This window comes from Barbus barbus, assembly GCF_936440315.1.
Source record: "Barbus barbus genome assembly, chromosome: 2".
NCBI classification, from domain to species: domain Eukaryota; kingdom Metazoa; phylum Chordata; class Actinopteri; order Cypriniformes; family Cyprinidae; genus Barbus; species Barbus barbus.
In genome coordinates, this window is record NC_136730.1 from 24,531,199 (window position 1) to 24,675,377 (window position 144,179).

General features: G+C 36.8%; 6 protein-coding genes and 1 long non-coding RNA gene across 11 annotated transcripts in view; 3 read left to right on the top strand and 4 right to left on the bottom strand.

Moving 5' to 3' along the window:
- Nucleotides 1-10,107: 10,107 nt before the first annotated feature.
- dnajb6b (DnaJ heat shock protein family (Hsp40) member B6b) lies at nucleotides 10,108-44,888 on the bottom strand. 2 transcript variants are annotated; one of them, XM_079441056.1, is made up of 11 exons: nucleotides 44,618-44,888; nucleotides 38,730-38,850; nucleotides 34,443-34,552; nucleotides 33,876-33,929; nucleotides 33,673-33,777; nucleotides 31,372-31,497; nucleotides 31,145-31,295; nucleotides 30,849-30,919; nucleotides 14,794-14,844; nucleotides 12,229-12,387; nucleotides 10,108-11,754 (listed from the first exon to the last, which is right to left on the bottom strand). In XM_079441056.1, exons 2-11 carry the CDS (start codon nucleotides 38,792-38,794, stop codon nucleotides 11,654-11,656), a joined length of 993 nt encoding a protein of 330 aa, XP_079297182.1. In that variant the 5' UTR covers nucleotides 38,795-38,850; nucleotides 44,618-44,888; the 3' UTR covers nucleotides 10,108-11,653. The 2 variants fall into 2 exon arrangements, with proteins under 2 accessions (XP_079297182.1, XP_079297183.1); XM_079441057.1 differs by lacking the exon at nucleotides 14,794-14,844.
- A 4,511-nt stretch (nucleotides 44,889-49,399) lies between these two features.
- Nucleotides 49,400-77,946, bottom strand: LOC306884449 (ubiquitin-protein ligase E3C-like). The gene is made up of 24 exons (XM_079440312.1): nucleotides 77,825-77,946; nucleotides 76,709-76,847; nucleotides 76,408-76,461; nucleotides 75,874-75,948; nucleotides 75,605-75,751; nucleotides 75,293-75,408; nucleotides 75,002-75,159; nucleotides 74,692-74,845; nucleotides 70,967-71,187; nucleotides 70,710-70,861; nucleotides 70,418-70,605; nucleotides 66,046-66,132; nucleotides 65,782-65,936; nucleotides 65,342-65,568; nucleotides 62,348-62,452; nucleotides 61,994-62,081; nucleotides 60,520-60,617; nucleotides 60,168-60,300; nucleotides 59,652-59,899; nucleotides 56,305-56,517; nucleotides 55,392-55,580; nucleotides 55,102-55,168; nucleotides 54,167-54,297; nucleotides 49,400-51,129 (listed from the first exon to the last, which is right to left on the bottom strand). The coding sequence occupies exons 2-24, from the start codon at nucleotides 76,772-76,774 to the stop codon at nucleotides 50,959-50,961; spliced, it is 3,243 nt and encodes a 1,080-aa protein (XP_079296438.1). The 5' UTR covers nucleotides 76,775-76,847; nucleotides 77,825-77,946; the 3' UTR covers nucleotides 49,400-50,958.
- Nucleotides 77,947-85,109: 7,163 nt separating this feature from the next.
- On the top strand, nucleotides 85,110-87,313 carry LOC306888418 (motor neuron and pancreas homeobox protein 1-like; the record flags this gene model as incomplete). The annotated part of the gene is made up of 3 exons (XM_079446691.1): nucleotides 85,110-85,608; nucleotides 86,692-86,852; nucleotides 87,032-87,313. 3 exons carry the CDS (start codon nucleotides 85,110-85,112, stop codon nucleotides 87,311-87,313), a joined length of 942 nt encoding a protein of 313 aa, XP_079302817.1.
- Nucleotides 87,314-90,852: 3,539 nt separating this feature from the next.
- On the bottom strand, nucleotides 90,853-97,590 carry nom1 (nucleolar protein with MIF4G domain 1). The gene is made up of 12 exons (XM_079433809.1): nucleotides 96,471-97,590; nucleotides 95,973-96,085; nucleotides 95,737-95,874; nucleotides 94,917-94,974; nucleotides 94,441-94,767; nucleotides 94,142-94,252; nucleotides 93,669-93,839; nucleotides 93,324-93,445; nucleotides 92,746-92,878; nucleotides 91,883-92,014; nucleotides 91,600-91,709; nucleotides 90,853-91,258 (listed from the first exon to the last, which is right to left on the bottom strand). Exons 1-12 carry the CDS (start codon nucleotides 97,416-97,418, stop codon nucleotides 91,084-91,086), a joined length of 2,538 nt encoding a protein of 845 aa, XP_079289935.1. The 5' UTR covers nucleotides 97,419-97,590; the 3' UTR covers nucleotides 90,853-91,083.
- Nucleotides 97,591-99,533: 1,943 nt separating this feature from the next.
- lmbr1 (limb development membrane protein 1) lies at nucleotides 99,534-141,456 on the top strand. 3 transcript variants are annotated; one of them, XM_079429725.1, is made up of 18 exons: nucleotides 99,553-99,754; nucleotides 102,972-103,044; nucleotides 104,033-104,072; nucleotides 104,342-104,481; nucleotides 105,165-105,268; nucleotides 108,336-108,408; nucleotides 116,848-116,974; nucleotides 117,081-117,149; nucleotides 118,273-118,337; nucleotides 118,439-118,511; nucleotides 123,213-123,302; nucleotides 126,229-126,305; nucleotides 126,460-126,537; nucleotides 129,506-129,579; nucleotides 129,767-129,857; nucleotides 131,475-131,541; nucleotides 137,219-137,380; nucleotides 137,621-141,456. In XM_079429725.1, exons 7-18 carry the CDS (start codon nucleotides 116,881-116,883, stop codon nucleotides 137,704-137,706), a joined length of 1,026 nt encoding a protein of 341 aa, XP_079285851.1. In that variant the 5' UTR covers nucleotides 99,553-99,754; nucleotides 102,972-103,044; nucleotides 104,033-104,072; nucleotides 104,342-104,481; nucleotides 105,165-105,268; nucleotides 108,336-108,408; nucleotides 116,848-116,880; the 3' UTR covers nucleotides 137,707-141,456. The 3 variants fall into 3 exon arrangements, with proteins under 3 accessions (XP_079285849.1, XP_079285850.1, XP_079285851.1); XM_079429723.1 differs by lacking the exon at nucleotides 108,336-108,408 and having other exon boundaries at nucleotides 99,534-99,754; XM_079429724.1 differs by lacking the exons at nucleotides 102,972-103,044; nucleotides 104,033-104,072; nucleotides 104,342-104,481; nucleotides 105,165-105,268; nucleotides 108,336-108,408 and having other exon boundaries at nucleotides 99,534-99,754.
- LOC306877795 lies at nucleotides 109,384-109,822 on the top strand. The gene is made up of 3 exons (XR_013784901.1): nucleotides 109,384-109,504; nucleotides 109,615-109,677; nucleotides 109,757-109,822. It is a non-coding gene; the product is annotated as an uncharacterized lncRNA (long non-coding RNA).
- Nucleotides 141,126-144,179, bottom strand: part of LOC306877781 (RING finger protein 32-like) — an 11,100-nt gene continuing 8,046 nt past the window's right edge. The window contains exon 7 of one of the 2 annotated variants that reach the window (XM_079429750.1): nucleotides 141,126-141,753. In XM_079429750.1, coding sequence (XP_079285876.1) covers nucleotides 141,538-141,753 — 216 coding nt within the window. In that variant the 3' untranslated portion in view covers nucleotides 141,126-141,537. Of the gene's footprint in view, nucleotides 141,754-142,492; nucleotides 143,642-144,179 lie in introns of those variants that run through there. The other variant, XM_079429749.1, reaches the window with a different exon arrangement.

Genomic DNA, 144,179 nt, shown 5'->3' on the forward strand with positions numbered 1-144,179 from the left:
ACAATTCTGAAACTTACCAAAGGATTATATCTGGTCAGATCTGTGACACAGAAACACTGAAGGAGCAGTGATGGACATAAAAGCCTCAAGAACACAAAAAACAGTCTTACTCGAAAATCCTGACAAGGATGATGTAGAATAAGCAGAGACGTGTTGATGTCTAATTTAGGCAATAATTATGTTCCTGTGGCCTTTTTTCCATGTGTCACTCAATATGGGCTGTATTCTACTGTAGATAATTGCTAGGTTTTACAATACACCACTGACCTTATTCTCCTCCCTACTGTTGCAAGTGAGCTCACTTTTTTTGTAAGCCTTTTTTTGTGTGTGTGTAAGACCATGTGCTGTCACCGTGTAGGTGTATGTGCATGTGTTTCTGTGTTTATGACATTGAAACAGCAGGCTCCATATTGTCCTTCGTCTGTTTATGGTAATTATGGCTTTTATACCTTCTCAGCACAGGAGGCTAGTCGGCCCGATTCCATATGAAAGGTTCAAATGGTTTATAGGTGAACAGCTGCACTCCTAAAAAAAAAAGAAAAACTAAAAAAACCTTTGTATCAAGCACGTGTGTTTTTTTCTTATATAAAGGATTAAATATCATGCGCTTTTCACTGCAAAATCCCTCCCTATGTTCATTGTGCAAAAATTCAATAACGTGTTATTAAAAATGCTCGCAGCCATTGTAAAGACGACCCGCACGTTTAGACCGAGGTGGAGAGCTGATTATGCATTTTAATGAGACTGTGATTCACGGGAAGAAAAAGGTGAATAAAAGACTGAAAAACAAAATGTGCCATACAGAACAATAAGCTGCAACAACTGAATCTGCATTCTGACAAAGTTACATAAAACAATGGAAAGGGCTGCTCAGACTCTGTGTGGACAGACATTTCATTATCCACTAGAGTTCAACAAAATGTGCAGCACGTCCCCATGTGTAACCTTTCTTTTCATTTTGACAGCCAAAGTGGTCCAATAAGGGTCTCATCCCATTTCCCTCATACCTCAGATGGGTTTTTTTTCATTCGTTTCATCCCTTTTCCTCCCCAACTTTCCTCCAGACCTCTCCTGTCTGACCGTCCCTCCTCCCTCCTCCCGCTACAGCCCTCTCTTTTCCTCTCTCAGTGTCTTGTCACTCATCAGTGGCTAATCTCTTAGGTTAGTGGAGGTCAGGTAAGATCAAGAGGTCAACTCCCTGGTGCTCCTGCTGAACAAATAACAGATAGTGAACTCTGAACCTCGCCTTTGCAAGAGAATCAACATAATTTTTCTGCAGCTGGTAACCACAGCAACCAGGACTCTGCCAAACGCCTGCCCTAGGGTTTGAGACACCCCCTCTCTTTCTCTCTCTCTCTCTCTCTCTCTCACTTACTCCCCTCTCATCTGCATCACAGATGAGTTCTCTCTCTACTCTGTACAAAAAAAGGGGGGGGGGACCATTCATCCATAATTCATTGTGTGTGTCCCACCCCCCTTCCGGCCCGACAACCCATCCTAGTAACAGGAACCTAGCAACAGCAACAACTCTCCACTAGGCTTTCAGCCTATAGGGAACTTTCAAGTCTCATCAAATTCAACCAATAGGGCGAGAGCAGAGTGGAGGGAAGGGGAGAATAGTGTTTTTCTACACAACTGGGAAGCACAGTCAGGGTGTGTTCCAATCATCCAGTAGTGCCCTGCAAAGTGAATTTTAAGTGGTAGGCTATCTTAAGTGAGTATAAAGCTCATATGTGACTATTACAATTCGTTCAAAGGCCATGGGTTGCAGTTAAAAAGACACACATTTATTTTTGTATTACTATTAGACATAGCAACATTTTATTAAATAAAAGGATTTTAAGCATGGTGGTTTATATTTTTCTGTTTTGCATAAGTGGGTATATACATGAAAATATTAATGTAATTTATAAAATTATATATTTATAATATAGAATTGTGTGTATATATATATATATATATATATATATATATATATATATATATATATATAATATGTATATAATAATATATAATAGTTGTTTGTAGTAATGTCATCATACTCAAAATACTAATCGTTGTTTGATGGCGTTACAGAACATTCCATACCAAACTTTCTACAGTTCATTTCTACAGACATCCCCTGCTCATTGAGTCAGGAGCAGTGAACACTCAAGCGTAGGACAAATGGTCACACTTTATTAGGTTTAGTTCTCACTATTAGCAAACCATTTACTATGACTTTTGCCTCAATAAACTCCTAATTTGCTGCTTATTAATAGTAAGGTAAGTATTAATAAACAGCCAATAAGTTAATAATAGGTATGCTAATAAGCAACTAGTTAATAGTGAGAACTGGTCCCTATACTAAAGTGTTACCAGACAAACTTACTGACACCAGCAAATACACATAACTAAAATAAATAATGACAGAAAGAAAATGAGGAAAAGAAAAGGTAAGAGATATATTTTTGTGAAATTTACATCTGGAAGCAAAACTAAAGTAATGAAAGCTAAGTTTGTTCTTGGGGTGATAGGATCAATAAGAAAGCAAACCAGTATTTTTATAAGAGATAGATACAGGCCAAATTATTTTCTCATCTTTTTAAGCTCTTCCAGGAACACGCAACACCAGTACATGATAATGAATTCTGATCATTTATATTTTTCCAGACCACTTGACCTGTTGACATATTCAGTGAACCATATGACACAGAGACCAGAGCAATGCACATCAACAATTATCCTCTCCAGTGATGGAAAATTAAAGCAATGCGTTTGACAACTGAACGTGAAGAGATCTGAAGACCCAAAACTGGTTGCAGGTCTGTCCTGATGAGCCAAACAGCAAGGAGATAATAATGCAAAATTAAAATAATAAAATACATTTATTATAAAAGGATGAAACATTTGTTAAGTAGCATGACATATGAGGTCCCAGTCACACCCATCTTGTCTGTCTGCAGGTGGTAAAGTGAAGTGCACAGATGTTGGCGTGTACACAGCTCCATCGGCCAGCACATAAATGGATTATTTTGTTCATGTTCATTTTTCAGGGGTGAACACACATCTAAACAGCAGGGAGAGTTTGTTCACAACATTGGGTTCAAGCCAGTGTAAGTTTGGTCAAATTTGATCTATGGTGTTTTTGGCAACCAGCTGTTCAGCAACTGGTGCTAACCAAGCAGTTATAGTTATAACAGCCTTTGTCTTACAAGAGATTTTGAGGATCACCTACCACATAAACTTGTTTTAGACTATTTCAGTTGGTCATGTTCTCTCTGTGAGCAGCAAAAGTGGCCCAGAATTTATCTATAAGAAAGTAAAATGTTAGCGTTTATATATAATTGTGGCTACTTAGAAGCTCTAATTTCTTTGGGGTTATAACCTTACAAGATGTCTTTTTACACAGCATCACGTTTAGCCTTTTAATCCTGGCAAGAGGTAGTATCTTGGAAAGATGGTTATATGAAATAATTAAACTAGCTAAAAACTTGCAACATGGAAAAGAACAATGTTTGGAAATATTTGTGCTACTGAACAAAACATTTACTATTAATGTGTTGTTCGTGAGTGGCTTGGAACCATTAAAACAAACAGAGAAGCAATGCAGAAATCATACTGTAAATGAAAGCATTTTGATGATGCCATTAGAATGAGCTCCTCAAATGCATCAAACACAACAGGTTACTGCAAGGATTTGGCACTTTGAGCTAAGTTTGAACAGTTTGAGACTGTGTTATATAATAAAGCTTATGGAAAGTGTAGATTTATAACTCCCCCTGTAAGAGGAAGCTGTTGAAATCAGAAACAGGATGGCACTGGGACAGTGAACCACCACGAGCTTCAAAAACATAAACTAGTAAATAACCACTAGTAAATAATGTACCAGCATGTTGAAGTACAGTGGGGGAAAAAATTATTTGATCCCCTGCTGATTTTGTACGTTTGCCCACAGACAAAGAAATGATCGGTCTATAACTGTAATGGTAGGTTTATTTTAACAGTGAGAGACAGAATAACAACTAAAAATCCAGAAAAACACATTTCAAAAAAGTTATAAATTGATTTTTAAGTATTTGACCCCTTCACAAAATATGACTTAGTACTTGGTGGCAAAACCCTTGTTGGCAATCACAGAGGTCAGATGTTTCTTGTAGTTGCCACCAGGTTTGCACACATCTCAGGAGGGATTTTGTCCCACTCCTCTTTGCAGATCCTCACCAAGTCATTAAGGTTTCGAGGCTGACGTTTGGCAACTGGTTCCATGGTGTTCATAGGCAGACACGGCGAGTTGAGTTGATGCCAAAGAGCTTGATTTTGGTCTCATCTGACCACAACACTTTCACCCAGTTCTTCTCTGAATCATTCAGATGTTCACTGGCAAACTTCAGACGGGCCTGTACATGTGCTTTCTTGAGCAGGGGGACCTTGCAGGCACTGCGGGATTTCAGTCCTTCATGGCGTAGTGTGTTACCAATTGTTTTTTTGGTGACTGGTCCCAGCTACCTTGAGATCATTGACAAGGTCCTCACATATAGTTCTGGGTTGATTCCTCACCGTTCTCATGATCATTGAAACTCCACGAGGTGAGATCTTGCATAGAGCCCCAGTCCGAGGGACATTGACAGTTATTTTGTGTTTCTTCCCTTTGCGAATAATCGCACCAACTGTTGTCACCACCTCACCAAGCTGCTTGGCGATGGTCTTGTAGCCCATTCCAGCCTTGTGTAGGTCTACAATCTTTTCTCTTACATCCTTGGACAGCTCTTTGGTTTTGGCCATGGTGGAGAGTTTGGCATCTGATTGATTGATTGTTTCTGTGGACAGGTTGTCTTTTATACAGGTAACAAACTGAGATTAGGGACACTCTCTTTCAGAGAGTGCTCCTAATCTCAGCTCCTTACTTGTATAAAAGACACCTGGGAACCAGAAATCTTGCTGACTGATAGGGGATCAAATACTTATTTGACTCATTAAAATGCAAATCAATTTATAACTTTTTTTAAATGCATTTTTCTGGATTTTTTTGTTGTTATTCTGTCTCTCACTGTTAAAATAAACCTACCATTAAAATTATAGACTGATCATTTCTTTGTCAGTGGGCAAATGTACAAAATCAGCAGGGGATCAAATATTTTTCCCCCACTGTACGTGAATTAGATGTGAAGGTCTTAGAAGACTTTAAAACTTAGAAGGTCTGAAGGAATACATACTTATGAGCAGGTGGTTGTAGACAAAAATCTGAATCAAAGTGCCTCACATTTCTGTCATCCATGCATCATAGCAGAGAAATTAAACTAAAACAGCACTTCAATAGCATAATGAATGTATAATGAAAAAAACAGACAGGACGACAAATGGCAACCTGACAAATGTAATTTTGGCAAACAAAACAAAGGTAACACTTTATTTTAAGGTCCAATATTCTCACTATTAACTTTGCTTATAAGCATGCACATTACTATCATGTTGGCTGCATATTAATGCTTATAAGGCACATACTAATGCCTTATTCTGCATGAAAATGTTCTAGATCCCTTAACCCGACCCAATACCTAAACTTGATGAATGCCTTACTATTAATAAGCAGCAACTTAGGAGTTTATTGAGGGAAAGCTCTTAATTAATAGTGAATAAGTGTTCCCTATTCTAAAGTGTTACCAAATAATATTAATAACAATGATAAGCTAACATTTTGTTCAATTCCAGTAAATTTGAAAATAATTATTTTGTAGTTTTTCAGTTATTTCATATTTACTCACCCCTACAGTACATGTCCAGTGAAATGTAAACTTACATCTTACATCAAGTTGCTCTGTTAGGCCAAGTGCACAGATAAATATGGTTGTCACTATTCTTAACAGAGTCCTGTACACAGACAGTTCAGTAAATTACAGGAATAAACCGCATTCTACAACCGAGTTTACTCCTGAAAAAGTCAGGTAGTGACAGCACATTTGTATAAATCCTGCATTATGTGTACAGAACTGAACTGAATGGCTAATTGTTGGTGCAGTGACATCACTCTGTTTTGACAGCACTCTTGTTTCTAGTTTACGGCGGCTGTAAGAAGTCAAAGCATTGCTATTGTTATCATGTCACTCATCAGACATCGTGAGTGACTCGTGTTCTGTACATACACAACCGATAATTGATTCGATGCAAGATCCATTCTGCATTTTGCCTCAGTGACCACTACAACTTCCGGTGCAGGAAATCTTGAGGAAGTGTCACACAACAGGACAATTTAATATTTAAATAGTCCACCTTTATGCTAAAGGTATTTAAAGCTTTTGGAACCAATTACTAAAACATTAAGTTTTAGTATAATATACTAAATTGTTATGTTTGTGTAGCTCTGAGATTTTAGTTTCGGTTGTCACTTTTGCAGGTGCATGTGGTTCTTTTATCAGTGCTCTATTTAAAAAAAAAAAAAAAAAAAGTAAAGTAGCAGACAGTTAGTAGCACCAAACTTTTATGTGTTTGGTGATTTTACATACAGTATTTGTTTTACTAAATTTTTTTAAAGGAAATCTATGCCATGTATTTTATAGGACCAGTACTTGAATTTATATTCAGGGAAGGGAAGAACTGCTTAGGACCTTCAGGTCATCGGACCAGATCTTAATAACCACTCCTTCTAACACTGTTACACACAACAGAGCTCTGCAATCCTGCACAACGTGTTAAATGTTTCAAATCTGTTTAGATACCTTTTATCTTGAAATATCTCATTTTCTCTGAAGCATACAGTATGTTATTGAGAAATGATGAGTTTGAGAGTTCTAAGTTGAGTCGCAGATCGGGCTTCCCAGAGCAGTGTATAGCTTTCTAGTTGTTACTTCACACCGTGAATTTAGCTGTGGCCACGGCAGGCTGTTTCCCCTTGGATACATAAAACAGCAAGCTAATTACTGTGCTAAACCCATTCATAAATCATGTCACATGAGATGCTGTGTTAACATTTTCTTTTGCATGAGTGTGTTAACTACTGGACATGAAAAAACAAATTAATGCAATGCTTGCTATTAGGGGTAAGTAAATAAAAGCGTAATTAAAGGCCCAAGCACAGATAACAGTATTTAGGGAGTTTTAGGGCCTTTATTTCTTGAGTTGGCTTAATGACTTAATGACGTTAATGACGTTTGGGTACAATCTTAATACAAGTAAAGAGGAAATTACTATATAGACTGCATGCGAACACACTGCATCTTTTGCTGACTTCATTTTGAATTGATGCCTTTCTTTCTTTCTTTCTACAAATAATACTGCAGCTAAAGTTACCATAGTCATTGAACAGATGATTTTCTCATGTTTTTCAAAGACAATATAGTAGGTACACATATAGTCTTTTAATTCCATAACACTTTAGTATAGGGACCAGTTCTCACTAGTTGCTTATTAGCATGTCTATTATTAACATACTGGCTGTTCATTAGTAATTATAAAGCACACATTTTGCACGACCATATTCTACATCCCTAATCAAAACCTAAACTTAACAACTACCTTACTAACTATTAATAAGCAGCAAATTAGGAGTCTGAGGCAAAAGTCGTAGATAATGGTTTGTTAATAGCAAGAATTGGACCTAAAAAAAACCTGACCTTTCTAATTGATTATTAAAGCTATTGTTCACTCCAAAATGAAAATTCTGTCATCATTTACTCACCTTCAAGTTGTTCTAAACCTGTATGAGGTTCTTTCTTCTTTTGAAGAGGAAAGAAAACAGACGCCAGTAGCCAGTGACTTCCATAGATTTACGTCAATGTCTACCAGCAACTTTTTGATTACCAGCATTCTTCAAAATATCTTTATTTGTGTTCAATTGAAGAAAGAATCTCATATGGTTTGGAACAACTTAAGGGTGAGTAAATGATGACAGAATTGTAATTTTTGGCTGAACTATCCCTTTAATCTTGGGTAAAAGAAAAATGTGTGCATCTAGTGAAATCTATATGAATATTTGTGGCAGGTACAATGAAGTATCTAGACTCTGGTACAGAACACTGTAGTCCAGACCTGTTACAGTAGGAGTGAGCTAATCAGAGACAGACAGAAGGGTAATAAAAGCAGTTTCCTGTGAAGTCTCTATGCTAAAGAGATCTCTGAAGCTGTTTGAAACCAATTGGGGCTAATATAGAAGCGTATTGTCCGCAGGCAGAGACAGAGGAAAGGTGGGGAGTAAAGAGACGTAAGGGAAAGAAAAGAGAAAAGACTCAAGAGGACAGGAGGAGATGGAAGGAAAGAGGAGTAAGAGAGAAAGATCTCACAGGGGAGCTGTGTGTTAGAGCATTGTTTACCTGAGATGGGTCAATGTGTGGGTGGTGAGGGGGCAGACTACTCTCTGAATCTGTCTTTCCTTCATTCTCCATCTCACAAAGACAATGTTTTTTTAACATTGTAAGCCTACGGCGGTGATTGCTATCCACTGACCAAGACAGTCTTAGGCATCACCCAGTATACAACAGAACATCATTTTAAATCAGTTTTCAGATTGTGCCAAATGCCTGTTGGTATACTTTAAGTGGAGCAGAATATTTGTCTATAATGTACAGAAAACATTTGTAAAAACTTTTATTCACATTTTGATTATCTGCATTATTATGATATTAAATGCTGCAATTGAACAACCAGAATCATGCATTCAAGAGAGTTATGATAAAGCAGTAAGTTATGTGAGGCAGTGTTTAATGAAACTATAAGTATGAATTCAGAGTCTATATAGACAAAATATTCTTCCTCGCAGAAGCTGTTCCACTGTAAAACATGAAACAATTATTTTAGAGGAAACCACAGGAGTGCCTCATATTAAGTATTGTCAGTGATTATACATTCACAAAATAAACACCATATGAAAAATTAATAAACCATTAACCCTAGCCCTATAACCCTAACCTTAAATAAATAAATGAATCATGTCAGTACTGTTTCACCATCTGTTGTAAAATACTGAACACCAAATACTACAAATGATGCTACATGAACAATCTTACAGTTCCTGGATCTGAATTGAATTTGATTTGAGGAAGCAAGCACGATGCAAACTTGTAAATTACATTTAAAATGAATTGATTCTAATAAATTTTAACTAGAAAAACAAGTTTATCAACAAACATTGAATGTTGGCTTGGCAATACTTTGTTTAAAAGTTTAGATAGATAGATAGATAGATAGATAGATAGATAGATAGATAGATAGATAGATAGATAGATAGATAGATAGATAGATAGATAGATAGATAGATAGATAGATAGATAGATAGATAGATAGATAGATAGATAGATAGATAGATAGATAGATAGATAGATAGATAGATAGATAGATAGATAGATAGATAGGTGAAATTAATACAGGATTACAGATCATTCTTAAAGATAACGCCACTTTGGTGTTTCCTCCTTTGCTGTACTGACAAACATCTCCACCTAGTGTTTCTTCACAGACCTCTCAAACACAGCCTTCACTTACTACTGAAATGTTAACTGCAACTGCAAAACCACAGTTAGTAATGTCAGCAGTATGAAACTATTAATAAGGTCAGTTGTAGCAGTATCAGTGTTTCTGAGCTCTTTGGCTAAACTCTTTGCAATGTTATATATGATAGTTTCACCTGAGGCATGAATTTGATTTGCCCTGTTTGTTTGACAAATCTTAGAATCAGGGATAATGCTAATAATTGAACCAAGCAGCAGGATAGCAAGGGTTTTGGAGTATTACTGTAAATTTGACAACACCTTCTTCAAAGATCCATACATGCCATATTTATAAACAGTACATTTGATTTTAGGAGGACACCACTGACATTTTATTTTCTCAATCAGCAAGAACCACCTGATTCTGAAGCATTCCTTCCCATCAGGATCTATATTAATCGGAGTTGAGACAGCTTGCAAACTGAAAGCAATGGAGAGAAGGTGATCCACCGCTATAACTGCTGCTGTGCTACCTAATTGAGCCCTGTGAGACTTCAGTCAACCAAACAAGACCTAAATTACAGGTCATGTGCACATACCTTGCCATGAATAATGCTGTACTCCACAAGCCGCATTGGCAATTATGTAAAATACACACAAAAAAAAAATATTTTACAAATTAGTGATATATTCACAGAACACACAAAATGTGCAACTTTCAGGCTTTATTTATGCATGTTTTAAAAAGGCAGAAATAACTAGATATACATGCTTCAGAAATAAGCCTTTTTGTCAATATTACAAAGAAAAACCTTCACAGCTGTAAGTAAACAAGCCATTTTCTAGCATGGTTATTTTTTTTTTTGTGTGTTTTTCCCCAATAACACAATTTATAGCTGTACAGCATGAACAAACATTCATAACTATAAAAATAACAGTACTTGATTAAAACTGCCTCAGTTCACACCACTACCAATTAACAGCATACATTTGTATTAAGAAGTAATACATATTGATAAAGCATCAGCAAAAATTTACTATAACACATCAGAGTAGAAACATTTTAATGTGTATTAGTATTACTAAAAATGTGTCTTTGTAGCTCTTCATTTTTATTTCCCTTTTCAATATAGGAGCTATGATTTTCCACAGATTTGGGTCTGTTTCATATTGAAAACAAAACGAAACACATACATGCAATAGTGGAAGTAAAATTAAAGCCATGCTACCAGTTCTGAAAGGACATACCACATCTGCACTTTTCTCTGAAATATTGATACAGTGCTTAAGACTGGATCAAAAGGCAGACTGGCGAAAGCGTGTTCTCTAACATTGGTGAATGAATCATTTAAAAATCTTTTTCCCTTCTTTTTCTCCCCTGTCTTTCTCTTTCCATTCTTGGTGCACTAGTCCAACCGGTTCTGTGTTCCCTCAACCCATTAACCTGTCTCTTATTTGTCACCTAGTGATGCTTTTAATCATTTTTTACATATCATGTCAATCCTGAGTTTGTGCTCCATCATTTAATACAAAATATAAAAAGCACCAAAAGTACGGCCATCACACAAACTTAAAAATGCCTTACTTTTATGTTTATAATGAATTATTTTCTTCTTTAAAAATATATCAGAGTGCTGAAAACAGACGTGTGAGTAATCTAATTTTACAAATTAATGAAGAGATCTGTGTAGTGTTTTAACACATGAATAAATTAATTTCAGTTGCATTTAATTATCCTATGAGTGATGTTTAAGCTCTTTTTTGAATTGTCTGTTTTCAATACCACAGCAATGCAGGGGAATGTCCTACAATATCCTTAAAAACCATGAATAAAGTAAGTACAAAAGAGAATGTGATTGCTTTTTACACATTAAATCGGGATAATGAAAGATCATTTGCATTACATGCATGGTGATGGATCACCAGATGATTAAATCATAGGGTTGGTTAAATACAATTTGTTTTGAACTTTAGCCTATATCCAAAACAAATACAGAAGACAGTAAAAAAAAAAAAAAAATAGAATGGAGAAAATAGTTACAATGAGCTGATGCGACTGCAGCTGTTTAGTGAGTCATACTGACTTTGACAACACTAGATGAATGCAGCATGTCAAAGCAGAACATTGAGAAATAAACTTTCTATTTAAAAATAATAATTTGAGCATTAGGTGTGACTACCTAATATGCATGTCTTTATATAGCTCCTCGGTTTTAGAAAATGAACAGTAAAAACAATACAAATTGCAAATATTGTTAGAACCACACTCCAATCCGTGGAGCCATTCTTGGCATCCGCTTCTTTTTGGTGTCTGATTCCTTCAGCAATAGTTTCTTTCTCCTGGTGTCAAAAATCCCTGCAAAAATGAAAGTGGTTTACTATGAGGAAATCTGATGAGCTTTGACTTACATTAATACCACAAAACAACAAAAAAGAACCAAAACAACTCGACTAATATTTGAAAACATTGTTATAGACATTAACTGTGGCTCACAGAAAAGAAGAATTCAATCACTTTAAATCATTAACTCCACTGGAATGACTTTGTTGGACCCCCCTTAATGGAAATTCATTTCCAGATACTGTTGAGTGCTTTGAACCAGTCAAAAGCAAGTTGTATTAGCTTTAAAAGTTGCCTGCTGAAATAAATTTCATGAGCAAGCAGACACCACCTCCACCACGCTGACAAATCTTTAATATCTGACTCACTCATGCAACCTTGAAAAATACAAAACTGAATATCTTTATAAATCAACACTGCATGAAACTGCTCTGCTCCTCTGATCCTGCCCTCTATCCTACAGGCCCAGCATCAAGCTGGGACACAAACCTCTGGCAAGTCCCAGATTCTGCAGGCCTCTGTCGTCCTCCTCCTCCTCCTCCTCTGAAGGGTTCTGGGCCACATTTTGAAGGTAACGGTTGTGTGGGGCAGCGCCAGTGAGGGCATTCTGTCTGCATCTTTCCTCCAATGCATTGTCATCAGACATACCTGTGAGCAAGACAAGACACAGCTCAGATGAATTTGCATGAAACATTGATTACCTTTTTATATTTTTATTATTATTATTTTCTCTTTTGCTGATTTGTGCATGCAATTTGAATGCACAACCTGATATAATTCAGTCTTTAGAATACAAACTGGCCACATTTTGTTTGAGTATGACAACATTCCTCTTCATTACTCTGACTCTATCAGTCTTCTTGCAGCATTAATTTCACTTATATAATGCATATCAGTGTCTCACAAGACAATCATTTTAAGACAATACCTGTGTACTGACAAGACAATAATTGTGTCGCAAATGATATACACTACATACTTTTACTGTGTTCCAAGTATTCGACTATCTAGTGTATGAATTTTATAATGTTATTTTTGAGTCTGATAGCTCTATCCTCTCCACTATGGAAGAAAAGATGTGACTGTTGAGGTTTGAAGTGCATTTCTGTGGCTGGTTAGTAGTACAAAACAAACCCAAACAGAAGGACGCTTGATGTTGCGTTGGCTGGAATGCAGTGTTTATGTAAGCACAGGCTCTGCCATGATCTTTGGGCAGTTATTTATTTCTTTAAAATATGACATCTTCCAGTTTGCTTCAGGGCATCAATTCCTTCTCATATTTTTCTGAATTGCTTATGAGAAAAAGTAGATAGAGGACTTAAACACAAATAGAAAAACATAATTTTTGTATGACATCAGTGTAACAACAAGACAAAACTATGCAAAGTGTACTCCATCTTAATAATCTGTGGTGATAATATTCAATGCACAATCTATCATTTAGTCAACCTTCATGAATTATGTTAATTTAATCACTGCAACTTATTGTACCGCATAAAACAGACAAATGATGTGTAACATTAGCAGTTTATAATAAATAAATTGGGTTTAATGTTTCATTCATGTGCAATATCTGTCAGCGCTCAGCTAGAAACATAAAACAAACATGTTTATTTTGCTTGTTTTGGAAAGACACAATGATTATACTATTATAGTGTTTTAACATTCTTTTCTAAGTTCCGTCCTCCTGAAAGCTTTAAATGCCACACTACCTCTATTCAGGACACTGAGTTGATTGCATTTGTGTATTCTGCTTGAACAGACAAATGCTGTGAGATTTAAACTAAAAATCTGACATTTGAAATAAAAAGTAAATAAAAAATTTCACCTGTTTCAGCTGACCTTATTCCTTTGCCACTTCACTGCTTAATTCCCTAAATTATATTACAAAACAAGTTGATTTAAAAGTTATATGATATAAAACATTATTAAGTTTGTTCTATATTGGATTTACCCTGACTTATTTCATTTTGATTTGAAAATGTTTTCTTCATTTCACTGATAATATTTTGTGGTTGCAGAGTGATTCTTTTATTATTATTTTTCACAAAATCTTTTAAAAATTTTAGTTTGTTCTCATTTGGTTTCACAGAAGTACAACTTTTGTCTGCTCACATTTGAAGTTTATTCTGGCCACTAATCATAGATAGACAGAAAGAGACAGTCTGGCTGAGAAAAAAGTGATCATTCACCATTTGCTTTGCTTGATACAATAATAACAGTGTTATTATTATATATATTTTGTTATGGAAATGAGCTGAAATTGTGATAAGAACATCAAAATTATACAAAAGTAGTGTACTGATTATTTCACAGACAAAAGAAAGCAGAATCACACTTTTCTGTGTATATATCTAGTTTACTTACTATTAACTGCCTCTAAATCTGATGTCTTTTAAATACTTCTGCAAATCCAGTGATTAATTGTTCTTGTTGCAGCTCAGATATCCATTCAACCACTAATTAAGTTCTGACAGTATTTTATCTCCTTTTTATTTCAACTTATAGCAAGGTGACATTTTCATTCAGGATTAAGCAGCAGAACTGGTAACACTACCATTGTCTCCTCTCATTTACTTTGTGTTACAGGATATTCACCTGATTGTAAGTGTTGTCCCCAATAACACAGTCTTAAACATTAATTGATATCGCACTTAACCTGCCATTTACAGACACTCGTGCATCACCCCACAAACACAAAAGTACATGAAAAGACTGTAAAAGAAAAAAAAGTTTAAATAGCTCCTAAAGCACTCCTTGCCCGACACCCACCCACCACCCCTTTTCCCCATAATCGCGATGCATTCATTCATATTTCATGTGGAACGCATTTATTGTGATTAGGCATGTAAATAGATTGAGATTTCTTTATTCTTTTCGCATGTTAATTTACATTTATATTGAATTAGCGTACGGAATAGGGGCTCGGAAGAGAGAAAAGAGAGGCTGATTATGCGTGCAGATTATGGGCACATCTCGTGGCTATTGTGTTGTGTAATTAAAGGGGAGAGAGGAGAAGAAAAGGGACAGATGATGCTTCTCAAACTACCGGACCTTTTTTCATCTCCGGAAAAGGCCTGCGTCTGCTGCAACACCCTCCTCCACCTACCAACAACCCCCCAAAGAAAAGATGAAAAATAGAATACATTTAGAAGACAAGCCACAAGCCTTTACCACATCTCTTGTCTTATTTGAGCTTGGAGAAAAGAATTACCGTGACCCGAACCACAACAACAGCTGCCTAAGGTGACCCTGGGAAATGTCATTGCTTGTTCAATGGATCCTCTAAAAGCTTTTAACGTGATATTTAAGTGATAACATACTCAGAACAATATAAGGACGCTGGATCACAAAACCAGTGTTACGTTGCTGGGGTATATTGTGTTACAGGATATTCACCAACAATACAGTGTATTGCTCAAAATTATTGATTTTTTCTTTTATGACTAAGAACATTCAGAGTAAAGATCATGTTCCATAGAGATATTTTGTACATTTCTTACCGTAAATATATCAAAACTTAATTTTTAATTTGTAATATGCATTGCTAAGGACCTAATTTGGACAACTTTAAAAGCGATTTTCTCAAAAAAAGTTTGTTTGTTTTTTTGCACCCTCAGATTCCAGATTTTCAAATAGTTGTATCTCAGCCACATATTGTCCTATTCCTAACAAACCATACATCAATGGAAAACTTATTTATTCAGCTTTCAGTTGATGTATAAATCTTCATTTAAAAACTTTTACCCTCATGACTGATTTTGTGGTCCATGGTCATATATATTAAAAGAAAGAAAATTGTGTCATCATTTACTCACCCCCATGTTATTCCAAACCCATGTGATGTGTGATTTCTTTCAAAGAAAATCTTTTGAAAAATATTGGTAACCACATATTTAATAATAATAATAATAATGGTTGTTATTATTATTATTATCTTTTGTGTTCAGCAGAAGAAAGAAACTTGCCATACAGGTTTGGAACAACATGAGGGTGAATAAATACGTTTTTTAAATGTCATAGCTATAACTTTTATATGTATATAATTATATTATACGCATACACCACATATAGATTGCCCTCAAAATCGTAATTACAACTGGGAGCATCTGATATTATTTTGATAATCTTGGATTATTACCATTCAATGTGGTGGAAAAGAGGACCATTTCAGAAAGATAGTTGGTTGCTAAATATGAATTCTTCTAATCTAAATGTAGATAGCACACCTTGTTAGCTGTTGCAGTTTCAGTCATGTACATTTATGTATAGCCTTTTATGTATATTTACATCTGTAAATGTCTGCTGCACAGAGAAAAGTTAATGTGTTGGATAATACATACATCAAGATGGCTGTTTAGTTTCTTATTGTCAAAAGACTTGACATATTCCTTTAAATAACTTGGAACAGGAAACCAGCATGTGAGCAGAGGACCTCCTTCAGACTTTCTAGTAGGCTTTAGCCTAGTAATCAAAATGTGCTCTTATATCTCTATCCTGGGCTTTTTCATCCCTGGCAGGGAAAAAGAAAAAGAAAGAAACAGATAAAGGATCAGTAGAGGGGGAAATGGCCAAAGAGAATGACACAAAATGAAAGATGAAGGAAGCAATATAGATGAGAGAACGTGACACAGAAGAGGCCCAATCGTGGCGTAACGAGCCTGTTCAAACAGAGACAAAAGCAGCCGGCGCAAGTCTCAGTTTGGCGTATGATTGTACGTGTCATAACCGTAACGCGGTGACCCCGGTCTATTATGGAAAGCCAATGTGCTCATAAACGCCTGCTCGAGCACTTTGGCTTTCCATAGTCTATTACCGAAGGCGCACGTCCATACAAACACACGTATTCAGATGCTTTTCTGAAACGCATCCGAGCAAAACATGGCGCGGTGTCTAAATCCCAGTCAGGGACTATAGGTGGAAAATAAGTGTCTCAGCGGAGTGAAAACCCTTGGCGTTAAGGTTTCTCTTCCTCCTCGAGCTTTGAATAACAAGCAGCGTTTATTCGTCCATGAAAGGCAGTGGAGAGATCATATCTACCTTTTTAAATATGGAGGGGAAATAAAGAAATGAAATAGAGAGGCTTTCGTGAGCCTGGTGTATTCAAGGAGAGGGATTGATTCAAGGTGATGTTTTTATTGTCTGAAAGCTTCCTTGCTCTCAGATCAGTATATTATGCTATTATATGGCGGTTACAGGAAATGTTCTAATCCATTATCATTTAATTACTTTCAGTGGCGAAATAAATATTTTGCCTGGAAACAATTAAAAACTGTAACAAATGCTATCTTTTAATACATATGAAGCATTTTCTCTGTTCAAATCTACATTTTTCTTTAATTAGCCTACATGGTGTTTCAAAGATGTGCTTTGTTTGAGCTGCAAATAGCATACACTCTCATGTGTTTGAGGTGACAATAATTCTCTGTTAGTTTTGTCAAAAGGTGCACTTAGTATTTTTCCTCGTTAAAAAGGTTTTACGCATTAAGAAATTTGTATTTTTAAATACCACATCTATTTCTATGGAAGGATTTTCCAGACTATTTTCAAATAGAATTGCAATTTGTATTTTCAATTGCGTTTTCCATATCTGGACGCATAAATTGTGACAATCTAAATGCAATTGCAAATCTTACATTACAGTTTGCATTTTCGCGTTCGCGAACGCACAGTGACTGCCACATTTCAAATGAAAAAGCAAAGTCTGTATTGCAACTGTATTTCCCATGTCTTTCTAGTTATGAGCCTGTCACATTTAAACAGTAATATTAATTACCACGTCTGCTGTTTCACTCTCTCTGCGCTGCGCATATAACCTGCCAAAACTCACATGGAATCGCAATAAAGTGGTGGAACTATGATGTCACTTTGTAGGCGAAAACCCGGAAGCGAGTTAGCATTTTTGCACTTCCGGTTCCATCGTCCCAGAGTCAATGGGGTTTTTTAATAGGATTTTGGTTAAATCCCTTAAATAAGGTCTGTGGTTCACACAAGCTCAAGATACTTTCACGTTTAATTCGACGACATAAAACACACCAGTTACACCACACTCGTGATTTTTTTAAGCTGTTATGTTTCTTTAAAAAGACGGTTGCTAAATGGGACTACAGGCGCTGTCGGAGACATTAAACGTCATCACGCCGAACAGTTTATCAATTTACCGTATTTTCCAGTTGTAGTATAATTTGTAATACAATTAATTTTAGAATAACCAATGAATAGTTTCCTGCATTTTATATTGTTGTTCGACAGTTTTCTTGTTGTTGTTGTTTTTGCTTTGCCCCGAGATGCGACACAGTGCTCGTTTTATCGCTCAACGTTACTGATGCGGAGACTATAAGGTAAACTCATATTACAATTATTACATGTAAACACCACATTTACCGGCTTTACGTGGTTAAAGTGAAACTTTAATGATGCATAATGCTTAAAGCCACTTTAACATTAAATGTTTACTGCCACATGAAGCTGTTAGAAAGCACAGATTGAGGATTTCCTAGAAGCAAGGATAAAATAACATTTTGTGTAACCACCCTAACAAAATGAGAGCTGAAATGTGATACTTTGTTCTCTAAAATAAGTTTAATCTTACCATTTCCAAGAACTAGCTCACTCTGCTGTTATTTAAAAGATTAAATATGCGGCAATACGTTTTTAATTTATATTAATCAATGATTTACTGACTTTTAATGCACCTTATTTCAAAATGTACAGAAATACGTGCTTTAAATGTCCTTTAGTTAAGACTATTTAATTTGTTCACTATACTATTTATTACTAATGTCTCATTTCAGTTTTAGTTGTTTTGTATTTATTCCAGTTTATATGAAAAGGTTCATGTAGCGTGGATTAAAAGTCATACACATGAATATTCATGAGTTTCCTGTTTCGCATTAAAGCGCCACTGAAAATATTGACTGTTTTCAGAATAAGAAATGCTTCAAAGTGTGATGAAGTTCAGCAGGTATTCAGGCTACTGTTAATTTAGGCACAATAGTTTGTAGATTGTGTCGTGTTATGTTTAATTATTACAGCTATTAATTTGTTGATGTGCCTGAGGATACACTCCAACTTACTGAGCCAACAAACAGTTTTGTTTATGTACCTAATTTATTTTGACAATCTTTAAAACTGTTAATAACTGATATAAATGTATCTTTGCTGTTGTTGACATAATAAAGTTTCAGTTGTGATCATTCTGTGGTGTTTCTTATTGTTTGCTCAGTTGGTAGCTTATATATCTAACATCAACCCAACTTTAGTAATAAATTCATGTTTTTGTAATATATTTAAATTGTAATATAAACAGTGCCCCAAATGGTTAGAAACATGGTGTGATGATAAAAGATAAAATCATTATGTGGCTATTTAGCATTTATGAATACAGTGAAGACAGCAGGTTATTTTGGTTCTAGTTTTAATCACAAATGTGTGTATAGAAAAGACAATATAACCTAACCCTCCTCTATTTCTATTCTATTATATTCTATTGACTGAAGGGCATTGGCTAGATGACAGAGACCAGTGCTGCACACTGGACACTGCTGGTTTGTTTCACGCTATGATGTCTGTTTTTCTATTACACTATAAGAGAGTGGTTTTTTTCCTTTAAGATTGAAAGTTAAATTCAATGTCTTGCCAGGTAATATATCCTCAGGAAGGAAAGATCATTTATTTAAACTCATGCACAGATGAGTGAAGACCTGGGTCTATGCCTTTTGAATGAATCAGGTTTTTCTTCATTATATAAAAAAGGGATGATGCATTACATGTGATAAAGAATATAATGTCACCTTGATTACCTTCCACAGAACCTCTGGATAACCTGTGCCTGGCTTGTGGAGGACAATATCCCCACACACCAGACAAGGTAGACACTTGGGTATGTTAGATTATTATTATTATATAGAAACACTACAGTGTATTTTAAAGTTGCACTACCATATTCATTCATGTGTTGTAAATCTTATATTGTTTAGATTGCATGTGACTCTTGCAACGGCTGGTACCACTGGGACTGCATAAACAGGCCAAGTTTGGAGGCACATTTTATTTGTCCGGGATGTCAAGGCCCTATTTAAAATGTTTAACTTTATATGTCTTGTCCACATACACGTTTGTACATAAAACTTAACACCAAATCATTTGATGTCTTTAATGTATTCAGCATTATAACTTCATTTCTTTATAGTAGTAACTGTGCAAATGAATATGTGGTATGTTACTTTAGCTACTTAAATCATGTGAAATGACTTTCGCTAAGTACTACAATCTGTTATTTACCAGCTGAACAAGCAAAACTAAATATTGTATCAGATCTTTATGCTACCTTAGATATTTGTATACAAGTTATCAAACAAAACTTTAAAAGAAAGTTATGGAAAGGGTTTATAACACATGTTAAAGGCATATCCTAATGACAAGCAGGCAAATTAATTGCTGTAATCATGAAATCAAACATAACATATGCAATCTACAAACTATTGTGCTCATATCAACAAAACTTCAAAAGCTAAAAAAAACAAAAAAGGCTAAATGAGCTAGATCGCCACTGTCTCGGAAACAGGACGCTCATGAATATTCATGTATGCGCCGCCCAGCGTCACCGAAAATCTCAGACACCGAATATTTCAGAACACCTTTCTCCTCTTTCATGGCGAGAACTCTGCTCATATTTTCTGCATAATGATGCATTTAAAAGTTAACGACCAAATGGATGTTTATAAAAGTTCACATTACTGTTGCAGATTAAAAATAACACGGATAACAATAAATAAATATTTTTTTACCAGGTTAAATGTTGATTATTTGTAACTCAAACTCCTTTTTGTAAACCGCTCTATCTAACGGTCGATCGAGCAAATCCGCCACGTTTGTAGTTTTTCTAACGCGTTTTATTAGTGTTTGTAGTTCCGGTCTAATCCGGTCTAAAACTTAAACGATGTAGCCTAGCTATTAAATTAAATCTAAACATTTCAAAATATTGAATGCATTATTTATTTGTTATACCAGCTTATTTAATTTGTATTTGACTATATAGGTATTTAAATAATTCAGCATTATAGGCTGATTTTGAGACTTCCTGCACTTGCTATACTTTATACTTCTGTGCAGCAAAGTACTCAATTTATAATGTTTATTTTATATTAAATCAAAAGATGTGAAAAATTAAGTTTAAATGGCAGCTGCAGACAATGAGTGATCATCTACTGTCATGTCTTGGTTATAATGGTAATTTCATTTTCATTTTAAATAGTCTCTGAGATACGTTAATTGCATATTTCTTCATGTCGTCTTCATGAATGAAAAGTGAACCTTTAATAATGGGAATTTTACCACACAGATTTGAGAAATAAATGCTTTAAAATTTTATAAGATTTTAAAAATGTGTTCAGCTATGAAGGTAAGATATTGATTATCGAGAACACCATTACAATGTCCTTTAAGAGATTAGCCTAACTGCCTAAACGGCCTAAACGGTTTTTGTTTATTTGTCAGCATTTAAATGTACAGTTTTACCTACTTGGGTACTTTTCTGGGATTACCAGACTCTGCATATAAAATTATATGTTTTTTAATAACATGAAACTGTATGTTAATTCCGCTATCATTATTTACGGTGTTAAAATGATTTAGTTTCTCAGTTTATGATAAGAATGAGGCAGGAGAGGTTTCTGTGAGAGTCTCTACCTATATAATTATAGCACATATAAAATGAGCTTCACCGGAAGATTACGAGCTGTCTTATCTTTATCCGGAAGTTCTAAATAGCGCTCCGTGCATGTGGTCAATTCTAGCCATTAGAGCGAGCACGGATCCACGCTTCAAAAATCGACCTGAAATAGTAGATCATCCGGGGACTTTTGGCATACTCTTTTCAACATACTGTGCTTTGAGACACACTTATTGTAATCTCACATACTATTTAGGATGGATAATATGAACATATATTTCTTTTGCATTTCCGATGTCTACACTGAAAGCTGTCAATCAATATGAGTGAGGGGGCGGGACTAAACTAGGGGGCGTGTTTGTTTTGGGAGGTGAAGTCACTGACAGACGAATGCTTTGATCAATGGAGGTAATCGATAAAGCCTCCACTAAAGGCAGCTGCCAATCAGTTTGTGCCTGTGTTAACGAACAGACAGTGCAACCTTCTTGGCACAATACATAATTCTGTCTTTTTTTACCCCAAATACAGCGATTGTCCCCTGATAACAGAGCCAAAATCAGTACGCACCGATTTCGATATCGGTCAAAATTCACTATTAACCAAACGCTTTTCACCTGTCTCAACATCTCTCAGTTTATCTCACTCTGATTGATGCAAATGAGAAAACAGACCGTGCAATTCTACACTTATTACAGTATACAGTACCTTGCGAATGTATTCATACCCCTTCATTTTTTTTCACGTTTTATGTTACTGCCTTATGCTAAACTGCTTTAAATTACTTTTTTTCCACATCAATCTGCACTCCATACATCATATTGACAAAGCAAAAACAGAATGGTCACAACTTCACATCACTGAGGATCTCACATGGTCCGCTCACACAGATGCAGTGCTGAAGAAGACACACCAACGCCTCTTCTTCCTGAGACGGCTGAGGAAGTTTGGAATGAACCCCAGCATCCTCAGATCATTCTACACCTGCACTGTGGAGAGCATCCTGACAGGCTGCATCACCGCCTGGTTTGGAAACAGCACTGCTGGCAACCGCAAAGCTCTGCAAAGGGTCGTGCGAACTGCCCGTCACATTGTTGGAGGTGAGCTTCCCTCCCTCCAGGACATCTACACCAGGCGGTGTATAAGGAAAGCCCGGAGGATCATCAGTGATTCCAGCCACCCGTCCCACAGACTGCTCTCTCTGCTGCCCTCAGGAAGACGTCTCCGCAGCATCCGATCCCGCACTAGCCGACTGAGGGATAGCTTTTTTCCTCAGGCTATCAGGCTAATGAACAGTCAAAATTAATACACCCTACAGCACACTCCCACTTTACAATATACCACGCACTGCACTTTAATTCCATACAGTTCAAACTGGACTACCAGTACACTACTGCACAAATACAACAATCCTTTTGCCAGCACTGGATACCATCCAATGCACATCCATGACATTTGCACATCCGGTTTATATATAATCTGCTGCATCTTCGCATATTACTGTGTGTATATAACGTAGAATGTGTACTACATACTGTGTATAATGTGTCTCGGTAACTGTATGTCTGTCTAATAGTACACTGTGTGTACTGAGTATATGTATGTGTATATTACACATTGTCATCTGTATAAGTCTGTACGTATTTATGGTAATGTCTATATGTAAATTGTTTCTGCACTGTCTGGAGCACGCTCTCAAGAATTTCACTCACAAAGGCACATGTGCTGTGGTGATGTGACAATAAAAGTGATTTGATTTGATTTGATTTGATTTTGATTTGACTTCTTAAATTTATTAAAAATAAAAAAAATAAGTACATATTGCATAAGTATTCATACCCTTAACTAAATATTTAGCTGAAGCACCTTTACAGTCTCAAGTCTTTTTTGTTTGATGCGACAAGCTTTGCTCATCATCATTTGGCAATTATCTGCCATTCTTCTCCTCACCTCTTCACCTCTCATGCTCTGTCAGGTTGGATGGGGCAGATGCACAATTTCAGGTTTCTCCAGAAATATTTGATTGAGTTCAAGCTCAGGCTGTCTTCACTGAGGAGAGGATTGAGTTTGGCCACACCGCCATAAAGCCCAGATCGGTGGAGTGTTGCAGTGGTGTTTGTCCTTCTGAAGATTTCTCCTATCTCCACATATGATCATGGAGCTCAACTAGAGTGACCATCAGGTTCTCAGGCACCACTCTAACCAAAGCCTTTCTCCATCAATTGCTCAGTTTGGCCAGGAGGCCAGCTCTAAGAAGAATCCTGGTTGTTTCAAACTTCTTCCATTAAGGGTAACAGAGACTACATGCTTCTGTGACCCTTCAATGAAGCAGAATGTTTTTTCTGAACTCTTCCCCAGAGATTGCTTGATGCAGACTGTTCTGATATGCATTATCAGCTGTTGGACCTTTTATTATGACGTGTGTGCCTTTCAAATCATACCCATTCAATTGAATTTGCCACAAGTTAACTTCACTCAAAGTCTAGTAACACCTACAAGCAATATGAATGCTCCTGAACTAAATTCCAACTGTCCCAGATAAGGGTGTGAGTACTTATGCAATGGAATCATTTAAGTTTTTTTATTTTTAATAAATTTGCAAAGATGTTAAAAAACTTTTCTTTTCTTTTTTTTTACCATTATAGTGTATGGTGTATAGATTGATGTGGAAAAACTTCATTTAAAGCAGTTTAACAAAAGGCTGCAACATAAAACGTGAAAAAAAATTAAGGAGTGTGAATACTTTCGCAAGGCACTGTGTTTTATTCGTAAGCAAACAAAACAGTGCCAGTCTATATTTATTTACCCATTTTCCACCTTACTTTATATTTCATTCAACAGTTTTAATCCATTATGGAGCACACGTCCCGTGGCACCAAAGCATTTCCAAAAAGACTTAATTTTTGTCGTGATCTCAACATAACAAAAGTTGATTTCCAAGTCAGTGGTTCCCAACCACATTCCACATTCCCAACACTGCACATTTTCCATGTCTCCTTTATTTAACACACCCATTTCAGGTCATGGAGTCTCTGCTAATGAGCTGATGATCTGAATCAGTTGTGTTTGATTAAGGAGACATGGAAAACATGTAGTGTTGGGGGGGGCCTCCAGGAACGTGGTTGGGAACCACTGTTCTAAGCTACACGACTGTGCCAGCAGGTGGCAGTATAGATCTACTGATGGGGAGTTTGGGAGAGAAGGCCTTCTTCGTGATCGCTATAATTTATGCAGTTTATTACTGTCATTTTATTAACTTATAAATGTTAAACATTAGTTCAGTGATGTTATACAGTGTTGTAACCTTATCTTTTGTGTTTTCTACATTTCTTTGTAGGAAACCACACACACACAACAGCATCCCAAGCTTGTAATGCACACAATATCACAGCCTATCCTTCATTATAATAAAATTCACAAACAAATTATTACATTATATATAATTTTATTTTAAACGAAGTGAGTAAATTGAATTATTAAGTTGATTAAACATTTTTTTCTTCCCTGCATTCTTCTGAAGGCGCTCCGCCTGGCTTGGGGTGTTGAATGGTTGTTTTTAGACCATTTAAACATGCAATTACACAAATAAAATGTTTAGCGTAGCCTTACACTGGACAAAATCAGCAGTGTTTGATTAGCCTATATTTATTCTATTTATTTTAGATGTTATTTCTAAGTGAAGCAACATTTGCTGAAATAGCCTATCCACAAGAAGAGCGCACGGTCATCTGTCGATCATTTACGCTGAGACTGGTCTAAAACACTCTCAATTAACACATTAAAGCCAGGTTAAGCATTTTAGAATGTCCCTGTCAAGGTTGCATTAAATGCATTTGTTACTATAGCAACAGCAGACTAAATTAAGGTAAAAACCATAGATACTGGTTCAATGTTTCGCCACTGGGAACTCGTCTCAATGAACTCGCATCATTCACTGGTTTACAGAGATCTGACTTTGGCAGTTTGATACGCGCTCCGAACCACTGTTTCGAAACAAATGATTTTGATGTGGAAAAACGTCATTTAAAGCAGTTTAACAAAAGGCAGCAACATAAAACGTGAAAAAAATTAAGGAGTGTGAATACTTTCGCAAGGCTGCAAAAGTTTTGAAGCTTCATGAAGCAGTGCTTCACTATCGTCACAAGCAGCAGGGTTTCATTTGGTTTTGTCTGTGTATGTTTATTTGACTCTCAAAGCTGTGGGTCCCATTGACAGCCATTGTATGACTGACAGACTGCAACGGTTGGAGTTAAACAAATTTTGTTTGTGTTCTACTGAAGAAACAAAGTCACCTACATCTTGGATGCCCTGGGAGTAAGCAGATAAACATCAAATTTTCATTTTTGGACGAACTATCCCTTTAATGGATATGGATTCTCACAGAATTGATAATGGTCGACAGTCAATAGAGTATGTTTTCAGTGGCTGAAAAACAAAAAAACAACAAGATGACATGAAAAACAAACTAAAAGGATGGCCATCACTGAGAAAGTAGGATCTCTGAGGAAAAGGCTGGGACTCTTCCATCCATTTCTAACAACAAAAAATCATTCACAAAGCCAGGAAAGTGAGCACCCCCATCTTTAAATGAGACCATAGCCAACAGCAAACACTTCCCACTGTTCTGACAGTATCTCAGCAGGCACTAACAGAAACTCAGAGCTGCCCTCATGTTTTTCACTACTGTCACTCCTATCTTTATCATCTTTCATAAGCCTTGGGAGGACAGCAGTAAAACACGAGGGAAAACACTCTTCGTCAGGCTTTGGATGTTTTCAGCTTCCAGTTTCATCACAGTTGTGGATCATTTTGATCAAATTTTGATCATTCATCAAAGAAAGAGACAAGGAAAAAATGGAGGAAGGAAATTACTTATCGACTTGTCTGTCTATATATAGTCTATTTTGTGGCATGCTTTCATTTGTCGACTACAGTATATATTTTGTTTTCTCACCGGGATGGCGTAGAAAAATGTCAATATTACACATTACATCTGGTGTGTTTGTGATATTTAGCCATAAAAAGTAGCCTACAAAATAGCCTATTGTAAATATGTTCACAGCTAAAATTATGCTCTGTTTTATTATCATTTTGTAAAGACATTTGTGTTACACATTGTGTGTTAAGTGTTTTTGTTAAATTCATCTTTATAAAATTGTAAGCATATTTTGCGCACCAAAAACGTTTTGATAGCAATGGCGCCCTCTAGCGCTGCCATGTCATTATAGATTAGACACTACCTTTGAGTTTCAGTGGACAATATGTGGTGGAAATTACACCGCTCCAGAAAAGGCTAACAGCCCTTCAAAGGACATTCATTATTAGCAAATGTCAAATCTATTTTGCCATTACTAAAGGTAAAGGACAAGGCAAGACTGACTGGAAATGGAAGAGGGTGATCGTGTAACATTTAGACTACGGGGGGCGCCAATGGACAACAAATCAGAAAAGAGAACCAGGGGTGCCCAATCCTGTTCCTGGAGATCTACCTACCCGTAGAGTTCAGCTCGAACCCTGATCTAACACGCCTATCTTCAAGTTCTCCTGAATGTCTTAATTAGCTGGTTAAGGTGTGTTTGAACAGGTTAAGAGTTGAACAGGATTAGGAAACCCTGCTCTACATGGCTTTCAGTGTTAGTCATGATATGAATCTGCGTCCTATCTGACAATGCCCTCACAAAATCACTGAATTCAATAATGAAATGCCTTTAACTGATAATTGAGTGTTTAATCTTATTATTATACATTACTGACACTCTGTCCTCCAATTTGATACTGTTAAGTGCTTTGACACAATATGTATTGTTAAAAGCGCTATATAAATAAAGGTGACTTGACTTGACAAAAATATGGTCAAAGCAAAAATAAAATACCGTCCAAAAGTTTGGGGTAAGGTAATAATGAAACGAATTACAGTTTAAAATAATAATAAGTATATAAAAGAATCATTAAAAAAATCTATACATCAAATACATAAAATATAATTACATAGGCCTATACTCAGAAAAAGGACGGAAAAACAATTAGGCAAAATAAAAATTATAAAAAATCAATTAAAATCAACAAAAGGGTATTATTTAAAATTGCCAACATAATCGATGAAAGGTTGCTACATCATCTTAAAGAATTGTTTTCCCGATCCTCTAAATGAGTACCTAACCTTTTCAAGGTAGAGACAAGACAATGATTTCTCAAGGTTAATGTGACATTGAAGACTGCATGGCCGCTAAAACAAGAATAAATTAGATTTGGCAATATTACCGTTTTACTCTATCCCTAATCAAATATAGCCGAAGTAGCCTAGCCTTGCTAACCATAAGAGACTTCTTTTGAAGACATTAAATAATATTAACTACCTCAGGCCTTTAAATGGTAATATAGGCTATATTATCTTTGATATATATCTAAATAATATATATTATCGTTTAATATTTGTTAATTTAGGGAGAAAAAATATTTTCAGTTTTTGAAGATATATTACATCAAAATACAAAGGAAGGTAGGTTTTGCATAAATCAATATCTGCTCATGTTCAGCACAACACAGTTGTTTCTGACTTGCCTTAATGAGGGTATCAAAATCACACTCACACACGGCCATAAAATGTCCTCACATAATGATTGTAAGGATATTTCATTATAATAGTGAGGACATTTGGGCCTCGTAAATGCATTTGAAAAGAATCATTAGCTTTGGACAGTTGACTGGCCACTGCTGCACGTTGTCACGAAAGCTAATCATTTGCACGTGTTTTTAAGCCTTGCCAATTTAAAAATTAAAAAGATTTTAAAGCATTCAAACAAAAGACGGGGAAAAGCTCAAATGCGTACTCGCGCGCCGTGTTCGGTGCGCACGCAGAGAGCCGCGTCTCACAGACAGCAAGACCGAACAGAGCTCTCCTTCGCGTCCTACTGCAACTGAACGAACAAATATAAATCGCAGTTTAAACATGCAAACAGAAAAGGATGTGAAGGAGCCCAATTCAGCACCAGCGCGCACGCAGAGAGACACTTCTCAAATCGCTTGAACACCGAATTTGCCTCTTCTTGCTCTTGTACATCATCATTATGTTGGATGCATTATCTCTTAAAGTGACCGCGCCTAATTTACTAGAGCTGTCGGTGTCCTTAATGTTAATCCAAGAAAAATGAAAGTAAGAATCACTGCTCTTGACTGAATTACTTTGTAGTTTTAACAATAATTAATCAATCAATCAGTCAAACCAAAAATTATTCAGACACCAGATCTAATTTTTTATATATTTTTTTACTAGTGGGTGCGGGACACTATAGTTCATTTATGTAAAGTGAGTATAGCGAAATAAAGTAAACTGTGACCTATTTTAGGCTACCCAAAATTCTTCATATAGTGGACTACCAGTAAAATTGATTAAAAAAAATTGGGACCAAAAATGTTTCAGACACTTTGACCCGACAATGTTTTGTTTACGTTTTTTCTTTAATTGCTAATGCACCTTTTTACACCACAGACTGAACAAAATAAACATTGCTTGGTAATTGGTCAACAAAGTATAGTTGTGTAAATATTGTCATACTAACAGTTGTCTGAATTTTTGGTTGATTGTAATCCATTACATACCTTTCTATCAAAGTTATCTGACATTATCAAGATTAATTTGTTCTGACATATAGTTTAACTCTGAGTTCTTATATTTTATTACCATTTTCTAAACAATAGCAAATAAACAGTGATGATGTGAGAAATGCTGAAGTTGTCTGACTAAATTTTGGTTTGACTGCATATTTAATTTTTACATTGAAGACTATGCAGTGAAATTTTACATTTGATTATTTGGTTTCTGTACCTGAACACCTACAAATAAATAAATAGCACGAACATACAAATTAAACAATTTCAAACAGGGCCCACTGGTACAACCTGCACCGGGGCCTCGCAAACCCCAGCTACGGCCCTGATAGATGTTTGGAAAACTGAATCGTTTGGGAGTGTTGAGCATGTAAGGTAAAAATTAAAATAATAATAATAATAAATGCATATAATAAGACAATGAAATAGGTTTTTGACCTTGTATGCATGTCAACTTGTTGTTGGAGACTTCCAAAAACCAAAATATGAACCTTTCATTACCCATAACAGGAGCACTTTAAATCTAAAAACTAAAGAAAATTCTTAAAAATGCTTGCAAGACCAGTGTCGAAGAAACTGTAAAAAAAAAAAAAAAAACCCTCTGCTGCGTCTCAGCTCCCACCATACCGTAATGACCTGCACGGTGTGTGTATGAGGTCGTAAAATACGTAATCACAATTCATTATGAATTTTGTGTGTTCACAATCTTAAGGATTATTGAGGCTATTTACATCAATATGAGAAGGACAAGGTTGGGATAAATTAACATCTACTGAGTTTTTGATCTTATAGCTTCGTGGCTGTGATCAAGTGATCATTACATATATTTGCAGTTCATCAAAGGTGAATTCTTGTCTTTATGTCCTGAAATCAACATTGTAGAACAAACCAAATAAAACCGCTGAAGTATGTGCACATGCATGTGTGGATATTTTTTAAGCTAGTGGAAACAATAAGGTGATGTAAAAGCAGATAAAAAGGCAACGTTTTCCTCATTTTAATTTATTAAGTGCTGCAATGAGACACGTCAGCCAAGCAAAAAGACACCTACACACAAATTAGAGGCTAGTTTTCTAAAAACCACTGCAAAGAAACTGAGTGCAACATTCCAAACAGGTGAAAGTGAGATTTATTGAACCTGAAACTTTGTCCATCTTTGCTTTTCGTCTTACAAAGAACAAAATGTCCAGCATATAAAGTCACACAATATATATATATTCTTAATAATGGAAAGGTCTCAGGTTATGCAACAGTTAGGTGTGAAGCCAAATGATAAAGTGATTTATAAACAGCTTAATATTATAAAAAAAAATGGTGGCTACTAACATTGGTTAGATCATATTAAATATTTCATAGTGGAGAGTTTAAGACTTTAACAGTTGAATGGCTCTACAGCAGAAAGCAGATACAATCTGTTAAGCTCCAGTTTTAATCAGGCAATAAGCACTTATTGATGAAAGAACAGCCATCAGCTAACAGAAAGGAATGAATTGTGCTTGTTCTCCTATGTTTGTGAGGAATAAATGGTCCCCGTCTCCCAAAAAAAAAAAAACACGGAAAAACGGTTACACTGGAATGAGAGTTCACCCGGTTTAGGTCTGCGATTCACTGCACAGAGGGTAATAGCACCACCTAAAAGCTCACATCACATGGATGCGTCACATGACCTACTCTTGGCTTGCTGACTGGTGGAGAGAGCAGGTGTTTTAGTAGCCATCAGCCTGGTTGGGAAGGTTGGTTGGTTGTTTAGGAATGTTTGGGTTAAAATGTTTTGAATGTTCATCTGCAGAGTTCAGAGATCACTTGTCCAGTCGGAGAAGCTGGTCCTTACCATTGACTGTGAGAGATCTGAGCTGACCGTCCTCCTCTACCTCCACTCTCTCTTGACCGTTCTCTACAATACTGTGATAACACAAAAGTTAGCTGTAGAGTGAGCTGACATTAACTGTACAGTTATTACCATAGACAGTAGTTAGGGCTTAGTCAAATAAGCATCACTTTATGAGCATTTTGCATAGATATGTATTGACTGAACAACTTTATGCAAAAGTGGTATTGTGTAATATGTTTGAAGTTGTGAATCACTATTCAAACAGTTAGAGGCCGTTACAGAATGTTCTTCGGTACCGTTTGGTGGTGATCCTCTTTCCATTGATGAATTTGGTGGATGTAGAGACAGAGCGGAAGTTTCCCATTCCACCACCACCACCACCCCCAAATGAGGAGGAGGAAAATGAGGTGAAGCCACCCCCACCCATTGGGCCAAACGGGGTGAAACCTACACAATTGACAATGATGATGATGTTTAAATACACAAGTATGATTTTTCACTAGCTACACACACATTAACAAACCTGTGTCAAACCCAGAAAAGGGGGAACCAAATGGAGAAAACCCAGGAAAGAATGAACCTGTCGTCCTGCTCCTGCTCACACCCCTGTGACGCCGCCCACCAAAGAAATCTTCAAAGGGGTCATCAGCTAAACCAAAAGAAAAAGGAGCTTAGTGAAAAACATGGCTGTATATGTAAGATATGTTAGAATAAAGTGGTTCCACAAGTACAATTGATCTACTACTGAACAATAGATTTACATGCTTGGCAGACAGACCACTGAAACATTCACCAACAGCATAATATACAGCATCTAAACATGGACACAGTGGAAAAGGGGAAACGGACATCTTTTCTGAAATCTTCCATTAAAAACAAGGCATAAAAAGTGTCAAGGAAATGAACTCCAGATATAAAGTCCAAGGGTGACATAAAAAGGTTTAGTAGCATTAACAAGCAGCATTCTCATAATTACAACAGAAATACCAGAGGAAATATCCTAGTCAATATGGGAGACCTTAGAATATTGTGGAGGACAATAGGGGACCTTTCGAGTCAAAAAAGTCAAAAACTATTGGCTTAGCTTAAAAAAAAAAAAAAAAAAGTCACCATCTGCTTGTTTAGTCACAAAATACCATCTATTGGCCTAATCTAGCCTTTTGCCACTCAGAGTACGGTTAAACTTGACCGCTGGCTGTCAAACAACTATACAATACATGTGTTCCAGAATCTCCCTGGAGCTGCGTGCATTGCTCATGTCTCATTGATCCTTTCATCCAGAGATCAAACCCACAAGTTTTCCATTTCAGGTTTTTAATAAATTTGGTTCATGGAAATACTAGGTTGATGGGAGCTACACAGGTCTATTTTTATTCATCCACAATTTCAGGACCAGGGTTGCAATGTAGCATTATGCCTGCTGAAACATGTCCAGCTCAATGCGCTCAGCACCTTCATATGAACTTTTGAATCTCCTTCAAGCAGTTTGATTTGGCAGGCAGAACCACGCCTGATATCTACACACACACACACACACACACAGACTGTTATTCTAACCCACCCCCAATCTTGTCATGGCTACATAAACACAAATAAACATCAATGACCTTCTATCGTCAAGGATGGTCTTCCTGAAACATTCCAATTTGAAACAATTCTCAGAACGTTGACATATTGCTCACAGAAAAACATACATAGGCACACATACATGTTGAACACATACACTCATTTTCTCTCTCTGTAGCGGCCTGGAGCTATTAGCTGGTCCCTTTCTCTTGTTGCTCTTTTATTCGGAAGCTATTTCTGAGAACATTCCTAGTGGATGATGCACAATCTCTTCTCGTCCCACTTGCTGGTCTAAGCACCCTCGCCATATTTAGAGTGCCTGTATGTTTTACACACATGCCGTCCAGCCATTTGTTCCCAGCAGTTAAGAGTCAGTGGGCATGGGCCAGCACTTTAGTGTTTAACAGATGACTAATATGTGTAATGTATGATCAGCTCTACAACACTATTTTCACCAGTTAATGAATTCCTATATCAGCTTTCATGCTTTTAAGAGCTTATTCAACATATCAAATTAGTTCACCAAAAAATGAAAATTCAGTCAGTTTACTCTGCCTTGTTTCACTCCAAATCTTTTGTTATTTTATCTGTGGAAAGATTTTTTTTGAATTATTATTTTTTTAATCTTCACATACTTTCTCCCCCACCCCCCACAATTATAGTGCCAATTTATAGTGACTGCAGACTGTCAAGCACTAAAATATATATTTATATTAAGCCATTATTCATGGATAATCCTCAGAAGACTTGGAATATAGCACACAAGTCATATGGACTATTTTCATGGTGCTTTTATGTCCTTGACATCCTGCGATTATCTGTCGTATAATCATAATAATTCTATACAGGTGTAAAATTATTGAATGTATACAAAGACATAAAAAGTAAAACAGCCCTTTTGGTAAAGTGTGAAAAATTCCCATAATACACATCCAATTCAAGAGCACATTTTTAGTGAATAATATAATTATGGTAGATTAACAAAGATAATCATCTAATGAATCCAAGCTCCAATAATTTCATGCAAATCCTAATTATAACTCAAACCACAGCATTACCATCACAGAGACACTGTGAGAGATTAAATGACCTTCATTTCCTCTCTTTGGGAATTTTGTTCTAATTTTTAACACTTCTGTTTTCGATGACAAAGACCTCTTTATTCAGAAATTATGCTGGTTTGCTACCAGAACACTCCTTTTTCTATTCCATTTGTATTTTTTGTTCTTTAATCGGTTTAACTTACTCATGTACCTACCAAAGAAATCTGCAAATGGATCTCGGCCTCCAAAGAATTCCCTGAAGACATCATCTGGATTTCGGAATGTGAATCCGTCCATGAAACCCTCATCATAATGGCCTCCTTTTTCCAACAAGTAATAATTAGAGGAAATTAAAAAAAAAAAAAAAAAAAAAGGTAAATGCATCAACAGATAACAAATCAGGAATAACATTACTTACCTCTATGAGATAGGCCTTTTTTGCCATATTTATCATACTGTCTCCGTTTGTTTTCTGTATGAAAGAAAAATTGTTTTATATTAATTACACACTCCTTCCACCACACGTTCACATATTATTTGTAGCATTTAACTAAAAAATTTAAAAAAATAAATAAATAAATAAATAAACAGCTACTGATACTAACAAGGCATTAGGAACACATCAACATCAGGGACAAGTGTAACTGGCCATATTTTTAACAAATTTTGGTTTGTAAAGATGTAATCCTCACTGTGACACTGTGACTTTCGCGCCAAATTCCATCCTATTTTGAGGAAATGCACTATACCTCAATATACCTTTAAACCATTCATGAATCAATTTTCAACTGACAGCCATATGAGACTGGTCATAGAGCTTTCTGGGAACAGCTCTTTATGCTGTTTTTACCAGCATAAAGTAAATCTCATGGCATGGGACATTCATTCCACAACAATTATTTAATATAAGAAGTTAGTGTTGTAATTTAAAATATATTAATTCTCAAAAATTAGCTTTTTTTTAATAAAATATAAATACTAGTACCATCTGACAGGACTTCATATGCCTCCGAGATCTCTTTGAACATTTTGTCTGCCTGTTCTTTGTTGTTTGGGTTTTTGTCTGGATGCCACTTCAGTGCTTTTTTTCTGTACCTGTAAAACACACACACCCAAACCCTCATTAAAACAAGATTTCTTAAGTGTGGAAAGACAACACAAAAGACAGGGCATTCTTCTTAGTATAACTTCTTAGACAACATTCCTTCAAGCTTAAGAGTGCAGCAAATATAAGGGTCATTATATACAATAAGATGCACAGTAAACTAAAATCTATACATCAACTAAAATAAATGAGCAATATCACAGGAGCACCTGTGTGATATCGCTATATATATCAGCATGGCTGTGATTCGGCCATAGGCATGATTTGTTATCATCTATCAACTGCCAACTTAAGATTTGAATCCAGGCCGGAAGGAAGTAGTTCTGCTTACAAAATGTTAAAACACTCCATGGTTGTTTCTTATTTTTTAAAACACTTGTGCCGTCAAACTATTGTACAAATGGTAAATAAATAGAGCGATATCATATGACTACTCATGTGATATTGCTCATACATATACTGTAAAAAAGAAATATATATATATATATATGTGTGTGTGTGTGTGTGTGTGTGTGTGTGTGTGTGTGTGTGTGAGAGAAGAGTTGAGTTGCAAAACCTCTAAGTGCCATCTGAAACTTTCTTCTAAAATGAGCATTGTTGTCCTGTTTATGTTCAGTCATTTCATTTTAATGGAAATGAGAAGAACCTATTTATTTGCATTTATATCCATTAAAGGGGCCATCGGATGCAAAATTCACTTTTTAAATTGTTTGAACATAAATGTGTGTTGGAAGTGTGTGTACACATCCATCCTATAATGATAAAAATCCACCCAGTTTTTTTTTTTTTTTAAATCCCTAATGATGTAGTTTTGCACCGGAGATTTTCCCACGATAGTTGATTGAAAAGACCGTCTTATCTTAGACCCGCCCTGAGTGAACAGAGCTGTCCGCCTCCGTGCAGGGGAAGACAAGATGTCTCTGATTAAGCGATTGAGGCGGTTTGTTGTTTGATGTAATAATGAACAAAGCAGTCATCATTTAATCCCGAGATCTGAGCCGCTGAAGACGCAGAGGATTAAGGTTAATTTTGCTTAGAAGTAAATGCACCGATCCCCAATCTGCCTAAATCCGTCTATGTTCGCGTGAATCATTCGTGATCCAGCTTTATCTACAGAAGTAGTGAGTATAAGGTTTTTTTGTGAATCTTTGCAAGTTTCCTTTCCTAATAATGTACTAGTTAGCCAGTTTCACGGCCAAAGTAAACAGTTTAAAGGGACATGGACTAAAAAAATAGCTTGATGAAAACAGAGCTGATTTTGACATGGTTAAGAAGGTGTTTTAAACTACCATTGAGAAATATTAACCAAAGTATGTTATAGACTTTTCATTAAGACCCTAAAGAATCATATCAAGTTGTGGAAAATGGGCATCCGATGACCCCTTTAAAGTGGAATTACTGAACCTACACACATAGGCATCTGATGTGTAGATTCACATAAGTAACACATATAAACACATAAGAAATGCAGTTAAATTAAATACCCGAGACACGCCTTCATCATAAATGTGCAGATTTTGCTAAAATAGCAAACAACCTGTCTTCATGGCAGAAGAGTGGTATTTAGTGTAATAAACCATTTTACACACGTATAGTACGGACTTAAACTGATTTTCTTATGAGTTAAATGTTTTAAGGCCAGATTTACAAATCAGAGCAAACATCTGTTGGCGTTAAAATTGTACTGTCAGGTTTTACTAAATACACGCAGTGAAGAATGAGCGCTCAAAAGGCACAGACAAAGTTATTTTTCCACCTGACCTTATTGAATATGCATTTCTAGGTTTTTGTGCCATTATTTAATGCCAAAAAAAAAAAAAGAGTGCCTCAAAACAGGTGGTAATTTGCGCTGCTCTTGGTAGATTGTGCTGGACGTTATAAAAATGAGATGTTGCGTCGGTGTTGTTTAATGTGCACATGGTCAGTAAATCGTATGCAGAATTTTCCCGCCCATCAGCGCTTTTATGGAATTGCACTCTAATGCTAATTTGCCCTGTTTAGTAAATCTGGCTCATATTATGTGAATCAACATTCATGATGCTAACACGTCACTGCATTACAAAGTCAGGCACCTCTTAACAACTACTTTCAATACAGGTCATGCTGCACAATACTACTTCAGTAGGTGTAGCAACAGGTCAGCATCTCTACACACTAGGCCTGAGTCAGCGATACACACCCAGCCAGCAGCACACAGCAGGGTCAATGGCCTAAACCAAACACTCCATACACTAGGGGATTTGTCCTTTGCACGTGTTTTATTAGTGTTTGCCCTCCATAGCTCTGTGCTTTAGAAATTCCCCCTTAACCATCAGCAAATTCAGTGACCTACAGAATCAGGATTCAATAGACGTTTGCTTACCTGACAAACAAAGGACAAAACACCCTTTCCAGGGAGGCAGTAGATGAATAAGGCATGGGATATAAGGACCCAATGTGTCAAAACACCACTAAAAGCTGTATGCTCCCCGTCTACCCACAAGCTCCATTCCCTTTCTCCTTGTTCAAGGTTTCTGCAGGATTTTTAAGCTCAAATTTAAGAATTTTTAAGACCTGCACAAATATGAGCGGGGTAGGGCAATGTCTATAGTACCCTATTAAACTGTAAAAAGCATAATTTTTCACAAAAAAAAAAGTTTTATAAAATGATACAGTTTACATTTCAGCCTTTAAACCATTTTTTAAGAAAATGGATAAGTCAAAAGTATTAATAATATTGATTTTAACCATTATTATAAATAAATTATTTTCTAAATGAAATAACATGAATTATATATCTTGATATTTTCTGGGATTTTATTGATAACGATAATTAGACGATATTTTACTGAGTTTGTTATTGTGCTGGTGTCTTAAAAATTACCATGGACAGCTGACTCCTGAATTTTTTTGATATTCTTCATAATCTGTGTGGTCAGTTCACAGCAGTGATGGAAATGAATCTTTTCCAACAAGTTTTATGGACATTTTTACCTTTAAGCCATTTTTTTCTTTCTCCATTTTTTGGGCTGTTAACAAGCAAGTGAAATCAGTATCGACAAAATTTATCATTGCAATGCATACGAAGTGGCATTTAGATGCATTTACTCACTGTTTAATGCAGCTCAGAGGGACACAGAATGCTAACCTGCAGTTACAAATGCATAAATGATGTTTTGATATTTGAAACATAAAACATTGAAAACTGATGTTTGAAATCATTTAAAAAAAAATGAAGATACTTTAATGTGATATTAAAACGGCCATTAGGTGGCAGTAAGTCAGCGTTAATAAGTGAGTCATTGCGATTGAACCGAATCATTTAAACGTTTGATTCCTTCAGGAACGAATCACCGTCATGTTGCTCAGAGTCAGAGACACACAACAGTGCTGTGGCTGTGTTTGGAATTAATTTTGTTGTAGAAATAGAGTAAAAGCATATGGTGTCTAAAACGCAAGTCTCTTAATATTAATTTCCTGTTTATTGAACTGTTTGTAATCATGCTGATTTTTGGAGAAAAAAAATGCCACTCTTCATGTGATATTAACTATATGAAATGATATAAATATAGGCTATACATTTTCTGCCCCCATATCTTAAATTGTGTGATCATTCTAAATGTATTTTAATAGCCTGAATCGTGCAGTGAAACTCGTAAGTGCACTAGTTTAACCTCTGTTAGATTCACTCTCTGCAGCAGGTGTCGCGTTTGGCTGAAATATAACGCTTTTCCCAGTAAAGACAGTAAATTACACAAAACAGCACAGCAAAGGACTTTGAACGTGCAGTGCTCATGTTTATTTAATTAAATCCTTTTTGAAGTTTAATCGTCACATTCAGCCATATAGCAATTCTTGTCTTTCCGTCTCCAAATTTAAGACCTCTTGAAATCATAATTAAGACTTTTTACGGCCTTAAATTTGATACAACTACATTTAAGACTTTAAGACCCCGCAGAAACCCTGTTGTTAATAGAATGGAGGGCTGATGTTGTTGTTTTTTCTTTTTAAACAGAGAACATCAGAAGCCAGGAATTGAGAAACACACATTATAACTGGAGACAAGCAGCAAAGAGCCCATGGACAGTATCAACTAACCCCTGTGCTGCACAGTCACTGTTCTCATTACTGCCCTACTATGTCCCGTGTGTAAAAATAGATGCCCATGACAGGACACAGAGTACTTACGCTTTCTTTATATCGTCATGGGATGCATTTTTCGTCACACCCAGGATCTCGTAATAATCCCCCATGGCTCAGGTATTGGGTTTCCACTCCTCTGGATGAGGATAGATTTTCAGCAGTGGCTCTGGAAAGAAAAAGAAGTGAGAGATCTTGTTGAAGACGACGTAAAAGGGGATAATAAACAGAGGGTGTGTTTTGGTAGTTACGTAGGTGTGTGGTTACTGTGATGGACAACCTTGAAACACTCAAGAACTCGTGTGAAAGCATGGTTCCACTTTACATTGCATACATAAAAACATTCATCAGGAACTGACTGATTCATGATTGTGATATCCATATAAAGTTTCAGATTGCCTTTGGGGAATATTGTATAATCTTCTTATCGACAATCCATCCTTTTCTGATTCAAGCTAAATAAGATACAAAAATGGTAGTATACAAAATAAACAAACCATTTTCAAATCAGTTTACGGATGTTCTCACGCCATTTACTGTATATAACCTATATAACCATTTTTAAAGCCAGTTTCTTTGAATCATCTCAGATCAAAACATCTTATCGTGAAGAACAAAATGTCAGCTGCTTCCAAACAAACAGGGACCAAATAGCCAGTTCCAGTAGCTTTCCAGCTGGATCTCATTGGTGTTATTTATATCGGCAGTGTCCTTCAGGACAGGCTCAGAGGTGACCATGGCACAGCACTGGCTTTCCTCTGCATTGTAATAGCTAGAATAAACTACACAACCTAAAATCAATGTATTTAGTTCACCCAATAGCCGAGTAGATCACCCAAAAATAAAACATTTCCTGAAAATGTATTTACTATCATGCCGTCCAAGATATAGGAGTTTATTACAGATTTGGAAAAATTTAGCATTACATCACTTGCTCACCAAAGGAGCAGTGAATGAGTGCCATCAGAATGGGAGTTCAAACAGATGATCAATTACTGCAAATAGGGGCATTTTAATTGATATGTACAACAAACAACTTAATATTTGTTCAAAATGAATGTTCATTGCTCACGGCTCAAAGGCATAAATAATGCTTACCAAGGCACTGGAAAACACAACATGACATATATGGCCATTATTTAAACCTTGGAGCTTAAAAACAGAAAGGAAAATTATATCATACCTGTAGGCCAGCCCAGCACACTCAAATTTCACAACAATGTTAGGCAATGTTTAGTCTCTAATAGACATCACGATGTTGAACTGGCATCGTGATACTCCCCAGTGTTTATTTTTGTGTGTGTGCCATTTGTACAATTTACAAATTTGAAAATCTGTTCCTGTAAAAAATACATTAAAATAAAATACAAAATAGGATTGTTTTTTATTCATTTGATTAATGTGCTGATTTTAGGGTATAATCTGAGAAATTCTGTGGAATGGATTTCAATTTGGAAACCTGTTTTAAGAAGAGTATGCTGTTGGTAACTAAGAGCACAATTAAATTAGAAAAATTCTATACTAAATGGACAGAACAAAAGGGTGGTAGATACAGTGGGGGAAAAAATTATTTGATCCCCTGCTGATTTTGTATGTTTGCCCAATAACAAAGAAATGATCAGTCTATAATTTTAATGGTAGGTTTATCTGAACAGTGAGAGACAGAATAATAAAAAAATCCAGAAAAACACATTTCAAAAAAAGTTATAAATTGATTTGCATTTTAACGAGTCAAATAAGTATTTGATCCCCTATCAGTCAGCAAGATTTCTGGTTCCCAGGTGTATTTTATACAGATAAGGAGATTAGGAGCACTCCCTTTAAGAGAGTGTTCCTAATCTCAGTTTGTTACCTGTATAAAAGACAACCTGTCCACAGAAACAATCAATCAATCAGATGCCAAACTCTCCACCATGGCCAAAACCAAAGAGCTGTCTAAGGATGTCAGGGACAAGATTGTAGACCTACACAAGGCTGGAATGAGCTACAAGACCATCCCCAAGCAGCTTGGTGAGAAGGTGACAACAGTTGGTGCGATTATTCGCAAAGGGAAGAAACACAAAATAACAGTCAATGTCCCTCGGACTGGGGCTCTAAGATCTCACCTCGTGGAGTTTCAATGATCATGAGAACGGTGAGGAATCAGCCCAGAACTATATGTGAGGACCTTGTTAATGATCTCAAGGCATCTGGGATCATAGTCACCAACAGAAAACAATTGATAGCACTACACCATGAAGGACTGAAATCCAAGATCAAAGGGTATCATAAAAAAAAAAATTGAAAAAAAGATCGGCACACTGTTAATCTCCCTTTATTCAAAAAAAGGTAAAAGTGGCAACGTTTCGGTCAAAGACATTCATCAGGCAAACACACATACATGCAAAGGCAACAGCTCAATAAGTCCTCAGATTCAAACAGAGTTCCAATTGATTACACCTGTTAGCAATCAAAGTCAATCATGTGAACAGCTATAGCGTATACCAATTGAAACAAGACAACCACATTGAGGCAAAAATTTAAATACAATCACATTATCAAAAAAAATTCCTCAAACAAAATCAGCTCTACAGACATCAATCCGTTCTGTTGCATGTTGCTTTAAATGCTAATGAGCTCTGCACACCCCGCCCCTCTCTTCCGTGGGGTGACGAGCCGTACTCTGAGAGACTGTTTACGTCAGCCGCAAAACTTGCTAATTAGCACATTATTAGGAAAGGCGATTGCAAAGATTCATAAAAAAACCCTTATACTCATTTCTGCTGTAAGTGAAGCAGGATCACGAATGATTCGCGTGAACAAACGCATTTAGGTAGATCGGGGGTGCAGTCCCTTCACAAACATAGGTAATCCACTGCGTCTTCAGCGGCTCAGATATCGGGAGTAAATGACAACTGCTATGTTCATTATTACATCCAACAATGAAACACCTCAATTGCTATGGCAATTCCTATTCTTATCTCCTCCTGCTCCAGCATCGAAACAATGGCATTCAGACAGTTACAGTTCACTCGGGTGGGTCTAAGTTAAAACACTAGTGTCAATCAACTATCGTGGGAGAGGTCACACAGACAAGAAGCTGAGAATGGCCTGATTTGAAAAACGGGATATTGTTTTTAGGGATTAAATAAAACCACTGGGTGGATTTTTATTATTATAGGGCAAATGTGTACACTACACACACATTTATGTTAAAACAACATGTAAAAGTTAATTTATCATGCGATGACCCCTTTAATCCACACAATACACCCCCACTATTTCATATGCTCACCACTAGATAAGTGCTTTTCTTTTAAACCACACCTTCTGCCCCACAGCCAACATTCCTAACTCACAGCTCCAGTCAATCTGGTTAACCTTTTTGAGACAGCCTCTTCATGGAAACACACTTTTAAGTAACAGTCCTCCCTTCATCATCATCTTTCCTCTGTTTTATCTTCTTCCAAATCTCTTTTGAACATTCCTTAACTAGTCATGAAACAGCAGTCAGGGCAAGCTCACGAATGTGTGAACATGTGAAATGGCTGCTGAATTCTCTGGAGCTTGTTTTCTGGCTTCTCATAGTGGCACTAAAATGAGGCTGTCAGTTCAGCTCACAGCAGATCACCTGACTGCAATAACTTGCGCCAAATCTGACCACTGCTCAGCCAGTTTTGTTAGCGGAAACTGGTTCAGTGGTTTAAAAGGCTAAATTAGACTTTTACACGTGAAAGGCAAAGAAATACACAACAGGAACAGTTCTAATTAAGTCAGTATGCTAGGATCGGGATGTAGGTGCGTTTACAGACATGCTTGGAGGCAAGATCAGATCAGCAGATTAAATAGCTGGATTTGTTGGCCAGGTGTTCCCATTATAATTACAATACAATCTGCCAATGTGGCCATTTGTTGTTGGTTTTTTTGTTGTCATTTTTTTTCCTTCTATGAGACAGACTTTTTGACGGAGCATGTGTTTGTCAATGTGACTAACAGTTGAGGCACTGCTACCTAGAACAATGGAAATCAATATTTGGCAAAAGTGTGACAGACTGAACCAGTGGACAGCTTGATGCACTGCTTCTGTGTTTGAGGTTTATGGCCAACTGCCTCAAGTTTCTGACTACGTTACTATAAAGAAAAAATTTGCTTTCTCTTTCTATCTTTGAACAAGTACAGTGACATTCATTGTGGTAATTTCTAGAACAACGACACACTTCCTTTTAGTAGCTGCCTGGCAACCAAAGACTTTTTGCAAGAGCAACGCGTTTGTCCAAAATAGAGACTGTAATACAAAAAAAACGTGACAGTATATGTACCTCCTGTACATTCTTGAAATGACTATATAGTGCCGCACCATTAAACCGGTTTTAAGTACTATGCAACAACTGAACACAGTAAACCAATATGTTTACTGTAATAACAATGATGTAAAATAAATATTTTGTTTCAGTCACATCAAGCAGCATAATTTAGTATTTTTACAGCTAAAATAACTAGAAGTGGTTGACTTGAAGCCTTAAACAATTTCAAATAAACTGTGCCTCCTCTAACGTTGAAATCAAGGTGGATAGTGTTACAGCTTTAAACAGACTCAAATGTACACTGGTACCACCTCAAAGGCAAAACCTACACTGGGCACCTTTGAAAGCATTAATCTCTCTGAGACACATCGACAAAGCACAGAGAACTAAAGGGACATTTTGTTGGTTCGCTTGATAATGAAGGCCATCACATCTTACGCCATTTTATAGCATTGATAAACTGACTTATGCTACCCCAGTTATCTATTTTAACCCCTGATGAGGTGAAAAGAATTTAACAACTTTTCTCCAACTTAAAGTTTGAAAGGTAGCATATAATTTTAAGTAAAGCCATGTTAAACTAGCTACTGTCCTTAACAGACAACAGAGTCTACTGGAAATTAAGAATTAGCTGTCAACTGTAGATCTCATAATACATGAAACTGAGACCTTATTAAGCATGCCTAAATATGAAAATGAGTTTGAAATTGCAGACCAAAACCTCAAAGACAACAGACCATAGTTCACAACATGTGACCCTGGACCACAAAACTAGTCATAAGTAGCAATAGCCAAAAACATAATTTTTTATTTTATGTCAAAAATCATTAGGATATTAAGTAAAACTCATGTTCCATGAAGATAATTTGTAAATATATACCGTAAATATATCAAAACTTACATTTTGATTAGTAATATGCATTTATAAGGACTTAATTTCACAGGCGATTTTCTCAATAGTTTGATTTTTTGCACCCTCAGATTACAGATTTTCAAATATTGCCATATCCGAACATGAATGGAAAGCTTATATTCCGCTTTCAGATGTTGTATAAATCTCAATTTCAAAAAATGTACCCTTATGACTGGTTTTGTGGTCTACTGTCACAAATACTCAATGTGTAATTAAAAAGAAAAACACATCAAGCTTATTGTTTCAATATAAGAAGGCTAGCTCAACTACAACATCAATTATAGCAGATGAGCTCAAGAAAGAGAAACACTAGAATCCCTGCTAAAAGTGAAAACCGAGAAGACTTCAGGTACTTTCCGCTTAAACACGGTGTCCAATCTTCAGATCATCTTCTAGATTTCCCCCAGTCCTTGTGTTGCTCTACATTAGGAGCTCTTTAAGATTGAGCATAATTTCTATAAACACCAACAGAACTAATCGTGGAAACAATCTCCATCATGTCTCAGGTTCATATGACTTTTGATTGACATAAATAAAAAACTATTTGATAACTGCATGTAACACTGATCATTTTCCCATCCTATTGTCGCTGTTTTTGAACTTATTGGCGAGCGCGCCAAGGATGCTGTGTGGGTAGGTAACGTTAGCCGACTAACTTAGGTTTTGAGACACAGACTGCAAATGTTTTTCATCTCATTTTCATAGCAAGCCGAAAAACCTTTAACCAACTTTAAACTCACCAATCTTATGTAACGGAGACAAGTGTCCTTATCCCACTGCTTTATTGGGACCTCCGCAGTGTATCCCAAAGATGAGGTCGAGTTTCTTTATTTGTAATACTACCCCTGGAGGAATTCTTCTGTTTGGTCCGAAGCCTGTCCGTGTATAAACTAGGCTCAGGTGATCAGAACAAGCTCCCTGTGTGACAGACAGGGATGAGCAGATGTGTGACTCCTCCAATACTCCGCCGACCTCTATACAGCGACATGATTTTAGTGCAGTTTCGTCACTTCCTGTTACCAAAACAGCTGAAGGAGATTGCTCAGTAAGTGCGATGTGTCAGCTAAATGGTTGTGTAACATGGGGAAACATCAAAAGACTTCTTGAGAGAAACGGATTAATTTTATGTACGTTTCAGCAGATCTGTGCATTAAGCTATTGAAAGATATTTACATAATCCATCAGTGAAAATAAATCTTTTTTTTTTTTTTGGAAAACTAATATCTATCTACATATGATAAGAAGAGACAAGTTGAGGTTAGTGAAGGTCATGCTCTTGAGGTCCTGTGACGTGGAAAGTGAAAGTGAGCTTCACCTTTACGGATGGAGGAAAGGGTGAGAAGAGGTTTGATCTCTCTCTCTGGGTGTGTCTGAAACCAGCTCTCTCAATGCCCAGTCAGTAACTACATGTTTAATGAGCTAGATTCTAGAACAAATCCATATGACTTTAATAAATTATTTGGTGACTGCAATATGTATTTAACTGCTCCTTCAAATGTCATTTTTATTTGTCCCATAATTATGGCTATTATAGGCACAGGCAGATGTGTTTGTTTGCTTCAGAATTCAACCAAATGATTGCATCTTAGGCAGGATGTGATGCAGGCATTGAATTCTTGTTGCCTCTACCTCTCCTGCAGCCGCCTGTGAAGGTCTGGACTGAAGGTTGAAGATAAGTAATAAGGATGTTATTACTCATGAATATTTTTATTTAATTTTTTTATGAATGTTTGTTCTGGAATTTGATTTAGGACTTGATTCAGACATTTTGCCAGGAAGCACATATGGCGAATGGCTCTTATCCGCTCTCTCTGAGTTTACCCATGTTAGAACTGGCTAAGAGAGCATTATGCTATTTCAGACAGACGTCAGAAGCATGTGTTGAAAGAACATCTGGTAAGACTGCATTCTGTTATAGAATGTTAATGTGTGAAAGTGCAGCAGAATCCTTTTGGTTTCATTCTGTTCCCCTGCGTATTTACTACTTAAAATGGCTTAAAATAAGTGGATAATTTTTATTTGTTAGTTGAAATGCTTTATCATGTTAATTGTTATTACACAATAATTGCGGAAACACTCATACTTTTAAATCTAATAACATTTCATATTTGAACAGGGGCTTAACATACAGTTCAACCTGTAAAAACAGTATAAGGATATCAGATAAATTACAAAATTACTAAAACAGACAAGTTTCTCAAGCTGCATAGGAATCTCCAGAAGTGAATAAAACAGAAAAGTATTCAACTATAGTGGCAGTGTAATATAGGCACATGCACCTGCATCAAGTCATATTTCTCATTTAACAGATATTGGGAGACAAGGTGAAGAGAGAGATTAAAACTCTTATACAAATACTGCGTGAACATTAAAAGATGTAGACATATAGATATTTAGGTGTTCCAGTTACAGCTTTAAAGCTGTGTTCTGTATACTGTATTATCTAGGAAGATGCTGCATTTCTAAGTGTTGGCCAGCAGATGGTGAACATTTCTTTCTTTTGATCATGCATTCATGTATCCATTTAACCACGCTATTAGTGCACTATTGCCAGTGAAATCATACCAATATGTGTATTTTCCAATATCGATGATTCATTTAGACTCTTATTTTGTAATAACAGCGGTCTTAGTTTATCAATCCTGCATATTAAAGCTGAAACAATTTATTTCTAGTTGTGTCAAAAAACCTCCACAGGGAGGCACCCTTGGTCTTCTAACGATGTACGAATTTCTCTGTCCATTTTTATATGCGGCTGTTGGTTTTTATGAAGGATACATTAAAAGATTTACTGTAATTATGTTACTGTCAATTCTTTCAGTTTTACAGTGTTATTTACATTTTTGAGCAAACAGTAAAACTGACAAGTTAATATTTCACGTATAATCAGTTCAGGATCTATCAGGCCACTGAGGGCCGGACCTCGGTAAATGTTTCACGTTAAATAAAATATGTTCTCTGAATGACTAATTTACTGTTAAACTCCTCATATGAATGTCTGCATGACATGTATAATTCAGTTTAGACATTTTGTAAGAATTTTAGCGTCCGTGATATAAAAATGATCTTTGAGCCAGATGCTGCAGAAGTAAACGAGTCTCTTTTGTCTCGTCGAGAGAGTTGTGACCACAGTGTTGCCAGATCCAGCTATTATAATCATTTTTGGACTTGTGTTTTCCACTTAATTTGACACTTTAGAAAGTAATGTTAATAAAGTAGGAAGTTGTAGGGTCAGCGATATCTCTATCTTATCTTATTTGCAAAATATTAGAATTTCTGTTTATGTTTCGTTTTTAATAGAAATATCTGGCAACACTGCATCGCCGGTGTTCTGTCGATTTGTGCTACCCTGTCAGATTTTCCGACCTCCCATTAAAACAGTAGGTAGTACAATTCGACAACGAAAAATGCTACCTGTTAAATTATGATTTATTAATGTCTACACCTACCACAACCCTAAACCTACCCTTACAGTAATCAGACTCAAACTGACAGTAATCAAAAAAGCCCTGGACAGGTTATTGCTGGCAGGATACCACATTCGGTAAAGGGAAATGCAAAAGTCAGAAACGTCAAAAACAGTATTTAACACTAGTACACAGATCTATAGAACAAGTAGGTTACATAATGAAATTAAATACGCAAACACGAGCCATGAAGAAGTCTATAGGCTATGTCATTCAGTATAGTAGTTAAAATAAAAATAAAAATCATGTTATAAACATTCATAAGAGCACTAGACAAAGTTATCAGCTATTTAGCAATGGTTATTACTAAAAACTATAACAGTAATATATTGTTGCAGCATGAATAATAAACAACTGATAAAATTATCCACCCCTAACTATAGTACAGTATTAACAAATCTTGATGCAATAAAAATGGTATGATTTAATAATGATCATCCCTCCAAAACAGAGAAAACATCTTTCACAAATATCTACATCGGTCTCTTTTAAAGTGTTTATAGTATGAGTTGTATTTATATTTATTTGTTATTATAGTATATAGTATAGATTTTTTTAACATGCCACACCGCACTGATGCTGGAGTTTGTGCTAAAGGAGCCCTGACAAAGTATTGAGTGCATAAATGAACATACTTTAAAGAACTTGAACTTCTCTGCTTTGCAAATCCTATTTTTTGATTGATCTTATGAAATATTCTAATATTTTGAGATACTGGATTTTGACTTTCCTGAGCTCTAAGCTGTAATCATCAAAATGAAAAAAAATACATGGAAAAAAAAAAAAAAAAAAAAAACTTTTGAAATGTCTTACTTTATATGTAATGAATCTAAAATATATGAAAGTTTCACTTTTTGAAATAAGTTACAAAAAAAAGCAGTTTTTCACGATATTCTAATTTTTTGAATATCCACCCCAACATTAAGAATTACTAACATGTTTTTGTATTTCAAGTTTTCTGAAGTGTTTAAATATGCAAATTGCACATAATCTAATTAAATATGCTCGAATTTGCATACATTTCCAGTACAAAAATTTGAACATTGGATATAGCTAGGTTCATAATTCTTGTTTCATTTTGTAGACATATTAGTGTCGAAGGTCTTTACAGAGGGGATTTAGGATATCCCTTTTTTTACTCCATTTTTTAAGAATAAAATGTTGTATAATTATACATGGGCAAACCCATCTGTAAAACCTTCAGAATATGGGTAGGAATAAAACTCTAAAGTTTATGTATGTGCTACTGAAGTGGGAGTTTCTGTACACTGAAAAAGAGAAATTATATATCTAAATTCTAGATTTAATACATGTTTTACAAAACCCAATTTCTTTAACACAGTTTATGACAGTCTACATTAGAAATCTTTTCACGCCCTTTAAAAAAAAAGCAACCGGACCCTGTTAAACGTAAAGGGTTTTATAAAACCCATTAATTGTTCCTAATGAATCCTCTGAAATGAAATCTTTAAGCTTTCATATTCGGGTGTGAAATGACTTGACCCTGAGTGCAATAATAACATTTCTAAAAGCTATATAAAATACCTTTGGTATATCTTTGCACGTGGATGTGATTGATGACCAGAGGCATTAAGTTTGCGAGCTATAATCCATTATAAGGTAATAGGCCCAAATAAATCTCCCCGTAATTAAGACCAATCCTTCATAGCTATAGGACAAGTTAGTTTTTTAAGACCCAATTACCCCTGTCTGAGACTGCTGCTAAAATGCTGGAGATTTGGTCAGAGAGGGAGGAGTCTAGAGGCTGAGGCTGGCAGAATATATGGAGATGATCCAAGGAGGAATAAAAAGTTCCCCCTGCTCTCCGGCCATCTCTTGCTCTCATAGCAGGACCCTATTAGATTTATGTGAAACGCACACACCCTTAATTTATGTTGTACAGATAATGCATTTGTGGTCTCGACTAGCCTCCTTTCTTGTTCCATCACTGGATGTTTCTTTAATTATATGTCAAAGGCCATAAAACTCCAAATGAAATTCTCATCCTACAGCTTTTTCTTAAATATTCCATTTTCACAAAAAATGCTGATATCTCCAGTGCAAATAAAAACTCAAAACATATTTAATCATTGCCATACTCTCTGATACATAGATTGAACACCTGTCTTTGTCATTCAAAAAAATCATTCAGGGCACATACACTTAAAGTCGGTAAACACACATCTTTACACAAACTTTGCTTGTCCTTTCTCAACACCAACATCAAGACGAACTCTAAACATCAGTGTTTGTAAACAATCAGATATTTAGCACCTGTTTGAAGTCATATATTCTCATTTAACAGATGTTGGGAGACAGGTTATTACTGACAGGTGAAGAGAGAAATTAAAAGTCTTGTACAAATGCTGAACGTTAACGTTAAAAGATGTAGACATATACATATTCACATATCCATCATCATCAGCTCTCTGCACACCAACCAACCAATCATGTCCTTACAGCCATGCTGAACCCAGTTAAGTAGTAGCAGCAGCAAAAAGGCAACTAGAGGATGCTGACAGGAAATACTTCAATCCTCTTCAGTTTACTGAATTGTTCTATGCTACAGCAGATGTTGGGAGTAGTGTCCAGTACACAGGCCTTGGCTTTGAAGTCACACTTTTCTTTCACTCATCAATTGAACTTAAAAATCCCCCCTTGAACCACTTGAATGTCTTCAAAGTCTGTTTTTATTTTATTGCCCAAATGTCAGCATCATATCCATTGCTATAATGCCAAGGCCCAATGTGTGGAATACATGATTACACAATTTAATTGACAATTTCTTTTTTCTCTATTAGGTGAATGTCAACCTGAATCAGCCAACTCAAGTCATTACGTGATTAAAACAAGATTACTTTTCTGTGCTACTGTTCTACAACCCCTGTTAGCATCCTGCCATGACTCTAATCTATTAAACTCTTTTGTTGGTGGCACATTAACCATAAAATCATTTTTAGCCTGGAAAATGAATTGCTCAATTTTCAGTGAATGCTACACCGTTATTAGCAAGCCCTGCATCAAGGCATGCGCATTTGTATAGCTGAAGCGGTGGGACCTAAAACCAAGCCAACTCTTTATTATACTGTGCTGGAGAAGTTTCAGTCATGCTGTTACATTGGAGAAGCTTGTTTAGCTTGTTCTCGAGTTAGCGAGGCAAATGCATGCATTTTATTGGTAGACACTCAAATTGTGCTGCACTATGGCGACAAAGAGCAGTTGAAACCATAAAACGACATCCACTGTTAGAAATGCAAAACCAAGGAAAATCTACAAGTAAATTTTGCGTTGCCATTTTATTGCCTCTGTATATCCGACATTCAGATGTTCCAGTTCAATGTTAGTGCTTTTAATCAATGGACGCCTTCTTGGATGTTGCTTTGAATTTATAAATGCATTATTTACAAGATTACTTTCTTTGAAGTAAAAATAAAACTGAGCATATATTTGTCTGTGCCAAAACTTCAAACTGTTTCCCAGCACCTTCTCCAAATCACCGTAGATCCACACAGACACACTGTCTGTCCAGTCTGATCATTTCCTATCTGGTCTCCACGACAAAAGCCGAATATTCTTGTCTGGGTTTCAAGGCCATCTAGGAGTTGACGTATTCCTCAGCTGAGCTCAAAGCCAGCAGAGGATTCAATAGCATAGAGCAACTTGTTCCTCATTTGCTGAGGCTCACAGAACTCTGGCAGCTTGAGAAGGTTCATGCAAGTGCTAGAGGTAGGGAGACGCTCCAGGTCAGTGCCTCCGTTATGGATGCAAAAGGCTGGGTACAGCTCCTAGAGACGAGGAGAAAGTCTGAACATCAATGACAACATAAATACTCAACAAACACATTTGATAATACACATGGAAGAAATAAGAAAAAAAAATTCCAGTGACAAAATAAATCATATTTTAAACAAGTGAATGTGAGATTGCAATGTTAATAAAAATTTAAATAAAATGTACAAAACATGTCTTTGTATGTTGTGTTTTGCTTGCTACCGACAAAACTCAACTCAAAGAGTAACCAGTGTTGTCCAATTCACTTTTTGAGCCAGTTCTTTTAATGAGTTGGTCAAAACACTCAGACGTTACTGGGTTAAATCAGTCTGACACATCTTTCACCTTCATCTTTTCACACTCATTGAATCACTCAGGGCGGTTACTGAATCAACATCTGACTCACTGCAAGTTATGATTAATGCAAGTTATGATTAATTTCAGTTATGACCATCTAGAAATGAAGCAAGCATTGTGTACTTGTATAGTTGACCTAAAAATTAGCATTTGCTTAAAAATGTACTCACCCTCAGGCCATTCAAGATGCAGTTGAGTTTGTGTATTCATATAAACAGATTTGGAAAAATGTAGCATTATAACACCAAGAGATCATCTGCAGTGAATGGGTGCTGTTAGAATGAAAGTTCAAACAGCTGATACACAATCCACACGCAATTCACACAACTGTTCTATCAAGAAACAAATCTATCAGTAAGGCACTAACTACAAACCATCGCTTCTGACCAAAAGTCCATTATCCATAATAATAACGTTTCCTACAGTAACAAAGTCCATCACCTATCACATCAAAATCCATTGACCTATTGGTTTTGGACTGATTTTGCTTGTAAACACTGTTTGATCTGTGCAGATATCTCTCCCGATTCAGATTTTTCACAGAAGAAAAGCAATATTTTGGATAGAGGACTTGAGTTTTAGCCCGAAGCAATAGCTTGAAGTTAAAAACCTCTGATGGATTTATTACAAACACTGAGGTTTTCACTTCACAAGACATTAATTGATGGACTGAAGTCGTGTGGATTACTTGTCAATTATTCTGATGTTTTTATCAGCTGTTTGAACTCTACTTCTGATGGCACCCATTTACTGCAGAGGATTCATTGGTGAGCAAGTGGTATAATGGTATATTTCTCCAAATCTGTTCCAACAAAGAAACAAACTCAACTGCATTTTGGATGACCTAAGGGTAAGTACGTTTTCAGCAAATCTTCATTCTGAAATCAGTGTTGGATCACACAGTGTAACATTGTGTCTACGCTGGTCACGACTATTGACGTGCCACACCATACAGCGTAACACTGAAGTCGAAAGTTTCAGATCCAATTGTACTGTTGTCAGAATTGGCAAACACATGGAGGATGTCAGAAATAAAACGGGGCATCAGCATACTGTCAGAGTCTCATAGCACCGCATTCAGTGTAGGCACAACCACTGATTACAAGTTGTCTTCGTTTATGTCAAGTGACTGTACTGACTAATTGTTTAGTAATAAATTTGAATAAAAATATACTCATACACATTTTAATATAGCAGCATCTGTGCAGATAAATGCAAACAAACTACAGCCTGATATCACACTGAGGCAAAATCTAAACTTACAACTGTTCAGATTTGTGAAAGGTTACTGGAAGAACAACAAGATAGGCCTAATGAAAAACATTCTCCACGTGGCTGCAAGGCTCAGCCCCAAAATGAACCTGATTAAACGGGCCAATTTTTCTAACAATTAAGGTATTAAAGTATCATTGCTTATCGAGAAAGTGTCACGATGGGAGCCATCATTTTGAAAAAAGGGTATACATCATCTTTTTTAAATAGCTCTCCGTGACAGGGCTATTTCTCTCCTAATGAATTCTGGGGTGTTTAACGGCACCTAATTAAGGCTGAGCTGGCTGAAGAGGCAGACGAGGTGGGAGGCCATCTCCCCTTGATCTGTCTCTCTTTGTCTTTTTCCTCTTACTCCTCCTTTCCATCCGTTCCTCAGAGCGTCTGCACCAAAGTCAAATTCATTAAACAGCCCCACTTTAATTTTGGCAGTAACACATATCTGTGGAATTGCTCAGAAGCCATGATTTTCCCCCACCCAAATTCATACGGGCTAAAGTAATCCGCTTTAAACTGATGACAGCTATTAAAATATGTAATAAAGTCAATGAAATGACAATTACTGTCCTTGGTTAGTCTAAGTAAAGCATAAAAACACATTTAATGATGTTTCTGTTCTCCAGATTTTGCTGAGTGTAATAAGCACAACTGACAGACTTAAGAAACATTTCTACAAGAAAAAGACTTGAGACTACAGAGACAATAATAATCCTGTTAAATAAGGAAATTGTCAGATTCTATTCTCTCAATATGTTCTGGCCTTTGATTGCACACTAGATACAGTCAGCATTAAGTGAGAGCCATTTAAAGTTCAACAGGGCATTTATAAGTTTTTATCAGTCAGATGGATCTTACACACCCAGTGGCACTTGGCAAAAGCCTCAAATAGCATTACAATGCTAAGGGTCACAACCTCTTTAGCACAAATAGAGGCCCAGATAAGGCCTATCCTGATAGCTGTTATAATGTGAAAATGATTTGTTACAATGAGCCTGTTTGCTCATACACCCTTGTGTAAATTAATGACGATATACAGCGACAAAACATATTCTTTTCACTTCATTATTTCCCCGTTAAGGCAGCACACATTGCAGGGAGGAGAATTCTTTGCGGTGGTGATCCTGATAACTTTATTGAATAAAAATGTAGAAAATGGGACAAAATCATCAGCAGGTGTGAGTTGGCGTGAACTTCAACTGAACTCCATTTGTGATAACAGAGGTGCAAGTCATATCGATGCAGCTGAGTTGGGTCATATCTGTACATTTCACTTTTCCAGTGAACCCATTTAAGACACCATACAATCTCAGATGAATCATTAACTTGTATTTAAAGAGTTCAGACACAACAGAGCAGAACGTCAGATGTCTTCTACATGCCAAAAGTTAATTAAATTCATATTTTTAGAGGGTCAATCTCACTGACCTTGAAGCCTAAGAGAGGAGGTCGTGAGCAGCTTGTAACAAACTTGAGCAGCTGACGTTTCTCCTCATCGCTGAAACTCTCCACCACGTCCCAGAAAATTTGGATCACTGGATGATTTGCTGAATAACCACCTGAGTAATGGTGCAACAGTTTAGAAAAACAAAAAGGTTAAGAATATAATGCAGAAATTAAAAGTCTAAGTCCTGCATAACTAAACACTTATGAATTATCAGATAATACTGCATGTCTGCTATGTGCTTTACTTTAAAACATGGATCGAAAATTTGAAAACTTTACTACATCCTGTTTATGTAGAAGTTGAGTCATTCGAGTTAACACTCAAGGCTGGAATACACTACACAACTTTTGAAAATCTGAAGAACTTTTAAAATACTAGGCATCATAAACTTGCCACCTTTGAAAAAAACTAGGCATCATACAGTAAACAACTGACTTAGGATCATATAGTACAAAACTGTGAAGTCGTTCTAAACACAACAAACTCATGCAGAAACATACGCCTCACTGCTAGGAGGTGCATGAGAAATGAAAATTTGTTCTAAAATTTGTTCTAAAATTTGCGCAAAATATCAAACATGGGGAAAATTAAAAAAAAAAAAAAATGTTTTTTGTGCACAATATACACTACATGATATTCTGTGAAATATGTCAAGTGCTCAAAATCTACAGACTGACACCAGCTTCCGGCAACTAACAGCGAATCCTCCATACTGCAAATCAAGCTCAAATCTGAGTAAAAGCTGTGTAGTGCAATCCAGTGTTTTTGCTCTCCCTTACTAGTAAATACAGAATGCAAAACAATATAGCAACCTGACCTCTCTGGAAGAAAAGAAACAAAGGTTCTTAAATTAAGCTAAATCTAAAATAAAAAATGAAGTGACTAATAAAATGTGTGATGGGTGTTCTTGCAGTACCTGAGTAGTTAGTAAATTTCTTCAGGTCGTCCAGACAGATGGGCACAAGTGCACCAGAAATCAGTACCTGTAAATACAGATGAACTTAAGTTGTTTACATTTAATTAATGAGCACCAATAGGAGTGTGTAAAGTAGGGAGTAAAGAAAAGACAGGCAGTGTGATAATATCTGTCAATAATATCTGCTAATCTTTTATTAATAATCTTTTCTGACACATGACTGATTGTGTGCGTCTAGACAGATGTGCCTTTTCTCACATTTTCAGCATAAAGTATGTGTGTGCTGCTACCTGAATTTCCTGCTGATCAAACATGCGCAGCCACTCCAGGTTGACCACGTTGGCCAGGCCCTGTCGAAAAGCCAGGCAGTGTACTCGGATCTGTTTGTTCAGACGGTAATCGGCCACTAAATGGATGTAGGCTATCCTGTTGGCTGTGGTTACCGGGATGTCCTTTCCCCCTGGTTTGAGCTCGACCACCTGGAAAAAGACACAAATAGATGGAAGTGTGACAGGCACCATCGCCCTGGGTTCAGTGATGATTTAATTCCTTGTTGAAAGTGAAACGGTACAGCTGCAGAGGAAAGTGCTGAAGGCAATTGAGGAACACAGAGGAAATGAGTGCACACGGACGCCCTTTACCTCACTAATGAAGGGGAAAGTAAATAAAGGTTTACTTTTACTCGGTTACCCCAGTTATTATAAGAAAAAGTCATCAAGCAAATGTTTTTTAATAATGGGAAATATAAGTTTACCAATAACAATTATTATTTGAGTGACTATCCATAACAATTATTATCTGAGTGACTATTTAAGCTAAATCTACCACCCTACTACCCATTCTGGCATAGTTTTCATTTGATTTTTTAATCATGAATTTCTTATTTAGAATTTTTTTATTACTCAGAATATACATATGTACAATAACAAAAACTTATTTTGGATGCGATTATTCGTGATTAATCGTTTGACAGCACTCTAATACTATGCTAGACACCGTTTTCTCCCAGCAGGTATGTTTGAGCTGGTCAACAGAGAAGTTGTTTCAGAGAGAGCTAGACAGAGACGTGCTTTATCTCCATCAGGCAAAACTAACAAAAGTTAGATCAATCATTAACAATGCCAGAGAACAAGAGAGAGAGAGAGGAGACACAAAAGACAAACAAAAGAGCACAAAAGGGGGAAAAAAATATATGCTTTTCACCTGTGCCTCCCCAAGATCATTGTTGACCACGGTGAAGTTAAGGCCGAGGTCTTCCACATCACCTTCATAGCTCTTGAGGAAAAGCAGGTTTCGGTACATCTCTGGGTCTAGAGAGGCCAGATGGTGGATGTCCACATCTGCACTCGTGCCCAAGAGTTTGGACATGAAGAAACTTGCAAATGGCAATTCCACTAGCATGTTTTCATATAGCGCCTGGGGAACAGAAGAAAGAGAGAGACATTTAAGACAATCTCCAGGAGTGCAATATGCAGCCAAGCCAATATGAGCTATGAAATTGACAAAATCGTATCTTCATCCTGTAGGCTAATCTGTCTCAAATTCTGACACTTTCAGTTGAAGAAGCTCAAACTTGAAAAATACCAACTGTATCTTTAACCTGTTGTTCCATTAAGAAGCACAAGGATGGTGAGTCATAAAAGCTAAAGTACCGCAATAGTCCTAAAAAGACCGTATCTGAGGACATTAAAATATACAGGCCTTGAATAAATGATTGCACTAAAATCCCTTGACCACACAAGCTAAATGGATTATAAATTTCCCAAATCTCCATAATGCATGCATCTAAAACACACACAGAGGCTGTAAATCAGAGCATTTTCTAAACACAGGTTAATTGTGTGACTTCAACCAGTGGACATTTTTTATGCAAAATAATCCACTTAGCAACATTCTTCCCATAAGCCCTGTTGTGGGAACATATGTGCTGCGCACTCCTGAAGCCTATCAATAACGTCGCTCCCGAGAAGAAGCCGCAATAAGGATATGGAGGCACGACGCAGACTATTTTTCAAACCCTCAAGTTATTTATGGGTGTTTATTGCCAGAAATTGTGCCAAAATGACTTAGGATAAAAAGGACTAATGAATGGCCGGGCCTTTTAATATAAGTGAGTGCAGTGGCAACGCAATTAATGCAAATTGTGGCACCATCAGGAGAGTAAACGCCAACAACTTAGCAGCTGCCTTCTGTTTCTGCCAAATAAATTTGTAAATTTACAGCATTAAGAATCAATAAAAAATTTAACACACTTGCCATCAATCAGGAGTTCTGACCTTCTCTTTCCTCTCTGTTGCCCTTTGGAGAGGGACAGTTAAGCACTGCTTGTTGAACTGCAGAACACGTGGTATTTGTGCATGTGACTCAGTTTGAGCAGACTGCTGAAGTATTCGTGTGAAAATAATTAAGCAGGGGGTAATTCTATACAAGTGGCTTCAAAGCTTGAATGGCTGCAAGTCTCGATAGTCGATACCTTAATAAAAGTCTTTTCTTTCCCAAGTATGCAATTTGAATGTTGTCAAAACATGGTTTTCTTCAACATCATGATCTATAAATGCACCCAGCCTATGATGTCTAATTCTAATATGTAATAGCAATTATTCATGTTCATATTCAAGATTTTATTTATAGATTTTTATTTATAGAGCTGAGGGTACTACACTTCAAGGTATCTGAAAGCAAAATCAAATTAGCCAAAATGTTTAATATTGCAAATATGGCTGATATGTAATGTCAAATTCTGTGTAAAGCACTGGTTAGCAGAAATCTGCATTCACAATGATGCCTAAACTCTAAATGAGCAAAAAGTATATAAAAAAAAAACTATCAAATCTGTATTTTCTTCACTAACCCCACAACCAAAAAAAAATGATAATTTTCCAGAAATATTTACAGTTTTCATCTTTCACATTAAAATTTTCTTAATGTTTTTAAGAATGCAATAATTTTACAAACACACTTCTTCTAGAAAACGAAGGCATACAATATAAAACACTCCTGACAGGTTCAGAGAAAATCTTCAACCAAAGCCAGCTATATAACATTACCTTGCTGACAAATCAGCACAATTTGCAAAAAAAAAAAAGAAAGTGCAATACATCACAGAAAGTAAAATCAACAGTTTTTCTGTGTTTCTGTGTGTGTGTCTTTGGTAGGCCCAGCCAAACAGCAACAGTGACGCAATTGTAATCGGAGTAATCTGTACAGGTCGTCTTTATAAAAGCACTAAACAAATATCAATATCCCACTCAGTCTGCCACTCCTTCACATATTTATGGAGAGAGAAGGAGGGTTAATTGAAAGTCAAATTCAAATTAATCTCGTCACCTTAATTGCTTTGCCCATTACTAAGGAGTGGGGGCAATTGAATGGAATAAGATCAGGAAAGTAGGGGGGCGGGGCCAGCCATTCCTCAGGACAGGAGCTCAGTTATGTCCCTTCCATCGTACAAGGTGTGTGTGTGTGTGTTCATTATAGCTCTCTAATAAGTGGCCTGAATTGCCTCTTCACAAGTGGTGTTGATGCCCGTGACTGTAAAACAGATCAAAACTCTATTACCAGCAGCACGGAGCCTGTTATTTATGGTGCTAGCTGATTTAGCGTCCACGGCCAAATGCGATGGCTACACAAACAGAGAAGGGGAATCATGGGCTAATGGAGTAGCCTAATTGAGCAGCGAGCTTCTTGGCATGAGGTAATTCATCTACCCTTCCCCCAGTCAATGTGCTTTGCGATAAACAATCCTGGGCATACGCATTAATGAAACTTTAAAAACATTAGCGGCTAATAAATATCAGCTAGCGGACACACAAAATAGAAAGCCAAAACAATAACGGCAATAAATTGTGGCTCAAGGTGTAGCCATTATAGAAAACACAGGACAAAATTAGGATAATCAGAAGACTTATCAAAATGATGTTATTGTACAACATTTTCCACTTATTATTAACCCTTTTAATTAACCACATAATGCTACTGTATGTATAGATTCTGAAAATTCTTTGACACTGTAAATTGTAATTTTTGAAGCTACATTAAAGTTACAAAACTACTTTAAGCATTGATACGATTAGACAAAGTAGTGTAATTTACATGCAGCCAAACATTTCTAATGTTTTAATGGAGGTTTCCTACATGTCATTTACAAAACGTTCTTACAAAAATAATTATTTGGATCAAAAGGCCACAAATAAACTTGACTTTAAACTGCAGTGACCTCGTAAATCAAATGGATAGGATTTATGATGGTAACTAAGCTACTCAGCCTGAGACCACTGATTGAACCTGACCTTTGACTTTCAGCATTGATCTAAATGACCCCGTTTGTGTTTGAGAGTGTATGTGAGTAAAAGACAAATCAGACAGCTCGGAGAAAATCCCAAGATAAGCCACTGCAAGAGTTATCAAATAATTAATTTACAGTAAAATAATTTCAATAAATAGTGAACAGATGTAGCAGGAGATTAAACGGATTCTGTGATGACCTGTGGTCTGTGAAGAGATAAAAACGTTACAGTGTAGTGCAATACATCATGTAATTCTTGTCTTACCTTTCCCAGTATCCTGCCAAGGAAGAAGTAATGCCGGGTGAAGGATTCTCCCACAAGCATCTCTGCAGTGGGACTCGGATAGAGAAGACCTTCATTAGTTGTCTTGAAGAAGCCTTGGTTAGGATTAAAGCCCGACTTCAACAGCTCATTCAAGAACTCTCTGAATATCCCTCCTCCATCAATGCCAGCTTCATCTAGCCCATGTGCATTGAGCAAATGAACCCTGATCCTCTTCTTAAGATCAGGCTCTGAAACAGATACACTGAGGTAATACATGTTCCCACAACAGATACATGTTCCACCATTCAGCCAGAAAAAAAATGTTGCTAAAAAGGTTCAAAAACAAAATAATCACTAAAATTTGTCAGAAACATTTCATTGTTATCTATAAAAGTCTGATGCTATACAACTAGAGACTTTCTAATAGACTCGAGGTGAGTTGTTACACTCAAGGCGGCTTGCTTTTTATTAAGAGAGTTTTCAACATGTCAGAAGGGATAGGTTTGCCTTGTTTACCATTCTCAGGGGATAATTTGTCATAAGCATCTTCATAGATGTAGTTCCGTCGAATGGTGACATTAACACCATCCAAAAAAGGGCCCTCTCCTTGCACTTCACGCTTATCAGCATAGATCAACTTCTGGAAGATCTGAAAGCAGAATGAACAAAGTTAGCTAATTAACATAATTTAACGTCTCGGAATCTAGGCATGTATTCCATTTAGATTTTCACGTGCATTTCATATCTAAAGCACAAAACAATGTCATCACCTAATTACAATTTTTAACCTTTTTAATTCACAGATGACGGAATTTTGAATTTTTGAAGTACAAAACACTCCACACCATACCAGTGACAGCGGTCTTACCTTCACTCTCTCCTCAAAGGGCACAACAAACGGAAGTTCGGTGAGGATTGCCAAATGTCTCTCCTCTGATACTGACAATGGTGGAGGCTCCAGTCCAACTGTGAAGAACGCAAAAACAATTTCTGTAAACCTTCATTCTTAAAGTAATCTTTTAACCAATGTCTCTGTACAAAAATACAAATGAAAACATTTCTCTAAAGCCAAATACAACAAAAATCTACTAATATCTTCAATGCAGGTGATACAAAATAAAATCCAGCTTGCATTATTTCCCAATCCAGTTTCCGATATCCTTGTCACTTTTTGCCCTGGCACTTACGCATGTAATGGAAATGGCAAAAATAAAGTAAATACAATGAAAACACCCAATACTCTGTTTTTTCATCTTTAGAAATCTATCCAATAATTTATCAAACTCCTCTTTAATTTACATGGACAACAAAAGACAACACCGACAAGCAATTCATTCATCTGTCTCCATCATCTATCCTGTTGACAGGCAATCTCTAAAGCTCTCTCCCTCTATTCATTATCCAGACAAATATAGGGAAAGGGGAAGTGGTGTGTGGTCAAGTATGGTGACCCATACTCGGAATTTGTGCTTTGCCAGAAATGAATACTTCAATTCAAAAAGGACACATTAAAAGTAACAGTAAACAGTTACAAAAGATTTCAGTTGAACTTTCTATTCAAAAAAAGAATACTGAAAAATTATAGCATCCACTATTTTAAATAGTAATAATAATATTTCACAATATTAGTGTTTTTTCCAGTATCGTTGATCAAATTAATGGGTCCTTGGTAAACATAAGAAACTAGATGTCTGCTGCAAAAGACTTACTTCACTTGCATCTGTACACTTGCACAACCTTGAGTGAGGTCTACTACAGCCATGCTGAATGCATTATTTACAGAGCATCCCATTAAAGATCACTCAATCCCCGTCTTTCCTGCCACACACTTTTAATTAACTCAGCAGCGATTTGCCCATCCACCTGTCCTCTCCGTCCATTACAGGGACGTTTGTTTTGTATTAAAACCGTCCTACAAACGTTTCAACCACAGGAAAAAAAACTGCCGAAACAGCAGATGAGAAGTGTCATTCATCTAATACGTTGCTTGCATAGTGGAATGATTCTACTCAATTAGTCAGTCCTCTCTCTCTTTCTCCACAAACCAGCCATCAAGGGGCCATCTTGGTGGAGAAATATGGCGCAGCATGGTCAATACAGGAGCCATTCGTCACTACCTCGCAAGTCCATTTAGGGAAATGAAAAAGGTCCGGACAAACAGGCAGCCAGATGTGCCCAGCCTTAGGCTAATTGAATTTTTAAGCACACGTGCTCCAGAAACACTGGTACTAGGTTAGCGTTAACACCCTCTTGAGTATTCTGACTTGCTTTGGAATGGAATTGCCTGACTGGCTGTTATTATTACTTATTACATTATTACTATCAGTTGTGGTTGTTCTTACCATCTAATGTGGACTGAAGCGGTCCGATACGTCCCATTCTCCTGGTTCTCCACACATGTCTTGCAGAGGGCACATAGAGCTGAGTCACCTACACACAAATATTATTATCACTACAAGCTATTAGTGATATTAGTGAACTAATTTATTTAAAAACATGCATTTGTTAAAAAAAAAATTATACTTTCATAATAAAATGTATTTATTCTTTCAAATGCAAATGCTTCACATTCATTAGCTAAATATAACTTGTCATAGGATCTTTACTGTTTATCGATCAAAAATATCACTGACTCTTGACAGCAAAACTATTAATTCTGTTTAGTAGGTTTTAATCATATGACAAATTAATTTTACCTTGTCTGCTCTGATGTTGACGTCATCGGACAGCCAATGACCCGAAGGACAGAACGGTCTTCGAATATCTCGGGCTTTCAGCATTTTCACAAGGTTGGTAATCACCTTTAAAAAAAAAAAAGCACACACACATAAATAAACTAATTCAAATTTTAAAAGCAATTTAAAATGCTAAGCTTCTAAAAAACATTATCAAAATGTTTGTCCAGCCAGCCAACTAATCAGTATGCAATTTGCTGACAAAAATATACAGATACTGACTTGTGCTGGAAATAAATAAATACTACAATTCACCAAATGTCTTTTCTCTGTCTTCATTCTCTTTAAAGACTGGGTAATTCACCCATAATGTCAGTCGACTTCATCCAATTTCATTTATCTACACTTCTGTTTAATACTCATGCAAAAGCTTTTCCTTCTCCGATTACAGTGTCAAACAAACGTCTGGCTGGCCATTTCTAGGGAATGCCTATTAATCTCTGACCAAGACATGCTAACGCCAGAGAGTCCATAATAATGGCAAGTGCAAAACTCTGTTGCTTGCTAGTGGGTTTGTGGGGCAGGGGGGGTCCGAAGGCTCTTCCTGTCTAAGTGGAATGAATAAGCATTGGTTAATTAGTCCATCGGGTTAAGTGCAGGCCTTAATAGGTCTCTCCAAAACTCCTGCGGTGACATCCCTCTCCAAACACGGCCAAGAAGAAAGTTCCATTAGCAATATTAATACAAGCTTAGTTGATCATTTTCATTCAATTAACTTCTTTCAATTAAATAGATAGCTCGACAATAGGAGTGATAAAACATCCAGAGGGACGGCCCATGGCTGGAGGCAAACATTAGTGTGTGAGGGGTCAACAGCGTTAGAGCTGACTGTAAATTGCACATTCAATTTGGGAAATGCGTTTCTCCTGCTTGTACTTCTTTAATGGGTCGTTTTAGCTGACAGGAGGCGTTTTCCGCTATCTTTTGTGGAAATCTTTCAAAGCCTTTAGTATGCCGTACCGACTCGACTAGTGGAACCCAAACAATGAGCTGTCACTTACAGTGATTCACTCAGAAGCTTGCTGGAATAGTACAAACTTAGAAATACTAATAAATACTTCACTGAATTGCTATTAGTCACTTGCCTTTGTAAAGGCATTTTCTTAAATCATTTAGAATGTTTGCTTTGTTCCGAAAACAGGGAAATTGTTACAATGTTGCATTCTCTCCTTGGGCTGGTTCACTTTAACAAAGGCAAAATTTCAAAGTGCACCAAAAAGTGTTTATGCTAGTTACATGCGAGTAAAACTGACTTCTCATTGGTCAAAGTGCAACTGTTTATGTTCTGAGATTCCACTCATATTGGTCATACATCAAGATGGACTGTAGGGTTGTGCCGACTGATGATAGTATCATGCATCAACAATAGTCAGAGATATCACCTGTGGCTGATGCCTTTGATAACAGCAAGATGATGATTATTATTATTATTAATATAATCAGGCTAGTAATACTATCTAATAATATTAGGGCTTATTTGTTACATTGCATTTATTTTTCCAGATTTTTGCAGTTATAACCAATCATATGCACGTTTTAACCAATCACACACGATTATGTTGAGCTTATGAATGTAATGGTCAATAAGAGGCGTTCAGATGAGTCATCGCTGAAACAGAGGAGTTTTGTTGTTATGTGCACACTGACTGAATTCGAACTCGTGAATTCTCTCATCTTAAACAGCAACGTGCAGATGTGCGTGCAATGCAAGTATCAGAGATTTATTCATCATACAATGTAGACAGCTTCACTGATTATAATGGGAGTGTTTTTTAAAGTGCATAAACTCACACCACACTGAAGTCAGGTATGAGGTGCTTTGGTGATTTAAATGTTCTTTGCTCATTTTCTGTAGCAGTTTTTGAATAACTGAGGAAATGTAAGCCTTATGATTAATAACTTACAATGTTTCTATTAAATTGTTATCATGTTAAATACAAATTCAGTCATATTAAAAACATTAGGCTGCTTTTAAACTTATGCTGAAACTAAGTAAATAAACAGAAGCAGCAGTTGAGAGTGAGGTGGCCAACCCTAGCTCCGACCCTGCGTTAATTGCTTTAAATATTAGCGCGTTAAACTAAAAAAATAAAATTAATCGCCTGCGTTAACGCGTTAATTTTGACAGCACTAGTGTTTAACTTTTTTTTTTAAGTCTATACTGTGAACTGTTTTGAGTGCACTGATCGCAGTTTGGAGTAAAGTGCAAAATCTGTTAATGATGTCTTTCATTAAAGGGGAACATTCTTTTTAAAGCTACAAATGTTAACAAGCTCCTGGAGAAATATATGTACTCTGATATGTATTGTATAATCAAATAAACTGATCCACATTTGTTTTATAATGCGGCAATCACTGAGGAACATATTTATAAATTATGACCTTTCATTTTTAACTGTCAATGTCGAAAATCTCTACAAATCTATTGAAAAGATTTTTAGTTGAATGAAAGGACAAAAGTAGGTCAATGAGCTATCAGCAGGAGATCTGGTCATTCTTTACACATAAATAATGAGTAAGAAGACGAGGAAGAGGATGATGGAAGAAGACAGAGAGTGAAGACAGCTGACTAATATCCTAATGCCGTTGTTCAGCTCACTTAGTCTTGGCAAACAACCTATTAATTTCCCGAGTGAGTGGTCTTCCTGCCTGGCTGATCAGCACTGATGGCCCTAACAGATGCTGAGACTATTCGCCTCATTAATTGTCAGCTCATTTAATTAGGTCATCAAAGACGTTGTTAGCACTGCTAATACAGCGACCAGTTAAAAGTAACGCCCACCATCCACTAAAGATATTATCAGCGCTAACGAATGTGGAATTCATACTAGTGAGAATCTTCTCAGCACTGGTAACGTTTAATCCCTTTCAACTACAATTTTGCAATTTTACCATTTTTGTATTAATATCAGCTAGGAAATAAGATTGTGAGATGTAGATATGGAAGTGAATCACCTTGAAGAGCTGGACCCATCGTTTCTGCTGAGCTTGAATGTGCTGCTGAACTTGGCTGTTAGTTTTCACCCCGACACTGCGAAACGCTGCTACATACTCCTCTTTGTGCTCCGTCTTAGTCTCAGGATAGGCCAGCTTAATGATTCCCAGACATGCGTCCCGCAAACACCGAGACAATGTCACCAACTCCACCAGAGAGAAGGGCATCATTGACGTTTGGCTCGGACCTGCCCGAGCAATGAGAAACATTCATTTGTAACATTCAATTTTCAAAAAAAGTTTGCAATGAGAAACTAAAATTTCAGGAGTGCTGTAGAATTAACAAGACCACAATCAAAAGAAGGTAGACAAAGAAGTTTGTGTCTTAATGTGTTCTATTAAGCACTTCAATATATTATGATACAGTAATTTGTAAATTTTTGCAGTATAGATCTTAATACCATCTGCTGAGCCAAAGAACTCGCTGTCATGCACAGAGATGAGTGAATGACTGAAGAGTGAACTGAAGAGATAGAAGAGAGGGATGATCCTGTTGGCGTCATCCAGAGACATTGGAGAACCTCGAGACATCACCTGCAACAAGGGAACCATAGAGCTACACAAAAGAGGGGGATAATAAAGAGAGGGAAAAAGAAAAATATTTAATATCATTAATATTATATTCAAGAAGTACACATAAAAAATGAACAATGTAGAAATCTCACCCTGTGATCATTTTAGTCTTCATGGATGTGATTAAATGCCATAGGTGTCTAAGAAAGCGAGCGTTGAAGGCTAAACTGTACAAAAGCCTGAAAAAGAAACAGAAAGAATAAAGATCTTTAAGTACAATAGTTGATACCACCAAGCATTAGGTAGATTAATAAACACACAATACCCTTACTGAACATAACTCACCAACACGTTTAGTCTAAGCTGCTCCAGGAACTATGCTCATCACTAAATGTTCAAATAACCACATCTCCTGCCCATAATACCTAAACATCCAAAAATTCCAGCAGGACTCATAAAATAGAAAAAATATAAACAACCCAGTGAGCTGGAATTTCTAGTCTTTGTATGTGACCACAGGAAAGATTAAATGAGCCATTAAGCTTTATTTAGGTGAGGCACCTTCCATTAGTAAACTAGCAGTCTGCTTCAGGGTCGTAAACAGACCAGTGGTTCCTGTGGGGGCTCCATTTACGTTAATGACAGCCAGAGAGACAATGTAGCATGCCAACAATTGCCTGACCGTAGAAGCAGTGTTGCCATCACAAATTAGATACTGTGTTTAGGTCATCCAAATCATTAAACCTAACAGCCGTCACACCGGGGTGTGAGAAATCGCTTTGGTGGTTACTTGTTTTGTGTCAAGGGGTGAAAGAATAAATAAAGCATAACTGGAAGTAATTAAATGAAAAAATAAGATTAAAGCTGAGGTTAAGGTAAGAATGTGTACATCCACTTCACACAAAATACTTCTGTTTAAAACTGTATAGACCTTTCCCCCCAAATATGCTGTAAGTCAGACAGCACTTTAACAATAAAATAACAAACCAATTGCAGAACTCTCACTGAGAAATGGATGAAATGCTGAAATAAGTAGACCAAATATTAAAAATTAAACAAACAAAATAGACACACAAAGAAAAATGCTATCAGATTCTAATTTTCTCAAAATAATACAAAAATGTACATGTGTTTTACTGAAATATAATCAAAGCTATATGACTACTTCACTGCTGTAATAACTCCATTATATTTTATTGACATTAATGTGACCATGATTTTTCTTTCTTTTAACTTCCCGTTCTTCGCATCTAATCACAATTTAAAATCATCTTCATGGTGTCTTTAAATAGCCAAAACAAATACTGCAGGCTTAACATTAATGAGACCTTTCCATGGACAAGAACCAAGTGCGCTATTTACACTAACAGTTTTGATACTTTAATGACCTTGTTTAGTGTGAAATACCGCCATACTCTTCACTTTAAAATATGATAATGTTTAAAAGGCAACCAAGTTTGCATGCTCACTGCGCGCTTCTTTAAAGGTTGTAAATCAGGGCCAGCTGTTATACCTCTTGTAAAACTATCCCATCCACTCCTGCAGGAATTAATCTTCCTAGGCCAGCTAATTATTTTGTACAGATATCCGATAATGATAAAGTAGTGAAGGCAGGATTTATGATAAAAGGCTTCTCTTCTGGACGGAGCAGTAAAATATAAAAAATACCTACAAATAAAAATAAATTTAAAAAACGGAGGAAGATGCATTATAGCACGAGGAGAGGATATGCAGGAAAACATAACGGAAATTCAAGTGGTTTATTTAATATATGAATGAAAGCAGAACTTGCAAAACATTATAAAGGAAGTCTAAGGTGTCTTACAGAAACAATTTTGAGTTACATCAACTTTGAAATGTGCTTCACAGGATATCATACATTATTTATTTCAGATTACTCTACATTTTCATAGAACTATTAAAAATTATAATCATATTATAATCAATTTATAAGTAGTATAATAGTATACTACAAGTATACAAGAATAAGCAGTGTAATAGTACAACCCGAATTCCGGAAATGTTGGGACATTTTTTAAATTTGAATAAAATGAAAACTAAAAGAATTTCAAATCACATGAGCCAATATTTTCTAATCACATGAGCCAATATTTTATTCACAACAGAACATAGATAACATAAATATTTAAACTGAGAAATTTTACAATTGCATGCACAAAATGAGTTAATTTCAAATTTGATGCCTGCTACAGGTCTCAAAATAGTTGGGACGGGGGCATGTTTACCATGGTGGGCATTGAGGTTATGAGTTTCTGGAGTTTTGGTGTTGGAATTTGGTCCCATTCTTGCCTGATATAGGTTTCCAGATGCTGAAGAGTTTGTGGTCGTCTTTGATGCATTTTTTGTTTAAAGCAAATGTTCTCTATAGGTGAAAGATCTGGACTGCAGGAAGGCCAATTCAGCACCCGGACTCTTCTACTACAAAGCCATGCTGTTGTAACAGCTGTTGTAAACACAAGGCCTTCCCTGAAATAGATGTCATCTGGAGGGGAGCATATGTTGCTCTAAAACCTTTATATACCTTTCAGCATTCATAGTGCCCTCCAAAGCATGCAAGCTGCCCATACCGTATGCACTTATGCAGCCCCATACCATAAGAGATGCTGGGTTTTGAACTGAACACTGATAACACCCTGGAAGGTCTCCCTCCAGAGGACACGGCGTCCGTGATTTCCAACAAGAATGTAAAATTTGGACTCATCTGACCATAGAACACTTTTCCACTTTGAAACAGTCCATTTTAAATTAGCCTTGGCTCACAGGACACGTCAGCGCTTCTGGACCATGTTCACATACTGTATGGCTTCATTTTTGCATGATGGAGCTTTAATTGGCATCTGCAGATGGCATGGCGGATTGTTTACCGACAGTGGTTTCTGGAAGTATTCCTGGGCCCATTTAGTAATGTCTATAACAGAATCATTCCGATGAGTGATACAGTGTCGTCTGAGGGCCCGAAGACCATGGGCATCCAACAAAGGTCTTTAGCCTTGTCCCTTATGCACAGACAGAAATTTCTCCAGTTTCTCTGAATCTTCTGATGATGTTATGCACTGTAGATGATGAGATTTGCAAAGCCTTTGCAATTTGACGTGGAGGAATGTTATTTTAAAGTTTTCCACAATCTTTTTACGCACTCTTTCACAGATTGGAGAGCCTCTGCCCATCTTTACTTCTGAGAGACTCTGTCTCTCTAAGGCATCCCTTTTATAGCTAATCATGTTACAGACCTGATGTAAATTAACTTAATTAGTTGCTAGATGTTCTCCAAGCTGAATCTTTTCAAAATTTCTTGTCTTTTCAGCCCTTTGTTGCCCCCATGCCAACTTTTTTGAGACCTGTAGCAGGCATCAAATTTTAAATGAGCTCATTTAGTGGATAAAAGTATAAAATTTCTCAGTTTAAACATTTGTTATGTTCTCTATGTTCTATTGTGAATAAAATATTGGCTCATGTTATTTGAAAACTCTTTTAGTTTTCATTTTATTCAAATTTAAAAACATCCCTATATTTCCGGAATTCGGGTTGTACACTACAATTTATTAGTATATTGAAAAATTAGCTAGCAGGATTTTTTGAAAAAACTCCCTTTTAATCAATTCTTTAAAAATAAATTCTCATCCTAAAAAAGAAAATGTGTGAAAAAATTTACCTTTTTTCCAGAATATATAAATAAAAAAGTGGATAATTTTTTCAAAGTATTATGTTTTTATTAAGATTTAAGGGGCTATGAATGTTGCCTCCTCTACCGTGAAGACTGCTTTCTGATAAGATTTTTAATACAAAATACAACAGTCTTAATTATCTGATATTAAGAACATAAAAGGTATAGACTAGGGCACTGCATGAGTGGAAACTTTAAACTAGATCTGATTAGTTGATTGACACCACCTTTTACAGCTCAGTGGTTTTCTCTGATATCCCTCTCTCTCCCTCATTAAACCAGACGTTCTCCTCTTCCCCGTCTTTCAAGCCATCTCTCTCCATTACTTTCCTCCTTTCTTTCATTCTTTCTGCTGAAATCCTGTTCTCATTTTGTCAACATTGCAGAACCAGAAGTAGATAAGCAAAGGTGATTGAGAGTAGAGCTCATTACACTAATTGATGAATGACAGCATCTAAAACTGCTCTGCTAATAAAAAACACAGTAAGATGAGACTTAACCACCTCATCGCTTCATTAGCAATGTTGCTTTATTGTTAAAAAAAAAAAAAAAGTGGAAAAACAGAAGCAAAGATTTTAAAAAATAATCTGCTCATAGACTTGGCAGTTTGATGTTGGGGAATCTTTTTTATACACATATAAAAGTGCATCCAATTCTCATCTTATTGCAGCTCTTTCTTGACCACATCTTTTTATTAATTAGAATGGTCCATCATAACTAACTTATCTTATTGTCAGAGAGTGATAGAGCGCAGGTGTGCACTATGCAGTTAATCTAGTTACATTAGTTATCCTGGGTGATTTGTTTTTTGGATGGGTTGATTGCATATATGATCTTACCTCACTCTGGGCACCATCATACGATGCTGCACCATCAGCGTGTGACAGATGGAGGCCATCATGGTGAAGATGTCTTCACTTGCTGAGTCTCTCCACACTAATGTTAGCAGAGCGTTAGTCTGCTGCTTGGTGTCCAACTTCTGTACACACTCCTCTGTTATATAATGTACAGATATCCAACTGCCATCCTTTAAAAAAAAAAAGACAATTATATTAAGATCAATATAGCATACTATGGAGCTCTCTGATTTTTTTTGCTCAAAGACGTAGATAAGAGAGAATGTGTGTGTACCTGCGCAGCAGGAGGCTGTACGGTCATTTCTTCCTCATCTTCTGAATCACTGTTGATGTCAGCTCTGCTGCTGCACTCCGTCACTGGCAACAATGGCAACAGAGTCTGTAGTGCATTCAAGTACAACAGCAACCCTTCTTCAGAGAGTGAACCTATACAAACAAAATGGACAAAATTATTTTATTCACTAATCAGGCACCTCGTTAACACACATTATATTAGTGATACTGTAAAGTGCTATTAAGCTCAATACTAACCCAATCCTGATTCTCCAACTGATAGCACAAAGTAAAAAAGCCAGGGAGCCTGAGCTCTGGCCTGGGCAGAGGAGGCTATGGTGGCCTGAAGAGACCAAAGGAAGTTCTGAAATGGGAACGCTAGTTTTGGGTCTGACAAAGCTGGCACGAAGAAATTATAGATTTGTTCAGTGAAAGGCGCTGAAATGAACTCCTCAGTGAAGGCCGAAAAAACAAACTGCCTGTAAATGTAAGAACAAAAAAAGGTTGAGAATTTATTATTATTTATTGTAACTGTACTGTATGTTTTAGTCTGCAGTAAGGACATTACCCAATACATTTTTCTAAATAGCACAATAAATATTTCCATTTTAATACTAATAAACTTTCCAATATATACACACACACACACACACACACACACAAACAAACACACACTTATACACACACTTTCTGTTATTTGTGCATCTGAGATTACAAAATCCACAACCGTATTTTGCCAACAGGAGAGCTTTGACCTAGAAAAACCTTGTTCGTTGCCATAAAGCATACATATTTTAAAAAATATATATATATTTAAGACAAAAAAAATATTTGAATGTCTATATACAGTGGGGGAAAAATTATTTCATCCCCTGCTGATTTTGTACATTTGCCTACTAACAAAGAAATTATCTGTCTATAATTTTAATGGTAGGTTTATTTTAACAGTGAGAGACAGAATAACAACAAAAAATCCAGAAAAACGCATTTCAAAAAAAGTTATAAGTTGATTTGCATTTTAATGAGTCAAATAAGTATTTGATCCCCCATCAATCAGCAAGATTTCTGTCTCCCAGGTGTCTCTTATACAGGTAAGGAGCTGGAGCACTCTTAAAGGGAGTTACCTGTATAAAAGACAACCTGTCCACAGAAACAGTCAATCAATCAGATGCCAAACTCTCCACCATGGCCAAAACCAAAGATCTGTCTAAGGATGTCAGAGAAAAGATTGTAGACCTACACAAGGCTGGAATGGGCTACAAGTCCATCGCCAAGCAGCTTGGTGAGAAGGTGACAACAGTTGGTGCGATTATTCACAAAGGGAAGAAACACAAAATATCTTTCAATGTCCCTCGGACTGGGGCTCCATCCAAGATCTCACCTCGTGGAGTTTCAATGATCATGAGAACGGTGAGGAATCTCTCTGGAGTAGGGCTGAACGATATGGACAAAATTTCATATCTCGATTTTCATGCCAGATATCTCGATATCGATACGATACGATATGACTACGGGTTCGGTGAAAACCAAGCATTTCTCAGAAAAATAAAAACATCATAATACAAAAAAATTTGGAAAGTGTAGTTTTATTTTTAAGAACTCACTGGTGGACGTCGACTCGTACGGCGTAAAGGCCCTTTCACACAGGACGCGGCATGCGCTGCGCTGCGCCATGAAACCCATTCATTTCAATGGCTTGCGCTGCGCGAGGGCGGTTAGTTGCTGCGCCGACCAAAGCGCACGCGCAGCGGAGCGCACCAGCTGCGAGCTTGCGCGCGCGCCGCGGTCAAAGTTCAAAATAGTTCAACTTTTGCCGCTGCGCTCTGTGACGTTTCCCCGCGCGGCCAATAGTAACGGGGCATCCAAACAAGCGCCGAACTCAAAATGGATGAACAGCTGATTCTCTGTGTGTCTGAATTTCCAGAGCTATACCATACAAGTTTGCGGTCGAATAGGGACCTCAGCGGTGCATTCAAGGGCACTCGTAAAACTGATGTTCGTTGTGTGACTGCCAGAGTTGTATGCAGGGCGGGGCGAGCGCGGAGAGGGGAAATCTATATCGTTGCTTTTTTCGATAGTAATATCTTGAAAGTTCATATCTCGATATAGATACGATAACGATATATCGTTCAGCCCTACTCTGGAGTCAACTCAACTCGCTGTGTTTGGAGGAGGAGGAATGCTGCCTATGACCCCAAGAACACCATCCCCATCGTCAAACATGGAGGTGGAAACATTATGCTTTGGGGGTGTTTTTCTGCTAAGGGGACAGGACAACTGCACCGTATCAAAGGGACGATGGACGGGGCCATGTACCGTCAGGGGCAGGGCATTGAAAATGGGTATTCCAGCATGAAAATGACCCAAAACACACAGCCAAGGCAACAAAGGAGTGGCTCAAGAAGCAGCACATTAACGTCCTGGAGTGGCCTAGCCAGTCTCCAGACTTTAATCCCATAGAAAATCTGTGGAGGGATCTGAAGATTCGAGTTGCCAAACGTCAGCCTCGAAACCTTAATGACTTGGTGAGGATCTGCAAAGAGGAGTGGGACGAAATGCCTCCTGAGATGTGTGCAAACCTGGTGGCCAACTACAAGAAACATCTGACCTCTGTGATTGCCAACAAGGGTTTTGCCACCAAGTACTAAGTCATATTTTGCGAAGGGGTCAAATACTTGTTTGACTCATTAAAATGCAAATCAACTTATAACTTCTTTTGAAATGCGTTTTTCTGGATTTTTTGTTGTTATTCTGTCTCTCACTGTTAAAATAAACCTACCATTAAAATTATAGACGGATAATTTCTTTGTCAGTGGGAAAACATAAAAAATCAGCAGGGGATCAAATAATTTTTTTCCCCACTGTATGTAGAACAGTTTTCATGTTTTAATAACTGACTAGGATTTGTATTGTTTTTAGAAAATAGCATTTTGTGTTTGTTCACTGTGTGGTGATATGTTTTTCTTTGTAACTATGTCCTTTGCTGCCTATCTTGACCAGGACTCACTGGTAAAATAGTTACTGTATCTCAACGGGACCTTCCTGGTTAAATAAGTAAATAAATAAATAAATAGTTTCTCAAAATGACATTACAGTAATTCTAAAGGATGTATTTTACCATTGCTTTATAGGCACAAATTTAAAATAGAAGTGACACCACCACAATTTGATTTATCCATACTGGAATTAAACCTTACCAATTAACGCAGGGGTGTCAAACTCAGTTCCTGGAGGGCCACAGCCCTTCAGAGTTTTGTTCCAACACTACTCCAACACACAAAGTATGTAGTTTTTAGATAAGCCTGAAGGAATTTATTAGCTAGATTAGGTGTGTTTAATTAGGGTTGCATCTAAACTCTGCAGGGTTCCTGCCCTCCAGGAACTGAGTTTGACACCCCTGAATTAACCCCTAAAACTTCTGAACAGTAATGTACAATATTAATCTAAAATAAATTGAAAAATGTTCATTTAAATCAAAAAGTTGTGGGAGGAAACAATGGTTTGTCCGGGTACATGCCTCTGTGTGTGTTTGTGTGTGAGAGAGAAAGAGAGCGAGAGAGAAAGAAAGAGGGAGTCTATATGCACAAGCTTCTCTTGCGTGCTCCTGTCGTTCTTCAGAGAGAAAAGAAAAGAAAAGGGCAGTGTTCGTCACTCAAAGTGTTAGAATGGAGGGTAAACGTTGTGTAAACATTACATGTTGAGTCAGTGAGTCTGTCTGAATTTTACTACTCTCTGTAAATACAGCAGTGAGAGAACTACTGTCCATTGGTCCCCTAGAAGGATAAAGCTAACGGTCTGCAATAAGGGGTCAGCGTGCAGCCGTTTACTGGGTGGGACCCTTGCATCACACACACCAAAACAAAGACATTCCTCTAACAGCTTAAACTAAATGCTCTTCTCTGCATGTATAGCATAAAAGGCTATGAATCATTTGAATTAATTAGACTTTTTTTCCCCCAGTATGCACCTATGTGAATATGTACCTGGTATCTGGGGAGCAGGAGCTGTATGTAAAGTGCAGAGGCTTGAGTGTGTGTTCCAGCAGCATTTGTGCCAGTGGAATGGAAGGGGCATCACTATACTCTAGACTCGACGGCAACTTGTGATTCACTAAAACATACAGAGATCTGTAGTATCCTAAAAGAGAGAAAGAAATATGATTACGATAGATAATAGATGCAAACTTAAGCTGAATTAAAATTAGAATCTTATGTACTTTCTCTAACTGAATATACTCATCTATTGCCTTAATGTATGAAGAAGATAAATCTATCGCATGGCAAAACTCTGTACCTTTCTCTACCATATAGTGCAATATTTGTTCAATAAGTGCAGTGACATAGTTTTCATCCTGTAGAAAGAGCAAGTAGGTTCTCTCAGACAAAAACACCTCCAGCATCCGCATCGGGACGGCCACATTCAGACCGTCATCTTCACATGCTTGCAATAACCTTAAATCAACAGAGAAAATGCTTAGCAACCAACCAACAAGAAGATCGAAATGTTTACATGTGACTGTGACAGAAGGATGTATTTCAGGTATGCTACTACACAAAGCAGCATCTGAGGAACATCTCATTTTACCTGCAACAGTGCCCTAGTATCCTCTTGATCTGAAACAGGCAGTTCTGTCTTTCTGGCCCCGTCAGCAGCTTCACGAACTGAGCATGATGCTTTACCAAACTCTGACACATCCAGATCTACACAGTAAAGACATTATATTCATTAATGCACATAAATACAATGAAGGTTCTTGGACAGTGATAAAGACAGTGACATCATAATAATACCAGTCAGTCCAACTTCTTTTTCTTCAATCCACATTAAAATGGCAAATAATGAAACTTCACTGAGCCTCATATGGCAAAAACAGCTTTTTAAACAGGCAGTCCTTACCATTCTGTGTCTATCTTCACTTAATCTGTAAAAAAAGAGAAGCTGGCGAACAAGTTGGCTGAGAATGGCACTGTCTGTAAGTTGAGGGCCAGAGCCTGACTGGCACTGACACACACAGCGGTCAAAGCAGCCCCTCTGAATGGCATACTAAATGAAAAAGAGAGAATAACTTGGAATTTAACAAATAGTTTATCATCTACAAGAATACACAGGCTCTCTGTTTAAAGAAACCCTTCAAAACATGCAGCGTTTAAACCGCTGCCACATACTTGCTGTTTCCTGTCTTGGTATCCCCTTATGTATGACTGAATGATGATTGCATTTTTTAGTCTTTTCCTCTCATCCTGTGGAAAAAACAAAGATGAGTAAAACATATATGAAGGACAAGTCCATCATCTCCTATTTGCTCGCAACTTTAAGTTTCAATTTCTCATTTTGGACTCTAAAATAAAAACAATTATGAAAAAACTATGCAGAAATACTGTACACATCATGGGTACAATGGCAGCAAAAAGTATTTTTACTCTCAAGACACACTTGAAAATGTATGAATGTCACTGCATTAGATCAATTAGTCAATCCAAGCTTTTTAGATCAAACATCACTTTTACATTTATTCATTTAGCAGACGTTTTTATCCAAGCAACTTACGCATGAGGAATACAACAAGCGATTCATCATTAAGAAGCAAATAAACACAAGAAGTGTTCATAATACAAAATTCTGACATTATTTAGAACTTTTCTGTCCTATTTTTACAATAAAACACAGGACTTTAAAACACCATATTGGACGATTCTCACCTCCCTTTTCCTTCTTTCTTCTTGTGTTCGATGAAGAAGTGACGCTTTTTCCTCCTGTACAAAACAGATATGTGAGACATGTCAAAATAGATCCAATATCAAAATGATAGAGCACATTTTGCCAGATATGTGAAAATCCTTTACACCAAACACTCACAAATATACTGTATCATCATTTTCCAAGTAATAATCATTGTAGACAAATGTAGTGATGCACAAAACTAGACACAATTGAGTGAACAAAGTAGTCTGAATTTAGACACTTTGATAATTCAGCCATCAAATCATATGGAAAACTTACTTTTCTGCTAGCACCCCCAAGGGACACCTTGGGCGTTCTCCTGAAATCTCCCTCAAAACTGAACATGGTTACACTTTTCCCATTGAGCAGCGACTAATGCAAGTACCCTGTGTGCAGAGCAACAAAGTGCTGTCTGTGCCTACAAGACAGAGAAAAAACAAAGCTCATGAGACTGATGTTAATCCAATGAACTAATAATAAAACCGCTCTCTCTCATAACAGAATTTATGTTTGGTACTAATAGTAAACACTGGCCAAGATGAAAATACGTGCAAGACAAGCTTAAATACATACTACTGTGAATAAAGCAAGCAGTTATGATGAAGATATTTAAAGCAACTTTATCCTTGTGGTAGATAACTGAAGAGGTGCAGAAGGTCACAGTGGGCCTGATTATAGCAGAAACTAACCTGGCACTTCAGCAGGTGTGATCAACACGAAATAGAGACCAGATATGTCAAAAACATTACCGATTAAATATTACTTCAAGTCAGGAAACAGACGTTTGATTCATACAAATATCTGTGTGTATAAAAACTGCCTGGCCATGCAGCCTCGTCTGAGCGAGACATGTTCTAGAAAGGGGTTGTGTTTCATAAGAGACAAATACATTAGTTGTGTCTCCAGCCAGGCTAGTTAGCTTGCTAACCTACAGAACAAGCAAAGAATCACAATACCAGAAGTTCCTCAACATTTATAAACGTGTTCTTTGATGTTTTATGTCTAAAGGAGCACTGCCGCTGTAGAAGACAGAGCTCGCTCGGGTGTTTTTTCTTCAGTCAGATCCACTGAACTTCTCTGTTAGCCTTTGGCTAAAGGTTCTTTGACTAGCTAGCTAATGACTCAGCAGCAGGTCAATCGTGTTTCGCCTCGACTATTCCCAATTTCCCAGTAATTTACATGTAAACGTATATGTTACTGGGATCTGTCAACATTTAGCAAGAATTAATGCAGTAATTTTGACCATCAATGTAGTACTCTGTTCTGACATGATTGATACAAACTTCAGTCATGTGTCGCTCTGGTCGCTTCTAGAGTCATCTAGTGATTTCAGTGATGTTTTACGGCTTTTTCTACTGATGAGTCGTATTAATAGATGAAATGCGAATTGTTTACCTGGTTTTATTGAATGATCAGCCGAACGATACAGTTCAGCGACTGGAAATCAGAGAAAACAAAACCGAAATCGTTGCTCTGGCTCTACCAAACAACACAACACAGAGAACAGCCCGCCCACCCAGCAGAACGGTGGAATGTGATTGGACAACATAACATTCTCTCCTAAACGATTGGTTTAAAACGGGGTCAATAACATCAAAACTGTCACAATTACTTCCTGGATGAATCCCAGCAATAAAAGGAAACCGGGGCTGCGTTCAGCCCCGAAAAAACGGTGCAAAACGTTTATTAAACGGAAACGGTGATGTGTTGAACACCCTGTTCTGATGACGCAAGAGTTGCAGCTATGGCGGCTGAGAAGATCACTCTGTGCTCTTTTTGAAGAATTTTCAGAGCCTGATCAAATCGGTATAAATACATTTTTAATATCTCTAAAATACGCTCGATGTTACAGTCACTGCCCTTGCCATCCAGAATAAAAGAGAAATTAGGAAACTGTTTTTCCTAATTATTGTGATCCAACATTTGCCTCGCATTTCAGGATGAAAATACATTTCAGGTAAAGGATCCACTTCTTACCTCCGAGACTGTGTTATGATCTATATGACCTTATTATTTTTATTGTGAGTATTAGGCTTATCATTATTGCTAATCACTGTTGTTATGCTATGATAGTGTAATATTTACTATTATATAATCAGAGGAGCATAGAAAAGTTTATGAAAGTGTCACTCCACAATACAATAGCTAAATATGTATAGTATTTTTATGTTACATTAATCAGTGTCTAGCACACCATCCAGAGGAAAGGATATGGAGCAGAAGACATTGCAATTACTACATATTTAGACAGACTTAAAGAAGTCCCATATCTATACTTGTGCTCTTATTAGTTCAGTTATTTTGCCTTTAATGTAAATAAACATGTGCAAACAATATACTTGCTCTTGTGAATTTATTTAGATGTTAATTACATTTACTTACAAATTCATCATCATCATGTTGATATGCTATGTTACTATAAAACTCTTACGACAAACATGTCTTCAGATATCTTCAATTGTTGTGTATACAGAGCTGCAGAGGACAGTATTAAATGTCTTCACTTGGACCCATTGTGCGATCTGTCTCTTTAACACCGTGTGGTTTATAAACACTTTTCTACTGATTGGGCTGACATTTTTGACACACCCACCAAACAAGAGAAAACGTATCTCAAACCCCGTTGCACACCGTTTCCAGCAAACATGTCGTTCAACCCGGAAACCGGAGCAACACGTTGGGCACCGGTGTGAGCCTGGACGCCCCCCAGTTGCGGTGTAAGGGGTCTAATCTCCGGAAAATAAAACTAAATCAAATTCTCTAGATCTTCTTAAAAATGTGTTATAAGACGCCTTTCTTTACTGGTTTGTTTGTAAGTAATGTAAATAAATAGGAGTCTATCCAATAGGCCTACTGTTTTTTTTTATACAATCTATGGCCCTGAAAAACTTATTTTTCTAAGTCAGAATGTAAATAATTATAATTATATTTTCAAAAAAGTTTAAAAATCCCTTTAGGATCATTTTTTTTATTCTAAATATATATTAATAAATATAATATATATTTATTATTAATAATAATAACTGCTGAAAGAGTTTTTGCTGAAACAGTTCTACTCCGCCATCTTTTAATCCGTCCTCTGCACTTCTATATAACTGTCTGGTTCAGCTCAGCTACCAAATCTGATCTCAGAAGACTACGGAGGGTAGTCCGGACTGCTGAGTGAATCATTGGTACAACCCTCCCCACTCTCCAAGAACTGTACCCCTCACATCCAGCACACTCCCTCTTTAAACCGCTACAGAGCTCTGAGCACCAGAACGACCAATATATATATTTACTTATTTTTATTTAAAGAATAAATAAAAAATATATATTCTATTGCATAAATTTTATCATAATTCAGCATATCATGAAATGTCAAGCACATTTGTTTTTTGTTTGTTTGTTTTTTGCTTTTAAAACATGACAAAATACAGAAACGCATACAAAATAGGAGAAAACAGTGCTGTAAATATAAAGCAAATCTGACAATAAACAAACAGATTAAGCCAAAAACAAAAGCACAAACAATGAAGTTCAATTTTGATGTAATTATGTGAAGTGTTGGTGTAAGATCATTATGTATATGAGTTGTACATCTCTATATTGTTCCAAAGCTGTATGTTTTTTTCTTCATTTGAGAAATGTCTCAGTGTTTTGTTTTGTTTTGTTTTTGTCATATTGTCCATACAAGTCAATTAACAAAATGGTTTGGTTACCAACATTCTTCAAAATTAAGAAGTAAATTCATACAAGTTTAGACTTTGGAACAACATGGGTTAGAATTTCAGAATTTCCAATTTTGGTAGAGGTATACCTTTAACTTTGAAGCCAATTGACTTTCAAATAAGTCTGCCTACTCCTCAGCACATCACAAAGGCATCTACCTAAATATTATACTGTAGAATAGCTCTCATACTCATGGCTTGGCATTTGATTCTTGCTGGACAGCAGTAGCAAGACCAGAAACCACTCTGTTTCTCATATATGTTATAGAGGGATTTATGAGTTATTGATTGATCATATCCTGCCTTTTAGACCTGAAAAGAGGATAACGAGCCACTGCAGCAAGTCTTCTGGAGCTGCTTCAGAATACAAAATGGGGGTCTCATCATCTCAAAAGGTCTCTAATTTTGAAAGATGTCAAAAAGGTCACACATTTACGTCTGTTCCATGAGTTATATGTCTCCATAACTCTTTGCTGAGGCTGGTTAATTGCTAAACTGTTCAAGAGTCCTCTCCTCCTGTATGTTTGTTAAAAAAAGTGTATTTAAGCTATTTCTTGAATCCATACAACTATACATGATTCAAAAGAACCACTTTCCATCCTAAAGACACTTTTGCAAAATGGAAAAGTTCCATGCTGTTAAAGGTCTTAACCATGTCAATAAAGATTTCTAAGGTTGTTTTGTTTTTGTTTTTGCATATAGCTTAAATTTGTTAAGGATCAATTGTTAAGTATTTAACCATTTATTGCAGAATCATGCAGCCATATGTTTTTCTCAAACATAAAAAAAAACATTAAAATATGGGTTAACAAATGTGGGTTATAAATCATTCAGTTACAAACACTGATCACAGAGCACATCTTGCTCCAAAGAGCATTTGTTAAATTTCACAAACCAATTCAAAAATGATATTCTAAGCTAATCTTTAAATCTTATGCACCCAGTCCATTAGGTGCTGGGCTGTGCTTTACATTTGCAGTCAGGCTACAGCCAATGTTTACATTTTAAAACTCCTTAGATACACAAACAAGTCTTACATTTTGATCTATGATCACTCATCAGTCAGTGAGTAACATGTAAAAGCTAAGCTTGACAAACATTAATAAGAAACAGACAACTGTTTTCATTGACTAAAAGCTGTTTAGCACTGATATTGGTTGATAAATTGAAAAGGCTAGGGCCAAATGCACCACCACTCCCCTTTTTTCTGAAAAAGTAATGAAAAGGAGAGGAAGAAAATGGGAACAAGGAAAATTGAGACCATCCAATTAATATGTGGTGGTCAAATGTGCTTTTCTGAAATACAATACAGCCATCACGTGTCACATTTGCCTTAAATTTGAAAATGTTTGGATATAGGTTAAAAACTCATGCATTACCAGCTGACAGAGCTCTGCATTCAAGTATAGAGGACTAAATGAAGAAAAAAAATATTGTAGCTTTCTTTATTATCGTTTCTAAAAATGTGCAGATTCAAATCATTGTAGCTTACAGGGCAAAGAAATAGCCTAATAATATTTTTTCGCGTTGGGGTGCAGGTTTTTAAATCGCGTCTGCTTGTAAATGTTAAATCATAGGCTAAGGGTTGTTGTTGATTTAATTAATGCATTTGTTAGAAAAGAGATGTTGCTTTTAAAATATTTAGTTGGTCCTCAGTCTTTCATGGGACACTCATTTCAATAAACGGAGAGGTCTTTTCGTGTGACAGGTATATGAAATGAATTCATTTGAATTAGCCCTGACATCTGGTGACATCGTCAATCACGGGCTCGTGTCACGGAGAGAGGGGACTTGTGGGTCATCTCGTTTAAAGCACATTTTAAATTACACCACTGACTGAATTGTGTGTATTCATCACATTAGTGTAGTCTACCAGTGGGCCAGGTTAAGTGACACCTGCTTTCAGGCTAGTTTACTGGTTTGTTTGGTCCAGTGAATCACTTAAGAGATCATCAGGCTTCTCAAAGCAAACAGATGAAAAACCTTATAGCCAAGAAAGAACTGTAAAAAAAATATGCAGTAGGCCTATACGTTTAAAAGGAATTATCATCACGTTCAGAGTCCTTGGGGAAGAAATCATGCAGCTTTAAGCACTGCAATCGGATTTCATGTAATGACTTTTGATACTGTGACCATTCATTGTAAGTAACCGTTCTCCACAAATTAAATTGATAAAAAGCTTATGAGTCCCAAATGTGTTTAAAAGCAGTGCGATATAGGCATTTCAACACACTGCCCATTTGTGCCATTACGATCGAAAATATTTATAGCAATAAAAGAGACAGTGGAGGTCCCGTTAAATTGGCTTTTCATAATGAACACATTTACCATGGTTAATGAATATATAAACTATTTCGATTTGTCACTGTGATATGTGTTCCACTTAATTGTGAAAGTAATTACCGAACGAATGAACAGCACTGAGGAGAGTCCCTGTTTCAGGCCCTTCTCAGGGTGCAATAATAATTTTACTCTCTCCTGATGTGATGAAAAGGAGCCATAAATCTCTCTGATCGTTGCAGGTCCACGGCTTCATAATTCACTGCTGCTTTAATAGAAATATTCATGCAATCCCTTAATGAAATTAAAACTGAAAAGCGGACAAAGCGGCCTTAATGTGTAGCGTTTAAAGACACAAGAGCATTTGATTGGGAAGAATGTTGCAGACTTCAAACTACAGCAGAATTCCATAGATTTAAACATAACACAGATGCGTGGTAAATCAAATCACATAAAAACATTTTCGTATTTCAGCACATCGTCAAACGTCTGGGTCACACTTTACAGTACCGTGCACTATAGCCTATGTTGTTAGCAATTACACGTGAGGCTTGGTGCTTTCTATTACAGAATTGGTCACTGTATCATTACTGCACCCAGTTATTCTTCTTCTTTCGGCCCGTGACTTGTTGATTTCCCCTGAGCAAATAAACTCATGCGCCCGGTCTCGGGAGAGTGGTTAGTTGATGAATTGAGGAAAACTAATCCGCTTTATTGGTAGACAGGTTAAGGGCAACAGAGTGTCAATAATTCTCTCTCTGACCTCTTCCTCTATTAGCTTAAAGAGGCTTATAAGAGGACCAGACCCCACAACTAGACACAGATCTTCCACATCCCCATCCCTCCATGTGCAGCTGCTTGAAGAAACAAATAATTTCGATTTGAAGTGCGCGAGATCCAACGTTTACTGAAGACACTTGAAAGCCCTTAATTAAGGCAGCCTGAACCTATCATTTTATCATAAAATAGCCTAGACTAATGTCAACATGATTATGCCAAATAGGCTACTCGGATACATAGTCGTTCTATAATGAACCAACATGTTGTAGCCTAACCATGAATTTGAAGCTGTTTTGATAATCCGATAGACTGACCATAATCGCCTGTTTCACACTGTGTATTTTAGCAACATAGCTGTAGCCTATTTATTTTGGTAATATAAAAAATTACGGATACAAAGTTGTTAAAATATGCCAACATCTAGAGTACTAATAGCCCACAGATTAATTTAGCTGTTAATAGCGTAATTTAGATTTTTAAAAAATAGTTTCCCCCGCTTAATAGTTCAGATAACGGTGCTGTCACACGGACAAGTTGTCACTAGGTCTATCTAGTATAGGCTAGGTCAAAGATCAGATTGTAAAATGTATGTTTTTGTATGTTTCAATCTCCTCTCAAATTAAAATAGGCTACTTTTTGTGAATTTTATCCTACAGAGTAAAATTCTGATACCATATTTGTAAGGTGAAGAAATAAAGTCGAATATTCAGGGATACACTGGATATTTTTCATATAATTTCAGGTCGGTGCATTTATGGCGGTGGAGGGTGTCAAGTTGTCACATAAGTTTAGGCTATTATAGCCTAAAGTTTATTAAATGTAGGCCTATTTGTTGCTCAAAACACGTTTGATAATTTTGTATAGGCTATTTCCAGTTTTTATATGAGACTGGGTTGCTATTTCACGTATTTTCATTAGGCTAATTGTTTTATGTCAATCATTATTTTACTGTTTACATTTTTTGCTGAAAAAATAGGTTGTTCATAAATATTCACTGCAGTAAAATGAGTCAACTGGGTCTCCAAGTGTCCAAGTGCACAGTCTTTCCACAAATTTGTCCTCTCACAGAATTCAAAGTATTTTTAATATCAAATGCGTGCCGCTTATTAATTAATATAGGCCTAATCATCAAATAGAAAAATGCACATAAGCCTATAGTCTTTACCAGTAAACAGTTATTGGCGGATGGTTGCCTTTCTCTGTCTCAAACGAATAGCCGTTATCTTTACATGGATAAAAATATAGCATGGTTTGGCAAAATATTCTACATCCGAGTGAACAGGATACTTACCAGTTTTAGCCAATCAGTTAGTCATCTTTGTTCATCTTAGTTCTATATTTTTGCCTCGACATGTCGAAAACACTCACAAAATGATATGATTCTTATTAAGGAATGCGATGAAAATGTTTCAATCTGTTCTAGAGGACGATGCAAATCAATCATTTCTTTTTAATACACCTTTCTTCATACAATGCAGAATATCTATAAAACAAGGCTATATGCTTTTCTTCAAATATGGACTTCTATCTGCCTAAAATGTGTGTGTGTGTGTGTGTGTTGAGTGTTTACACTGTAACTTTTTTTTATTTTATTTTTTTTTTACTTTTTTCTGTTTTTCACACACCCTTAACTTCCACGAACGATACAACGATACAAATCTTTATTCTTTGAGGACTATACCTAGAACTTCTACTAAGCGCACAGTGAACACTGAAATCACTGTCCAATCGGATTTCCACGAGGATGACGCGAGTGGCCAATCCACACCCTCTCCAGCAGCTGTTGACAAGTGGACTCCTGGCTTGCACACCTTGGCCAAGATCATAACTTTAAGGAGAGGAACGGTGACACTCGTGACAGCCTTTTAAAGTTGCGAGCGACGCGTTAATCTGTTTGTGAGGTGGGCAAGATGGAGAAATCCAAAAACTTTCGCATCGACGCGCTTCTGGCCGTCGATCCACCAAAAGTGCAGACCTCGCCGCTGGCGCTGGTCACCTCCCTGCCCACCTCTTCAGTATCATCCTCCTCCGAAAGTGTCCAGGCGTCGGAGTTGAACACGAACTCCGAAGCTCTTCGAACCGAGACTCCGTCGCCCCCCAGGATATCGTCTAGCGGCTTGATTCCCAAACCGGGTTTCTTGAACTCTCCTCATTCAGGCATGCTCGGACTACACCCTCAGAGCAGCTCTGGGATTCACCCTCAGGCTCTCTACGGCCATCCAATGTACACTTATTCAGCAGCAGCAGCGCTGGGCCAGCACCCGGCTCTGTCCTACTCATATCCGCTCGGCTCGCACCATCATCATCCCAGTGACCCCCTCAAACTCACCGCCAGCTCCTTCCAGCTCGATCACTGGCTGAGGGTCTCCACTGCGGGAATGATGCTGCCTAAAATGGCAGATTTCAATGGTGAGTTACATTTGAAATGCACGTGGCTAAATAAGGAACATTGTTATTAGGTTTATTATTATTATTGTCAAAATTAAGTTTACTTAAACTTATTTATTCTGCATTCTTTAATCATATTTGATCACTTTTGAGACTTATATTGCAGAATAACGCTGTTTATTTCCAACATGTATATACTGTACTGTTTTATTAGGCTAATACAAAAATAATCAAATCAAATCAAATGTGTTTAGAGGAACTGATCAGAGTAGCCAGATATAACAAGCGCGTGCAGGGTCAGTAAAGCTGTTCTCTGAACGAGACTGAACGAGTTCTGTCTTTCAAAGAGGGGCTAAAATGGAGAGATAATGGACAGAGGGAAAGTGGCGGACCAGTGTGAAAACCACAGCCTGCCAACTGTGTACACTGCAGACACTGACTCTCTGTTCCTCTGCTCGTCTGCAGATTTTCTCAAACCTCTCCCAAACAAATCAGATAGGGTGGAAATGTTAGCAGATGTACTGACAATGCCGTGGCACATTGAGGCTAGGTGTGATTGGGAATCGCTTTTGAGGGTTTTTTTAGAATGAGAGCTTTTATTATTTCTTGCCGTGCCATTTACACGGCGTTAGGCTATATTGTGCGTATACAGTGCATATGCTGTAACGCAATAGCCTAGGCTACTACTAGGCTATTAAAATAAAAATATGTGGAAAAACATGATCAACAATTCCGCTGTCCGTGCCACTCTAAAAAAAAATATATTTTTAAACCGTTCTGTATTTGAAAGTCATCACACTAAAGTTTTCTGCTTTTGTGATGGTGCTTTGGAGATTTAGAAAATGCTTGATAAATAATGATTAAATTAGCCTGGGTTATTTAAGGATCAGTTTAGTTGTGGAGAAAATAGAGAATATTTGTAGAAATGGAGAATTAAAAAAAAAATCTTTGTAGAACTTGAAAGGTGTCAATATGTAAAAACGCATTTTTGAATTTAATTAATTTATTTTGGAACCTTTATTTTTATATTGTTAACATTCAGTCCTAAAAATTAACTTTATAATTGTTGTACACAATATCAACGCTCCGTTTTTTGTTCTGCAGGCCAGGCGCAGTCAAACTTACTCGGGAAGTGCAGAAGACCAAGAACCGCGTTCACAAGCCAGCAGCTCCTTGAACTTGAACACCAGTTTAAGCTGAATAAATATCTATCGAGACCAAAACGATTTGAAGTGGCCACATCATTAATGCTAACAGAGACACAGGTAAACCATCGGCTTTTAACATTTAAAAATGTCTACATTGATTTGTTGAAATTCTATACTGTAATGCATAGCTAATAATAATATATTTTTGAATTTAAATATTAAAATCAGTAAGGTCAAATAATATTCGATTACTCTGAATTATTTAAAAGAGACACGCGTCATGTTCATATTTCCAGGTGAAAATCTGGTTTCAGAACAGACGCATGAAATGGAAGCGCAGTAAAAAGGCTAAAGAACAAGCCGCTCAGGAGGCCGAGAAGCAAAAGGGTAAAGGAAGCCAGGACAAAATGGACGGACTGGAGAAGGACTACCAGAAGGCAGATTCAGTGAAAAGTAACAGAATACGGGACTTTAGGGACAGTGACGACGAAGAAGGAGATAATTACATGCTGAATTCATCTGATTGTTCCTCCGATGATGAACGAACCAATGCCAGTGATATCAGTCCACAACCATGAGACTTCGTTTCCAAAAAGACACTTATATGTGATTTGCATGTGTTATCATCTTGCACCCATTATGGAAATGCTGAGATGGATGCTCACATGTGCTGTTTGTATAGGCTTCTTACAAACACTGACTACTGATGCTTCTGAAGGTGAAGCCTGGTGTTATGGCTGCAGAGCATGTGGTAGAAATGCATACATCAAGCAAAATAGATTAGTAGGCCTATCAGTAATAATTCGCATTATCAAGATGTTCCTATTCGATAAAGCACTGTGTTAGTTTCTGAACTCAGATGAAAAACAAATCTGGCCTTGCTTCATCTACCCCCAGAACCATATGTGATCTGTTTATTTTTATACAATGTATTTATAACGAAATCGCTTTTAAAATGCATGTAAATTATTGTTTAGGTTTATCAGTTACACTCTGTGAATAAAATTATTTTTTTCTTATTTCGGGCGGCCTTTTTTAATTTGGTACCCATGTTGAATTCGATATATTCCATTACAAACGTGAAGGGAAAACCTTCATCAAGAAAAGGCTGGATGTGAAGCGGTCTGTTGTCAGTGGCATGGTCGGGTCATGGGAATCGCTGTTTATAGCGCTCTCATATCCGTGCAAATGTGCGAGTAAGCATACTCGAATATGGAGAAACATTTCTCACCACTGCAGGAATGGGCAGCCCATAATGAACCTTTGAGACGAAGCCCATCCATCATCAGAGCACATCACAGAAGCTATTTTAGGTGTCTTTTGTATTTTTAAGTGAAGTGAAATTAGATCGACCTTTTGGCTGAGTTTAGACACTTCGTGTAGCCGGACGTCTGTTTCTGTCATGTTCACAGAGTAATGATGAAAATGAGCCTGTGGTACTAGCTAAACCAGGGAAACTTGTAGGCCTACTTAGGAAGGACATGAAACGAAAATGATAAAGAAAGAAGGAGAGTATGCTGGATTACTCTACAGCAAGACTATTTTAATGGTCTTTTCTGCAATCTAATTGAGGTCTATTTCGCATAAGTGCATTTCTTCCTTTATTAATAACGACATGCTTTATTGGGTAATAAACCCAGAGATCCATCTGGTCTTTGCCAAGGAGCTTCTTCGAATCAATTAGAGGACATTTAAATATAATCACTATCCACTCTTATCAGTCAGGGCCATGACAACTATCTACTGGGACACTGAGTGTGATCTGAAATGTTCCTTGTTTTTCATTTACTAAGCCATTTTAGTCATATTCTCAGAGGAAAATATTTTTTTATTTAGTCCAAACACCTTTAGCATAATAAGCTGTGGATTTTGGTGAATTATAAAAGAACTCCCCTTTACTCTAAAACAGAATTGAACAGTCCTGTGATGTGACTAAGCAAAGCATGCAAAAACTAAAAATCATGGCTAATCTATTAACCTTCACTTTACTCTTGGGTTCTAAAAGGCTAGTGGGGTAGCATTTTATATAGAAACAGGAAGAGGGGTAAAGTAACAAGATACTGTTCAAATGTTGAAATGGGTTCATAATAATTATATTATATGATTAATGTTATGATAAGTATGAACAAAAGCTTCAATAATGTTATCCAAAATACTCTGTTGGGCAACAGTAAAACAGGTAGTCAATTTAGGAAACAGTTACTGATTTAACTAATGCCTAATTTACCTGTACGTTTACCCAGCTGCATAAGTACAAAGAACTCAACCTTATCAGTGCTACTACATCCTCTAACGATCGGGAAAGAAACCACACACAAGTGAGCAGGGTGGGACACTTATGTGAAGGCCTGGATGAGACAGTGAAAGGCAAGACAAAACAAAAATTCATAAATGCACAATAAACCACACAATATAGATTTATCAATAGGGGCTGCGCAAGTGATTCGTTTGACCTTCTGGCTGAGATTCCTGCACTTGAAATGTTTGAAAATGTAAAAGAACAAGCCAACAATGGTGAATTTAAAAAAAAGTCTTATCAGATCGAAGACAACTTTGCTTTCTATTACCAGTTCAAACTAGGGTCAGTATCAACCTTCCTCTGGTCTCACGCAGACAGACAATAGCACAAACTCTTTACAATCACCTGTGTTTATCTTAGTGGGCTGGACCCCCATTATACGCTTCTCTTCACATATGGTGACAATGTTGTCTTTGTCAAAGGGTGGAAAAGTGGGGCATTTGTAGGTAACCCTCCTTTGAAACATGTGAGAAAAAAAACAGCCAGACTGTTGTGTCATTATTACAGGTTCTAATGTGACAGTCTTCTTGAACTGACATTAGGGATGCAATAAGGTTTAATTGATCAAATATAATTAAACAGTTAGCTCTTTTGTTGTAGAGCTGTGAGGGTGATGTTTCCACTGCCTGACCCCAGATGATGGTAGCTCATGCTCTGGTCACTCCATATTGTGGATTGATGTCAGTAATGCCGATGTTGCTAATGAATTAACAAAGGGCATCAAATGTAACGGTAACCCTCTGTTATGTTAGTCAGTCATGTGACTCATGTCCGAAGCACTGCTGCATGTGCAGTTGCTCCAGATGACTGCAATCAACCTACATTTCATGACGAGTAGAGCAACGCATCCTTGTGCTCTTTTCTGAATGAGTATTGTTTATATGGAGTAAGATACTCAATTCTAAATGTCAGAGGATGAATCTGTTACCAGAACAGACATTGAACATATGTGACCCTGGACCACAAAACCAGTCTTAAGTGTAAATTGTTTTAAATTAAGATTTATACAGCAATAAATAAGCTTTCAATTGATGTATGGTTTGTTAGGATAGAACAATATTTGGCCGAGATACAACTATTTGAAAATCTGGAATCTGAGGGTGCAAGAAAAATCTAAATATCAAGAAGTAAAGTAGTGCAAATGAAGTCCTTAGCAATGCATATTACTAATCAAAAATAAAGTTATATATTTACGGTAAGAAATTTACTAAATATCTTCATGGAACATGAGCTTTACTTCATATCCTAATGATTTTTTGGCATAAAAGAAAAATGGATAATTTTGACCCATACAATGTATTTTTGGCTATTGCTACAAATATACCCCATCCATTTAAGACCAGGGTCACATATCTGCATGGGAAATGAATGAGCAGCAAAAGAATGAATTATGTTATTTTCTTTTTCTGCTTGAGACATGTTTTTGGCTTACAAAAAAACACTAAGAATTAATATGAAGCAGGCCATTGTGATTTTCTATTTCTATTTTGTATCTATACTCAAATTGCTGTTTTAGAGACTTTTTTTAACTTGATTTTTATTATCTATTTTTTGTTTTTTTGCATTTTCTGCTCTTATATTTTTCAAATGAAATATTAGTTTGTCCTTTCATTACAGCGGCTCTGACTTGCCATTAAGAAAAGACACATAATAAAACCAAACATTTAAGCATAACACTGTTATATTTTTCTCTCATAAGTACGTAGGTCTTTAAGTGAATAAAAAGTACAAAATGTCAGATATAAAAATTCCAAATCTGAAATCTGTTGACATCTTCCCATAAAAATATAGAGCAGAAAAACTGACCATTGAGAATTTGTAGTATGAAATTCTTTAAAACACACTCAAATTTATTTATATACTTCACATATTTTCTGTTTTATTTTTGTACAGAATGCCAGAATTAATACAAAAATGCAGTAACAGTGGTCTGCAATGTGTGATCTGCAATAATCAGTGATCTGCATACAGGTTCGCATACTGTCCTCTGTTGTAATTCTCACTTTTTGAGTCTGATGCATTATGCACACATTTCTGTGTGCAAGAGCTCTATAGCTTAATTTTGGCATCCCGGGCCTCCATAGCTTTGGTGGCGACCTCAGCTCTATCCTTGAGTACCTTGGCTTGCTCAGTTTCTTCAGTCTGGATGTTCCGGAGCAGAAAGTGACTGATGAAAAGCTTCAAGCCTTCCCGAAGCAATCCCAGCTTGGGGATTCCAGAGATCCTGGCACACAATGGTAAACACACAGGCAGATATTGACACACCAGGCCACACACAAGCAATTTTACATGTCCTCAGGTGTCCCACACGTGGTCTTTTTAAAAACTTGTACTGACATATTCTTACATTAAGCAACAATGTAACAATTGTTATAACTAACAAAGTCTAATTTATTCTTTATTTTTTCATTTAACATACATTGCCATTATAAAATTTGCCTCACTACACTAAATTTTAATTAGCGTTCACACTTTTGCAAAATCGCAAACCACTGAACATTATGAACATTTATATATACATAATATGTACTATTATAAAATTTTTGTAGTACTATGTATACTCACCTGCCAAATATATTCACAAGATCTTCTGGCTCGGTTTCTTTAAGGAGTTTTGAGAGAACCTGCTTCAAGAATTTGACTTTGGGCTTATCCAGCTCCCCAAACTCAATAGCCTTATGAAAAGAAGAGAACAGGCAGACAATTAAGCTGCCATTCATTAACTCACCTGTAAGCGATTCATAAAGTAGATGAAGAACATTACACATATATACTACAACATAACATACAAACCACAAATGCATTCTAGAATGGCTTCTTGTAGACGGGTGGACTTATCATATATTACCTTAAGAATGGAAAGAGAGAGACACTTCCTGTGTAGAAGATGAGTGACCAGCTGGACCAGGTTACTGAGGCACCGACTGGAAAGGTTTGCCAGGTCTTTGAATTTGTCCCACAGACTAAACTGAAAAGTCATCTAAAAACCAGAAGAAAAGCAGAGGGTTAACATTTACAAAATGGATTATTATTCACCTATAGTAAACAGCTACAAGCTACTTGATTTTAAATGTTGCAGTATTAGATGTAAATGAACTGAAGTACATTATCGATATTCATAGATTTGCTTATTAATAGCTGATTACAGAGTAATATTAAATCATAACATCAACAGCCATTTTAGTTCATTTAAGTGAAGTGACATACTGCCATGTATGGTGACCCATACTCAGAATTCGTGCTCTGCATTTAACCCATCCAATGTGCACACACACAGCAGTGAACACACACACATCGTGAACACACACCCGGAGCAGTGGGCAGCCATTTATGCTGCGGCGCCCGGGGAGCAGTTGGGGGTTCGGTGCCTTGCTCAAGGGCACCTCAGTCGTGGTATTGAGGGTGGAGAGAGTGCTGGACATTCACTCCCCCCACCTACAATCCCTGCCGGCCGGAGACTCGAACCTGCAACCTTTGGATTACGAGTCCAACTCTCTAACCATTAGGCCACAACTTCAGTACTTTCAGTACTTTGAACCACTGGATCAAAGTACTGAAAAACATCTGAATGCTCTTAGCCTGAGCAACAGTTGTGTGTCAACAAGTTAAACATACAAAGCACACAGAGCAGCTCCTAATGCAGTGAAACCAGTGACACCTAGTGACACAAGCACACAGTGAGAGCTAGGAATCACTGTTGTTCCACTCTACCTGGAACCGCCGGTCATGCGAGCAAAATTTCTCTGCCAGAACCGCATAGAATCTATTGAACATTTTCTCTTGCAGACAGCAGTCCATCAGAACACGAACAATTTCCCGCTCTTGCTGGTCTTTCAATCCTAACCTGAGAAGACATGAATCCACTGAAGTGGGTAAATAATGGTTTATGACAAATATTACAAACATAGTACATCATGTTTGCAATACACAGCATGTCTGTTAGAAAGAAGAAATTTAAAGAACATTGTGTAATAACCTTAACTAAAATATTTGGCATCATCATACTACAAGGTTATCATTTCAGAAGATCTGAAATATTGCTCTTGCTACAAGAAAATTTGTCCTGCTAATAAGGCAGATATGTTAATCCGCTAACTTGAAAATCATTTTATACAGTTCTTTCACACAAGTAGGTCTGTAAATTTCAGATTGATTTTGGGATTACATGACACTGATCAAAACCTGATTTGCAATTAAATTTGCTCAACTGCTAAGAATCCCAAAAGAGCAACATGGCCACTGTCACTTAAAATCAATGAGAAGAAGAAACAGAAACTGTGCTGACAAACCTTAAAAGTTTCTCAAAGGCATCTAAATAGTCTTCACTTGACATAAGCACACAGAAAATGTTCCTCCTGATGTCAGTGTTCATTCTTTGTTTGCGTGCAAGCTCCAACATCTTTGCACTGTACTGCAAATTGATAAAGAGAAACAAAAAAAATTAAATGACAGTTTCTGCACGGACTTGCCATGATTCTCATAAAGGTCCATAAAATATGACTAAATGGAGAGATTTTATAAACAGAAACTGCAGAACTATATTTTTTATGCTTTTTCTCAGTTGAAAATAGTTGTACATCAGAACATTTAAATTACCGATGAACAAAAAACTTTTTTTTTCTTTTTTCACTTACTTGTTCCCCTTTGGTGGATGGGATAGTTGTCTTGTTTCCATGGTCATCGATCATGGGTGCTCCACTCCAGGAAGAGCCTACAATCCACCAACGGCCAACACGCTCTGCTTCCAGAAGACTGTCTAGTGAGACTCTCAACTTCATGTCACTTCCACCGGCACTGCTGTGAATCTGTTAAGAATGTTATGTTTAGTGCATAAGAAACAAGGTAACTGACTTCAAACACATTCCACCTTCCTGTAAAAATACTGTACAAAAGTCAGATCAATGTGACTATACTAAACTATGGAGTTAGTCTGACCCCTAGTGGACACGGCGAGAAGTACATTTAGCGTAAATAAATATCAAATATTCACAGATGAACATTAACTAGTTAACTGCTCTAACACATTTCTGTATTGCAAGTCCACCTTATAAATTTAACAGTGTAAACAGCATAAGTAATGCAAATTAACATCAAGTCATTTTCTCACCAAAGTCTTCTGCAGTTTCCTTAACTTCTCCAGAGGTTCAGAGTCATAACCTGGAATCTTCCTCATGTCATTGTTCTTCAGCGCCAGCATAGTCTCCAACATAAACCGAATCTGACAAGCAAGCCAACAGAACAAACGTCTGCACTTCAGACCAACTGCAGACCTCATTTATGATTCACCTCAGTTGCCCTCATTTGTAATTTGCTTTGGATTAAGTAAGTAAATGGTTAAAAGCAAATATAATATGATAATTCCTTAGCACCAAAAGACAGCTTCTTCACATGACAAAGGTGTCTTACCCTTGTTTGGTCTTGAAAACGCTCTCCTTCAGCGGTGGCTTTCCGCTGAGCCTCAGAGATCAGCTCCTTGAGAGCTAGCGGATCATCCTTTCTCAGAGCAAACCCAACGTTCTTCAGCACCAGCAGAACCAGTTCTACATCCTTTGCGCTGAAACGCGTCACCAGCTTCTTCAGAATGTCAAACACCAGGAGAGCATGGACTACATGGAAGTTGTAGAGGTGGGCAATTATGGACACCAAGTTGTCACATTCTTTGTCTGTAGCATCAAGCTGACTGTAGGTTTTATCAAACTGACGGACTACAGTCTCCAGAAAATGAGCTCCAACCTCAGGGAAAACAAGTGAGAAAGTGAGAAATTAGCCAGCATCAAGCAAAAATACACACTAAGACAGAGATTCTTATAACAGTATGCCACTGAATGCAACATATTGCCATGATGACAAGTTTAATGTGAAGTATTTAATATATTAGATACCTCCAGGCCAACACTATAGTGAAGGACACTGACAAGAAGGATGTGCTCCATTAGAAGCCTGGAAGAGAGAGTGAGTGTTAACTATAATAATTTACAAGTCTTTATTAGTGTGTTGTTTTAAGGTCATATTTAATTTCTTGAGTGAAAATTTAAGTGAGCCAGGAAAAAGTCACAATCAAGCCTTCGAAAAAAGCTGATCAACCACCCTTTTAAGAAAGCCCAGCTAGAATGTTTAAAGTAGTTTAAATAGCTTGAAGTAGTAAGTAGCTTAAAACTGGGCATCACACACTAAATAAACTGAGAATCACAAAATACCAAACTTTCAAGTCATTCAGAGCACAAGAAACTCATGCAGAAACATGTGGCTTGTTGCTAGGAGATACGTGACAAATAAAAACAATACCTATTCTAAAATTGGCTCAAAATATCAAACATGTTTGATGTTGTCTGGCTAGACGCACTCATAGTCTTGAAGATGAAAAATCTGAATCTGAGCCCATCACAAACAATACTCTGCAAAACCTGTAAACTCAGACTAGCCAAAACCTCCAGACTGGCTCTGACTTTCAGCAGCTAGTGTTTACGTGTCCATCGTCCAGACTGCAGATCTGGGCAAAGTTTGTTCTTAACAGTTTGGAGGTCTGAGCCTAATTTGATGGATGTGGCTTGAATGCTGTAGGGTCTTACAGCTCAGAAGAAGAAGAATATTAAGTTAAAATAGAATATCAGCAAGTTAATTGTCTCAAATCAATATACATTTAATAATAAAGTGATTATCAAAGAGTCAGTTATTAAATGAAGTCATTATTGAAAGGGTAACCTTTCAGGCATGAGGGCAGGTGTGACGCAGGCAGCCAGCAGAACATCAGTGAGTGTTTCGTTCATGTCCTTCCTGCTGGTGCTCATGTACAGCTCTTCCAACTGACTGCTGATGGATGCCATGTTGGGCTGACTCAACCTGTCGAACAGAGGACAGGGTTATCAAACTGGCTGAATTTCACTTGGTTTGCCAAAGATTGTACATTTATGTAGCCTATACCTTCCATGGTACCTTACCTGTTTATCAGACCTTTCACAGTGCGCTTCAGTTTCTCCAGCTCGGCTTTGCGTTTGCTGTCCACGGCTTCTCGTAAGTGAGGGGGAACATACTTATCTGCTGTGGCAGGATTCTATAAAAAGAAAACAAAAACAATACACAAATATTAGCTTCAAATCATTCTTCTGATGTGGGTGGAAAAAATAAAATCCAATACTGACTTAATGACACTGAATAATGGAATAAAGACACTACTGTCTTCTGTAGAGCCGCTTTGTAGTTGAATTAAGTTTCTTTCATGACTGATGAAATAAATTATCAACACTGAACTAAATTGAGCTGAATAATGACACTATTGTCTTTGCAACATTAACTGATAATTTTGTTTATTACTGTGAAGCTGCTTGTTTGAACCTATTTGTAATTGTATAAAGGGTCACATAAATAAATGTGATTTGAGCATTTGGAGAGCTAAACTTAAATAATAAGATATAATATCCAGATTTAGAATGACATACAGGCTCCTGGCTTTCAGGTGTTTTTTGTTCAGAGTCAATTTCCTCCCCATCATCATTTTCCTCCGATGCATCTGTATCCTCGTCTTCTTCATCTCCTTCCACCTCGTCTTCTATCTGGTTGTCATCTTCTACATCCCCCTCTTCTTCAATCTGTGCATCATCCTCTCCATCTCTTTCCCCTTCATCAGTGTCACCTTCATCCTCGCTGTCATCATCTGTCATTCGCCCGTCGCTGTCCTCGTCCAACTCATCAAAGTCATCTTTAGCTTTGTCAATGTCCATTTCTTCATCACTCTCATACAGTCCTGTTGCAGATGCTCCAGGATCAAGAATCCCTAAAATGTAATCGAGTCCATCGTCGGTGAACGACTGAGGTAGACTCTTTTTGTTTTTTCTTTTATTCAGCCCAAGGCGTTTCTCTAATCTCTTTATTTCTTTGTCCTCTTCGACATTGGCCTCTAATAGAGTCCGCTTTCTGCTCTCGTTCAGACTAGATTTCTTTCTCTGTTTTGGCAGATCTTCGGAGAAGTGGACTTTCCTTTTTGTCGTCTCTTCTTCGTTGTCTTTAGCATTAACCCTGTCTTTATTTGTCTTCTGCTGTTTCTGAGCGGCATTTTTAAGATTTCCAGTCGCCTTCAGGGCTGGTTTCCGTGTCTTTTCCTCCTTCTCAGCAGGAGTATTTGGAGCAGGTTCCTCGCTGGGGTTCTGCAGTGACTGACCCATGTAGTGACTTTTATTTTTGGCTTTCTTCAACCTACGTTTCTCTTTGCGCAGCTCTTTTCTACTTTTCCTCTTTACAAATAATCCTCTTTGGTTGCTTTCATTTTCACCGAAGCCGCCTTTGCTCTTCACAAAATGATTAACTGAATCCTTGAATTTCTGAAGTTTATCCCTGTGTGTTTGCTTTCCAGCTTTCCCTTTGCCCCTGCGTTGCGCCTTTGCCTTCATTTTCTAAGTTAACTATATCTGACTGTGCATATAATCTTCATTTATTGTAAATGGTTGCGTGTTTACAGACTGAAGATCGCAAATTATCCCACGAAAGTCCTCAGAAAAGACAACACATGTAGAAAATGGAGGTCGCCATTGATGTTGCTTCTTCGTTAGACGTTATGAAAGCAGACAAAAGAAAATTGAGAGGCTTTATCGCCATCTACTGTGTTGGAGCGTAACGTTACTTGTCGAAATATGAATTAACAATTTAATAAGTATATGTGCGTTTAATTAAACTACACCAGTAGCCTAGAGATTTGCTCATAACCTGATATACTATTTGATGCCTACAGCAGCATATATTAGTAGTAGTAGTTGTTGTTGTAGTTGTAGTAGTATTGACTGGATCGATAGTTACATTTATGGATGGATTAATGGTAGTGGAAGCAGTAGTAGGCCTACTGTAGAGGATACAGGTCTTCCTAGCTTCCTTGTGTACAGAGCTGGTTAGATTACTTACAAATTGTGATCTGTTACTGATTCCAAATTACATGACAAAAATTGTAGTTAGTAATGTAATCCATTACATTACACATTTTAGGTACTATAATCTACTTTTAGATTACTCTTGACCTAACTTGTTCATCACATTGATTTAAAAAGGGTAATCTTGTACCATATGTGACCCCGGACCACAAAACCAGTCTTAAATGTCAATTTTTCAAAATTGAGATTTATACATCAACTGAAAGCTTTTTTTGTTAGGATCTGATCTGCCGAGATACAACTATTTGAAAATCTCCTTTAAAGTTGTCCAAATGAAGTTCTTAACAATGCACATTGCCTAATCAAAAATGAAGTTTTGATATATTTACAAAATATCTTCTTGGAACATGATCTTTACTTAATGCCCTAATGATTTTTGGCATAAAAGAAAAATCAATAATTTTGACCCACACAATATATTTTTGGCTATTGCTACAAATATACCCCAGAGACTTAAGACTGGTTTTGTGGTCGAGGGTTACATATTGATATAAAAATACAAAGAGAAAGAAAATATATTCCATTTGTTGTTATCAACAACATGAAGTGCATTAAACTGTATTATATTACATCAAGGTTTCCCAAACTGGGTTTGTGAGTTTAATGAAAAGCTAATAATTAATTAAATGTTAAAAATGTTAAATTAAAACAAATTATTAAAAAATGAATCAAAATAAAACACTTACTGAAAAATGAAATATTTTATTTGTTTACCTGCATGTCATAATGTGACCATAACCAATGTCAGAGAACCAGGAATATGCTAATGTGATACTTCATTATTAAAATATTTATTTTAAAACCTTAAAAATAAGGTACTTCAAATAAAAATATATTAGGTGAAAGAGGATCAGAAGACAAAATAGTTGGTGAATTTGTTTGAAAGATAAACAAAAGTAACACATGCTAAAATAACAGAATGAGTGATACTTCAAATAAAAATGAACATGTTCATCAGTAGCTGATGCACTTCTTAAACCTGAAATGATTTTTGTAAATCCAGTGGTCAGATGCTGTGCAGACTGACTGTGACAGTGACTAATGACTGATCTTTGTACGAAGTCCACAAAACTGAAGACTTTCTGAGTGTATATAAGACGCAGGCTATTTAGAAATAAAAAAATTTAAAAATGAAAAAATAATAAATTAGGAAGAATCAGTAAATTATGGATAAATTATTGCTATTGTGTAAATATGTGTAATCCATAAAAAAGTAACTGTAGTCTGATAATTACGAGTATTTTAAAATGTAATTTAATCTAAATTGCATCTACTTAATTTTTAGTAATCTTAAATTACCTCTATTTATTTTTTGGAATGTGATTATTTAATCTAGATTACATGTAATCAATATATACAAGCAAAAACATATTTATAAATTTCTATGTTTGGCAAAGTGTGCTGTTATATGCTTTCTCGGTTACATCAGGAAACGTCAGACCTGTCCAAAACAACGCTGAACAAATTTTGAATTATGTAAATCTTACACATAATTCGACTTTCTGCTCAGTGACAGCACACCTGTGTGCTGAAGCCTCTTGTCCTGTCGTGTGTCGCTGAATGATGACGCAGTATATTTTGACTGTGTTTTGGAGGATTATTTGGCGTTGTGACGCGCCCGCTGTCAGTCAGTCGAGCTCTACTCCGGTGGTCAGTTTATCTCACAGAGGTGCTTTCTCTTACAGCGAATGGAATCGCCACAAAAATGCGTTGCTAATGCATGTGTTTCTGCAATATGAAGAATGGAAGAAGACGATGTGACGATTAGAGAGCAGAATTTCCACAGCCAAGTGCGCGAGTACATTGTGAGTAATTTACAGAGAGACTGATTAGAGTACGACACATTGACCGTGTTCCTCACTTCAGCTGCCATCTAGCCTCATTTACGTGTATTTCTTAAACGGAAAAGATGAATGGGTTTGCTATACGTTACTTGAAATGTTTCATAATTATTTCTCAGTAGCAGCCGTAGTGTATATGAGTGAGGTTCATTAGGCTAGTTAGCTAGCATGTTAGCTTGTCGTTAGTTACAGTATTGAGCTAATTAATCCCTTCCTGTGGCTTGATTCACAGGATTTGATTGTTGTATATATATTTAGGCATGATGCTCTTTGACTGTTATGTTTTGTGACATTTTATTGAATCTCTAGTAGAATTAGAGCAGATGCAACATTCACTGACCATTATGTGGCAGTTAGACCAGTTGAGTGATCATAACGGTTCTGCACTGACAGCTTGTTCACTGTTGTTGGTGTACACATGAGCATTGCAGATTTGCAGTGTTTATTTTGGGTAATGTGGCTCTCCTTCCTGCATAGGCAAACCTGTTCTTATGTGTCAGAGATGAATGGATTGCATGATCTGCAAGCGATTAAATATCACGAATTAATTTGTTAGTGCTAACTGAACAAATTTTGCAGCCTTTGCTTGTAAGAACAAGCAAAAACTCTTTCGTGTTGTTTATAGCGATCCCAGCTGCTGTCTCTGCCTTCTAAATGAATATCAGGGTTGAACTGAATGAATTAGTGGTCAACGTTGTTCTTGATCCACATTTTAAATAACCAAGAAAGTGTTTCTGTAGTGTAGAGAGTGAAGCAATGAAAAGCATTAACAAAAGAAATTCACTTTGTCTCACTGATGCAGTTTTGAAAATTAAATTAGTTTTCTTATGATAGCAGTCATTTTATGTAACACTTGACATTTCAGTTGAAATTTGACCACTAAGTTTAGAGTGAATGTAGAAATATGTGCACTGTATTTCAGAGAGTTTAAAAACTTTTTGTGTGTAGAAGTTAGATAGCTGTTATCAGCTGCATACAATGTAAGTTAGTCTAATAAAAGGCGGTGCCATGCAGAGATATCTGCTTTTCTTACTCTTTAGCAATGCTGTAATGATAATCGGCAAGCAGTTTCTAAACTGTCCCATTTCGGGATTAGCTTGAAAAACAATAATCTTGACAAATTTGTTATTAATGCAGGACTTAATAATAAGAATGGCCTAATGCAAGGCTGTCCAAACTCGGTCCTGGAGAGTTTAGCTCCAACTTGCCTCAACACACCTGCCTGGAAGCTTCTAGTATGCCTTGTAAGAGCTTGATTAGCTGCTTCAGGTGTGTTTAATTAGGGTTGGAGCTAAACTCTGCAGGACACCGGCCCTCCAGGACCGAGTTTGGACAGCCCTGGCCTAATGGGTCAGAGCCATCTAGACATTGTGAGAGTTGTAATCGTCTTGGAAGCATCAGTTTGAATTGTTTGAAAATTATAAACGAATGCATCATGCTTTGAATCATTAACATTATTCCTGTGAATTTTCTAGCTGTTGGAGGAAATGGAAACATATGTGTATTGTAAATATATATTTTAAAAGAAGCCATGTTTAACGATAAATATAAATGTAAAAAAAATGTGAATTTTAGTATGCTATATATATTTTGGTGTGTATTTTGAGTGTTGTCTTCCAGTGGAGCACACAAAACGTGTGTGGTTCACTCTACAAAGGGTTAAGCATATTATTTATGCTTTAATTTTACATTTTATTTTCTATCTATATAAATGAACTTGGTAAAGGAGTCAAGCCAGCAAATGTACACTTTTATGCAGATGATACTATTCTCTACACTATAGCTCCATCTTTAAAAGTGGCAATGAACTCTTTACAGAATGCTTTTAATTAATTTCAGACTTCTCTTGGTAACTTAAAATTAGTATTAAATGCTAAAAAAAACTAAATACATGATTTTTACTCGGCCCAGATTACCAATAAATGATTTTGTGATTCAAACTTTAAATGGTTAGAGATTGAAGGGGTTGAATCTTAGAAATATCTTGGCATCTGGCTCGATTATAAGCTGACTTACAGTTCTCATATTGATAGTCTTTTAAAGAAATTGAGACCAACGCTAGGTTTTTATTTTCGTTAAAAAAAAGTTTTTCTCCTTTGCTCAAACGTTTAGTATAAAGTACTCCTCTATCAGTATTGGATTATGGTGATATAATTTATATGCATGCACCTTAGAATGTTTTGAAAAAACTGGATGTAGTTTATCATGCTGCTTTACGATTTGTCACTGGTACAAGTGTCCGTACATATCACTGTAATTTATTTGAAATGACAAACTGGACTTCCTTGTGCTTAAGGAGAAAAAAAACATACGTTGATTGTTATTTTAAAAGCTTTAGTGGGTAAATTACCACAGTATATATCTAGGTTGCTGACATACTGCACAAATATTTATAATACCAGATCAACAGATAAACGTTTACTTAAGATGCCGTTTTTTCATACAGAGATAGGTCGTTCTGCTTTTTCTAATTATGCTCCGTATGTGTGGAATGAGTTTCAAGGCTTGTTACATATGGAATCTGTACCATGAAGTCCTTGTATTGACAGATACTTCACCCTGTTGTAGGTTTATTTTCACGGTGGAGCACACAGTACAGTTGCATTCATGTAATGCAGAACTCTGTTAGTTCTCTGTAGTTCTGTGAGGTTACAAGCAAGGTGTAATATGAGCAAATGTTAAAAAAAGCATGAACGGCATGTTTACATATGCACATCCATACACTTCAGTCTCCTGGATGCTCTGCTGATTCATGCATATAGCATTGCTACAGATTACTGATCAGCATATTACTGATGATTAAAACAGAGGTACTTTACTTTCTTTCAGTAGGACTATTACTACTTAACACTGGCAAGACATACATTTACATTACATTTAGATTTAGTCAGTTAGCAGACGCTTTTGTCCAAAGCAACTTGCAAAGGAGGACAATGGAAGCAATCAAAATCAACAAAAGAGCAAAGATATGCAAGTGCTATGACAAGTCTCAGTTAGCCTAACGTCGTACACATAGCAAGGTTTTTCTTTTTCTTTAAGTTATATAATAAATAAAAAGACTTACGTTTGGAATCTATGAATTTCTAGACGCACAGTACGCAAAATCGTACTTTTTAAGTTTACAACGTAAACCCTTGTAGAACAGACTTGTAGAACTCCATCTCGTTCCATGTGTTTCTAGGTCTGCTTCCTCCTGTTTGCAGTGCTGTACATTGTGTCGTACTGCGTCATCTCACGCTACAAGAGAAAAAGCGGTAAGTAGTTCTGTTTATGATCAAACTGTTGCCCTATTTAAATGCAATAGTATTTATAATATTTACTTTGTATAACTATATTAATATTCAATATTTATCTATATTAATATTTACTGTTTCTAACTTAAGCTTAAGTTTAGATCAAATTCCTAGGTGACAAATGGGCACTTTGATTGATAGTAAGTGTGCTTGCTTGCACACTTTTAAGGGGTTTACACCTTTTAGAACTCTATAGCACTTTATAGTACACATTCTTTTGAGCATTTTCCAACTCCATAACACAAGGCACTGCCACCTCCAACCTTCCTTGCACAAACAGTTACGAGGACAAATTTAGTTCCTGATCAGGTCATGCCCTCCCATTTAAAAGTAGCATAACTAACGTCAGCTAACCCCTGTGGAGAGCGTCGATTGCAGGTGAAAGTAGGTTGTTCTTAAGTCTCCTGTCTCTATTAAAGTACAGCTGAGCTGGGCTGCTATTGTGAAGCATGAGTCTGTAAAGCCATATGGCCTCATGTAGAGGCTTTTTCAAGGGTCTGAATATTCAGTTACTGCAATTTATGTAATTAGTTTAGAGTGATGTTATTCTGCGCTTTCTATTCATCTCTCTCGTACCCTTTCTTTTCTTTCTCACTTTGACTCTTGACAGCCTCCATCTGGCCAGTTGATTGTAAAGGTTTATTCACGCGTTTGTGATTTATGATTAACCGGTATTGTTTTCCAGTAGCTTTCAGTTAAATGAAGAGAGATCATGCCTTAGACTTATTAAACCATCTGTCACAGTTCTGTGTCCTTTGTAGCTGAGGCTGTTTGTATTACAAATTCACAGTAAAGAACTTTATGCTGAATTAAAATAAAACAGCTGACAGCGATTGTCAGAGCATCACAGCACTATGCACTAGGAACATAATCTCTATCAAACACAGAATGACTTTGAATCAGTGCCTGTTTAATTGGTTGATTTTATGTTGTTCTCTTATGCCAACAGATGACCAGGAAGATGAGGATGCCATCGTCAACAGAATATCGTGAGTTGTTTGATACTGACCATATCGGGCGTGATAACAAGTACAAGTTCTTTTTATAGTGCATTTAAAGGATCCAGTTATATACAACTTAATATCAGAGTCTAACATTTTCTTATAAAATCTTCCACTGTACTTTGAATTGTAGTCACCATATTATTATATCATTACATCACATTAAATGTGAAAATAAAACTGATTAAAAATCATTAACATAAAAATTATTGACATACCTTTCACTAACTTTTTACTTTGTTTCTGCTTTTTCTCAGTATGTACCTGTGTACATTCACACTGGCAGTGTCTGGAGGGGCTGTCCTTCTCTTACCATTTTCTATAATCAGTAATGAGATCATGCTCTCTTTACCAAAAAACTACTACATACAGTGGCTCAATGGATCACTCATTCATGGTCAGTATCACACCTTTTTATTTGAATTTTATGTTACTTAACAAGTAGTCTTACATAAGGCTGTACCCTATTGTCTGTCATGCATTAGGTGACATTCACAGACTGCTGTAGAAATGAACGTTGCTTTTGTTCTGCTAACGGTTTACTTTGTTCTTCCAAATACGCATTACGTTATTTGTCCTTCCCTTTGTCCTTACCTTGATCATTTTAATCTAAATTAAAAAGTTTCATGTGTGCGCTTCATAAAGATTGTTTATTAAAATGATGTACTGAACAATTTATACAGTATTTAATTTTTATTTAATTTATAGTAATGTCAGTACAGCTGAAGTATTTTTCTCCTTAGCTTCAGTCATGGCCACAAGGTGGTGTCATGTGTCTATGTTTCTCTGCTAAACTAACATTTTGAGAGCAGTTTTTGGGTTAGAATGTTTGGGGGTTAAAAAATTTAGACTGGAGATATGATTCTTGAACTTTTTTTAATTCATTCGTTTTGGAGGAAAAATCTATGCAATCGATTTAAACATGGTAAACCAACTAAAACAATTATTAAATTATACAAAATTTTTAATGAACAAGGGATGGGGGGATTGTTTTCCATTTGCTGTTATTATGTAAAATTATATTAATCTGGTTAGTTTTTTGAACTTTAAAGTTGAATAAAATTATTTCTCTTTCTTTAGGCCTGTGGAACCTTATGTCCCTTTTTTCAAATCTCTGTCTCTTTGTGCTGATGCCTTTTGCCTACTTCTTCCTGGAGTCTGAGGGCTTCGCTGGTTCGAAAAAGGTATATGGTTATGTATGTTTGTGTGTTTTCTGCAAGCTCACCCTTGCTTGGCCAAACACGCACACACACGGTTTTATGCGTGACCCTTTTGATTCCAGGCACTCCCCCACCCTAAAAAGATAAAAGTTCAAAAGCAGAGCACTCTTAATTCTACAGCTCATTCAACCTTATGTCATTAGTCACTCAAACAAGGGTTGTCACCGGCGCTCATAGAGACCGTAAACCAGCAAACACTCGGCGTCACAATAGAGCGTGCAGATGAAAATGAAAGGGTGGGAGGGAATGCATCAAGTTGCCCTCTGTCTTACTCTCATCACAGTTTGAAGTCGCTCCTGGTTTATGTCCCTTACGGCAAAGCTACATAAAGATTAGTTGCTACTGTAGTTTATGAGGGCTGCACTCATTTGTACGGGAGCGAGGCGTACTGCTTCGTTTTGTCTCGTTTGCACCATGACTGTTTCTGGCCATTGATCAACCAGAAACGCAGGAGAGAGGGAAGCACTGCTTTATGTTGGCCTACACGTCTCAGAATGACCGGCGTAACGTATGTTTGTGCGTGCAGCGAAAGAGAGGAAACGATCAGAAACTGCCGCTTGTATGAAAGCCCCCTGTTAATACAGGGAAGGGTTAACTCGTCAACCGTAGAAGCCCATAAAAGCAAGATTTCATGTTTTCTTTTTAAGCATAAAGTCAAATGGCCTGCTTGTGTCAGTCTCCATGTTAGATGGTTAAATGGGAACGTATATATGGCAAATTACATTCAGTAACTGGAGGAAATGAAACTGGGTAGTTTGTTAAAAGCTTGTGAGAGCTGTAGCTGGTGAGTTTTATGGACCAGTGTTTGTATTAGTACTTCATCAAATGTAATAAACAAAACTAAAAATCTGCGGGGAAGGAAAGTGTGTGACTGGACTGCTTTCTCTCCCTCTTTCTCGCTCTCTCTAGAATTAATAGGAATAATTAAGATTTTATGATGTTTTTGAGAAAAGTTTCTTATTCTCACCAAGGCTGCATTTATTTGATCAAGAATACAGTAAAATATTTACAAAAAAAAACTGTTCTATGTTTGAGTATATTTTAAATGTGACGTGCTTGTGGCAAAGCTGAATTTTCAGCATCATTACTCCAGTCTTCAATGTCACATGATCCTTCAGAAATCATTCTAATATGCTGATTTGGTGCTCAAGAAATATTTCTCATCAATGTTGAAAGCAGTTGTGCTGCTTAATATTTTTGTGGAAACCGTGATGCAGTACCATTTAAAAGTTTGAAGTAAAATAAGTAATAAAAAAAGGGGCAAGAAACAACACTTTCTTTCCACAGAGATGCATTAAATTGATCAAAAGTGTTACTTTCTTTAATGGTGTATTTAGTGATTTTTATTATTATTTTTTTAAATAAATGAACTTTCTGTTCATTAAAGAACCCTGAAAAATAATGTATCATAGTTTCCACAAAAGTATGAAGCACTTTTTAACTACTGAACTGGATGCTTCAGCTTTTTTCAGCATTGATAATAAAGCATATCAAATTACAAAAGAGCATATTAGGATGATTTCTGATGTATCATGTAATTATGTGAAGGATCTAAAGTGTGAAAACCTATCTTTGCTATCACAGGAATACATTTCATTTTAAAATATATTCAAATAGAAAAGTTTTTTTAAATTGTAAAAATATTTCACAACATTACTGTTTTTACTGTATTTTTGATCAAATAAACACAGGCTTGGTGAGCATAAGAGATATTTCTTTAAAAAACATTAAAGATCTTATATATGTCATTTAGATTGCTCATTGAATGTACACATGCAGCTTGTAAGGGTGCTCTGGATAGACAGATATGTGCGTAGCCTGGGCCTGTAGTTCTGATTTCGTCCAACAGATGGCAGGATTATGATTTCAGTAAGAAAGAGCCTGTTGTCCCAGTCAGTGTAACATTAAAAAAATCCAATGAGAAGGTCCTTATGGCCTCCTAATTCTCTACGATCCACATGGAGATAGCACTACTAAAATTATTATCAGCTGTTATTATCACAGAGTGCAAATGGACATCACCTAACTGTTTCCTTAGGAATGACATGAACCTTGAACATGTTAAAAATGATCACATCTTTCTGTGTGTGTGTGTGTGTGTGTGTGTGTGTTTGACAGTCTCTTCCTTTGTAGTCTGTCCACAATAGAGCTGATATTTATTTTTGAGATGTGATTCTGGCTCCCAGGCTTTGCTTGCTAAGGCCGTGACACTGCGTATTTACTTTGCCTGCGCCCCATTCTATACCCGTTTCTATGACAACATATGAGTTTCTCTATTTTGACGGGAAAACGCACAACACTGGATTGGATAATAGCCTCCATAGTCAAGCCTAAATTATTGCCTGTTTGCCTTTTCTATTTCTTTCAGGATCATTTCTTGTTTTTATCAGTCTCTTAAACATTTTCTTGACTTTTAACATTCTGCTGTTTGTGTTCTTGACAAACCCCAGATTAGTTCAGAAGCCGTTCTCAAAGGTCTTATTTGTTAGACACCTCATGCTAACAAGAAAAAGATGGTGACACTGTAGGAAGAGGGATAAAAAGAAAATGAAACACACCCACAAACTTCAAAAGTACTGAAGTGCCTTGCTTAAGTCATATATCCTGTTTTCTTGTCATTTTGACGGGCTTCTAATGTATTAGTCAGAATGGCACATCAATGACGTGTGTGTGTGTGTGTGTGTGTGTGTGTGTGTGTGTACAGAGTGATTCATGTCCCCTGTGTGTTCTGCGCTCTGTTTTGTGTCTCTGACACTGCTTTCAGTGTAGCAGGCTTAAAAAGACGGTAATACTACTGTTCATGCTAAGCCTTTATTGATGAGAATCAGTTCATGGAGAGGAAATCATAGTGGACAAGGGAAATACACTGCATGTTTGTGAACTTTTCAAATTTTAAAAGATTCAAATTTTGTTCAAACTCTTCCTGCAGTCAAACTCTTTGGGAAAATCTCTCTTTCTGTTTTCCTTCTTCAGACTGACATGCACTAAACATTAATAACATTTAAAAGATGTGTCTTTTATTATATTCTAGTTTTGCTTGTTACACTTTGGAGATGAGATTTGGAGAATGAGAGAGCAGTTTGTGACCCTGACGCTGACTGAGGGTGAGTAAGGTCAGGGAGAGCCCTCTTAGAGTGAATCAGACTAATAAAACTTGCATAAATGCAAACACTAGCTTTTCCATCTACACTCTTAGAAAAGATGTGTTAAAAAATGACACACTTTGTGTAACACTCTAATTTACACATTTTGTCAATATTAAATAAAAATGTGTCGAAAAGAATAACCTCTTTTACACATGTGTAGTTTAAAAATCAACACAACTTGTGTATTTACACAGTATTTAACACCATATGTGTGGACCGATGTGCTAACACTTTATGTGTAGTTTTTAAAGTTATCCCATTGGTGTGTCAACCAATAGGATAACGTTAGGGTCTTTGAACAGAATCCAGTCAGCCCATAGTCATTTTAGTCTGTAATGATGAGACATGCTATTTCGTTTTACTTCTGTATTGTTGTAAGTAAAGTATCATATTTATACCATAATCGCTTTACTACGTTAAGTGACTAACCCTCGCGTCAAAACTGCTCGTCAAAACCACTTTTTTACTGCGGAGGAGACTGCTAGCAAGATTTCTGAGGTAAGATGTACTTGAAATCATATTTTGCTTACATTTATTAACAAAAACAATGTTTTAATACTATTTTAAACGTGCGGTCATGGTAATTAATTAGCTGAAGCACATATGCAACTTTAACTTTACTGTAACGTAAAGTTACATCAAGCAGCTTCTCAGCGGCGAAAGCGCCTTGAAAACTGATTTCAGATAGACAATCTTTTCCCACTTTCACTCCACATTTCCAAGAGTAAAGACACCTTTACAAATGACTGAATTTAGCACGCAAAATTTTGCCAAGCAGTGATAAATATGACCGCACTTTTAGACCGCACTTTTTTTTTTTTGTCAGTAAAGAAATGGAGCTGGCAATGCTCTTTATTTATTATGTCTAAAGTATGTAAAAGTTTGCTGAAATGATTAGCAATATGTTATAAGTGCTTTGGAGTCACTGGTGCAGACCAGGTAGCTTGCATCTAAATTTGCTAACATTATATCAAATATGTGATGTCTAACATTGTTTATTATACAGCTAATGAACCAATCAGAAGATGGACCATTTTCTATGTTCACAATTCAGGTAAGCACTGCAGTAAAATTCACATTAAATCATTCATTCATACCAAATCAAGCATTCTTTAGTTTATAAACTTTAGTTAATATTTTAGCATTATTTTGATCTTTCGTTAGGCAGAAGACTCTTTGCCATTGCAGTCCCACATGACCAGGAAGGCACCTAATATCAGAGCACAGGTGGGTTACTCTAGGAAGGAGAAAGATCTTCACATAGTGATTGCGTGCATGTGTCTTAGTGTGTTTTTGTCTCAAACAGCTACCCCTTTACTGCAGACAAGCTGACGGCTAAATCCTCAATTGGAGTCTTTCTCTCTATGGATCTCAGCATTTTTTGGACAGAATTTAGGATATGTAAGTATTAAAATTAAATCTGACATAATTTAGTTTACAGTTCAGCTGAAATGTTTGTATATGTTATTGACAAGCTGTTACTTACAAATATATATTAGAGTAAAAAAGGTTTAAAAATGCAGGTTAAAAATAAATTCCCTCTCTGTCTTAATATAGTGTTGGAACCCAGGATCTCCACTGAAGGACTGAGTACATTTGTGTTTGTGGACACGCATACATACAGACCAGGGAACATTCTGATGTTGGCAAAGTTCTGAGCAGGATCCAGTCTTCAGAGAAGTTCATGTATTCCCAAAGGTGGACAAAAACATTGTGTTGGCTTTTAAAAGGCTATTTTGATAATGACTTTTACTCCTATGCTGTGTAAAAGATGGAGGAGTATAGACATTGATAATAAGAAATTTTTTTTGACCATCAAAGAGACTTCTTTCTAAATACTTTGCCATTGCAGTCCCACATGGCCACCAGCAATCCAGCAAAGTTTGGAAAAAAGTGTAATGATTATGAAGGTGGGGTTATGTGTCATGTTACATAATGAGATGAAAATAACTGTTTTGTCCTATGTTGGACATTTCCTTTTTTGACGGCTTAAAATTGTATATATATTCTGCAGTTCTATGAATGTAATTGATATTTCATCATAATAAATATTTTGACAAGCTAAACAACCAATGAATTTTCCATTCATTTTGTTTAGAATTTCATGTATGTTTTTTAACATAATGTATGTAGTGAAGGACAGCACATAATGTGTGAAAGTATACACGTTTACACATCTTTGTGATAACCTTTCTGACACGTTTACTGTGTTAAAGTCATCAACACAATGAATGAGTAAAAATTAACACAAAAAACATTGTCCCAGAACTCATCCATTAATGTGTTAAAATTTAACACAGGTTGTCATTTTTAACACATCTTTCTAAGAGTGTATATCTCTCCCCTTGTCTCTCTCTCTCTCTCACACACACATACATTTCTTGGAAGTCAACATGATATTAGCAGCTGTCTGATTAGAGTATACTGCAGTGTGTGTGTATGTGAAGGAGAATGGAAAAAAAGAGTGTGTGTGTGTGTGAGAATGGACTAGATGCTGAATATTTTAGAGTTGCTATATTAAGCAGTGCTCACATTTAGATGGGCAAGAGAAGAAGAGCTCAAGCCATTTCTGGCTTTTTTGCCACATGTTCTCTTCGTCTGGGCTGTATTTGTGTTCTTGCTTCCAAATACATTGAGAGGTCTGTACTAGTTACTTTAGCAGAATATCCTTGTGACCAGTGTTCGAACTATACCGTGGACTTTGGGGGAGCCCACCTTTTTTTTTTTTTACGGGGGCTGGGGGGGGGGGGGGGTCTATGGGATCGTGCGCTCAAATTTAGGCCCTAGCCCGACCCACGTCTGACAGTTTATCAGAATTACCGACCCCCCCCCCTTCTCCTAAAACAGTTTATACTACTGTTTCGGCTATTAAAATAGTTCAGTTTTGTGTGTAATTATTATATATATTTTTTTTTTTTTTTTTTTTATGAAGTTAATTTAGAAAAACGTTTGGAGCATTTGTGTTCGTTAAGTAGCCTATACGTTTTTTTTTGTTTGTTTTTTTTTAAAGTAACGACCAAGCGGCCAGCTGTATGAGCTGATCATAGTCTATGTTTGATCAATTAGCCTTCTCATATTATCACAACTTGCCTAAAATAAAATCTATAGATATACTAAAACAGTTCAAGTATATAACAATGTTTAAGCGTTAAACCTGCGCTATAATAATAATGTGCACTAGCCTATATCTCTGAGTTTGTGCGGAGATTGGAAGCTAAAGCGCGCTCTGCAGGACATGGAGGCACCAGCAAACACTTGCATTGTTTTAGTGGAAACAAATTAAAATAGCCTACGCCCTCATTTTGTTTTTGTTTTTTGGGGTTTTTTTTGATAAAGGTAAGAGTAATACATCATTCGGACCTGTAAAGGGTCTACTTGTATTTGTGTGCACTCACAATATCAACAAAAGGTAGTTCTTTTATAAAACAAAGAAAACAAACATGATGTGCTTTCTGCCGTCTTGAAAAGGAGCGCTTCACAAAAATGAACCGAAGCTGAGCAAATACATGCCTCACAGACATGATAAATATATCTATAGAAAGCTTTAAATTATCACTTAACAAAATAAAAAAAATTGAAAACAAAAACTGTTTTATTATAATTTTAATCATAATCAATAAAGATGCATTTCTCTCTAAAGGCGCGTCTAATGAGGATCAGCAACTTCATCCTTGTGACTCAGAAAACATTAGTTTATTAGTAAATAATTCAAATATCCCCTTAATATTTTGCGCGGACACATTCATGGTTATGTTTGCTAGGGTTTTGCAGCAAGCTTTAGTCTATTACGTGCATTTGAACGCAGAAGTATTCAGCTGCGCTGAAGACACTTGCGCACCTGCTGCTGCTGCGGGACACTAAACACCGTCGAGCTGCTCTCAGTCACTAATCGATGGATGTCTACAATATAATAATAATGAGAAACCCAAAACAGGCCCGAGGCCCGGCCCGCGTCTGAACTATGACGTGGAAATTAGCCCGAAGCCCGGCCCTAGAGGCGTAAAAAAAGTTGGGGCTTGCAGCAGGTGATTCGGTCATGCCATTAAACTGCCTTGTGTTCTTTTTGCCATGGTGGCTGTATGATGCTAACTGCAGAATGGATTTCAAGGACTGCGCGCACAGATCTACGGCCAATGTTGAATCCAATGTTTATATTTTTCCTACGAATCTTTGAGTTAACGTATTAAACATGAGTGGAATGAATTTGCACCGCAGCGCCCCCACACCTTGACGCTCATGACAAGAATAGCATGTATAGTTATCTTTATTGAAGTGAATTAGGTTTAAATCGCCGTCATGCATGAATGAATATTTTTGCGATTTTACACATAATAATCCAAGATGATCACATTACAGAAAACTGAAATTGCACGTCAAAATAACACATTGTCAATATTTTTTGAGACCCCCCAAAATTTCACAAATCACGTTTTCAGGGGAGCCCATGTCTTATTAAGGGGAGCCGACCTCCCCCTAGCTCCCCCGTAGTTCGCACACCCTGCTTGTGACACATTTGCATGCATTTTGTTTGTTTTTTTGCAGATTTTCTCAGTTATTTATGGACACAGATTCTTTAAATGCACTAATTCACAATCTAAATATCAAAGGTTCAAATCCATTGAGGGGAGACTGATATGAGGCAGATGTTGTTCATCAGGAAGTCACTTGGAGGTGCTCTAGATTCTCTTAATATCAAGAACTATTAAATACTGCACATATGCAAAGTGCCTAATGGATTGAGACATACATGTTTAACCTGTTAACCCGCATCGGCCCGCGGGCGGGCCGGAAGGGCGTGGTCGGGCGTGGTCGGACTTTTTATTACCTTTGTTTTAGAACAATATTCAATCAATTATCATTAACTATATATCATTTGAAAGCTAAAACACTCAAGATTAACGATGTGAGCTTGTTTTTGAAATCAATACACCAGAGAGGAAAGGGTTAACAGAAATGCTGAAAGACCGGCCATTTAAAATGAACAAAGCGAACCGCAGTACTCACGTTTGATCGCCAATAGCGCTGGTCAGCTCAGACTATTCCAAGACACACCAGCATACATTTCAAGAGAAGGGTCCACTCTTCAAAATGCATCCACTTTTTAATCCAAAACAACGAAAAAATAGGGGAAAACACGATAGATCCTCCTTTGTTTACATAAGCGATTCGAGTTATAGTTATCGATAGCGTCCATTTTCCAATAAATATCGATTATAATTCGTATTCCAGCTTTGAAACGCCATCTATTTCCAGCAGAATCGTCTCTTCCGAGTAAGAATAGCCCTCCCTCGTCTCTCTCCTTCAATCGCAGGAGCTGTTATAACCCGGGACAGTAAGCGCGTCCGTGAATGGGTCAGCGAGGTGTCAATCCGGACACATCACAATAGGGGTGTTTGAACCCAGCCAATGCCTCGCCAGCACAGTTTTGATGGATGGAAGTGTTAGCCAACCACAAGGACGTTTAAAGTGATTGACAGTTTGAATAGTTTACGTAAGATTGTTTAGAGAATAGCTCGGCGTATTGTCCGTGTGTTTTCGTGCGCTCTCGGGTTACGCATGAAGCGTACACATAATGGCGTCGCAGCGCTACACAGACTGGCTATCAGCGAACAGATGTTGTCCAAAGCTCACATCTGAATCTCTCCATCGTGGATCTTCGACTTGAGAAGTGTTTCTGTGGCGTTTGGTGGTGTTTTGGAGGACGTGGGGAGAAAAATGGCTAATTTAGTAGCCGAATACGCGCTGAGATCGCTGGGAAGCGTGGATAGCATTAGCACGTAAGTGTCTCCACCCTCCTCTTGAATGTTTATGTGTCTTTATCATGTATTTGCAGCTTTTGTTTCATGTTAGCTGTTTTAGATTCTAAAAATGACAACGGAGAGGGATAATATGAGGGGATTACATGAGTTTTGTTCGTGTGGGTGGGTGGGTGTGTTTGTTTGTGGGTATGTCCCGGTTATTGTGTGTGTGTGTGTGCGTGCGCGCGTGTGTGTGTGTGTGTACAAAATGTAAACAGTGTTGCAAGTTTGATTTGTTTTGCTTACACACTTTCTCACTCTTTTTCTCTCACTCTTCCCTGTCTTTTCAGAGGTCTGGTGAATCCAGATGGTCAGAAAAAAAACCATTTTAGTGGCTGCTAGAGCGTCTTCCTCCACTGTAAATACTGTAAATAGTTTTTTTTTATTATTATTTAGTAATATTAGTAATAGTAATCTATTACTATATTAGTAAAATAGTAATATTCATAATATTCACCATATAAAATAAATAAAAAATACAAATGTTGTAAAAACAATGAATTTTGCATGTTTTGTGTTTTCACTAGTTCAAAAATGATCAAATCTGTTTTGGTTCACTGTTTTCATTATTGGAATTGTTCAGAATAAAGACTGTTTAGTTATGTTCAAATTCTGAAATAGTTTTGTGTTTTTTTGTGGTTTCATTGGTAGAGCAGTTCTGAATTGATATACATATGTAGTATGCAGTGTCTTATGGAGTCTCTAAATAGCATTTTTGAAAGGATTCCTAGACTTTTCTTGAAATAAAATATCCAAATGACTTTTCCAAAGCTTTTCTTGAAATGAAATACCATAAAGATGTACTTTCTGTAAGTCTTTACCTATAAAAAATTTATTATTTCATATTTTATTTCAGGAAATATTTAGGCGTTTTTTTTCAAAAATGCCATTTGTAGACTAACCAAATGACTAAATGAGTCAGCACTACAAATGCTGTTCAGAAATAGTTTTTTATTGTGTGTTTTGGTGGGCAGAGCAGTTCTGAATTGATATACATATATGTATTATGTAGTTTTGACTCATTTGGACATTTGTTTACAAAGTGTCTATTTGGGGTCTCCAAATGGCTTTTTTGAAAGGACGCCTAGATTTTTTTTAAATAAAAGCTTACAGAAACTACATTTTTGGGAGTATCATCCTCAAATTTGAATCAAAACATGGTCAGATGTTCAGCTTTATCTTTATGGTGTTTTCAGGCCTTTGGCATGAAAGTCTCATCCATTTTTCCCTTAGTGAGCTTCATTAAAACATATCGCGAGTCAATTTCATGTATATTTTACCTTGTTTTACTCTATTGCTATACTAATTTTGAGTTATTATGACTCTAGAGTAACAAAGGATCAAGTGTCTAGTTTCAAACAACACCAGATTTTTAAATATAGACCTTAGGGTTCAAGAGCTACAGACATTTTTATTTGGTTATATCGTTTTTTACAAAATGCTCAAAAATAGGGGCGCAGGGTAACAGGTTAAAGGAATCAGGGAATTTAGACACTTGAAAATGTGTGAAAGGGACAGTTGAAGGGAAATAATTTTCATGGTCAGATGTGTATTTTTTTGGATTACATATTTATTGTTTATAAATGTTGTACATGCTTGTAGTTCAGTTTGTCACTTGTGTCTGTTGTCATTGTAAGTGATGGATGTGTACGCTACCATTCAAATGAATGAGATTGGTAAGATTAGTCTCTTATGTTCATCAAAGTGCTTTTATATGCTTAAAATACAGGACAATATTAATATAATGTATTAGTACAATTAAAAAATATATATATTTTAAATTTAATTTAAAATGTAATTTATTCCTGTGATGCTGAAGCTGAATTTTTAGCAGCCATTACTCCAGTGTCACATGATATTTCAGAAATCATACTAATATGCTGATTTGCTGTGATTTTCTTATTTTCAATATTGAAAACAAGTTGTGTTGCTTCCTAATTTCATGGAAACCATGACACATTTAATGCATCATTGCCGAATAAAAGCATTAATTTCTTTCCAAAAACCTTACTGATCCCAAACTTTGGAACTTTTGTCATTTGTGTGTTTTCTGCACAGTGAAAGATCAGACTCATCACAGTGTTGCAGTTTACAAACACTTGCAGTCACCAATATCAATATGTAGGTTCAGGGGGAACAAGTAAATCAGGAGTGGAGTAAAATACCACACATAAGGCACTTACTGACCCAGAAAAAAACTCCTAATAGTTTCCAGATGAGCCTCTGGAGTTAATCTCAGACAGTAGCAGCCACCTTTTTCATTTTAGCCACAAACTCTGACCGGACATGTTAATAACTGTTCATGTAAGTGTGTGTGTGTGTGTGTGTCAGTGAATGAGAGAGAGGAAGGTCATTAGTTTCTTTGTGCATCTGGTGACCTATTGTTGTATGTGTGTTTTGTATTGGGAAGGGGGCTTGACATTGAGTCAGTGTTACAGGGAAGTCCCAGGGCTTCCAGGGCTAAATTTTCAATTAGAGCCTCATTTACACGTGCGTGCGTGTGCATGTGCGTGTGTGTGTGTGTGTGTGTTTCTGAATCACTCTTGGCTACAGCGTAAGTAAACCTGAAAACATTAAAGCGGGTGTTTGTTGGTTTCAGGGCATAAAGGCTCGAGTGCTGGAGACGTTTGTCATGCTCTTTCTGCTGGGTCTCCTCATCCTGGGCATTGTATGGGTGGCGTCCGCTCTCATCGACAATGATGCCGCCAGCATGGAATCGCTCTACGGTTTGTCTCTTGACCCTCCTCCTACCGATGTGGATGCATGCATGTGATGTAATCCGTTATGTATTGACCTGTGGTTTATTGTGCCTGTCACGTTCTCTTGTTCTAGATTTATGGGACTTTTATCTGCCATATCTTTACTCCTGCATCTCTCTGATGGGAGGCCTGTTGCTGCTTAGTAAGTTCACGTGAAACTGTGCTGTCAGTGGACTCTGCATGATCACTTTTGTATTTAGTTCTCAGTGGATGCTGTAACTTTCAATGCAGTGAAGAGAATGAAAATTGTGAGGAAAATTAAGCACTGTCTTATGAAGACCTTGAAGTTGGACAGTTTTTAAACGTATTGGAGGGCAAGTGTTGAACCTCCTGGTTGAGCATCAGCCTTTTATTTTCATCTGTTTAGAGGAAATTAAGAACAAATTAAATGTCAACAAAGTGTCCCATAGCAGGACAGTTTTGTTGATACAATCCACTTTGACAATAAATGTACTCATTACTAAATTACTAATATGTTCATATGTAATATACCAAAATGTTATGTTTACTACCCAGCAGGCACACAATGTCATAAGATGTTGATATTTGATTAAACTTCGGTTGCGACATCGAGTGACAAATTCAATGTCAATTCAACATCTGATGCCAATGTTCATTTATTGTCAAGTACTGACATCAGCTGATGTTGATATTTGTTGTTTTAACTGGTTGTGTAACCAAAATCCAATGTTAAGTCAACGCCAAATTGCTGTCAAATACTGATGTCAACCCAATTTTCATTCTCAACCAAAATGAAACATCTGTCCTACGGCAACCTGACGTTATATTGATGACCTGTGCCTGCTGGGTATAGTTAATATAGTGTAATGTAAAATTATGAAATATAAAGTGGCCATGTGGAATTTTTTAAGTTTTAATAAAAATGCAAATGCAGTTATTCCTATGTATTGTGGTATTGGTGCATGCAATTAAATTGATTAATTTCTTCTTTTGTTCTTGTAGTGAAAAACAGTGTGGAAAACAACTAGACTGTTACTTTTGAATATTTTAATTAAGCAGGTTGAATCTCATTGGCAGCAGTATAGCTGTTTGGTTGAAATGGTTCCTCTGATTAAAATGGCTTCAAGTATATTTTCCAGAGCAAACAGATACATATTAAATGTGTTATTAAGACTTGTTTCAACCACTCTTACAGTGGTTAGATAAATTTGAACTAGTTCAAAGATTGCATTCATACTTTTGCTTTAGAAAAGCATAAATGAGCATGCGAGTGTTTAAAGCAGCTTCTTGTCTCTTCTCATCAGTGTGTACTCCAGTAGGACTGTCACGCATGTTCACAGTGATGGGCCAATTACTAGTCAAACCCACAGTAAGTACTATTACACTATATGTGTGTGTGTGTATGCATTTGTTAAACATCCACTCTCATTCCTCCTCACACCCTGTTCCTCTCTTTCCCTGTCTGTAAAGATTTTAGAGGATCTGGATGAGCAGATTTATTGTATACAGCTGCAGGAAGAGGCCCTGGAGCGTAGACTCAATGGTGAGTGTTTTTGTTTTTATATGATGGGCAAATGCAAGGATTATTACATATTTGTATTATTTTCTTTATTACCTGAATAACAGCGGATTATTTGCATCTGCAACTTCTAGCATTTATTCTGCTACAAATCTGCCATATTTTTGGTGATGTTGCAAGAAATGCAGAGTATCACTTTTATTAGGTGCTTTCTTTTTCGACAGAATTAATTCATCACAGTAATAAATGGTAGTGTACAAATAGTTGTGCTTGGTTTATTTTTATAATAAAATAAAAGAGGAATCTAATAGAATTATGTCCCTTTTGAACCACCCGCTCATGTTGTCTTACTTTCTTTGACTCCCTTCCTTAACCCCGCTGTATCTGAGAACAAAATACCCATATGCTCCAGTGTTTCCTACAGGATTTTGTTTGATTTAATCAGATAAGTAACTGGTGAAACAACATAATTAAAATATAATATAACGTTTTCTCCTACTCATACGTCTTCTTTTAGCTGACTTTTATTCCCATACACAAACATCCACACAATGCAGGAAGTGTTCATGTTTAAAGCCAAACTAGACTTTTGCTTCAACTCATGCACGCAACAGAGTGTACAGATGCCAGTCAACATAGAACATGTGCTTTTCTATTGAATTCACGGAGGTAAGCTAGATCATCTTAACTGATAGTGCCCAGTTGCTCAAAACCCATGGATGAATTTCAATAGCCTCTCATTTGGTTGTTTGGTTCTGTAGTGTTAGCACCAAAGGTAGATTTGCTTTGAACACCTGATAAAATAATTGTAATCTGTTTTAACGATTTTCGCTTCTTTATGATTGCCGTTTGATGTGAAGCGCATTGGCAGTCACTGTGATCGGGTGACAAAAGGCCAATAGGGATGTGGAATGTGATTTTGGCAAAGCTCAAAAACTCTGCGTTACAGGAAGATCTCGCTCAGGCGTTAAGGAGAGAACGATTTTACCTTATCAGGAATTTAAGGAATTTTCGTTCTTTTCTTCTTTAACCCCATAAATGCAAAACCTGAGGTGAAGTTGGGGGGAAAAGAGTTCAGGAGGAAACTGTCTACTTTGCTTTACTCTCTTATCTGGCTTCTATCTAATAACAATTATTCAACTGACTGTAACTTCATTTAGATCCTACATGCCTGCACAAGCTTTCTTGCAGACCCTTGATATGGGCTAATTCACAAGTGTGTTAGTTATTACATTAATGCACTGCTCTGCATCTCTACTTCATCTCATGTCATCAGTTGAGGCCATTAATACAGGTTAAAGTATTGAAGTATTAATCTGAGTGCATTCATATAGTTGCATGTATGTGAATGTGCGCATTAGAGCACTTTTTTTCTGAACTGTGGCAGAGTCTTGCAACTGTGTGTTTAGGTGCATTTGCCTGAGTGTATGCTTTCGTCCAGATGCAGGCATTTGTTTGTCCTCTGTCTTGGCTCTTGCTATGTTTTTCTCTGTTGCCCAGATGCGCAGTGGCAGGGTGACCTTGCAAAAACTCTCTTCGGTACCGGATGGTTCTCTGCTTTGCATAATTACCACTGACGTAATGCAGAACCGGCTGAAGTTTCTTTAGAAAACAATGACATAATCTCCTCTCCTTCTGCCAGCGTACCTTGCTACTGAGCATCACCTTTATCACCTTAATTGAAGGGCTATATGCAAGAATTTATTCAAAAGTTTTCTAATCTTCTTGAAATGGGGACAGCGGCAGTTCTGAAATTATTGGCCGATGCCATTACTTACGTCATCAGAAATGAGGTTTTTAAGAGAATTTGGGTAGAAATTTGTTGATAATGTCATGAATGCACTGTATGCAGTAAATGCAGTAAATATACCTAATTAATAATAATAATTTTTCTTTAATAACAGTAACTTTCAAGCTTCTGAAAAGTTAAATTCATGATGAAAATCAAGTACTTGGTTTAACTCTTTGGTTGTTGGTTGGATTATGATATGTGGACACAAAAATTTATGCAAACCTGCAGTCGATTGTGGAGGGGCAGGGTTTAGGCAGACTAAGATGATTAGAGACCGGCATATAAGTCTTTTTTTATATTTTTTATTAAATGTAGATAAAGCTAAAGTAAAATAATATCTATTTCAATTCATGCCAACTTTAAAGTGTGAAAGCATTGCTATTAATAATCACAGGAAATCAAAAGTTATTCCATACAGCACCTTTGACAAAAAGATCCAGATCCATTCAGATGTCTTAACTGTTGTTCTTTCTCTCATTTTTCACTCACATCTTGTTAGCCCCTCAGGGCAGCCCGCAGCCATGTTTGGCAGAACAATCCAGTCCTTATCAGCTAATAGTGACATTTCCTTTTTCATTGTTCTCACAATTTTGGTTGGAGGGTACAGATTTTCCATAAAAAATCACCGGTATGGACAAGTTACATGATGAGGAACACACCTGCTGTGTTTTTTTTCTTTTAATAGATTTCTTTATGAACCTGAACCTCTACCAGACAGGGCGTGGTGCACTCATCATAATAATAATCACGTTTTGATCAAAGTGATTGACTCCTCAGCCTAATGTCGGTGAAAAGATGAAAGATTGTGTTTTTATTGCACGCCAGTAATGGTGTAACACTGAACTAATTGCTGCTGATCTGCCAGTGTGTCCCCCGAGGCTCTGCAAACCAATCCTCTGCTTTGAGGAGCAAACGAACCACTGAAACGATGAAAAAAAAAAAATACCAGCATGAAACGGATAAATAAGAGCTAAATGAGACAGAAGTCTGTGGTTTTCCTGGAGAACCCCTCTCTGGTTTTGCCCTCTCACTCTCACCTCCTGACACACACACACACACACACACACTCTCAGTGTTCAGAAGAAACCTCAGTCCCCTCTTCCGTCAGAACCAGTCACAGCATGCACACGTCTGGCCTAGACTCAGCAGTTAGAGTATACTAGTGTTGGGGGTAACACATTCCCAAAGTATACTTCAGTTCTGACGTAAACACTTAGTGTATGCATGGCATTGTCCATGTGATGCACACTCGCAATCAATGAGCTGCACACATACAGTACATACCTACTGTGCTGTTGACAAAATGTATGTCATGCACAGAGTTTGCAACTCAATTAAATTTAAACTTTTTTTTTTCATGTAACTCACTGTTTTTCATATTATTTGAATTTCAACTATGCAACAAGCTTTATTTTTCTTTTTAAAATATTACTCGGAAGCCTCCCCTTTCTCTCTTTGCCTTGAGACTCGATCCTGACCCTGTCAAGTTTCTTATGGCAACAAAATAAAAATAAGACATAAAACTAATAAGACATAAGCTTTTAGCTCTTGGACCAGCATATCAGACATGCAACTGTTAAAGGTGTTAATATTATTGTTCTCAGAGTATGAAGAATATATATAAGCTATAAAAAATAAATGATGAATGGCCATTATAGTAGTACACCTATTATTTTCATTATAAGCTATTTTTGATTGTAAAACTTTATTTTAATGTGTCCTTATTGCACGTTACAAGCACTTACAATTGTAATAAGAATAAATTATGCATAATTACATGCAAGTAACCCTAACCATATAGTAAGTAATTTATATTATTAATATTACTCAGTACTTAAATGTATTATTACACTGTAACAAGGACACCTTAAAATAAAGTGTAACCTATTTGACAATAAGGAAAAACCTTTAGAGGCAACACTTACCAAAACATATCAAACATGTTAATGATTTAATGTAATTACTCCTTAATTTCGTTATTCATTTTTAATTTATTGTTAGAATTTTAGGTCCCACTCTATATTAGGTGCCCTTACGTAAAAATAAGTACAGTGTACTTATTGTGCTTACATTGTATTGCAAAACACTTTTGCTGCTTTTGAGGTAGGATACATTTAAGGTTAGGGACAGGTTTGGTGGTATGGGTAGGTTTAAGGGTGGGTTAAGGTGTAAGGAATGGGTCAACAGTGTAATTTTAAATGCAATTACAGAAATTAATTACACCTGTAATTACATGCAGGTGTTTTTAAAAATAAAAGTACAATGTATGTACACAATAAGTGCATTGTATGAAATGATTAATTTAAACGTAAGGCCACCTAATATAAAGTGGGACCTTTTTATTATATATATTGTAATAATAATTTTTAACGGACTAATGCAATATTTTATTTTTCAAAACATTGTTTACCAGCGCTGTTAAGCACATTTGACATTGCATTTTGACGTGTGGTGCTCATGAGATTTTCTCATCTTAATTGTTGCAGATGTTGAAAGTTGGAGAATTAGCAAAGCAAAATAGAAGGTTTAATAGAATTGTTCAGATATACAATATGGCTGAACTGTGGTGAGAAACCTCCTGCAGGGCACTGAATGCACTCTCGCTTCTCAGGCATTCAGATATTAAACTGCTACCACCACACTTTGAAAGCTGTTTTTTTACTTTCAGTAAATGAATATAGTTTTCTTTCTTGACTGATTTTCTGACAAATGGTGTGATTTATATTAAGTAGGTACTTGAGTAACAGTTAAGATAACAATGTTCATACCACTGATTTATGTTCACATCCCTGCTGTTTCCTAGTGGTTTGATCTTTTTACAGAAGCTCTTAATAAGCCAAGGTAAACAGAATGATAGTATCTTTCTTTGTTTCAATTCTTTGCTCTCTATCTGTCTTTTTCTAAAGCTCCTTCTGTCTTTGCCTGTCACTCAGGTACGATGTCAAACTCTTATTTCCATGGAAACTCTCAGCACCATCTCTACAAAGAGCTGGACAACATTCGCAGTCAGAGGAACAAACTCGGTGAGAGATGTTTTTAACAACGTTTAATTAAACCAAATTAAATTCTGATTCTGTCAGAGCTGTCAGTTTCAAATATGTGTAGGCTGCAATATCCACTCCTCATATTGTTGAATTGCAAAGTGTCTTTGAATGTGAATAGTCATTTGGACTGAGGCCAAATAGGGTATGGCTGTATCATTTTCGACGTCAGCCTGTGTTTTGGGGTATTATAAATGATTCCGGAGAGACGAGCAGTTGGGAAGGAGAGGAGGCCACAAAGGCACTTAGGATATTGGAGTGTGATGCAAACTTTATTGTGGCTGTCTCTCCAAGTGCAGTCATTAATTTAGAGGCAGCATGGTGCATATGCAGGGAACCCTGCCAACCTCAGAGCCAGAGCAGAATCAGAGTGAGAGATGTTGAGAAGGAGAGGGTAGAGGACAGAGAGGCACAGAAGTGAACACACACTGGAATCGAGAAAAGATGTTCTAGAATTACTTCATGGGTGTAGCAGGAGAATACCTAATATTTGTCACTCTTCTGAACTATACTGAAACCTCTGAACTGTGCTCACACAAATGTGGATTTAATTGAGTTAACCCAGAAATAACTGGTAGCTATTATTTCCACACATTAATAAAATGCAAAGCAATGAATTTACTACAGTAAAGCTGTAGTTAGTTCTTATTCACTACCGTTCAATTTGAGATCAGTAAGATTTTGTAGATGTTTCTGAAAGAAGTCTCTTATGCTCACCAAGGCTGCATTTATTTGATCAAAAATACAGTAAAAATGTGAAATAATTTCAAATGAATATATTTTAAAGGGCTCCCATTATGCTATTCCACGTTTTGAATTTTAGTCAGTGTGTAGTGTGTATGTTTGGGCATAAAATGATCTACAAAGTTACAAATCTCAAAGTCCTCTCCAAAGCGAGATATTTCGTTTTAAAAAAAATATCCCATTTTCAAGAACTACAACGAATGGCTCGTTTGGACTACAAAGTTGTTTTCCTGTATTTATGATATCACAAAAATAGCCCCCCCCCCCCCACCCCCCTACAGAAATTCGACAGGCTGGCAGGTGGGGAGAACACTTGGTTGAGCACTGCACGTTTCAAAATCAAAACCCGGTGCTGGTGTTTTTATATCACTATTTCTGAAGTAATCCGACTGTCTTCAGAAAATTTTGGATATCATTTTCATTTCATCTTGCTTGTAATGTCTGATAAAGCAGTGTTTGTGAGTGGAGCTCTGCTTTATGTACAGCGTTACCGGGAAAACCTTGATCTCTCCTGCTCCAACAGCGCCTCCTACTGGCAGAGAATTATTTTGTATATATATATATATGCCGCCGAAAATAGTGCAAGTCTGTGGGACTATGGTATAAATAAATTCAGCTGTATAACAATTTCACTGCAATTCATGTTATAATGTTAAAATTAAAGAACAATAAACGTTGCACTTATCTGTATATAGTAAATGCAGTTAAATCCGAACTTGCTGTTTTGGCAAGGGGCGGGGCAGTACTGAAACGCCGTCTAAGCTATTCGCCAATCACAACGCACTGGGACAGCTAACCAATCACAACACATTTCATTTTTCGGAAGGCGGGCCTTTATCAAACCCGGAACTAATAGAGCCGTTTGTGCCAGGTAAAGGCTAGAAGGGATACGTATGGCGCTACTGGGCATGCGCACATCAGTACAGCGTAATTTTTGTCACACTGTAGAACAATAGTTACTATTTTTTAATTCCTGTAAGGTGTAGGTTTAGTGTTGGGGTAGGTGTAGACGTTAAAACACAATCTAATAGGTATACAATTAATTTAATTGTTCATTTCCGGTCGGAGCTGTATCCCTTCTAGCCACAGCCGTTTGTGCCAGGCTGGGGAGAAAGGTATTGTAATAGTGTAAATTATGTGAAAAATAATGCGATTTTTCGAACCACCAATCATGAGAGCATGTTCTAGTACACCCCCAAAACAAAATCAAGACTTTGTAAAAGAGCATAATAGGACCCCTTTAAAATGTTATTTATTCCTGTGATGGCAAAGCTGAATTTTCAGCAGCCATTACTCCAGTCTTCAGTGTCACAAGATACTTCAGAAATCATTCTAATATGCTGATTTGCTGCTTAAACATTTCTTCTAATTATCAATGTTAAAAACAGTTGTGCTATTTGAAAGATAATCTTTTGAAAATTGTCCTGAATTAAATAGATTTTTCATCTTTCTATAGTTAAGACCCATTCACATGAAGAACAATAACTATAAAGATAACTATATTAGCCTCCACACCAGCAGACAATATTTATTCAAAGCTCACACTCGTCTGCTGTTTTAAATTTGTGCTTGTTATAGCGATTTTTAGAACTTTATAGTTATAGTCCTTGGTGTGAACAGGCCTTTACTATTTATCTTGGTGTGAAATTGTTTTTCTGTCAGACACTTGAGAGGAATGGACTAATTAAAGGGAGTGTACGGTGGCCGAGAGAGCTCAATGTGCTGCAAATAGAAAAAACACCTGCAAATTAAGAAAACAACTTCATCAATTTGACAACACATGCCCTGCAAAAACTCACAACACAACCAAATAAAGAAACGCACTGCAAATAGAAAAAACGCCTGCAAATTAAGAAAACAACTTTGTCAATTTGACAACACACACCCTGCAAATGCTCACAACACAACCAAATAAAGAAACGCACTGCAAATAAAATTCTTTATTTGGTTGTGTTGTGAGCATTTGCAGCACCTGCTGTCAAATTGATGATGTTTTCTTGATTTGCTGGTGCTTTTTCTATTTGCATGTGTTTTCTGAAGTTGCAGCGCGTTGAGCTCTCTCGGCCACCGTAGGATTGGGTGTAATTTGCTCAACGTCAGTTCATGGTAAACATGCGTACCGTTAGTCAGAAACTACAATCGTTTCTCTCACCCTCTGTCCTAGAAAGGAGAAAGAAGGCCTCAGCCTGGGAAAAGAACCTCCTTTACCCCATAGTGATGCTGATCCTGCTTGCTGGAACGGTACGTGTTTATTTAGCCTTTGCACCGTTATCATAACGGACCACAAAGCATGTGACTTGATGCAAGGGGGCGTGGGGGATTTTCATAAATTGGTTTGATGTTTCTTTCTACTGTTTATAATGCTTTTGTTTGTTTCCAACTGTGCTGCTTGCAGGCGATTTCTGTTCTCCTGGTTGCCCTGAACATTGTGTACTTGCTTGTTGATGAGACGGCTTTGCCAAAGGGTTCAACGGTAAGAAAAATGCAAGTAAAAAAAAATGAAAATGTAAACAAATACTCAGCTTTTCGTTCACTTGCTCGTTCTCTCGCTGCCCTGCAAAAAGCACGCTTTGCGTCGGGGCACACTGAATTCCAGATATGCTCAGGTGTGTGCTGTAAAAGAAAAGACACGTCGAGATGTGTATCATGTCGCTGCTGTTTGATGCTCTTTATCAGAGTTGCTCTCCCATTCGCTCTGCTTGATGTCAATTCAAAGGCACTCATGCACCATATGTATGTAAAACTCTGGACACCGACCTCTTTCGTCTTAACTGGGTGTTTTGAGTCAAAGCCCTGTAATGAAACCATCATTGCGCAATTTTTGACTGTGCGAAGACATTGTCAGTTTTCTCTTTGACAAGGGAATTACAAGTTTGGCTGATTGAATATGGGTCCAAGTCAGTTTACTGCCGGATAGGTAAATAGTTTAACAGGTCCATGGGAATGGTTGCACTCTTTCTTTTCCTCCATACAATGATGTTTTTATCTCACTCTTCTTCACCACTCCCACCTGCTGTCCCTGCTCCATACCTTTCTTCTTTGTCTTCCCACAACAAAGGAAATTCTTCATATCCTTTTTCTGGCCATGGTTTGATAGTGTTGAGCTGCTCTATAAGAGTGCCCGCTCCCCTTTCTAATTATTTTATTAGTGTCGATATTTGCCTTGGCATGACACTTGACTGAAAATCCCCCAAATTACACTTGTCACAGTGTTCAGAGACGAAGGGCCCTCTTGACAGGCTGGTTAATGCGTTTGATGAGCTGGACTGGTGCCATGCTTAAGATCTCATGTAACCACGACAATCCAGCAGCGGTGTCTGCCCGTTTGTTTGATGGTTTTTACGTCGGCTTGGGATGTGGCGGGGGGCGGGCCAGCATTCCGCAACATTCTTAAGAGAGATTGATGCGAGTTAAGGTAACTAGGTTAACGCCAGACCGGCAGATAAGGCAGGGTGTCATAAATGTGGCTGTGAGGTAAGGAGATCTAATGCAATGGCACTGCTTGCATTAAGCTGTCTGATGCACTGTTGCTAATGACGGCAATAAAACTCTTATTGCTGTCACTCCCCATGGATTCAGAATTATTGTCGATGCTAAAAACAGCCTCATTAATGTCCGGTTCTCATCCGAACTCGTATCTCACATGTCATACGGAGCAGAAGGAATGATGGAATGAGAAACGAGATGAGAGGGAAAGCGAGAGAGATCATATTTCTCTTTTTGACCTCTGAACCTTTGACAAGAGTCAACAGATGACACTTAACCTGTCAGTAAACATCTTTCAAAAAAAAAAAAAAAAAGTCCTGCCTAATTCACGATTAGTTTTTTGCTGCTTTTTTTCTGTTAATAGCCTTCATCAGAGGTAGCTGAGGCACATCAAAACATGCAGTGTAGTTAGGACACACCTGAAGGAAGGTATACACACAGATATCCTTAAATTCACTCAATCACAGGTGTTAAGCAGCACCAACAAACACCCGACACAGCTCTGAGCAAAATAGGGGATTTGAGATACCTGCCCTGTTCAATAATATCAGTCGGTTTATGGCTGTAAGTTAAATGACAGTCAAGGATGGATTTTTGGGTTGAGGTTTTTATGTTTGATCACATTACCAGTTCTATTCCCACTGTTACTACAACATCAACTACTGATAATACTCTAGTATAGGGACCAGTTCTCACTATTAACTAGTTGCTTATTAGCATGCCTATTATTAACAAATTGGCTGTTTATTAGTACATAAAGCACATATTCTACATCCCTAAGCCTACACAATACCTAAACTTAACAACTACCTTACTATTAATAAGCAGTAACTTAGGAGTTTACGGAGGCAAAAGTTGAGGTTAATGGTTAGAGAATTGGACCTTAAAATAAAGTGTGAACCAACTACTAGCTAACATTTTTGGATGATTAACTTATATAACAGTTTGAGTGTTTGATGATATTTTATGAGCAGGTGTTTAGTTGAGCTTCTCTGGTTTTTGAATCGCATGTAAACTTTCTTCAGGCCTGTCATCAATAACAGCAAGCAAGACTGACAGTATAAAATCTGGTTCAGATTTGATCTAATCCGGTTAGAAAGATCATCATAAATATTTGTATATGCTCTGTTGATTTTGAATTGGTCTGCTGTCAAATACACATCATTAGAATGAGAGTGGTGATTGATTCTTATTTTATTTTTTTTGCTTGTCAAGTCCAGACTAAAGTTGTTTTACATTGATAAATTATGTCAAATAAATGTTGGCTTTTATTGTAATAATTCCAATCCAAACCTTCAGATCACGTCAATGACTTCAAAAGATATTAAAGGCCTGAGATTGAAAAACTTTGTTTGCCAGCGCATTTGTTTTGGTTTCTTTTTTTTTTCCCACATTTTTCTCTTAATTTTTGGCAGCCATTCATGCTATGCAGCCTCTTAGTGTAAGAGCACCATTGCCTTTTTTTTCTTCTTCTTTTTTGTTTGAACACCTGCTCACATATTATGCGTGTGTGAGCGGCGATGAATTTAAAAAGATCTTTCATCTGCTTCCATTCATTACTTCGCCAATTTCACTCTGTCTGTCCTCGTTGGTGAGAGGGGAAACTTCGCTAATCTGAGCTTTATATGTTTTATATCTTCATAATAGCGTTCACTCAGAACAGCTCCAAATATTTGTGCCGCTTTTTTCTGCCCTCACTGCCTGAAGCACTGAGGTGTCAACACTGTAGTCTTATTTAGATTACACAGCTTCGGTTGTAACAGGAGCCTGTGCGTTGGGCACGTTGCTAAAACACGTCCACTACATGCAGTTACTCCTTGTAAGAGCATTGCCTCAGTCCAGAGAGAGAGCTACGAAAAATGATCATATTCCGAAAGCAAATTTTATGTGGAGGAAAAAAAAAAATCAGTTTTTGAAAATAACCATTGACCGTAACATTCACTCTGATTCTGCAGGAAAGAGATATTAGCAATGCCTCCTTATCCAAATTTGGAGTTGCCCAGGCGGTTATCGAAATCATTCTCATGTTGTATCCTTTGCTGTGTTTGATAATCTAATGCTGCATAAGCTCCATTCGAGTGTTTAATCACAGATTGTGTGTGTTTAGTGAAGGGACTCAAATCTGTTTGCTTATGATTGTCGTGAGTGAGTTCTAGAGGGAAATGTTAGTGAATGGTTTGACGGAAACAACTGTGTTAGTCTTAACTCCTGAACAGTTATCTGATGGTCTCATCTGTGGTTGGCTTCTATAGCCTTCGCATCTTTCAGGAGCTCACACCCAGAAAGGACGACACTACCATGACAACGGTAGGATCTGCAACACTGCTTCAGTTTTAAAGCCTGTTGATTCTAGGTTGGACTAAATGTATAAAACATTGACAATTTGTTGTAGAGTCAAATTGTTTCCAATTCTGAGATGTTTAATACTTGTCATTCTTCAACAAGTTTGAATACCTCAATGTTTTTAAGCATCTAATCAATTAAAAATAAAATAAAATAGGGATGCACCGATACCACGTTTTCCAGTACTCGCCCGATACCTATACTTTAATACTTGATAATACATCATTTGGTACTTGCCGATACAGAGTAACGATACCGATATTTTCATTGTATTTGTAATTTTTTTTTTAAATATTGGGTACAAAAACCTAAAGAGTATGTATAATGTTACTTTGTTAACTTCATTTATCAAATAGATAGTCAAACCAAAATTTATTCAGACAACTCCAACATTTCTCACATTATCACAGTTTATTCGCTATAGTTTAGAAAATGGTAATAAAATATGACAAGAACGCAGATTTAAACTGTGTCGGAACAAATTCAGCTTGATAATATCATAATGTCAGAATATTTACAAAACTATCAATAGCTTGTCAGGCCACCCTTAGCCTTAATGACAGCCTGTAGTCTCCTGGGCATGCTGTCAACCAGGTTCATGCAAACCTGAAATTCAATTTTTTCCCAGACTCGGTCTGAATAATTTTTGGTCCCACATTTGTATCAATTTTACTGGTAGTCCACTGTATGAAGAATTTTTGGGTATAATATGTCAAAGTTTACTTTATTTTGCTATCCTCACTTATATAAATGAACTATAGTGTCCTGCACCCACTATTAAAAAAAATATATGAAAAATTATATCTGGTCTCTGAATAATTTTTGGTTTGACTGTATATACTTCGGTTATTTTCACACTTAATTATGCCCATTAAAATTTATTTTACAAGTTTTTGTTATTGTCACTGTTCATTTTTTTTGCTCTATGGTACATCATCTTTACTTTAAGAGCTCCATTGCAGCGGCTGTAATCACGCGCTTTGCTGTAATAATGCAGGGAACCACTCGTTATAAATCTCCTAACTGTGATATTTTCATAAATAGAAATCGCCTGAACAACAACTGAAAATTCATCTCTTTCGGCAGTACTTGACTTCATCCTAAACTCCAAAAAAAAAAAAAAACACTTTCCCTCTATCTTTCTCTCCGCTTACTAGCTTGTACTTATTTGAACAATGACTGAGACTTGGTGTTACGAGCACTTCCTCTGTCCGATTGCCTCTACAAGATTAATCGCTTTTTGTATTCCCCAATTGTAAGTCGCTTTGGATAAAAGCGTCTGCCGAATGACTAAATGTAAATGTATCGGGGCATTTTAACGAGTACGAGTACATGAGCTCAGTATCGGCCCGCGGTATCGGTGCATCCCTAAAATAAAATATTGCATTATAACATTTTGTGCTTCATGTTAAGGAGTTAAAGGATATTTATTGTTTTATTTTACCTTTTTCTTAATATATTATTTTGCAAAAAAATTGGTCATGGTGCATTACATTTTTTTAGCCATCAACTATGGGATCTTTTATCATATATTAAATTTGGAATGGTGGAAATGTTTCCTTGTCTTGTCTTTTCTTGTAGATCATTGGTTGCTGTGTATCCATTCTAGTGCTGAGCTCGGCCTTGCCTGTCATGTCCCGAACACTTGGTAAGGTCCTTCTAACCTGCATATGTACATACACTGCCATTCAAAAGTTTGGGATGAGTAAGATTTTTCATGTTTTTTAATAGTCTCTTATGCTCATCAAGGCTGTATTTATTTGATCAAAATACAGAAAAAACAGTAATATTGTGAAATTATTATTGCAATTTCTAATATTGGTTTCCTATTTTAATATACTTTAAAATATCATTTATTTCTGTGATGCAGCAATGAATTTTCATCAGCCATTACTCCAGTCTTCAGTGTCCCATGATCCTTCAGAAATCATTATAATATGCTGATTTATTATCACTGTTGAAACTGTTGTGCTGCTTAATATTTTCTGGAACCTGTGATACTTTTTTCTTTGAGGAATATAAAGTTAAAAAGAAACCGCATTTATTCAAAATAGAAATGTTTTCTAACAATATAAGTCTTTACTATCACTTTTTATCCCTTTAACTCATCGTTGCTGAATAAAAGTATTAATTAAAAAAAAGAACAATTACTGACCCCAAACTTTCTATTTTGAATAAACACTGTTCTTTTTAACTTTTTATTTATCAAGGAATCCTGAAACAAATATCACAGGTCCCAAAAAATATTAAGCAGGACAACTGTTTCCAACATTGATTATAAACCAGCATATTAGAACGATTTCAATCAGTCAATAATAATTTTATTCTGGTCCTCACAAACAAATTTTCACAAAATAAATCAAATACATTGTTACCGAAAAAGGAGTAGGCAGAAGCGTTGCTTATTATGCCTACCCTTTATACATAATTAACTGAATGGGGACACTTTTCACTAAGTTAAATAACACAAAATAAACAATATAACAGAAACATTTCCATTTAAATGTACAAACATAATTCAAAACAAACATAAAAATAAACCCTTTTTTTAAACAATACAACCACAATTTATTCATACGGAGTCATAATTATTTTTCCATTTTTTTTATACCTTTTCTTAAATAGGCAAAGTGAATCACATACTTTTAGTTCCTTTTCACATTTATTCCATAGATTTACCCCTTTAACAGATAAGCACCTACTTTAGTTCTTGCCCTTACTTTTTTGAACATATACAATCCTCTTAAATTATATCCCTTTCTCTTATTTTGAACGATTGCTGAAGAATCATGTGACACTGAAGACTGGAGTAATGATGCTGAAAATTCAGCTTTGCTTCACAGGAATATATTTTAAAGTATGTTAAAAATGAAAACTGTTATTTTAAATTGCAATAGTATTTCATAAAATTGCATTTTTTTCTGTATTTTTGATCAAATAGATACAGACTGGATGAGCATTACAAAAAAATTTTTAAAAACATTAAGAAACTTACTGATCCCAAACGTTACCATAAACATTGCATTAAACATTTGTTTGTGTTTGGATACTACCATTTTTATACCATTTTCCAGCTGCATTGACGTATATACATACAGGCAAACTCATTTCCACTGTTAAGATTTAACAAGTTACATTCCAGCAGGATTTGCCATAGAGATTTTACACAAGAATGGAGCGAGAAAAGGGACAGACGAACAGCCGTCACAATAGCTGCAATAAACAACATGGCAAGCTACAGACAGCTGTTCAAATAGCATTGTGTGTATGTGCGAGTGAATGAGTGAGTACAGTGACTCACTGGGAGCTTCAGAAAAATATCAACATTTCTGCTGTGCTGCACTGAACAGATGAAAGGAGAGGTTGCATGAAGTAGTTTTTATTTGACCAAAGAATTTCAACAACTTTGGCCATACAGTCTCAGACAAATTAAAACATTTACTGTCACATGGACTCACACACATCCCCCGTGTGGAAAGTTGAGAGTCCTGCAGAAATAGTGTGTGTGTGTGTGTGTGTGTGTGTGTGTGTGTGTGTACACGTACGTACAAATATGTACAGGTTTGGCTACATCTGTGAGGTCCAAAATATCCTCTGTATTGAAACATGTCCTCACTAATATAGTAAAAACATGTTGAACACCGACTATTGAGCCAGACATCACTAGTTAAAATCATGAATAGCTGAATCATGTTTTTGTGGGAGTAATGTTTAGGGTTAGGGGTCGAGTTAGGACATATCATTAACCTTATATAAAACAATGGAGGTCTATAAGATGTCCTCGCTAATATAATGGAACAGGTTTGTGTGTGTGTGTGTGTGTGTGTGTGTGTGTGTGTGTGTGTGTGTGTGTGTGTGTGTATGTGTGTGTGTGTGTGTGTGTGTGTGTGTGTGTGTGTGTGTGTGCACGCATAACAGACTGCAGGAGCCTGCTGAAAATGTGGGAAAGGCAAACTGACTTGTGTGACAACATTGACTTTTACACAGACAGTTAACAACTCTCACCCTAACACTCTCCTTTTTAACGATATTAAACTCTTGATTTTTATTTTTTTTTGCTTTCTGAGAAGTAGGTTTCTTTATTTCATTAAGCCATTACAAGGGGTCACCTGAGAAAGAATTTGCTAAATAAGAGATTTGATCATCATTGATAGAGTGCCTTTCACCTAAAGTTTTATGCCATTGTTTTGATTCAACATGGCTGTCAGTGACTAGCTGTTATAGACCTTGCTGTATCTGAAGGACTACAGATGTTATTAGATTCTATGCAATTCATTTACTTAGAAAAATGGTGTAAATTTGACCACAGCCAAAATATCAGGCACGCTGAAGAGAAACCTTTTGAGAGTAGAATTTTGCTCAGTTTAAATGCGATTCTCTTTACAATTCCTTTTAAACATTACAGAGTACAGAAACTGGTCATGAAGTCTAGAAAAGCTCCTTTAATTAAATAAACTAAATTGTTTAATTTATCCGTCTGCAGTTTGTTCTTCTTTTAGGACTGGCGGAAAAAACTACAAAGGATTTATCAAGGTGGAAATCCTAGGGAAATAAAATCCTAAAGTAAAAAATATATTTTTTTTACCTGGCTGGTCAGTCTGAAAACTAAGCACATCTAACTTAGGATTCATATGTTTGCCCACAGATGAAAACTTGACCCTTTTTTACCACTTTCAACAAACTGCATGGTGCTTGAGATTTTGAGTGGAAACATTGAAGTTGTTTTAAGTTATCCTCAGGAGTCAGCCTGTTGTACCAATGTTTTATTTAGAGGTAGTCCAGAAAAAGGTTGAGTTATAATGTTATTTAAAGGAGCACCCAAAAGCAGGAGAGGAGGAAAAAAAGAATCATGCCCAATAGGAAAAGCCATGATGCAATGGGGGAAAAGGAGGCAGATTGTTCCTTTTTGAAATATGAAGCTGGTTGAGCTCTGATTTTACTGTGAATTTTAAAAGTGCTTAATTTGAAGTCAGTGTTTGGAAAGGATTATTCCTTTATCTGTCCTCAGACAAATGTTTCAAATCTTTAGAGTGTTTCATTTGAAATCAGAAAATTTAACATGAATGTACAGTGGGGCAAGTATTTGATACACTGCCGATTTTTCAAGTTTCCCACTTACAAAGAATGGAGAGATCTGTAATTTTCATCGTAGGTACACCTCAACTGTGAGAGACAGAATATAAAAATAAAATCTAGAAAATCACATTGTATGATTTTTGAATAATTAATTTCCATTTTATTGCATGAAATAAGTATTTGATACAATAGAAAAATAGAACTTAATATTTGGTGCAGAAACCTTTGTTTACAATTATAGAGGTCAGACGTTTCCTGTAGTTCTTGACCAGGTTTGCACACTCTGCAGCAGGGATTTTGGCCCATTCCGCCATACAGGTCTTCTCCAGATCTTTCAGGTTTTGTGGCTGTCGCTGGGCAACACGGAGTTTCAGCTCCCTCCATAGATTTTCTATTGGGTTCAGGTCTGGAGACTGGCTAGGCCACTCCAGGACCTTGAAATGCTTCTTACGGAGCCACTCCTTAGTTGCCCTTGCTGTGTGTTTGGGGTCATTGTCATGCTAGAAGACCCAGCCACGACCCATCTTCAATGCTCTTACTGAGGGAAGGAGGTTGTTGCCCAAAATCTCACGATACATGGCCCCATCCATCCTCCCCTCAATACGGTGCAGTCGTCCTGTCCCCTTTGCAGAAAAGCAGCCCCAAAGCATGATGTTTCCACCCCATGCTTCACGGTTGGGATGGTGTTCTTGGGATTGTACTCATCCTCCTTCCTCCTCCAAACACGGCGAGTGGAGTTTATACCTAAAAGTTATATTTTGGTCTCATCTGACCACATGAACTTCTCCCATGCCTCCTCTGGATCATCCAGATGGTCTTTGGCAAACTTTAGACAGGCCTGAACATGTGCTGGCTTGAGCAGGGGGACCTTGCGCACGCTGCAGGATTTTAATCCATGACGGTGTAGTGTGTTACTAATGGTAATCGTTGAGACTGTGGTCCCAGCTCTCTTCAGGTCATTGACCAGGTCCTCCCATGTAGTTCTAGACTGATCCCTCACCTTTCTCAGGATCATTGATACTCCACGAGGCGAGATCTTGCATGGAGTCCGAGGGACATTGACAGTCATCTTGAATTTCTTCCATTTTCTAATAATTGCACCAACAGTTGTTGCCTTCTCACCAAGCTGTTTGCCTATTGTCCTGTAGCCCATCCCAGCCTTGTGCATATCTACAATTTTGTCCCTAGTGTCCTTAGACAGCTCTTTGGTCTTGTCCATAGTGGAGATGTTGGAGTCTGATTGACTGAGTGTATGAACAAGTGTCTTTTATACAGGTAACAAGTTCAAATAGGTGCAATTAATACAGGTAACGAGTGGAGGATAGGAGGGCTTCTTAAAGACAAACTAACCGGTCTGTGAGAGCCAGAATTCTTGCTGGTTGGTAGGTGATCAAATACTTATTTCATGCAATAAAATGGAAATTAATTATTCAAAAATCATACAATGTGATTTTCTGGATTTTTTTAAATATTCTGTCTCTTACAGTTGAGATGTACCTACGATGAAAATTACAGATCTCTCCATTCTTTGTAAGTGGGGAAAACTTGAAAAATCGGCAGTGTATCAAATACTTATTTGCCCCACTATACTTCTGTGAAGAATAGAATCCTTTTTCAGAAAGTTAAATCGCTTTGTGAAATGAATCTCTTTGAAATATTTTGTTATTGTAATGATGAATGCACTTGTATTTTTTGCTTTATTTTATCTTGATTGTATCCGTCTGTGTTAAGTGATGAAGTGATGACCTGTGTTAATTCATGTCAGATTGCACATGCTGTATTCAGTATGATTATTTCAGGAAATCACTTGTTTGGCAACTTGGAAACACAATACTCAAATTTCAGATTTTTATGCTGTACAAATACCATTTCTTTTGAATGTCCGCATGCACCCTGTGGCCATGGATCATTTAGTCATAAAAATAGCAACTTGTCCGCTTTGTTTCAGAAAGAATGTATTATCTGGCGACAATAAATAACCTTCATTCTAACTGAAATATGACAGCAGATGGTAAATGTCAGACTTTCTTATCTAGGATGTGGGAAAAGATACTTTATTATGTTGTGTAATCTGATTAAGATGGAGCTGCAGTCCTTGAAGTGTCTTTCAGAATGGCCTTCTTTTTACCGTGTCTTCATCATGAGACCTCACCTGCAAATAGCAAATCCTTTTAAGAAACTCCCACCAACTGTATGCTAAAAAATAGGGAATCTGAGAATTGACCATTTTTCTGTCTTTCTTTCTGCAGGAATAACAAGGTTTGATCTCCTGGGTGATTTTGGACGGTTTAATTGGCTTGGAAATTTTTACATCGTACTTTCATACAATCTCCTGTTTGCTGTGGTAACCACATTGTGTCTGGTCCGAAAATTCACATCTGCTGTGAGAGAGGAACTCCTCAAAGCCCTCGGTAATGTATTCTGCCTGACTTCATTCTATTAGCACTTCTTCTATCTTAGTTTAATCTCCAAATTTGATTCTGGTCTATTATCTCGTTCTGTACTTTTCTCTTTTATCTCTTTTTACGCTCATGTCTTTGTGTCTATATATTCAGGGCTGTCCACTAGCAGTGCATATAATGCATATACTGTAGTTTTAGCTTTGAAATGCTATATTGTTTGTCTATAAATGCTTATCTCTTTGTTTTCAGGCCTGGATAAATTAAATCTGTCCAACAGTACGACAGATGCAGAGTCAGGGAAACATGCTGTCAATGGCCATCAGAAAACACTGTGAGAACAAAATTGAGCCATTCTCACAGAAACTCATGTTATGTGTATGCAGTTGTCTTTTTCATTTTAACAGTACAGTGGTATTTAATCAAAAAAAAAAAAAAGTTGAAGTGTTTAGACTTTGAGCAGTTAACCTACTATACAGTAGTGTACATACCACTGAACCTCACTGCAGAATGCTTCCAAGCTCTAACCAGGCTGAGATTCACAATTTAATCCGGATTAGCAATGTTTGTTGTTCAGATTGTAAATGCTTTCATTTCAGTTCTCTTAAGTGAGAAACTGTTATTTTCTTGCTGACCTGCACACCTAAAAGGCCTCCTGACTGCACCCTTCAATGAGGGATTATTATTATTTTTATTGCCTATAATTTTTCTCTAGTTTGATTAGGGGAAATATTAAGATGTTTACCAAGCTGATAATTTCACGTGTGATGAAGCATGCATTAGTCTCAATTAGGGCTTATACTTTTCCTCCTTAATAATTGTTTGATGACATTTTGCGACCTTGTAGATCAGTATTTTGTAAAGTTAAATTTGGACCTTGTTAAAAAAAAACAAAAAAAAGACGTGTTTAGTTCCCATAAAAACAGCAGACACATGACATATAAACATTTTTGATAATGGCAAGAGAGGCACCTTTATTACACATGATATTAGTACTAATATTGGAAACTACATTCTCTGAAGAATTGCAGAGTGAAAAGTCCAATTTAACACTGACAAAGAAATCGTTGCAGTGCGTCTAACTGAACAAAGATAATCTCAAGTTACGTTATAGATGCTTTAATGCCAAATTAACTGGATCTTATGCAAATGGGGCACATTACAAAATCAGTTAAAAAAATCTACAAGCAAAATGTGATGGCCAGTCACAAAGACAAATACTAATTGTCAGCATTGGTGTATAGCTGTCAAAATTATTGCTTGAATTTTGATGTGTAAAGTAAGTTTTGTAATCTGAAAACTTGTTATACTTTGTCTGCCATTGCATATGTTTACATTCACTTTGTTATAATGAGGATCAAATTATTTATAAGTTGATAAATTATAAACGAGGAAGCATTATGATTTTAGTTTCCTCATGCTTTACTGTGACAATTCAGGTTTGTTGGATGTGACAGAATTAAGTCATGGGAATTGACAAGGAAACTCCCCAAACATGTGCCTTAATCACAATATTGGCATATACTGGGTAGTATTGAAACATTACAAATAGTGAAGGAACCTACCTGCCAAATTTCTTCTTGCACTGCAACTGCTCTTGTTGTTTTCATTGGTAGGCAAGGTTCAGGTGTGAACATTATGGGTTCGAGTCACTACCAACAACCAGCTTAATATGTTACTGTTTACTTGAACTGGTTGCGGCAGATTGTGTTTTGGAATGTAGCGACCCGCCAGTCACTCTTGGCAAAATCACCTCAACGATTTAACACGTTTAAAGGAGTGTAGTGTATTATAGTCCTGAACAAGGGAGGCGACAAAATTGAAAAAACAGCGGAGAAATGCTGCTCTATTGTCGTAGAAGTAAAATGCGCCAAATATTTGGGAGAAGGTGAGGCACAATCTTGGGATATGCTTCCTGTTCCTGTACTTAAATCTGCTGCTACTTCCTTCACAACATTTGATACTATTCTATGCTACATGTACTACGCAAACTGAGAGCATATAACCAATAACATACATCCTTTGAACTTGGTTATTGCCGCAGAGCTTGTAAGGATCTAGATTTGCCTTATTTCAACATCACTAGCAAACCAGCCTTCAAACATCTAGTCTGTACCTCTGCAGCTGCTTTGCTTTTTGCAAATGGCAGATTATCCATGAAGATATTTGTATGTTATTCCACTCACTCTCATGCTGGATTTTAAGCCAGCTCAGTCTGTTCTGTCTTATGAAATACTGGTCTACGCAGATCAAAGGCTAAACTCTTACATTATGTAGGATCTTGTATATAAAGGCTGCAGAGCCACATCAGTCTGATCCACATCTATTAAAGCTTATTGTGCAGTGAAATGAATGTGAAGTCTGAGCGGAGTCAGTTGTCATTATGCATGTAGAACGCAGCACGACTCAATGAAGGGTCTCCTTTGTAGCTATCAAATACAGTGTCATAAAAGCTTTTTTTTTGTCTAAATGTTACTGATTACGCAGTTAATGTACAATATGTTCTGTATAGTTTCCAAACATTCACATAATAACAAAACCAGTAGGCTAAAAGAACATGAAGAAATCCGTTTCGGCCATTCCTGACAATTCTCTTAGGGTTTTATATAAAGCTGAACAGACATCCAGTGTTCAGTCTTCACTTTTTGTCTCTCTATCTATGGCAAGCCTCATAATAATGTAAATGATGTATTTACATGTATATACAGTATATTTCTTTTTATTTTTGTAGAAAGTAGATAGGAAACGGCCTTTGAGCCTCATTCATACTATGCTATTTGTGGAAAAGGCCAGACAATTAGTTATTCAACATTTGTTTATTGTACAAAAAAACAAAAAATCACCTCTGATGCCTTAAACAGGCTTTCTAGGCTTTTTTCGTTTTTGTCTCCTGTTGTCCTGTATTGAGGAGACAAGTTATGCATGTGTGAGACGTGCAAATGAGTGAAAGAGTGAGACAGATTGTTAGTGTGTGTACCTTTTTATTGACTAATTCACTGTGAATCCCTCTTGTGATTGTCAATAACATGGCATATCAAAATGACAGGGCGTATCTTTTAACTCGAACTGGCCAAAGTCAAAAGAAACTATCAGGGCACTGATATTGAATATTCAAGTTTGGGCAGAAATCATTTTAAGAAACGGATCGAATTTGTGTGTCTGCAGAGGTCTAGGATTCACATGACGGACACTGAATTCAAAACCTGTGAAAAGGTCATTTAAAAATGGACACCTCAGTGGGTTCTCAGTTTGATGCATTGTTTTGAGGTTTTTGTCATGATTTAAAAAAATATATTATTTTCCTGTTGATTTGCACAAAGAACATTTTGTAAGAATATATCTGGGGAATAATTGTATTATGTCAATAGTTGTGTCATTGAAGTAAGCTTTGTAATGTTTTTCTTTTTCTTTTTTGTGTGTATGTGTATTAAACTTTAAACTAATGTCACTTTTGTCTGCACAAACATCTTATATCATTATTAACTATATAACTCTAAAACCTTTAACTATATAATACTAAATTCTACTCTTTGGCTTTAATTTAATTGGTTTTTGAGGAATGCTGCTGTTGCTTTATGCAGGACAATGACTGGTGCGTCAGTTGGTGTGGTGGGTTTCTCAAAATAGAGGCATTTGCAGTGATATACTAGAAATAACTGTGAAAGGAAAAAAAGCAGATTCATTCCATATTCTATAATCTGCTTGTCTGTACAACATTGGTACAAGAGTTACAAAAAATATAGTACATCAAAGATTCTGTGGTATTTCAGTTTATTAGTTAGTAATTGAACTGTTGACAGCGTTTCACTAGAAAGTGTCCTGTCTACACACCAAAACAGCTTGTTTGTTCATCATAGGCTAAATGTCTGTCGGTCTCATTTCTCATCTTCAGCTCCCAGGGAAAGCTTCATTTTGTTTCCATTTTTGCCTGTTGCTTCTTTTACATGTGTGAATGTATTTTCAGAATGTTTTCTCTTGTATTTGTAGAGTTTAATTGCATATGTTTGTGAAGCAAAATGTTCAGATTGTCTTTAGTTTACTTTGTATTTCACTTCAGTTTACAATAAAGTTTGTGACTTTTGACAGTTTTTATTGTACTGTTTGATGATGTAGAATCGCCATGTTGGAGGAGTTTAATTTGTTTCATTATATAATAAGTATACTGATCTCTAATTTGAAACAAGCATTTTAGCATAGTGTGACCGGCAGAGAGGGCATGTGGGTTTCACCTCATGACAGAAAAGCTCAAAGGCTTGAAGACAGGGTTCATGGAAGAGATGGGAACAGGACAATAATATGACATTCCTGTCTTCCTTAGACGAGCCATTGTGTGAGCCCAAGTGGTTCAGGCAAATGGGGCAGTCCTGAACGCCACGCTGGACAGCCTGGTGGAAGCAAGAAAAAATTTGTGAGTATGGACAAATCGGTAAGAGTAATATCGCTAGTGAGAATTACACGATGCTTAAAATACATCTATGCCCATAAATGTCACCAATATTTATCATACAGAATCCATTTAAATTTTTTACCCATTGCCTGTTACGAGCAAATGTTAATTATGCACTATCCGTAAAATGTGCTGTCAGGGACAATTCTTGACTTTTAAGAGACTACCCATTCAAAATGCTCAATGATTAATGCTGGCAAGACACCAGCAATCAGTAGTGCCACTCAATCAAATTGCTGCTCTGCTTCTGTTGATTAGACGACCATTTACATTTTTCATTCCTCACTGAAAATTCTAAATGATTACCACCATTAATTCTGTTGATCGAGATTGAACGTAACTGACTGTGCCTTGCTTGGTGCTGATTCGTGTTAGATTTCCTCTTGTTAACTGTGGTTTGCTGCTCAATTATTATCAGTTAATACTCAATTATTAATAATGATTCTTATCTTTATTGGAAACAGTTTTTGCTTAATATTTTTTTCAGGGTTCTTTGATAAATAGAGAGTGCAAGAGAACAGCATTTGTAACACTATGGATGTTTTTACTGTCACTTTTGATCAATGTATCCTTGCTGAATAAATGAATAAAAAATTTTCTTCAAAAAAATAAAATAAAAATTAGAACCAATCAGCATATTAGAATAATTTCTCAAGAAAAAGACTGAAACCTGGAGTAATAGCTGCCAAAAATTCAGCATTGCCATTTTAATATTAAAACAGTCATTTTAATTTGTAATAATATTTCACAATTGCTTTTTTACTTTACCTCTCAAAAATTCTCAATTATTTCAAAAATGTCTTTTGACCAGTAGTGTAATGTTAATTTGCATTTAATCATCAAGCTAAATTCTTCTATTATTTCCTTATGTTGATTTTATTAACAAGCATTTGCTTTCCCGGCCTCTGAAGTGCTCCTATGAAATGAAAAAAAAAAAAAACAAGCCCGTGAACAGACGCACACCTCGTGTTTTCCTGCTCCATTATCAGGGAAATATGATTAGCAGATTTATGACCGCTGTGTGCAGCTCGTATCACAGTTGTAGTTCAGTTGAGTCTAACAGAAGGTAGGTGTGCAGCCATAATCATTAACTGACTGTCAAGCTTCCTTTATTCAGCAAAGGCCAATTTCACAATTGTTTGTTCTGTTTGTCTGGGTGGGAACAGGTTGGTTCTGACTTGAACTCTGCTAACTCTAGGTTTGAGAGTCTCATGTTATCTGCCTGACCTCTCATCCAGAAGATAAAAAAATGAGCATTTCCTTTTTTAGTGGATCACTGCCATTGGCTGCCTCAACACAATAACAATGAGGCCCACTGAAATGCCAAATCTTGTCGTCAGTTCGCATGTAATGAAAGGCTAGGAGTGCATTATCCGCGCAGCTTGTGTTTTTTAGTAAACACGGTGGATTATTTCCACTCATTCATTAGCAAGGTAAACAATAATCTCTTGGAGGGTTTGATACTGTTGAATCGGAACATCTGTGCCGCCAGCACGGCTCGAACGCTCTGGGACAGGTGGCGGCACGTCGGGCGAAGGGCAGGACCGAGGAGCGACTGCAGAGAGGGATTAGAGGCATTGATGAGCTGCTCTTTTATAAAAGTACGCTAGTATTTCAGTCTCCGTCCACATGTGTAGGTGAAGGAGCGGCGACTTCTCTTGAGCTTCCAGCCAGTCCTTATCCTCCAGTTCAGAAACACTTGTGTACTTGTCGTCGAAGCGGCGCAGGATGTTGTGGCTTGAGGCCACGGAGCGATCGATATCGCTCAGGAAGGCTTCCATGTCTGTGCTGCATGACTGCACCAAGCTGTCGTTCATCTCCTGAAACTGATTAAGGAAACGAATGACATGAAAATGGGTTTCGGTCAGACATGACAAGGCAAAATGATGTTCCCTCGTAACATAGATCAATTCTGAGTCTTGTGCTGACAATGAAAGGCTGTTAACAGCCAGATCAATAGCAATATGAATGGATATATGAAGGAAACTTTCTGGACGATCCCAGAAACTGACCTGCAAGATTAAGCATGCACAGATACGCGCACACATCCTGTGGCGGCTATTGCAGCGAATGACATCAGTGGTTTCTTTATAGCTGTATTTGATCAGTAATTAAACAGACGTTAAGCGTTCCACAGAGTTCAAACGTAGACCTTCCTAAAGAAGGACAAACAACACTTGGCAGTGTAAACTCTGCCTCCTCGCATTCAGAGAAAAGAGAGGGCAGGTACAATCAATCATAATGTCACCAATTTAACTTTCTAATATGTTGACTTAGTGAGGTACCTGAGGGAAAAAAAGAGCGACTAGTTGATTGAAAACCTATCTAAGAGCAAAGCGATAAGCATACTGCATTCTTTCTCTC

What these genes read in the sequence shown, in the direction of transcription:
- dnajb6b (XM_079441056.1), bottom strand. Translation starts at nt 38,794, where the DNA reads ATGGGGGATTATTACGAGATCCTGGGTGTGACGAAAAATGCATCCCAT. An exon ending in AAAAGGCCTATCTCATAGAG is followed by an intron (nt 33,778 to 33,875) that starts GTAAGTAATGTT and finishes TGTTGGAAAAAG; the next exon opens with GAGGCCATTATGATGAGGGT. An exon ending in CAGATCTCTCACAGTCAATG is followed by an intron (nt 14,845 to 30,848) that starts GTAAGGACCAGC and finishes GGTTGTTGGTAG; the next exon opens with GTGGAGGAGGGTGTTGCAGC.
- LOC306884449 (XM_079440312.1), bottom strand. Translation starts at nt 76,774, where the DNA reads ATGTTCAGTTTTGAGGGAGATTTCAGGAGAACGCCCAAGGTGTCCCTT. An exon ending in CAAATTATCCCCTGAGAATG is followed by an intron (nt 59,900 to 60,167) that starts GTAAACAAGGCA and finishes TATCTGTTTCAG; the next exon opens with AGCCTGATCTTAAGAAGAGG. An exon ending in GAAATTTACTAACTACTCAG is followed by an intron (nt 54,298 to 55,101) that starts GTACTGCAAGAA and finishes ACCATTACTCAG; the next exon opens with GTGGTTATTCAGCAAATCAT.
- nom1 (XM_079433809.1), bottom strand. Translation starts at nt 97,418, where the DNA reads ATGAAGGCAAAGGCGCAACGCAGGGGCAAAGGGAAAGCTGGAAAGCAA. An exon ending in GTTTTCAAGACCAAACAAGG is followed by an intron (nt 94,253 to 94,440) that starts GTAAGACACCTT and finishes CTTGCTTGTCAG; the next exon opens with ATTCGGTTTATGTTGGAGAC. An exon ending in CATCCACCAAAGGGGAACAA is followed by an intron (nt 93,446 to 93,668) that starts GTAAGTGAAAAA and finishes ATCAATTTGCAG; the next exon opens with TACAGTGCAAAGATGTTGGA.
- lmbr1 (XM_079429723.1), top strand. Translation starts at nt 99,692, where the DNA reads ATGGAAGAAGACGATGTGACGATTAGAGAGCAGAATTTCCACAGCCAA. An exon ending in CAATGGATCACTCATTCATG is followed by an intron (nt 104,482 to 105,164) that starts GTCAGTATCACA and finishes CTCTTTCTTTAG; the next exon opens with GCCTGTGGAACCTTATGTCC. An exon ending in AATTACTAGTCAAACCCACA is followed by an intron (nt 118,338 to 118,438) that starts GTAAGTACTATT and finishes CTGTCTGTAAAG; the next exon opens with ATTTTAGAGGATCTGGATGA.